The following is a 121,896-nucleotide window of genomic DNA, read 5'->3' on the forward strand; positions in this document are numbered from 1 at the left end:
AACTCCAAAAGCATAATTCTTGTATAAAAGTAGGACCCCGATGGGTTCCACCTTCAGTTAAGGGTGAATTAGAAATAAACCTGCTTTCAGGGGCACCTGGGTGGCTAGTCAGTTAAGTGCCCGACTTCAGCTCAGGCCGGGGTCTCATGGTTTGTGGGTTTGAGCCCCACGTAGGGCTCTGTGCTGACGGCTCAGAGCCCAGAGCCTGCTTTGGATCCTGTGTCTCCCTCTCTTTGCCTCTTCCCTGCTCACTCTCTCTCTCTCTCTCAAAAACAAACATTTTAAAAATTAAAAAAAAAAGAAAAGAAAAGAAAAGAAAGATACCCGCTTTTCCCAGTGCTCCCACAGGGAACTACTTGAAAAGTTGTTTGTCTCAAAACTTGATGCTCAGTGGAGAAGAAAAAGAAAATTCCCCTTGGGAATTAATAGCCTCAGGAAAGTGTTTGTTTGTTTGCTTGCTTGCTTGTTTTGCAGCCAGAAAGCACACTCTTGGGACAGACCAATATATCTCAAGCCAAACGTTTCTTTAGAATGTTTTTGACCTGGTAGAATCTTCCAAATGCTTGGACGAAACAAATTTGAATTTCCCCCGTTAAGGAATTTACCTTCAGCCCAATCTTCACAGAATTCCCTAAGCTAAACTTCCAGGGGGTATGACTCAGACAAAAAAAAAAAAAAAAGTCTCAAAATACACGAGAAAACAAGGCACCATGAGCGAGACCAAACACAAACAAGGCACAGCTAAATCAGACCCAAAAGCTTTAACCACTTTTGACAAAGAACCAAGTACAACATTGAGGAGTGAAAACATTTAAAGGTTTAAAATGAAAATTTAATGAAGAAACTTGTAGCATATCAAAAGCCACTGAAGAAAGATTTGGTGAACTTAGATCTTAAAAATTCTCCAAATGCATCACAAACGGATAAAGGGGCATGACGTACAAAAGAGAGATTAAGAGACATGGAAGACGAGGTGTGAAGATTTAACAGATGTGTAATCAGAGTTTCCAAAAGAAGAGGAGACAGTATCTGAAGGGATAAATTCTCAGAATTTTTCAGAACTTATAAAAAGACCGTAGCCCGGAATCTTCAGGAAGAAAAAAAGAAAAATGCATAAAAACCCAAAAAGAAATCTATACCCCCCACCCCCCGGTGCATCACGAGGACATTGCAGAATACGAAAGACAAGATCATTACAACTCCAGAAAGAAAATAACATTTAATTTTAAAAAACTAGGGGCGCCTGGGTGGCGCAGTCAGTTAAGCGTCCGACTTCAGCCAGGTCACGATCTCGCGGTCCGGGAGTTCGAGCCCCGCGTCAGGCTCTGGGCTGATGGCTCAGAGCCTGGAGCCTGTTTCCGATTCTGTGTCTCCCTCTCTCTCTGCCCCTCCCCCGCTCATGCTCTGTCTCTCTCTGTCCCAAAAATAAATAAACGTTGAAAAAAAAATTAAAAAAAAAAAAAAAACTAAAAGAAAATAGAAAGCAGATTGCTATGTTCTGAATGTTTCTGCCCCCTAGACTCCTATGTTGAAACCTATTGCCCAGTGTGATGGCGGGAGGTGAGGTCTTAAAAGTGATTAGGTAATAAGGACAGAACCCTTATGAATGGGATTAGAGGCCCTTGTTAAAGACTACACAACTCTCTTGTTCTTTCTACCATGTGAGGACATAGTGAGAAGACACCATCTATGCACTAGAAAGTGGGTTCTCACCAGACACTGAATCTGCCAGCACCTTGATCTTGGACCTCCAGCCTCCAGAGGTGTGAGGCATAAATTTCTGTTGCGTAAGCCCCCCCGTCCAGGGTATTTTGTTATAGCAGCTTGAACAGATTAAGACCCTAGTCCAAAGAATTCAGGAATATTAACTTCAAAGGGATAATAATAAAGTTGACAGCCAATTTCTTAAAATGAGCCAAAAAGCCAATAAAGTAATATCTTTAAAATGCCAAAGGGAAGGCAACACTTAGAAAGAAAATTTTAAAAGGGCATCTGGGTGGCTTGGTTGAGCTTTTGACTTTCGATTTCGGGTCAGATCATGATCCTAAGGTCATGAGATTGAGCCCTGCATGGGGCTTCCAGCTAAGCATGGAAACTACTTAAAATTCTCTCTCTCTCTCTCTCTCTCTCTCTCTCTGTGTCTCTCTCTGCCTTTCTCCCTCCTCTACGTAATTCAGAAAAAAGAAATCCCAAACAGAAGCTTTGAGATACCAAAAGAATGACAAGCAAAGAAAGCAATATGTGAGTAAATCTTAACATTGATTAAAATAACAATAATCATGTCAGTGGGTTTTAAACAAAAATAATAGCTTGTTAGTCAGGATAGAAGTTTACTACATTCGTGTTCTAAGGTTTTTATATAGATTTGGGAGATGGTAAATATTGATTAACTTTAGATTTGCGAGTTAAATTATACATCTTAATTTTTTAAAATGTTTATTCATTTTTGAGAGTGAGAGCGGGAGTGGGGGAGGGGCGGGGGGGGGACAGTGGATCCGAAGTGTCACTGCACTGACAGCAGTGAGTCCGATGCAGGGCTCTAACTCAAACTGTGAGATCATGACCTGAGCTGAAATCAGATGCTCAACTGACTGAGCCATCCAGGCACTCCTATACATATTAATTTTATAGAGTAACATCTAAAAGAATAGAAATGACACATAATTTCCAAGCAATTACAATAGTGGGTAAATTAACATACATCAGTAGACAGATCAAGCAGACAAAAAATAATCAGAAAGGATACTGAACTCCTGAATAACAAAATTAATCAACTTGATCTACTGGATAAAAATAAAACACTGCAGAAGACACATTCATTTCAAGCACCTATCGAGTATTTATGAAAATTGACCACATACAGATAGTGATGTCAATTTTATGTGTCAATTTGATTGGTCCACGGGATGCCTCAATATTGCTAAACATTATTCTGGATGTTTCTGTGAGGGTGTTTTTGGATAGATTAACCTTTAACTTGATAGACTGAGTAAAGCCAATTGCCCTCCCTAGTGTGGGTGGGCCTCATCCAATCAGTTGAAGACCCAAATAGAACACAAAAGCTGATCCTCCCCCTAGAGATAATTCTTCCTGCCCAATAGTCTTTGAACTAAAACACTGAATTTTTTTCCTGTCTTTGGATTTAAACTAAAATATTGGCTCTCCCTGGATCTCAAGCTTGTTGGTCTTTGAACTGAAACTACGTCATGACCTGTCTTGATTCTCAGGTCTTCATGCTCACACTGGAACTAAAGCCTTGGCTCCCCTGGGTCTCCAGCTCACCAACTTACCCTGCAGATCCGGGGACTTGCCAGCCTTCAGAACTGCATGAGCCATTGCTTATAATAAATCACAATCTCTCTCTCAACATAGATATAGGTGCAGATGTAAATAAAGGTAAGTCTCAGCAAATTTCGAAAGATTTGTGTCTTTGACAATAGTATAATTCAGTGGGAAAAAATTACAGAGGAACAGTAGAAACATTTGACGGGCTTGAAAATTAGAAGATATACTTCCAAATATTTCATGGATCCAAGAAGAGAATAGAAATTAGAAAATATTGGAACTGTATTAATCAGTTGTGGGCTGTCATAACAAAATGCCATGAACTACATGGCTTAAACAACAGAAATGTATTCCCTTCCAATTCTCTTAGACTGGAAAGTCTAAGATCAAGGTGTGGCAGTATTAGGTTTCTGATGAGAGCTCTCTTCCCAGCTTGCTGATGGCCACCTTCTTGCTGTGTCCTCACATGGCTGGGGGGTGGAGGGGAGGGGAGCTTGGTCTGGTATCTCTACGTATAAGGACACTAATGCTATCAGATCAGGGCCCCACTTTTATGACTTCATTTAACCTTAATTGCCTCCGTATAGGCCTTGTCTCAAAATACAGTCACTTTGGGCATGCACGATTCAGTCTATAGCAAGAACTGAACAATAAAAAATATTAAATATCAGAATTTATGAGTGTAGCTATTGACTGATAATTATGTAGAGCTTTAAAAGTAAATACGAGGGAGGAGAAAAGGTTGAAAACGAGAATCTAAGAAGCCATCTCTAGAATATAGAAAAAGTTGGGGTGCCTGGGTGGCTCAGTCGGTGAAGCGTCCGACTTTGGCTCAGGTCATGATCTCATGGTCCGTGGGTTCGAGCCCCGCGTCGGGCTCTGTGCTGACAGCTCAGAGCCTGGAGCCTGTTTCAGATTCTGTGTCTCCCTCTCTCTCTGCCCCCCCCCCCCCCGTTCATGCTCTGTCTCTCTCCATCTCAAAAATAAATAAACGTTAAAAAAAATTAAAAAAAATAGAATATAGAAAAAGTAAAACAATATACACCCAAAGGAAGTAGAAGAAAGACATAATAATGACAAAATTAACAAATATAAACATATAATAGAGAAGACCAACAACGCCAGAAGGTGTTTCCCTGGAAAAACTAATAAAGTTGGCAAACCACTGGCAACATATAATCACCAAAAAAGAGAGAAAGAAAGAAGAGAGAGAGAGAGAGAGATGTAACTGTAGAAACAACAAAAATCTAGAGATATTAAGGGAATATTATTAACAAATTAATTATGAGTTATCAACAGATTATACTTACTCAATTATCCCATCCACATGAAAACCTGCATATAGGTGATAATGTACAGTTTCATAACTGCCAAAACTTGGAAGCAACCAAGATGTCCTTCAGTAGGTGAATGGATAAACTGGTACGCCCAGATAACGGAATAGTATTCAGGGCTAAAAAGAAATGAGCTATCAAGTCATGAAAAGACATAGAGGAAACTTAAATGCATATTACTGATTTAAACAAGTCAATCTCCAAAGGCTATATATGGTAGGATTCCAACTATATGACATTCTGGAAAAGGCGAAACCATGGAGATAAGAAGATGGTCAGTGGTCTCCAGAGATTTGGATGTGCAGCAGTGGGGGTAGGAGGGGAGATGAATAGGCAGAGCAAAATGGATTTTCAGGGCAGTAAGACCAAGATGGCGGAGCAGCATGGAAGTTCTCTGCTTCTCTCATCCCTGAAATGCAGCTAGATCAGCACCAAACCATTTTGCACACTTAGAAAATTGATCTGAGGATTAACACAACAATCTGCATAACTTGAGCCGCAGAACTCGGCAGGTACACGGCAGGGAGAGGTGAACTGGGGGAGAGAAAAGCCGTGGAGGGTATGGAGCTGTTTCTGTGGAGAGAGAACAGAGATGTATGGGAGGGGGGGTAAATACAGGAAAAGCAGTCCCCCTGAAAGTAGCTGGAGAGAAAGAGAAAGAGAAGGGCGGTGAAACTACCCTGTATGATACTAGAATGATGAGCAGTGTCATTTTTCATTGGTCAAAATCCATAGATTGGACAACACCAAGAGTAAACCCTAATGTAAACCGTGGACCCTGGTGGTTATTATGTGCCAATGTAGGTTCATCAACTGTAACAAATGTAACACTCTGGTGGGGGATATTGACAGTGAGGGAGGGTGTGCATGTGTGGGGCCAGGGGATGTATGGGAACTCTGGACATTCCATTAAATTTTGCTGTGAACCTAAAACTGCTCTAAAAAATAGTTGATTTAAAAATTCCATTATAACTCCAAAATCTTGGATCTGAATTGGGACTCCAAGAAACAAGTTGTCATTCTAGACATCAGCAGCCATCAGAGAGAAAATAAAAATTTTTAAGAGGCAACATGTACAATACCCTAAAAAATTTAAAGATGTACCTAAGAATAAATCTACAAGAGATGCCCATCCCTTTGTAGAGCAAATACAAAAATCTTATTGAAAGACATTAAAGGATATCTACATTCATAGAAAGTCATACTATATTCATGGAGAGAAAGAATTCATACATTAAAAGTGTTGTCAAGTTTGACAAAATGATCCTAAAATGTAAATGGAAGATCAAAGGACACGTGATAGCCAGGGCAGTCTTGAAGAACAAACTGGAAGGACCTGCTTCTGAATATCAAGAATTAATATAAAGCTCTAATAGTTAAGGCAATGGATACACAAACTGACTAAGAGAACAGAATTATGGAAACCTGATTCATGACAGAACTGGCCCTACAGATCAGTGGGGAATGGATGGTGATGGGAAAACTGGATATCCGTATAGAAACATTGAAATTGGACCCTGTCTCACACCGTTCACAAGAATCAACTCCAGGCCAATTAAAGACTTAAATGTGAAGAACAAAACTAGAACACTTCCAGAAGTCCATGTAGGAGAATATAGTTAATACCCAGGGGTGGAGAGGATTTCTTACCCCAAAACAAAAGTGTAAATTATAAAGGACGACGGTAAAATGAAGCACTTCTATTAATCAAAAACATCATTAAAAGAGTAAAAAAGCAAACCTAAACTGAACACATACGTCAGTTTCAATATCTACGTCATGAATATTTAAAGAATTGCTAACTGTTAAAAAGAAAAGTAAAAATAATCCAAAAAAGTGGCGGAGGGGGCGGCAAAAGTCTCAAGCAGGTGCCTCATGAAGAGAAAAGCCAGAGAGCCAGTAAAGGCAAGAAAACAGATAATCCACCTCGTTAGTAATCAGAGAAATGAAAATCTGAACTGCAGTGAGAGAGATTCCCCACCAACAAGACTGGCAAAAATTTAAAATTCTTTCAACATCAGGTTCCTGCAAGGATGTGAGCAACTGGAACACTGGGAGGCGGGCAAACAGATACAAATTCTTTGAAAGACGAATTGACATCCTCAGTGACGCCACAGATGCACAAACCTTGTGACTCAGCAGTTTCGCTCCTAGATCTGCACCCTAGAGAAAAGTCCGGCAAGCCCAGGGGAGAGAGGGGAAAGAATGGCTAGTAGGCGTCCTGAAGAACAGCAAAGCACAAATAACCCAAGTCTTCATTAAAGGCATCATTATTAAAACATTAGGGCATTTTCTTATAGTGACCTACTATAGAGCAGAGAAGTAAATGAACTACCGTTTACATGCTGCAACAAGGTTGAACTTTAAGAACGTGATGTTAAGCAGGAAAGCCAATCAGGAGTCAAATCGCGGTTGCTAGGGCTTAGGGGTGGAGGAAGCGGGGAGCTGCTGATCCATAGGCATAAAGTTTCAGTTATGCAAGGTGAGTAAGTTTTAGAGATCTGCTGGAAGACACTGCACCTGTAGTTAACAATACTGCACTGAACACCTCTGGTGAGGGGCGCCTGGGTGGCTCAGTCAGTTAAGCGACCGATTTCAGCTCAGGTCACGATCTCGCCGTTTGTGGGTTTGAGCCCCGTGCTGGGCTCTGTGCTGACAGCTCCCAGCCTGGAGCCTGCTTTAGATTCTGTGTCTCCCTCGCTCTCTGTCCCTCCCCTGCTCGTGCTCTGTCTCTCTCGCTCTCTCAAAAATAAATAAAACTTAAAAAAAAAATCTGGTGAAAGGGTAGATGGTATGTTAAATGTTCTTACCACAATTAAAAAAAAAAAAAAAGAAATAGTGTAATAAACATAGATGAAAGATAAAAATAAAAACAAGTCAAAAAAAGAGTGCCCACAGTCTCATGTAAGGGTATGCAGTATCATGTAATGATTACATATTCTTCAAATAAAGATAAACCTGAACAACGTGTTGTTTAGGGATGCTAATGTGTTTGGTGAAACTGTGAAGACAAGTTAAGGGATAGTAAAATAAAAAGGCAGGATTCCCTTCTGAGTGTAAGAAAATAGGATGTGGTTCAGGGATGTGTATAGGGGAACTTCAAAGGGAATGGTAATGTAATGTTTATTACACCGGATGTGGGGTCATATTTATTATATTTATGTACTGTGTTGCATCTACTTTATGTTCAATTACCAGAATTTTAAAAATAAGCACTCATTCAACAAATATCGATTGAATCACTACCGTGTCTCAGGCACTGTTCCGGGTGCTCAGGATACATCAGTGAATGAACCATCGCTCACTGCTCAGCTAGTGGCCAAGGCACAGTGATGGTAGCACAAATCACAAACAATAAACGTTCCAAATACGCAAACCGTGTGGCACGTTCCAAGATGAGACATTTATGGAAAAAAAAAAAGGGTTGAGCAAGATAAATGGGAAAGGGGTGTGGATGGGAAGTTTTGTCAAGAAACTATCTTGGGGAAGAGCAATCTAGGTAAAAGGAAGGACCGCATGAAGGCTCGAGGGCAGGAAAATGGCCAGCAATTTGAAGAATAGCTAGGAGGCCCCTGTGGCTGAAGTGCGGTGTGCGTAGAGGGGAAATAGCAGAGCAGGTGATCAGGGAGGTGGAGGCCAGAGGCAGAGGATGGCTTCAGCTTAAGCAGGGATTTGAGACACGTTAGTTTCCTCTTGCTGCTCTCACAGACGGCCACATATTTCGTGGCTCTGAACACCTCAAATTTATTACCTTACGGCTCTCTAGTTCCTCTGGGATAGAGTCCAGCTGTCCGGGTTCATTGTTTTGGAGGCTTTCAGCTCCTAGAGGCCGTCCTCAGTCCTCGGCTCCTTCCTCCGTCTCCAAAGCTGATGGTTTAACACCTTCCAAGCCTCCACCACCAAATTGCGTTCTCGGACTCCACTTCTCCTGCCTCCCTCTTCTAAGGATGCTTATAATTGCCCTCGGCCCACCCTGAGAGTCTCCTCTTCATGACAGTCTTAATCAGATCTGCAAAGTCTCTTCTGCCATAGAAGGTGATACATTCACAGGTCCCAGAGATTTGGATGTGGACATGTCTGGGGAGACAAAGAGACCACGAGAGACATGACTGAATAATTTTTTAAAGGGACTTGGCAAGAGCAAATGTAAACAATTGGGAAGTTATCCTCATCATCCAGTTGAGAGTTGATGGTGGCTCTCATCGGGTGGCTTGGGGAGGCGGGTGGGGTGGGGGTCAGATACTGAGTGTATTTCTAATATAGTGCCAACGTTATCTCATAATGGATAGGATGTGGGATATGAAAGAAAGGGCGAAGTCAAGGATGAATACACGTTTTTTTCTCCTGAGCAACCAGAAAGCTCAAATCATCACCAATTTAGGTGGAGAAGACCACGGACTGGGTATATGTTTAGGGGGAAGATCCGTTGAGTGTGTACATTGAGGGAGACTACAAAAAATAGACACATGCTTATTACACAACGCCCCCTGGCACTGTGACTCTGCCCCTCCTGTTATCAAGGGGTGAAGGCCACTTCTCCACCCCGTGACTCCAGAATGACTTTGTGACCAAGAGAGTGTGGCAGAGGTGACACCATGTGACTTCTAAGCCTAGATTCAGGGGCCCTTGCTGCTTCTTTCTCCCACTCCCTTGGAAAGCTGCCCTGAGACCGCCACACAAAGAAGGCTGGTCTGCCTGCTTGAGGATAGCAGATGGGGCAGAGCAGAGACCGTCCCCCAGTGAGCCCCCACCCCCACCCCAATCAGCCCGCCAACAGCCGGCACCAACCACCAGGTGTGTGATTGAGACGTCCTAGATCACCCAGTCAGGTTGAGATTTCCATGGTATCATGCTGTCTGTTTCCTTTGTCATCCTTTTTATTCTCATTCAATGTCGCTGCCAGGTGTGGTGGTGAGCAAAGACCTCACCTGTGTGGGCTACATCGTTGGGGTTCCCTCCTTCTGCCTTCTGATTAGTCAAGGCAACGGGGTGCTCCGGCTGGAAAACCAAGGCTGTTTTTGTAATATATTGCAGGATCGTGGACTTTAGAATGCTTTCATTCCCCACCTTACACATTCACGTTATTGTTGTCTAATGTTCTAGTTTGGTTGTTTTTATAGCCGTGGTGTCAATTCATTTATTCTAAAGAAGTCAATTCTTATGTGTTCTTATATGATACATAATCTTATATGATTCTTAAATGATTATGGCTTATCATTTTTCACCATTTCTTCTACAGTTTTTATCTCCCAATTATATATAATTCTCTCCTGAGTTCACTCCTTAGTAATTCTTTCAGAGGGTTCTGGGAGGGGTAAACACTCTCACTTTATTTTTCTGGAAACATCTTCATTTACTCTGAACCTTGGGTGGTAGTTTGAGTGTACAATTCTGTGCTCACGCGTATTTTCCTTTGTTGACTTATTATTCATCTTCACCCTTTATTGTTGAAAAGTCTACGGGTGGTCTAATTCTCATTTCTTCATAAAGGATATGTCTTTTTTTTAACTTTAAAAAAAGTTTTTTAAAGCTTAATATGTTTTAAAAGTTTATTTATTTTTGAGAGAGAGAGAGAGAGAACTCTTTAGAGAAGACAGAGAATCCTAAGCAGGCCCACCACTGTCAGTGCAGAGCCTGATGTGGGGCTCAAACTTGTGAACCATGAGATCATGACCTGAGCCGAAATCAAGAGTTGGATGCTTAATTAACTGAGCCACCCAGGCATGCCGAAAATTTTTATTTAAGTAATCTCTACACCCAACATTGGGTTCGAACTCATGACACCGAGATCAAGACATGTCTTTTTCTCTTGACGCTTTTAACGTTTATTTATTTTTGGGACAGAGAGAGACAGAGCATGAACGGGGGAGGGGTAGAGAGAGAGGGAGACACAGAATCGGAAACAGGCTCCAGGCTCTGAGCCATCAGCCCAGAGCCCGACGCGGGGCTCGAACTCACGGACCGCGAGATCGTGACCTGGCTGAAGTCGGACGCTTAACCGACTGCGCCACCCAGGCGCCCCTCTTGACGCTTTTAAGATGTTATCTCTATCAGCCCTGATCCGTACCTTTACTGTAGTATGTTTTTGTGAGGATTTATTTTGATTTATCCCTCTCAAGACTCATTATATCTCCTGGGTCTAAGTAGACATGTTTTTCGTAATTCTGTAAAATCCTTATCAGTACTTCTTATGTAAAATACTAAGCGCAGACAGGATGCTGTGGTTCCCTCTACTATCTTTAAAGCATCCTATACTATCCCTGTGTTACACACAAGACTCTTCCTGGTGGCCTGTTTACATGGGTTGTGCTCTTTTACACTCACCAAAGGTTCAAAGTCATGCCTCAGTTTAGTCTGTTTCACAGGTAGACCACAACCACTTTGGATAGTTTTGTTTTGGGTTTTGTCTTGTTTTTCTAATGTTTTAAAATCTCTTTCTGTTTCTTGGTTGGGAGAGCAAACTCACACCTTTGTCACTACGTCTCTAGCATTTTCCAGTTTCATACTCTTACCCAGGGGTCAACCCACAGTCGAACTTCAGCCTGTAACTCGTTTTTTGCAGCACCTAAGAGCTAATGGTGGCTTTTACATTTTTAAAGGGTTGTAGAAGGAGGAGGGAAAGGGGTAGAGGCTATACAGGGTGAAACAGATGAGGTACTCATTTGGGGTACAAAATTTAAAGAAGTGAAAAAGCTCTGTGCTATTTTTTTTAATACAATACATAAAAAATAAAATTGGCAAATTATGGCATGTTTTTGTAAAGTTTTATTGGAACGAGGGTCAGGATTAGAATGAGACAGGCTCATGCAAAGGCAGGGGTGGATCCTGTCTTTATTTAAAATTTTAATATTTTGGGGCACCTCGTTGAGCATCTGACTCTTAATTTCAGCTCAGGTCATGATCCCGGGTCATGGGATTGAGCCACACCTCAGGCTCTGCACTGAGCGTGGGGCCTGCTTAAGAGTCTCTCTCTCTCTTTCCCTCTGCCTTTCTCCCACACACACTCCCTCTCTCTCTAAAAATAAAAAAATAAAAATAAAATTGTAATATTTTGCTCATCATAGTTTTTTTGCTTTAATGCAGATTTTTACAAAATATTGCATAAATATTACTTATCTTGATGACTGAGATTTTTGGTAAATTTTGTACCCAAAGAAGGTGCCTGCCTCACCCTAGTCCCAGTTCCACCTAAAGTACTTACAATCTGGTCCTTACAGAGGAAGTTTGCTGACCTCTGCTCTTATCCATTGCTTGGATTCCATTCTTCCTGAAGACTTTCTTTTTAAAGCTCACTGACTTTGATTCTAATTTGACAGGTTTAATTTTATACTGCTGCACAAAAATCATCCTGGGATCTCTTTATTGAGCTCCTGAGTGAGAGACACCATTTCTTGGATTCCATATTGTCTTCTGGACAGAAATTATCTCAGAAACTCCTCTTCTGTCTGAAAGCGATTTTAATTTTGCTCCTGCATTTACTGATAGTTTGACTAGGTATAAAATTCTAACAACAAATATATTTCCCCCCTGAGCTTTGGATACTTGGACCCACTGTTTTCTAACATTGATTACTGCTAACAAGAAGTTGCAGATAAAAATTCTGATACTGATCTGATTTTTCAGCTTTTTTTTTTTTTTTTCTCAATAGCGGTTTATTACCATCTTTCCCTTATCCTTTGTGCTGTGAAATTGCCCAGTGATGCATCAAGTGAGGTCTCTAGTCATATGTCCTATTCAGCTCTGGGCACACTCTTGTATTTGGAAGGCTCATACATAATTTTTCCTCTGGAAATTTTTCTTCTTTAAATACTTTGACTAAATTCCTATTAATCTGATGTTGAACATTCTTACTTGATCCCCTTTTTTTCCATCTCTTTCCACTGATATTTTAATTTATGAAACCACATTTTTTTAGTTCCCAGGAGCATGTTCTTTTTCCAATTTTTTCATTTTTCGTGGCACATTCTATGCCCTTATTTTATTGGTATGCATCATGATTTAATTAGTGATACTGCAAAGATTCTACCTGACATAGAAGTGTTTACAACAATTTCTTTTTTTTAAATGTTTGTTATTTATTTTTGAGAGAGAGAGAGGCAGGGCGAGGGGCTGAGAGAGAAGGAGACAGAGGATCTGAAGCGCGCACTGCACTGACAGCAGAGAGCCAGATATGGGGCTCGAACTCACGAACCACAAGATCATGACCTGAGCCAAAGTCGGATGCTTAACCAACTGAGCCACCCAGGCGCCCCCTACATCCATTTCTATTTTATGTATATTTTTGTGGGACTTTATAGTGCATATTTGTGACCAATAAAGAAACAGCTAATTGTAAGCTTTACTCCTATAAGATACATATTCTAGGGGTGCCTGACCAGCTCAGTCATAGAGCACGTGACTCTTGATCTCAGGGTCATGAATTCAAGCCCCACTTTGGACGTGGAGATTACTTAAAAATAATTAAAAAAAAATAAGATACATATTCTAAGTTTAAAAATTTTAACGTTTATTTATTTTTGAGAGACAGAGACAGAGCACGAGCGGGGAAGGGGCAGAAGGAGAGACAGAATCCAAAGCAGACTCCAGGCTCTGAGCTGTCAGCATAGACCCTGATGCGGGGCTCGGACCCACGAACTGTGAGATCATGACCTAAGCCGAAGTCGGATGCTTTACTGACGCTCCAACATTCTAAATTTTAAAGCGGCAATTTCTTTTTTCAAAAAATGAGATGGGAATTTATTTTTATCCTCCTGTTTGAGGGCAGCATTGCACAACGTCGACCAGCTAACTTGGAGGCATCATTTTCTGGGCCATAACAAAAGTAAGCTAAATGGGCTGGGTGGGCGCTGAATCCAGAATAGCTTCAATAATTCCATACTCATCTCTTCATATTCTCTTCTCCCTCCCTATTCAGATCTCTTTTCTAGAGAGTTCTTATCTGCCATGCCTGTACCTTCTCTTTCTTTCCACCCACCCCCCATTTTAATGTTCATGTTCCTGTTTGTGGGGGTGAGGGGGAGAACTCCAGCTCTTGCCCCTTGAGGGAAAGACCATGTAGCGTGAGAGTCAGGAAATGTGGTCCTACTTCTGTCCACTTCTTTCCCTTAGGCAGGAAATGCAACCCCTTGCTAATCCAACCGTGGCTCTTGACCATCAGCCTGGCCGTTATCTGGGGACTTGTTAGAAATGAAGAATCTCAGGCCTTGACACAGACTCAACCAATCAGATCCTGCATTTTAACAAACCTGCAGGTGAGTGGTGTGCACATTAAAATTTGGTCAGCACTGGGGCGCCTGGGTGGCTCAGTCGGTTAAGCGTTTGACTTCGGCTCAGGTCATGATCTCGCGGTTTGTGAGTTCAAGCCCCGTGTCGGGTTCTCTGCTGTCAGCTCGGATCCTGGAGCCTGCTTCCGATTCTGTGTCTCCCTCTCTCTCTGCCCCTCCCCTGCTCACACTCTGTCTCTCTCTCTCCTTCAAAAATAAACATTAAAAAAAAATTTTTGGTTAGCACTGACTTAGCCTCTCTGAGCCTAAACTTTCTGCAAAATGAAGTTTCAGTCCCTGTATAACGGTATTGCTCTAAAACCCTACAATTTTATGTATGGGAGGAAGACATAGCCCCTCTTTCAGAGGCACCCAGTAAATATTTTTTGATACTCTGTCTCCCAATTAGATCTTGTGAGCCAAGCCGTGAGGGGCCCTGTTGAGGTCATGGAGAATGGCCAAAGCTGTCACACATGGATTTAGGGACATACGTACGGGCAGAGAAGTTTCTCTAAGAACTGACTGTCATCCGCTCGGCTGGTGTCAGTCACATCTGGAGCCATTTGTGGGATCTCTGAATGCCACTTTCCTCCTGGATGTTGTTGTTACATCTGAAAGGCCAACAGTCCTCAGAAAGTCTCTGAGGAAATGACAGGAGTTCTCTGCAGTCTTGAGAAGAGCTCTCAGAAGAAAATAAACAGGATTCTTCTTTTTTTAATTTTAATGTTTTAATTAATTTATTTAGTTTTGAAAGAGAGAGAGTGCAAGTGATGGAGGGGCAGAGAGAGAGGGAAGACAGAGGATCTGAAGCGGGCTCTGTGCTGACAGCGGTGAGGCGGCCGCCGGGCTCGAACTCACAAACCGCGAGATCATGACTTGAGCCGAAGTCAGACACTTAGCCGACCGAGCCACCCAGGCGCCCATAAGCGGGATTCTAATTAGAAAGACAGCCACAAAAGAGCGTGGGCGTTTGGCCACGACTGTGACCTTCAAGAAGGCATTTGTCCTTGCTTCTGCTCTCTAGCTCTTAGACTGGTCTCGAGAGACACATATATTTCTGAAGCCCCAAGGGAGGACAGGAAGATCCCCTCAGTGATGCATCCACACAGGGAGGTGTAGTTCTAAGAGGCCATGCCACCAGTTGCCCCACTGGAGCCAGAAAAAGAGCTGCCCCACGCCGGGAGCTACTGCAGCGGGATTCTCCAGCGTGGTGGAAGGTCAACCCCCTCTTTGTGGCTCCCGACCCTCCCGTTACGTTGTACATCACACCTGTGATTACAGAGTAACTGTGGCTGCTGTTTTGTTAAAATAACACAGAAAGCTTTTATGATTCAAATGCCGATGAGTTCTTGTATATTTATGAAAAGTTTCAATCAGCCATAGCCCTGCCTTAAACCTCATGGCATAATACACGGTCAGCCTGGAATAGTTCACCACGGGGATCTCATCTGTAGATGAGCTCATACATTGCCTTGTTTTCTTTCTTTTGTGAGTGCCTTGATTACACCAATAGTTTGGAAACACATGGTGGGCAGACGCCTTGCATGTTACTCCTTTTATATACCCAGAGATCTAATCACAGCTCATAGCATGACAGGGGCCAAGGAAGTGCTTTGCACAACAAATGTGTGAACGAATGGCCTTGAATCTCTTTAACCTCTACCTCGTGGTTTCCAGACAGAAATAAAATATTTCCTCCAACCCTGTGCAGTCTGGGTAATATAACTGACTTTGCTTTAAAGAAAACCGTTTGCACCAAAAATCTTACGAATGTTACAATCTTATAATTCTTTGCCTTCTACGTGGAGTCTGTATCAGTCGGGGGCGTGGCAGGAAGCATGAGACACTCTCAAGAGGGGTAATTTGAGAGTTTGGTGAAGAACTGTTTACGAGGGAGTGAGCGGGATTCAGGAAAGCCAGAAGGACTCACCCACAGGGAGCAGGAGCCCAGAGGGTGGCCCTCACTAGGCAGCACCTAAAGGGAAAGTGGAGGGAGCGGGTGCTGGCAGCTGAATGGAGAGGTCTGCAAACAAGGTGATGCCTTCCAGAGAGGGATGCAGCCACCTGGCAGAGAGGGAGCCGGGAAAGGCATCACCTCAGCGTCCTGTCCTTCTGGCCACCTGTGTATGGTGAACTCCGAAGATGCACAATTATGCCGGAAAGTTTCTTTCAGTGATAACCCTCTTCTCTCCCACAGCTCTTTGAAAGGTCAGAAAATTGGTGAGCAGGGGGGAGACCATTGAATAGAAATAATAGCGCTGGAAATAATTTTGTTTTAAATGAGGTTGTGTGATCAGAAAAAGCAAAGCAAAGAAGTCGCAGGCCAAACCACTGGAAGCAAAAGCAATCCGTTCCAAGAGCATCTCAGAGAACCACCAGGCTTGGGGCACCTGGGCAGAACAATGGCCAGCCATGGGGCACTTATCGGGGTTCATAATGAAAGGGAATTAACTCTCTTCTCCATTTCGGCTGACCCAAAAAGTTCTACATTCTGGCTCACAGTTTCCTTGTAATATATGCCCAGTATTTCTTTCTTTCTTTTTCTTTCTTTCTTTCTTTCTTTCTTTCTTTTTCTTTTTCTTTCTTTCTTCCTTCTTTCTTTCCTTCCTTCCTTCCTTCCTTCCTTCCTTCCTTTCTTTCTGTCATGTTTATTTATTTTTGAGACACAGAAAGAGAAAGCACAAAACAGGAGAGGGGGAGACACACACACACACACACACACATACACACACACACACAGAATCCAAAGTATGCTCCAGGCTGTGAGCTATCAGCACAGAGCCCAACGCGGGGCTCAAACCAACGAACCGTGAGATCATGACCTGAGCCGAAGTAACAGACTGAGCCACCCGGGCTCCCCCAGTTCCCAGTATTTCTATCAATGAGATGTATTCTTCTTATTAAATCTCTGCTCCCCTCTGATTAACAAACTGAGCTCTGGAGCTCTTTCTGGAATAACAGAACCACTTAAGTTTTTCCTATCCCCACACTCACTCAGGATATAGGGGCAGTCTTAACACAGCAAGCTACATTAGCTGCACTGGGGGCTTCTCAGTGTGACTGGGAGAGACTAGAGAACATGCAGCAGGTGCGTGTTTAAAAGGGCTCCAGTCTATACCACCGTGGCAGACGCGGAGGGAAAGTGGAAGGAGAGGGGGCTCCTTTGGAGAGGCATGGACACCTCGTGCAGCACACCAGAGCCTTCCACACTGTGAACACGGCCTCCCTCACTTCGCATAGTGCTGATGTACCATAATTTATTTACACGGTCCCTTATGATAGATAATTTAGGTTGTATGGTCAAACTTCCTGATCTCTGCCAATCGGATAGGTGATAAATGATAACTCAGAGTAGTTTTAGGTGCAATTATCTCATTGTGAGTGAAATCAAACATCTTTTCATGTATTTAAGAGATTTTTGTATTTTCCTTTCTGTCAGCAGCCCGTTTGTATCCTTTCCTGTCCTCCCCCCCCCCCTCCATTGGACTGTTTGTCTTTTATTACAGATAAGGAGGCAATATCTAAATTGGGGGTGGGGGCTGAAAAACAATGGAATCAAAACTGGTAAAAGCCCACAGGTCACTATCTCTGAATTAAAATACAATGTAATTGTATTTAGAGGACAAGTCAACTCCACCGTTTACCACATTTTTTTAACTTCATAAATTTAGCTCAGCAGACAAGAAAATACACTGCTAAAGCCACTAAACTCATCACGTGAAGACTAGAAAGAATCTTGCACATTATTTAGCTCTATTGGTTCTTTGTATAGGTTTAACTGAGAGAAATCAAGGCAAGCAGCCTTCGTTAATAGAATTAGTTAACAGAAAAACCTCCAGATTACTAGTCCAGGGATCTTTGTATTCTATTTTGTTGCTCCTTTTTAATCTGCTATTTAGAGAAACCAGAATTTTCTGTCCTTGGCTGAAAGTTTCTTTTCAAAAGATATGTGACTAGCCAGCTCCAAACCCTTTGAAGAAAGCCCGGGACAGCTGAGCTCGATTTTGCTGGGGCAAGTCTCCTCACTGCTTCCCCGGCTCTCCCAGCTTTGACCTTAAGCTTCTGTAAAGGAAAGAGTTCAGCAACTCTGGGTAGACAAACACATCTTTTGGGTTTCCCTTCGGTGATAGAAGCACAGAACAAGGCAGCCCAGGCGGAGGTGTGGCCAGGAAAACCTCAGAGCCAGCACTGCGCTGTACCCCGTGATCCAAGGTAAACATACAGCCGAGTGAAGTTTCAGGCCCTTGGCTCTTTGCCTTTATGTCTGATCCCCTATAAAAGGATGTAATATTTGACGAGAAACAAAAGATTTGAGCAAACCAGGTAATCATCACGTACTGAGAGTAGATACAGGAGCTTCATTGTTTAGATCCTGGATTAATAAAAGTCCAAATGTAAGGATTCCAGCAGAAGCAGTGGCCAGGGAACAAGACAGCCCCTACTTAGAGCTCCAGGCTCAGTAAGGATACGTTGGAGGATGAGGAACCAGACGCCAAGCTCTCTTCTTAAGTAGAGCAGAAATCAGTTCATGCCCACATGTCATTCTGGCAGTCTCTGAAGAAAAACAGGGATTCCTAGGTGAGAATGAGAGAATGGGCTGGGCTGAGTTGTGCCATGAGGGAGAGAGAGTAGCAGACCATCTCTGATGGATCACACGCAGGGCCATCCAGGAGAAAACTGCCTGCCCGGTCAGGAGTGCCCTGTACAGCAGGACAGCTTGTGTGCTGCTCAAAGGCACCATCTGAAAGAGTGCACAGGCTGAAATCCAGCCTGCCTATCACTACTGGGTGCAGGAAAGGATTCTTTTTGCAAAGGCAACTTCAGGGCTGCATCTGGGAGCACCTTTTCCTAATTCAGGCAGAGGTTGTCACAAAGTCCCCTGGCAGCCTGAGAGCTTATTATAAATGCAGAATCTCAAGCCCTCGCCCCACCCCAACCACTCAATCAGAACCTTCCCATTAACGAAATTCCAGGTTGACTCGTTAGTCTGAGAAGCACTGCCTTTAAAGCACAAGAGAACATGTTTTACTTTGCAGCGGGGGAAACAGATACACAGGAAAGTGTTGTGTTTAGAGAAGAGGCGGGGTCGCACTCAGGCCTCCTGAGCTCCAGCCCTCTACTGGCTTTTCCAGTAACCTTTTATTAACTCTGATCTGTTTGATCATCGTAGCACAGCACAGGGACACATGGCCTGAGTCCCTCGTTACTTTTAGAGTTCTAAGCCTCCCGAATCCTCAAGACTTGCAACATCTTTTTTTTTTTTTTTTTTTTTTTTTTTTTCAAGACTCCCTGTTCACTTCAGAATGGGGATCCTCAGGGGGCGCCTGGGTGGCGCAGTCGGTTAAGCGTCCGACTTCAGCCAGGTCACGATCTCGCGGTCCCTGAGTTCGAGCCCCGCGTCGGGCTCTGGGCTGATGGCTCAGAGCCTGGAGCCTGTTTCCGATTCTGTGTCTCCCTCTCTCTCTGCCCCTCCCCCGTTCATGCTCTGTCTCTCTCTGTCCCAAAAATAAATAAAAAAAACGTTGAAAAAAAAAATTAAAAAAAAAAAAAAAAGAATGGGGATCCTCAGATGATATCTGACCCAGAGCAGTGGAGGCTCCGGCCCTGGTCCTGCTGAGAGATCCTTCCTGGATTCTAGCTGGCACCCAGGTCTAAGAGCGTGAGGACAGGGGGCGTCTCCAGGGCAGACAGAGTCACACGGCATGCACATACATCCTGCCCTTCTACTAGACTTTTTCTTTACTTGTCTTATTATTATTATTACTTAGGAGAGCACAAGCAGGGCTAGGGGTGGAAAGACAGGGGCAGAGGATCCGAAGCGGGCTCTGTGCTGACAGGCTGACAGCAGTGAGCCTAACGCAGGGCTCGAACTCCCAAACCGCGAGATCATGATCTGAGCTGAAGTCAGACACTCAGCAGAGCCACCCAGGTTCTCCTTTACTTATCTTTTTACTTAGAGTTTTAGTACTCTTCTAAGGGCCTCGGCCACCCACTTGGCCTGTCACACAGTCCCCAAGAACTTAACTGTTCTTTGCACTCCTGGTCCCTGCAGACAGATTGTACCATGGAAGGTCTTTCAACTGAAGCTGTTCCGTTATCGTTGGTATCATTTCTCTCAATTACTTTCTATTTCTCTCTTTCCCTCTCTCTCAGATTAAGTCACCTTACTAGTACTGCTAGGTGACATCTAGCCTCCAAGAACAGAGAGGAAGTCTTGAGCCAGAAGTATTGAGGAGGGATTCAGAATTTTTTTTTTTAATTCAGATGTGCTGTAAAAAATCAATGCATCTGTAAAATTCTGGTTATAATGCATCCGTTTGAAGTAGCAAGCATCGTCTCACGGTTAACCTGTCTGCTAGCCGCTTCTCAGAGAAGAGCTGTTCTGTTTTTCTCCTTAGGTTTTCTCATTATTGCTTACTTTCTGACCTCTTTCTCCTCTGACCTCCCCTCTCCCCTGCCCACTCTCTCCTTTCCCTCTCCTTCTCTCCCCTCCCCTTCCCACCAGAGGGGACCTCTTTCATTTTCTGTAAGCCGATTATGACTTCCCAAGCTCTCCTTTGTGAGTCCCGGGAAAGAAAGGAAGGCAGTGGAAACAGGTGTCCACAACAGGCTTTCCCAGTGTGAGAGCCCATTCCCAATCAGGGGTTCCTCCATCTACACCCTCCGTCCCTCCGTTCCAGGGGCTGGAGCCCGGGGACCCTGACACTTGGGCACACAGAGGCTGCCGTCTCTCCAGCGGCTGCGCCTCCTTGCTCAGGAAGCCATTGATTTCTGTCCCTGCTCACAGACCGCCCTTCCTTCCCTCCCCACTTCTAGCCGTTTGTCAGGTGGGCAGAAAGACGGGGAAGGAGTTTCTACCTGATACTTTCTATTAGGACAAAAGCCAGGGAAGCAGCAGCGGTCTTGGCCTGAGAAAATAGGGGGTGGGGTCAGAAGTGTAAGGAAAGTGGAGACTTTACATTTTTGTATGACCACCGATCGAGGACACAGAAGGATGCTTGGGTGGCCCCGTGACTTTCTTACAGCCTGCTGGTGCTGGTGAAGAGGAGGATTTAGACTCATATGCGTTTTCTTCTCTCTCTCCTCTCACTTGCTTGGCCTTCCCAGCAAGGAGGGCGTTTTTCCAGAGGAGTCTCAACTCACTGACAATCACGTTATGGGGAATGAGGAGACGGAGGAGACATTCCAAGCCACAGATCTCATTAATTGGATCTGTTGCTTCACCTCTCTGACCCTGAATTCTATTGGACATAAAATTAGGATAATGCCAGTGATCCAATCCATTGCACAGGGATATTTTCTATGTGTGTGAAAGAATTTTGAGAAGTATAAAATTGCTCGAGGAGTAGAAGGAGCTGCTAACCTCAACTCACCGCTTCGGTGCTCTGTGGATATAAGGTTGGGGATGAATTCTTTACCAGTCAAAGAGTTTACAATACAATCAGGGAGGTAAGATATAGAGCCGTCAATAAAAGCTGATAATACGAGACAGCATGGAGTAAGGAACAGAGATTTGGTACAGTACAAATGAGTAGCTAGAGACCTACAAGTTGTAAAAAGAAACAAAAACAAAAACACAAAAACACAGATCAAAGAGTGACTTAGGAAGTCCCCTTGAAGAGACGGGAGCTATTAGGGGTTGAATTCTGTCCCCCAAAAAGATACATTGAAGTCCTACCCCCAAGACATCACATGTGATCTGATCTGGAAAGAGAGCCTTTGCAGAGGTAATTAGTTAAAATAAGGTCACACTGGGTAAGGGTGGGCCCTTTTAATCCACCGTGATCACTATCCTCATAAGGAGGGCAGAGAGAGGGGCGCCCGGGTGGCTCAGTGGCCAACTCTTGGTCTCAGCTCAGGTCATGATCTCACGGTTCATGAGTTTGAGCCCCAGGTAGGTTCTGCACTGAGAGTGTGGAGCCTGCCTGGAATTCTTCCTCCTTCTGTCTCTGCCCCTATCCCACTTGTGCTCTGTCTCTCTCTCTCTCTCTCAAAATAAATAAATAAACTTAAAAAAAATTTTTTTACAAAGAAGGGCAGAGAGAAACACAGGGAGAATGCTACTTGAAGACAACACACGCACACACACACACACACACGAACAGAAATACCATGAGATGCGGAAGACTGCTGGCAACGATGAAGCTAGGAAGAGGCAAGGAAAGGTCCTCCCCCACAGATTTCACAGAGAGCACAGCCAGCCGACACCTTAATCTTAGAGCTCTGGCCTCCGGAACCGTGAGGCCGATTTCTATTGTCTTAATCCACCCAGTGTGGGTGCTTTGTTCAAGCAGCCCTTGGAAACTAAAACAGGAGTTGAACAGGGTCTCACAAGCTTTGCTGAATTGCCACAGGCAAAGCAGACGAGCAGGAGATTCTTTGTATGACATCGGATCACAGAGAAGTGTTTACCGGTCAAGTTAATCATTTCTCAACATGCTGTCATATACTGGAATGCTATCTGTGTTCCGCCTGGATAAGATCAGCAAGTTCTATTTTACTATCTAGTAATCCGTATTATCAGAACTTTGCTACCCAATGTATTGGGCTTGGCTGCACAAACCCTCTTTTAAATACTTCTCCTTGCCCTTTATCTATTTATTGTCCATGAAGAGTCACGCTGACCCTGTTTTCATTTTTAAAAAATCAGTGTTTGGCTTTCATGTTGATTGATGCGCAGATCTTAGCGGTACCCAAATTTCCTGATAAATCTTGACATTCAGCTCTAAGGAAAGCAGCATGAGAGCCGCAATAAGAAAGCCCTAAAGCACTCGGAGCACGGTTTGGTACTCAACAGATTTTGCTTCAAGGAAATCCTGTTCTCTGAAGAAGCTGCTATGGTCTGCTGGCCCAGTATCCTACCTTGAGAAAGATCTAAGAGCCATATTTACACGTGCAGCTGTCATAGGTCCAAAGTAGCCATTAGTAATGATTCGGTAAATAGAATAACTTCAAATGTCCCTGAATACATATTTGCAGGATAACAGACCATTGGATGAGATGTTCCTCTTTTAAATAAGCCCAGTTTTTAAAAAGGAGACTCTGGTTAGGTTACAAGCACACTGGGGAAGGCTGCCCTCATTTCTGTGTGCTACCGGGTAACCTATCGTGGTTGTGTCTGACCACGTCTTGGCATCCTTTGGGCTCTCTAAGGGTGATGTGGACTGGGCAACATTTATTTAATGCAACGTTCAGGATACTAACCAGTGTTCTAAGCTTAGAGCAGCGGCTTTTGCTTACATGTCCCCAGAGTTAGTAATAGATGTCTATGTGCTACTTGCCTTGTTTCATAAAATCTAACAGGAATCATCCGTTTAAACTCAAGTAACCAATGGTCTAATTCAAGCATCACCTATGCATCCTGAAGATTAAGATTTTATAGTCTGGAGCCAGACTGCCTGCAATTCAGCATGCTTGCTCTGAAACCTTGTCCAATTTATTCAACCTTTCTGAACCTCAGTTTCTTCATCAGTAAAATAAGGATGACAGCAGTACGTACCTCCTAGGACTGTTGTGAGGCTTACCTGAGTTGCTGCACGGTAGGCCTTTAGGGCAGGGTCTGGCATACGGTAAACGTTCAGTGAGTGCTTCTTATGATTTCTTGTTTTTAGCTAAATTATATGAAGTCCAATAAAATATTTTACACTAATCAGAAATTCTACTTTGCAATGGTATGTGTCTCAAACTAATTTTTAGTCATTATTAAATAGTTTATTTCTGAGATGTCTTTTTTTTAAATGTTTATTTATTATTGAGAGACAGAGAGAGACAGAGCATGAGCAGGGGAGGGGCAGAGAGAGAGGGAGACACAGAATCGGAAGCAGGCTCCAGGCTCGGAGCTGTCAGTACAGAGCCCGACGTGGGGCTCAAACTCACAAACCGTGAGATCATGACCTGAGCAGAAGTTGGACGCCTAACCGACTGAGCCACTCAGGCGCCCCTTATTTCTGAGATGTCTCTTAACACCTGGTTTATACAAGGGAGAAAAAATAAAAGGGGTCATTGGTGGTAAACAAAATATTGGAAATCACTGTGTTTGGGTTTTTTTTTTTTTTTTAATTTACATCCAAATTAGTTAGCATATAGTGAAACAATGAATTCAGGAGTAGATTCCTTAATGCCCCTTACCCATTTAGCCCATACCCCCTCCCACAACCCCTCCAGCAACCCTCGGGTTTTTTTTTTTTAAAGACTATTTTGTTTACATTGTGTTGACACGGCATCCAAAATCATAAAGGGCACGCCCACTCAGAAAACCCAGTCCTTAGAAGCATAATCCTAGTACAATGATAGTGATTTAGTAATCGGACACAGTATCTAATTCTGTCAATTTCCCATTAACATATCCAAAGAGATTCAGAAAACTAAAAATGAAAATGGACACTTAGTAACACTCTAATACTAAAATCTGGGAGGAATCTCCACTAGATTCAGGTTTTTCCTGAAGACAAGGAGAAACTTCCTCAGGATGATCAATGCAAACTGCAAAGCACCAATATCTTTGCATTTTGGATGCAGCATTGAAGGTGCAGACACTGTCCTCATCATTGAAGACTAGAACGCTTTCCTGTCCACCCCCCAAGCTGAGCCAGGTGTCTCTTTGTTCACTGTCTGAGTTCCCAAGACAGCCTCTGCGTTCTTCTATCATATCACTTGCCACATCATACCAATACTATCTGTTTATAGGTCTACGTTTGAATCTAAATTGTAGGAACCGTCTACTAGTCATATCTGCATCTCCAATAACTGGAAGGGAGCTGAACAAAGAGAGAGAGTGAAGAAAGCTCTGGGATACCCAGAGGACTTTCCCTGAGTCGTTGGCTGAATACCTACCTGCACATGTGTGAACCGCGATGCCACGTGGATGAGAAAAGAATCGCCAGAAAGCAGCTGACAGAAACAATTTCTAGAGCGTATGCAAAGCTAGAGATCGTCCCTGCTTTGACCAGTCCGGGGCGGGGAGAGACCTCCTAATACGCGAGCATCAGCAGTGCTGTGCTACCCTGGGCTTGTACAAACTTGAGACAGCTGATTGTTACATCTCAGGGATTTTGAGAGCTGTTTGGTGTCACATTGGCAGATTGAAGCTGGCTGTAACAGGAAGTAAACAAACACCGTCAACTGGGTTTTTATTTTTCTTAGAGAACCAGTTGGTAAATATTCACCAGCACATCACTGAGCCCGGAGTAGGGTCTTTAGAAAGAACCGTGCTTTAGTAGTTTAGTAAATTTGTCCTAGGAAAAATCTACCCTAGGAAGAAACAAAGACAAAAACAAAAACAAAAACAAAAAAAGGCAAACCTCAAAAGGATCAAGCAGACCTACAAGTAACTTCACATTAATGTAACCTCAGTTAAGGTCAGACACTCTTGAAAGTAATAAAACAAAATCCAGCTCTTAACATCATAACATTCATAATAATATGAATAGCCTACATCCATTAAATAAATTTAATTCATTATCAAAAGCACTTTCACAAAGAAAACTCCAGGCCCAAAGGATTTCACTGAATTCTATGAAACAGTTAAGGAGGAAATAAAACCAAGTCTATACAGACTTTTCTAAAAAATAGAATTCAAAATGCTACGAGGCCAACATCACCTTGCTATCAAGATAAGGCAAGAACATTACAAGACATTACGTCACATTACATTACATTATATTACATTACATTACATGACATGACAAGGACACTGTAGACCAATATCCCTCATGAACAGAGATACAAAATGCTCAGCAAAATATTAACAAGTCAAATCCATCAGTCAGTAAGGATAATAATAAATGATAAGCAAGTATTGTTTATCCCAGGAATGTGATGTCAGTCTAACATTTGAAAAATCAATCCATATAATTCACCACATTAACACATTAATGTAAGACTCTGTATCATATGATTCCATTTATATGAAATTCTAGAAAACACAAAATTGGAATGGCAGGCAGCAGATCAGTGATTGTCTGGGATTGGGATGGAAGGAGGGGATGGACTGCAAAGGGGCACAAGGGGGTATAATGGAAATGTTACATTTCTTTTTTTTTTTTTTAATTTTTTTTTTCAACGTTTATTTATTTTTTGGGGGACAGAGAGAGACAGAGCATGAACGGGGGAGGGGCAGAGAGAGAGGGAGACACAGAATCAGAAGCAGGCTCCAGGCTCTGAGCCATCAGCCCAGAGCCCGACGCGGGGCTCGAACTCACGGACCGCGAGATCGTGACCTGGCTGAAGTCGGACGCTTAACCGACTGCGCCACCCAGGCGCCCCTCTTTTTTTTTTAATTGAAGTATAATTAACACTTAACGTTATATTAGTTGCTGGCGTACAAAATAGTGATGGGAGAAATGTGAAATTCCTTAATAATGGAAGTCATTATGTGACATTGCCAAAATTCATCAAACTGTACATTTAGAATGGAGGGGGTTCGGGGCACCTGGGTGGCTTAGTCAGTTAGGCGTCCGCTTTGACTCAGGTCATAATCTCGCAGTTTGTGGGTTTGAGCCCCGCATCGGGCTCTGTGCTGACAGCTCAGAGCCTGGAACCTGCTTTGGATTCTGTGTCTCCTCCTCTCTCTGCCCCTCCCATGCTCATGCTCTGTCTCTCAATAATAAACAAATGTTAAAAAAATTCTAATGGAGGGATTTCATTTAATGTAAATTATACCTCAAAAAAGCTGATATAAACATTTTTTTGGCCCAAATCAGCTTCTATGACCATCTCATTTCTCCAGGTCTCCTCTTTCCCTTCCTTGTTTAGCCCTAGTAATACCTTAGCACACGTCAGCTCTGAATGGTTGGTCCCAATGCCCTGCCACCACCAGAAATGGCAGTCATGGGTTCTCTCAATGGAGAGTGTCCAAGAAAAGACAAAGCATGGACTTCCAGGCTTTTCTTTCCTCTCCTTCTTCTGTCAAGTGAGTGAAGGCTTGAGGCTGGAACTCTTGATAGACTCTCTTTGGTTCAATTGGAAGCATTCATTTATCCAGTGACATTAAATATGTCAAGGACTGGACGTAGGAGTCAAACGACCAGATTTTAGAACTGGTTCTGTGTGAGCTTGAAGAAGGGAACAAATTGCTTACCATCCTTGGCTGTAATATCATCCTTCAAAAAAGTAAAGAATGATAATTCTTAAAGTGTTTCCAGTAAAATCTGAGTCATTACTTTCCAGAGGCAAGACTTCTACACATTTACTACTCCCTTTTTACACCATTACTTAGAACTGGTCATCTGCCTTCTATTCATCACTTCAAAAATCATGTCTGTAATATTTTAATGCTCAATTATACTCAGTTTAGTAACCTTAATATACAATAATACCTCATCCATCTAGCACTCAGAGCTCTCTATTTCTCAATTCTCCAGAATAAAATCAAGGATCAGATAAAAAGCTTTGAAATAGGGAGAAGGACAGGGGCTCTGAGCAGTCTATTCAAAGACCGGAGAATTTTTCTAAAAGAAGAAATCCTTATGTTTACTTAGGGTTAACTCATCGGGTACTTTATATCCAAACCTAGTAAGATTGATTAATTTGTTCTCAAGCCCATGCTAGATAATCATCAGCAAATTAAAAGGTACTGACAAGCCAATTACAAGGGAAGGGGTAGAAAAACCATAAAATACAGGTACAATAAAATACAAAGGATTTTATTGTAGAAAGTAAACTGTCCCACACGTACTTCCAATAGGTCCCCAGAGAACTACTGGTATTTTGGAGCAAAGTATGATTACTAATCTCATTAATGCTACTGTCTTATGTTTTAAGAGACAACCTCCCACATGTCCAGAAAAATGGATGGAATTCTCCAGAATGACTCAACCTTGGACAGTTTTGGAAAGTTGATGTTTACTATAGTATATTTTATTTAGCAGCTGCTTCATACGTGTAGATGTTGTGTTCTTAACCGTACCGAAGCTACCTGAGGGGAAGACCAGGTCATATATGTCTCTGTGCCTCCCATACAATCATCTTCATCTATATGATGAGACCAGTGACACCACCTTCACATGGGTGTCATTTAGGGGAGGGACCCAAATGTCTAGACAGAGTCTGGCACATAGCTGGTCTTCGATTAATGTTGGCGGAATGAATGACGTTAGTGTGTGGTGTGGTTCCAGAATTACTTGAATTACTATTGATTTAGGGATCTCTGTGCTTTCTTCAAAGCTGCATTACATGCCTGGGAGTGCCATCCTTTGTCTCTAAAAAATTTACCAATCTTCCCTACACAAATAATATCTGAAATCCCACAAATTTCCGAAGATTTTCCTGAAAAGGTCTGATGGTTTCTCTTCAATCCCATGAGGAGTGGATCGCAAACTCCCATGGCGTTTGATCCTATGCTCTTTTCAAAATGTCCTTGCTCTGGGGAAAAAACTCAGAATTTCTCTGATCTCTGACTCATATTTGATGGGAATAGTTTATAGATTGGGTTTAAGATCTATATTTTATTTTCTCTTTTCTCTTTCTATGTTCCCATCACATGGTTGTCTTATATTACATGTTTTTAGTGTCCTGGTGAAACGTACCTTCGTAATGACTTTTTACAGTTTCCTGTAGCCAATTAGGTGCTTAAAAATAGCTTAAGAAATAGAAATTAGGGGGTCAAGGATCCAAGCACCTCCAAAACAATATTTTCATTGGATGCTTTCTGAAAACAAAATATTTTAGAATGAAAAAAGAGTATTAATTTATGATTGACTCTTCTGTAAAATTCTGGAACAGGTCAACAAGTCTGTTGTGTGTCTCTTATAAAGCTAATGTAGGGCTGTGTGAGGGAGAGGATACCAAAGTGATAGAACCCGACAGAATAATCCAACTTGGGTATTTCATATATTTGTCTTTGTATACATGTGACAATAAAACACATTTTAACTTTGACAAATGCAAGAAAAAAATACCTCATACAAGACTATGTGTATCAACTTTAGAAATGCTGTGAGTACAGTACCTATGTAGAAAACCCATTTCTTGCCCTGGAGGAGTTGTAGATCTCGGTGGTAAGAGACAAGAGCTACCCAGTTGATGGAGTTTCAAACGAGGTGAAACCATGTGTAGTTTCCAAGTCCTAAATGGAGTATTTGCCAAGGAACAAAAATAGGGCCTATAGAAATTTTCCCTCCAAAAGTGCTTCAAGGTACCCAAAGTATGAGAAAATATCCAAAACCCAAAACCGTCTCTTCCAGGGACCCACGGGTTGAATAACAAGCACTGAGGGAATGTTCCTGGCACCAATAACACCCACCAAGCAGGTGGGAGATAAGGATTCTTAGCCCACCCACTGTGACACAACCACACCACCAAATAAGTTGGGTTATGAGAGATTTTTCAAAGCTTTGTTCCTATTACATCCTTGCTTGGATATAGCTTAACACCTCTGTAGAGTCACGGCTGAAACAAACTCAAAGTTAGGCCTGAACATTTGGGCAGATACTAAAACACACTGCAGCTGGAGGATGTTAAATCTGCAATTCTCCCAGAACAAACGACAGCCAGAGACAAGCAAGCAGTCATGCATATTTATGCTGGAAAATTCTTTTTTTTTAATATGAAATTTATTGTCAAATTGGTTTCCATACAACACCCAGTGCTCATCCCAACTGGTGCCCTCCGCAATGCCCAGCACCCACCCTCCCCTCCCTCCCACCCCCATCAACCCTCAGTTTGTTCTCAGCTTTTAAGAGTCTCTTCCGATTTGCCTCCCTCCCTAACTTTTTTTTCCCCTTCCCCTCCCCCACGGTCTTCTGTTAAGTTTCTCAGGATCCACATAAGAGTGAAAACATCTGGTATCTGTCTTTCTCTGTATGACTTATTTCACTTAGCGTCACACTCTCCAGTTCCATCTACGTTGCTACAAAAGGCCACATTTCATTCTTTCTCATTGCCACTTAGTATTCCATTGTGTATATAAACCACAATTTCTTTATCCATTCATCAGTGGATGGACATTTAGACTCTTTCCATAATTTGGCTATCGTTGTAAGTGTTGCTACAAACATTGGGGTACAAGTGCCCCTATGCATCAGTACTCCTGTATCCCTTGGGTAAATTCCTAGCAGTGCTATTGCTGGGTCATAGGGTAGGTCTATTTTTAATTTTTTGAGGAACCTCCACACTGTTTTCCAGAGCGGCTGCACCAGTTTGCATTCCCACCAACAGTGCAAGAGGGTTCCCGTTTCTCCACATCCTCTGCTGGAAGATTCTTAAAATGTGCACTTATAGGGGCACCTGGGTGGCTCAGTTGGTTGAGCATCTGGCTCTTGATTTCATCTCAGGTCATGGATGGAGCCCCACAGCAGGGTCTGCGCTGAGCGTGGAGCCTGCTTGGGATTCTCCCTCCCTCCCTCTCTCTCTCTAAAAAAAAAACAACAAAACAATGTGTACTTGTATGTGCAGGATATGTGCCAAATTTTCCTACTCAGTGAAAAGCACAGCCACCTTGATATTGGGCAGCATTCTCTTTTCAAGAACTGGTGTGAGATCGGTTTTCACTCTAGGCACATGAATTTGCAATTAGTTAGGATCCTCCAATTTGTACCTGCGGTTTCTGGTTTTAAAAATCAAATTCCAGGACACCTTGGTGGCTTAGTCCATTGAGCATCTGACTCTTGACTTGGGCTCAGGTCAGGATCTAAGGGTTGCGGGATCGAGCTCCACACTGGGCACAGCACTGAACATGGAGCCTGCTTGGGATTCTCTCTCTCTCCCTCTGCCTCTCTCGCCAACCCACACTCTCTCTCTAAAAGAAAAAAATATATATACATTTTTTAAAAGAAAATAAAATTCCATGCAGTTTAAATATTTGCTTCTCTCAAATCAAGTTTAATAAACAATAAACGCATTAATAAATGCTCACTCTAATGCTACTAATTCATTGGCCTGCTAATATTTCTAAGATTTCAAATAACAAAAATTATGACTTACCCTGGGATCCCAGAAAATTTGATAAAAAGTGATTTTCTCTAACTATTACCTTGGAGAGAATAGAATCATAGAATATTAGAGCTCTACATAAGTACTGGGGATTATCAAGTCCCATTTCTTCCTTTTACAGTGGAGATTTTGAGAGATCAGAAGATTATCAAGAAAAAGTCATAGCTAATTAGTGGAAGAATCCCCACGGATGCTTCTACCTTAGTGAACATTCGATGAAACTTTGTTGAATGTCTTGTCTATGCTAAGAACTTGCATGTTCTTGCCTCTGGATTTATCGAGATGGAAACAATTCTTAAGGAGTTTACATTCACATGTACATTCAAGATTGCTTATAGTTGGATCTTAGAAAAATATTTATATTTAATACTTTCTTTGGTTTAAAAAAAAAAGATCTTTCTTAACCATCTTAACTTATGGAGGATGGCAGTAATGTACTTCAGATCCTAGGAACTAAAGAAGATCCTCATTATCCCAATGTGAATTATCCAGGTGTCTGAGCTCTGATGCTGCATAAGGGAGCAAAAGTGGTTTTAAAAGGAAATTTGGGGGGCATCTGGGTGGCTCAGTCGGTCAAGCATCCAACTCTTGTTTTCAGCTCAGGTCACGATCTCACAGCTCATGGGTTCGAACCCTGCGTCAGGTTCTGTGTTGACAGTGTGGAGCCTGCTTGGGATTCTCTCTCTCTCTCTCTCTCTCTCTCTCTCTCTCTCTTTCAAAAATAAATAAACTTTAAAAAAAAAAAGAAAATGTTCACTAAATGAATTTCCACTTAAAAATCAGTGCCCACTCAAACATCCCTTCTCACTCAGCATGGTGTTTACCTTCATCCTTTGGGTTACCATTTTTGTTGGTCAGTCTTTGTCTGACTGACCAACACAATGCCGACTGGTTGCAAAATAAAATTGGATCTCTTCCCGAAAGAATTCATAAAATAAATCAAGTTTATGTTGGAGCACTGCTGAACCACACCCAAAGCTGTCGATCCAATGAAGTGCTGCTAGAAATACAATGGTTAATGGAAGAAGAGAAAATAGAATGATGACAAAAGCTACTCCGAAAAAGAACGGTCTGAGTATCCTTGAATTGAGAGAAGATCCTGAGAAAATTAATAACATTCTTGAATATTTTCTCAAAAGTGTTCCTCTTTATAATTGTAGGATGAGCCTCAAACAGGAAGTGGAGGCCATTGTATTCTGCCAGCATACCCATCTTTCAGAAAAACTCACTGCAAGAGAGAATGAATACTCTGTCATTCTTTGTTCATGCTAAGAATAAAACACTGTTTTCATTTAAATACATGTTTTATATACAAAATAAGATAAACTTGGGGGGCCTGGGTGGCTCAGTCGGTTGAGCATCCGACTTCGGCTCGGGTCATGACCTCACATTCCGTGAGTTCGAGCCCCACATCGGGCTCTGAGCCCACAGCTCAGAGCCTGGAGCCTGCTTTGGATTCTGTGTCTCCCTCTCACTCTGCCCCTCCCCTGCTCACTCTCTGTGTGTGTCTCTCTCTCTCTCTCAAACATAAATAAACATTTTAAAAATTATAAAAAGAAAAAAAAAGAAACAAAACAAGATAAACTTATTTTTAAGAGTTTTAGTTTGATTCTTAGCAACCTACTTCCTGCCACTCTTTGATTGGGAACTTTTCCAGTAGACTCTGCAGCCATGGTTTTCAGTAACGGAGATGACCTGTAATTGTAGAGATGAAGGAACAGAAAGTGTAGCAACTTTTCTAGGGTCTCACCTCTAGTACTGGCAGCACTGAGCCCATCGATCACCTAATGCTCCCATCGCCCAGAGATTGCTAATCTCTGTGCAAAGAGGTAAAGAATTTGCCTTGCATTGAACATGGCTTTTCAATCAAGGTAAGAATTTGATGGCAGGAGAAGAAGTAAAAGACGCCGAGGAAAGATCTTATGGAAGATCAAGTAAAATTTGTTTTCCCTTTACTTTAGCTAAAGAAATGACATGTCTAAAATTGATCCTAATCCTAAACGTACATTCCAGGGATAAGACTTGCCCATTTTAAAGCGTGTTCTGGTGCAATTAAGAGACACACTTAAGATAGGGATTAATCTTGATGGTACTGTTTAGGGTTCTTTTTTAAAGAGAGAGTACACAGGAGGAACTGTGACACTCCCCAGCACCATCGCACCTGCTGCTTTGCTCTTGGAGGAAGTGACAATATAAGGCTTAAAAGGAGGTCACAGGTGTTATGGACTGAATGTTTGTGTCCCCCCAGATTCATATGCTGAAGCCCTAGCCGCCAATGTGATGGTGTTTGGAAGCGGGACCCAAGGGAAGTAATGAGGGTTAGATGAGGTCATGAGGGTGGGGCCTCCGTGACGGGATTAGTGCCCTTGTAAGAAGCGGAAGGGGCCCGCAGGCAATCCTATGCCTCTTCTGTGTGCACATGTGCGCTCTCTCTCTCTCTCTCTGCACCATGAGGACACAGAGGGAAGGCAGCCATCTGCAAGCCACGAAGTGGGCCATACCAGGAACTGAATCTGCCACGACCTTCATCTTGGACTTCCCACCCTCCAGAACTGTGGGAAAATAGATGTTTACTGTTTAAGCCACCTGGCCGATGGCATTTGGTTATGGCAGCCTGAACTAAGACGCAAGGTCTCCACACCAGGTTTGGGTTCTCAGTTGGTGGTTTTCCGGAGACCACAATTCCCTTTCTTGTAGATGTGAAGGAGACATCAGCATCTGGAGCAAACAGGCTAGGAATGTGCTGTCTCTCTCAGAAGGATGGGGACCGGCCTGGCTCTGTATCTCAGAGAATAAGGCACCCCCTGTACCACCTCTGGACTGTGCCCTTGACACTAGTTATGTTACTTTAGCCTGCCCGGTAGCCCTTGGACCAGGCCAGTGGCAGCCAGTCTAAACAATAAATACCGAGGCCTCTGCTCTGCCCTTGGGAACGCAGAGGTCTCACCTTTGATCATTTTAGGGACTAGCTCCCCAGCTAGGCATCTAGGCGGCCAGGGCATCTGTGGGCTATCAGGCCAGGCTCAGACCTACACAGCGCCCAGGCCTCCAACCCACCAGATCTGCTTGCTCCTTGGCATAGAGCATAAGGGAAATGCAACAATCCGCCCTTGACGATGAAGACTTTGGTGGCTGTGTCATGGTGACAGAGGGAGCCCAGACTGGGTGGATGGAGGGTGACGTTCCTCAGCAGTCCCTGGTGGCTGTTCCGCACGGAGCTCTGTCAGCTGCAGCCCCTCCCAGGTGTTCGGCCACCTCCCTGTGACGCTGTGCGCAGACGCAGTGCCCGGGGCCAGCAGCAACTCCTAACAACTGGGCGCATTCTCCCAAAGGTCTTTCCATGCATCCTCATGCCAGTGGTTTCTAGAACCACCGAAGGCCCCGGGACTGGGTTGCACTGCTCTCTCTTAGCAAGCCACCAGAGGGTAGCTCCCAAAGGGCCCCTCCCACCCTCACCCCCTCAAACCCCGGGATGGCAGTGGGGCGGCTTGTCTCTGTCTCTGCACAGAGGACACCACCGGCACCACCAAGTTCAGCATACCTAACACGAGTGCTAGCTCACCCCTCTGTCAGCCAAAACGACCCAATCCTCCAATGCTCATCGCTTCAACCAACGGCAGCGCTAAGGTCATCCACCAGGCCAGAGATCTCTCCCCTCTTTCCTCATAGTCAACTGAGCCAAGACTTCTAGGCCAGAACTCTGCGCTCTTCGCATTCCCTGCTTGGACCCTTAGTCCAACCGGCTTCGCGGACGGCAGCCTTCAACTTGTCTAATTTATTCCCTCCCCAGCCTTATTGATCCATTCCTGCTCATGCTCACTAGTCTCTGGCAGGTCCCCTCTCTTGAAAGTTTTAAATCCAAACACCTCGTAAGACCTTCAGGACACTACACCACCAGAATCTGACCCGGCTCTCCTCCGCCACCTGTCCCATCCCTAGCTCACACCTTGCATTCAGGTCTTTTTGGAATATTCCATCTATGTATTCCTGGGATTCACCCTAAATGTCCCTGCTGTGTCCGCTTCCCAGGAAAGGCCCACACTTGCTGCCATGAGCATATCTATTCCAATTCCAGCTGAGAAGCTACAGTTCTTTAGTTAGGTTTTCTGCCATCTTCTCAATCTGAATTTGTACGCTGTTTTCCAAGTTCATGTGTCACTTCGTGAATGACAAGGATGACCCTACATTCCAGTTGGCTTGGGACAGTCCTGGGTTATGTCTGATGGTTCCTCATTATTTGTTAATAATCCTCTCTTTTTGTTCTCAAAAATGCCCAGATTAGGACACTACATGGTGTGGTCACTCCACATATATAATTCTTATATTCTAAAACTTTGTATTCTAACTCTTTACCTACGTATTTATGCCCTTTCCCTCCCTATCCCTAGGTTCAAGGTCAGGAATGGCACCTCTCTCCAGGTTGCCCTTCCCCAGGGCCCAGCCAGTGCCACATAGGAGATACCCGGTATTATTTATTTTAAGTGCACTTTTTTGGGACTCAGGGGATGAATGTGATTGGACAAGGCAGAGAGTAGACACATTTTGAAGATTATTATAGTGATAATAGGTATAATACTAAGATATTCCACGGCAGAAAATATACTTAATTCCCAGTGCATCCCAGACTTAACATGAGGCTTTCCTGATCTGCTGAAGACAGAACACATGTGAGGTTTCTGAACGTGAATTTCGGACTCTAACTACATGCTAAACACTTAAAGAATAATGGTTTAAAGGCATGTCCATTTACTGGCCTGCTTTGGAGGCCCACATGTCTCAATCCAGTGCTAAATCTAAAGATAAGCAGGAAAAAGATAAGGAGGAAAAAATGAGAAAGTTATTTTAGATGTTAGTGATATGTCATGCATTAATGCATATAAACGCTATTGGAAACTGCACTTTTGTGAATACATAAGTGAGTGTATAACTGTTAAATTCTTGTGTGTGTGTGTGTGTGTGTGTGTGTGCACCTGCACGCATGTGTGTTAGACACACAGTGGGAAGGCCAAAGTCTTGCTGCCACTGTAAGTCCAGTGATCTCCAGTCTTTGTCCTGAGTCTGATTGCAGCCCTCCGGACAAAGATTCTTAAACCTCCTGTAACAAGAACTGCCCTTTGACTCACCTGGAAGGCAATGGATAAAGAAGAAAATCATCAGGGCAGGGGCATGGTGAGGCAAGGATCACAGCCCTCTCTGGGGGAAGTGGCTGGTGCTGGGGAAAGGACAACTTTAAGTACAGCAGGGCATGTGTTGGAATTGTTCTCTTGACCAGTCTCTAGGGGTCGACGCTGGGGGCCTAGGGTCATCAGTCTTGGTATTCACATGGAGCAGAGAGCTTCGCAGTCCCATCAAGTTCAAGGTTGTAAAGGTAGAAGGTGGGTTCCACGCTTGCATTCACCTGTTGGAGCACTGAATGAAAGTGCAGAAGGCCACGAGAATGCGGAGACCGTTGGTAGCCCCTCGAGATCTGGGGACCCAGCATCACCACAGGACTTTGGGGTAGGTATTCTGGCAGAGAGGATGAAAGCTGCTCTATGAGGTCAGGGCTACTGACAAGGAGGATAAGATGAGCAAATCCAGATGGCCATTCTTGAACCATTTAAAATCCTAGGAATTCTGAAGGACCAAAGGATGGCGTGAGGGGTTAGAATACCCAAAGTTTTGGGGCGCCTGGGTGGCTCAGTCGGTTAAGCGTCCAACTTCGGCTCAGGTCATGATCTTACAGTTCATGGGTTCAAGCCCCACATCGGGCTCTGTGCTGACAGTGCAGACCCTGGAGCCTGCTTCGGATTCTGTGTTTCCCTCTCTCTCTGCTCCTCCCCCACTTATGCTCTGTCTCTCTCTGTGTCTCAAAAATAAATACATGTTAAAAAAAATTAAAAAAAGAATACCCAAAGTTTTGAGGAGGAGATTAAGTTAAAGAAATATTGATTTGTTGCAAATATGATGCCTCTGCTGGACACCCCCAACACCAGCTGGTCATTCTTGGGAAACACTGGTGTGTGTGTATAAGACTGGATTTACTGAGTTTATAAGGAGGACACATTCACATCTGGACAGCTGGAAATCCCACTCCTGACTGCTTACATCTTGAGTGTTTTTTAGACAGTGGAGAGAGACGTAGACAGCTTGCTCATCATGGGAACACTCATCAGCTACATTTGGAGAGAAGTTTCACTGATGGAGGAAGTTTCACATCCTGGGGGTTCTGGTCCTGATGACATCCAGAAGAATACCCAGCTTGATGCAGAAGTGAAATGAGAACCTTCAGGAAGGCAGAGTGAATGGGTGTTGATGTGATCAGAGGTTCCGAGTTCTAAGGGAGCATCCCGGGATTTAGAAACATTTCTTTCATGTATGCCCCTGACAGAAGTATCTGGGGTCTGAAATCCTGCCGTTACAGCCACACTCTATGGGTCTTCAATGTTGTTTGTGACATTTTAGAGTATTTTTCTGGGTGCAGGTTGTTTCTAATAGGTATTGCATCCGCATGGCTGGGAGCTATAGATGTAACCTCTTAATTGATACACATGAAAGTCTCCCTCCCTCCCCCGACTCCGCACCCCACCCCAGTTGTTGTTGGTTCACGCCACCGTTGTCCCTCATATTCTGTGTATCCTTCTACCTTCTCTTTTCACACAAACAAGCAATATAAATGCGCCTTCTCACCTCCCTCCTATACTCAAAAGTAACATATTGTAGCACTTTGTTTTCTTTTATTTTTGTTTATTAGTGTGGTTTTTTAAATTAAAACATCTTTTTTCTTAAAAATGGGTGTCTGACCCACTTCCATATCAGAAGTTTCCCTATTATCAAACAGCTAAATGATATTCCATTGTATGAATGCACCACGATTTTTAAAACAGTTTCCTATAATTGTCATTTAGGTTGTATAAAATATCTTGCTGTTACAAATAACTTGCAGGGCACCTGGGCGGTACAGTCGGTTAAGCAACCAACTCTTTTTTTATTTTTAAAAAATTTTTTTTTCGACGTTTATTTATTTTTGGGACAGAGAGAGACAGAGCATGAACGGGGGAGGGGCAGAGAGAGAGGGAGACACAGAATCGGAAACAGGCCCCAGGCTCTGAGCCATCAGCCCAGAGCCCGACGCGGGGCTCGAACTCACGGACCGCGAGAGCGTGACCTGGCTGAAGTCGGACGCTTAACCGACTGCGCCACCCAGGCGCCCCAACAACCAACTCTTGATCTCAGCTCAGGTCATGATCTCACAGTTCGTGAGTTCAAGCCCCACATCGGGCTCTGTGCTGTCAGTGTGGAGCCTGCTTGGGGTTCTCTCTCTCTCCCTCTCTTTCTGCGCCTCCCCTGTTCACATCCCATCTCTCTCAAAATAAATAAATAAACTTGAAAAAATTAAAAAATAATAACTGGGCAAGAATGAGTCCAGGAGAAGCTTGTCACAATGGTCATCCAGCATGTAGATCTGAAAAGCAAATTCTCAGAAGTAGATTTGTAATTCTGATAGACATTGTGTGTCTGTGGCGACTTTTTATTTTGGAATCACTTTAGATTTCTAGAGAAGTTACAAAGATAACAGAGTTCCCCTGTTCCTAACAATACTCCATATTTTTTGTATACAGACACTGAAAATTTTTTATGTAGTCAACTCTATCCATCTTTGGCTTCTTGTACCAACTTTTGCAGGAAAAAAAAAAACTATCTTGTTGACTTATTTTTCAGTTGCCTCTTTTACACTGAATTCTTTAATTCATCTCAATTTATTTTGGTATATGATATGGAGAGTGATACCTCACTATTTAAGAATTTAATTTTTCCTTTTTTATGAGCATTTCCAAATATCCTAGCATCTTTCATTGGCTAATTCTTCCCTTAATCTTGGGATGCAATTCTGCTTTTATTATATATGAAATTTTTATTCATACTTGGGTTTATTTGTGGGCTTTCTATTCTGTTACACTGATCTGCTTTTAAGCATTGGTACTTTGGGGACAATTTCATATTTTAATTAACAATTTTTTTTCACTGGTGTTTTTAGCTGATATTCTTGGGGTCCTAGGGAAGCCATTATGTTTGCTTTGTGTTTCTTAATAGTGGTAATTTTGTCTCCTTTTTAAAGAATATTTGTTGTGGTGCCTGGCTGGCTCAGTTGGTGGACCATGCAACTCTTGATCTTGGAGTTGTAAGTTTGAGCCCCATGTTGGGTGTAGAGATTACTTAAAAAATAAAATATTTAAAAAGAAAGAAAGAGGGGTGCCTGGGTGGCTCAGTCGGTTGGGCGTCCGACTTCGGCTCAGGTCATGATCTCGCGGTCTGTGAGTTCGAGCCCCGCATCGGGCTCTGTGCTGATTGCTCAGAGCCTGGAGCCTGTTTCGGATTCTGTGTTCTCCTCTCTCTCTGACCTTCCCCCGTTCGTGCTCTGTCTCTCTCTGTCTCAAAAATAAATAAACGTTAAAAAAAATTAAAAAAAAAAAAAAAAAAGAAAGAGTATTTATTGCTCTTACTTTCATCCTTTGTTTTATTCCATTGGCCAGAAATGAGAAGGTATAAAAAACATGGAATCAAGTGTACAAACACCGGGGCTTTACCTCAGAAGGAAAGAAGGCCCCTTTCCTTGGGGGCAACAAGGAAGGACAAATAGGTTCAGAGAAGTAGCAAATGAGAAGGCAGGGAGTTGAAGGCCTTCTCCTATGATGGTTCATATCTCTGTGGAGTGGGAGGCAAGACTGTCTTCTTAGAGACTGTGGATGGTGAGGTAAAGGAAGAGGATGATTGAACATTCTGGGGAGGATGGCAGGGGCATAAGTGTTCTCAGGTTAAGAGCCAGGTTTTAGTTAAAGGTGAGATGATAAAAGCAACGATGTGAGAAGAGATGGGACATAAGAGCATGTGTTCTAAATGGGCACTGTAGAAATCTTTAGGAGTGAGAGATGCCATAGAAGTTTGGGGCATGGAAAAGAGGCTCCCACCACTGTGGGCATGAGAGCATCAAAGAAGGTAAGTGGTCAGGGAAGTCTCCAACTGGGACCCGGCCAAGGATGACAGGGCTATGCGACATGGACATGTTAGTTGGTGCGAAGTTTCCAAAAAGAGCAAGGTCAGAGTCCCAAGGTGTACAGGCAAGTGTGGAGCTGGAGAGGAGTTGCCGCAACTGGAATTGGTTATTCTTCTAAGGGGGTCCCCATCCAGGAGGCTCACAAGCAGTAAGTCCCTCTTTGTGTGTTAAAATTCAGCAACCCAAGGACTTCCAGTGCTGGCCAAGATGCAGTGTGCTCACTACAGTCTTTCTACTCTACTGATTACAACAAAAATTCTAGACAAAATAGAAAAAGCAACTACCTGAGGGCTCTGAAAAGGAAATCGTATCAGGCAGATTGGGGAGGGAAGTCCAGACTTAAATGACAGTGACTTTACCGGGGTTTTTTTTGCTCTGTTTTGTTTTCTCCTTCGTCCCCTGGCTTTGACCTGAGGATGGTCAGAGTTGCTTAAGTTGCACAGCAGGTACAGTTAGCAGAAGTTCTGAGAGAAATCCCCTTTTTCTGGCCATCAGACCAGGTAAAAGGGCCCCGTGGCCCAGAAAGGGTGGAAGAAACTCTCATTGCTTTCACTTTCTTCTTTCCCTCTCTTTCCTGCCCTCATTGCAGAGACAGGACTGGTATGGACAAGAAAACTGGAGAAAGAAGCTTTTCTGATCCTAAGATTGGGACCAAAAAAAGTAGGGACAATCCCTACTATTTTCTCCTCTCTTTTCTCTTGCCACGTTTCCCTTACGGTGGCCCCATGACATAGAACTGTGAGCCAGCACAGACGCATTGGGAAGGGGTATACTAAAACTCTTAGAGACACCTATATTTCTGAGCTACACATGTGTGGAACAGACCAAAAGAAACAGAAAATGCTTTTAGAACTGAACTATGATATAGACACTAAGTACCAGACTAAACTCTGAGAAGCATATGCATGGGGAAGAGTCACATAGCACAGCAAAGGCTTTGAATAACAAACTAATGTTGGACCCATCACCTGAAGTAGTGGAAAGTGAACTTGCAGTCTGAACATAATCATGTTGATTACCCGTTGAAACAAAATAAATGTTCTTCAGGGGATTTTAATAGGACTGAGTCTCACAATGTAATATTTAAAGTGTTCAGAATACAATCTGAAATTACCCAACATGCCAACAATCAGGAAAATATGGCAAATTCTTAAGAAAATATAATTAATGGATGCCAGTCCTCAAATGATTGAAATGTTAGAATGATCAGACAAAAACTTAAAAGCAGTCTGATAACTATACTTCATGAGATACAGGTATACAGGTTTGAAAAGAACATAAAGATAGACATTCTGTCAGAGGAAAAAACCCACTTTTTTAAGAGCCGGAAAGTTTTAGTGTAGGACTAAAAGAAAATAATATCTGAAACAAAGAATTCACTGGATGGGCTCAATAGCAGAATAAAGATGACAGAGGAAAAAGTGAGTGAACGTAAAAATAAATCAATAGTAATTTTCTGATCTTAACAGAAAACATTTTACAACAAACAAATTGAGCTTTAGGTACTTATGGGATATTAAAAGTTCTACATGTAAATCATTGGAATCTCAGAATGAGGGGAGATCAATGCAGAAACAATATTTGAAGAAATAAGGGTGAAAATTTTCTAGATTTTGTAAAGATATATATTTACACATTCGAAAACATCAGTGGGGGCGCCTGGGTGGCTCAGTCGGTAAAGCGTCCAACTTTGGCTCAGGCCATGATCTCACAGTTTGTGAGTTTGAGCCCCACGTCGGGCTCTGTGCTGACAGCTCAGGGCCTGGAGTCTACTTTGGATTCTGTGTCTCCCTCTCTCTGCCCCTCCCCAACTCGTGATCTGTTTCCCTCTCTCTCTCTCTCTCTCTCTCTCTCAAAAATAAACATTAAAAAAAATTCTTAAAAAAAAAAATCAGTGAATCCCAAGCAGACGAAGACAAACTCAATGAAAACCAACAAATCATAATCAAATGGACAAAAACAAAATACCAAAAAAAAAAAAAAAAGTCTTGAAAACAGCCAGAGAAAATGGCATATTGTGTATATGAGACATGAGTCAATGACTACAGATATCTCACTAGGAACCACGGAGGCCAGAAGACAAGGGAACAGAGAAATGTTCAAAGAGAAGAATTGTCAACCAGGCTTTATGTACATTGAATATATCCCTCAAAGCAAAATAGAGACATTTTCAAATGAAGGAAAACTAAGAATTTGTCACCAGAGGATCTGCTCCACAAGAAATGCTAAAGGAAGTTCTTCCAACTGAAGGGAAATGATAGTGGGGGGCTTGGGTGGCTCCGTCAGTTGAGCTTCCGACTTTGGCTCAGGTCATGATCTTGCGGTCCGTGAGTTCGAGCCCCGCGTCGGGCTCTGTGCTGACAGCTAGGACCCTGGAGCCTGTTTCGGGTTGTGTGTCTCCCTCTCTCTCTGCCCGTCCCCCACTCGCACTCTGTCTTCTCTGTCTCTCTCTTTCAAAACATAAATAAACAGGGGCGCCTGGGTGGCGCAGTCGGTTAAGCATCCGACTTCAGCCAGGTCACGATCTCGCGGTCCGGGAGTTCGAGCCCCGCATCAGGCTCTGGGCTGATGGCTCAGAGCCTGGAGCCTGGAGCCTGTTTCCGATTCTGTGTCTCCCTCTCTCTCTGCCCCTCCCCCGTTCATGCTCTGTCTCTCTCTGTCCCAAAAATGAATAAACGTTGAAAAAAAAATTTAAAAAAAAAAAAAACATAAATAAACATCGAAAAAAATGACTGTGAAGGGAAATGATATTAAAGGGAAACCTAGAACTTTGGAAATGAAAAAAAGATGAAGAGCCACAGAAATTCTACAAATCTAGATAAACAGACTATTTTTCTTGTCTTAAGTTCTTAAAAATATGTATGATCACTGACAGCAAAAACCATTTCATACTGTTTAGTGCAACTGGAATCGGTGGGGATAGAAATGATGCAGCTCTTTGAGAGAACCATCCAACAGTTTCTTCGAAAGTTAACCATATGTGTACCACAAACCCCAGCAATCCTGTTCCAAAATATTTACCCTAGGGGAATGAAAACTGTTGAGTATGTAAAAATAATGTGTTGAGTGGTTTTACTTCTAATCACCAAAAACTAAAAGCAATCCAAATGTCCTTCAATTGGCAAGTGGATACAGGAAGCACGGTACATCCATACGGTAGACGATAGTCTACAATTTATATGACATTCTGGAAAACGCAAAACTGTAGAGATGAAGAAGTGTGTCAAGGGTTAGGGGTGGAGGGAGAAGTCGAATGACAAAAGGGCAGCACAAGGGAATTTGGGGGAGCGATGGAACTAGTCTGTATCTTGATCATGATGGTGATTACAGGACTCTATGCATTTCTCAAAACTCGGAACGGAACACCAAGACATTTCATTATCCTTTATGTAAAGTTCTAAATACGTTTAAAAAAAATTAGCAGTCTGTTAATGCCTTCTATTTCTAATGTCTCTCCCTTAAGTCAACATACATATTTCTAAAAGCTGAATGCAGATTGGACTCTTGTAAATTTAAATATGTAAAAATCCACTAAGGGAGCTCCCTTTCAATAAGAATCTTAGTGTGAAATCTTCTGCAAAGTAAACTTGGTAATCTGATACTCAGTATTATCTATGGGAACCAAAGTTCTGAGTTTCATCATCTGATTAAAGGGAGGTAAGTGTGTAACACCAAGTCCATCAACAGATGAATGGATAAAGAAGATGTGGTATATACATACAATGGAGTATTACTCAGCAATCAAAAAGAATGAAATCTTGCCATTTGCAACTACATGGATGGAACTGGAGGGTATTCTGCTAAGCAAAATTAGTCAGAGAAAGACAAAAATCATATGACTTCACTCATATGAGGACTTTAAGATACAAAACAGATGAACATAAGGGAAGGGAAGTAAAAATAATATAAAAGCAGGGAGGGGGACAAAACAGAAGAGACTCATAAATATGGAGAACAAACTGAGGGTGGCTGGAGAGTTGTGGGGGGAGGGATGGGCTAAATGGGTAAGGGGCACTAAGGAATCTACTCCCGAAATCATTGTTACACTATATGCTAACTAACTTGGATGTAAATTAAAAAAATAAATAAGTTTTTAAGAAATATGTAACACCAAGATTTTTCAGGATCTTCTTTCTTTCTCTATAGTTCTGACCAAGAGTGGGTTGGGTGAGTTATTCTCATAGCCTTTCCCAATGTCACGACTGGAAGAAAGAGAGCGCACTCAGGCAGTTCATATTCCCCCAGGACCTGCCACTGGAGAAACCCATGCTGTTAACTTATGAAAGAGGACACCAGAAGGAGGGGCCCAGGAGGCCCAGGGGGCCAGGACTCGTCCTTTGTCAAACGGTGCTTGCAGCCAAAGGTTACTGGGGCCTGAGCCCCATTGAGCCGGATCACGGCCACATCCCTGCTCTCACTGTGCCAGCTTCAGAACGCCCAGATATCAAGTGCAAACAGCAACACCATGAGAAGGAGGAAGTCCCCTTTGTCTCAGCTTGGTGGTTAGTGATGTATGTCAGAGATGACACCTGTTCAACAAACCAGGTAAACTTTGCGCACCTTGTTCTGGCTGCCTTCGAGCCTCACAGTTAGCTCAGGTGCTCTGCCCTCCCATTGCACATCCTGGTCACATTTGCTCGGGTCTCACTTTCCCAAGCTGTGTTTCAGGTTCAGTGGTCTTTCAAAAAAACTCGGACACCTCTGCCGTTGCCCCCACTTGGAAAGTGTTCCTCACTTGGCTCAACAACTTCCTGAAAAAACAATGGATGCAAATCTCATTGTTACCAATCATGGAGCACGAGAAATGCCTAGGGGAGTTCCCTATAAAGCAAGCCCAGTGTGGCTCCTTCTACAAATTGAAGTCTCCTTTTGTAAAGGAGCGAATCCACCCCTGTACACACACACACACACACACACACACACACACCCCAATTTCTCTAGCTACTAAATCCTTACTGGCACCAAGTGGGGTTTTTGTCTGTGGGGAGTCTCATGGTCACTCTCCTGGCTTCTAAAACTTACCTATGATTTAATACAGTGATTCTGGGAGGCATAAGCCTGAACTGAACTGCCGGAAATGAAAACCACTCCCGGGAGCTCCAAGCTCCTGGCAGAAGTATTTCTTCTTCTCTCTGCAGCACACAGCTGCTGCTGCTGGTCTCCTGGCCCCGTCCAGCAGCACCCACTTCCACAGAAGAAGGTAGTGGCATAACGAAGGAGGGCATACTAAGTAAAGCGTGCAGTTAGTAAATAAGAAGACACCGATTGTAATATAAATGCCCTCTCATTGAACCAAAACACAACTAGAGTTTATTTTCTTTTTCTGGGGCTCTCACTCCAACTGGAAGGGGTAAGTGAATACAGCTAAAACGTTAAAATAAAGTCCAGTGTAAGTCCAATTTAATTCGTTAATCATCTTATTATTGGCAAGCCAAAGAGTATCCGCTACAAAGGAAGGTCCAACCCATTCCTCATCTTGTTCCAGGCTCACCCTATGCTATCTGATCTACCCATTGAAGGGGGGTAACAGGTCAGGAGGGCTCATTAACATCCGCAGACCCTGCTTCATCTGGCTGCCGAGCCAGGCTCATCCTTAAAGACCCTGTGACTGCACCAGCCGTAGGAGCAGACCGGCTTGAACACCTTTATAGGCCGGACTTGCTGTGTCCTCATCCTACATCGAATCGAACATTTTAAATTTACCCACATCCCACACTATATAGGACTTCCACATGGTCACACAAGAGCTAGAAGCAGTTAACTCATTGATACAATGTTTTAAAGACATTTAATGAAGCAGTCACTTTTGAGTTGCTGTTTTTCTGTTCACAGTTTGAAACGAACACATTTCTTTTTGGGTTCCAAACATTCCCACTGTCCCCTACAAAGCCGGTCCTCTGAACGCAGTGTGTTTAATGCAGACAATGGCCTTGCACAGAGGAACACAGAAATGGCAGCGCTGGGCCAAATATGTGGTATGTCCAGCTCAAGATGTCTTCACCAACCATGGGCCACAATGTTTGAAATGAGGAAGACATCAGATTTCTAACACCTACTGGCCGTCAGTTTAATTTATATTATCTATTCCGTTTTCACAACACTCTTTGGTGTTTAAAATTATCATCCTCCTGTAAAGAGAGGGAAAATAAAGCCCAAAAGTTCTTAGTGACTTGTCCAAGGTCCCAAGGCCACAGAGCAGACTTTTGAACCCAGGGCGCATGGCCCCCAAATCCAGTTTCTAACTGAGTCCCATCTCCTGCAGGGAGTCACAGCTTGTCCTTCCTGACATTTAAAGTTAGAGAAGCGTTGCCAATTTTAATGATTACTTAATACTCTGTCCTTCGGAGGTCTGCTTACATTGTTTAAAAGCTAAGTCATTCATCTTTTTCCTGTCTTTATTTTTTGTCCAAAATGACTTTGTTAAGCTCTAAAAGGTACTCCTGATACAAGTGTTGTTTGTTTTTGTTTTGTTTTGTTTTGTTTTAAGGGGCTGGATTCCAATCACCTTCTCTTCTGTCTCTCAGCCTTACCTCTTATGAGGAATTTCTCCACTGGATGCTTACATCACACACCATCTGTTGAACTCATTTGTCACTTGGACCCCAGGGGTCTTATGCTTCTTGCTGTCTCCCTTAGCAGGGGGTCTAGTGGTAAGTTAGCCCTGGTTTCCAATTCCCTCTGCAAAGCTAACCAGTTGTGTCACCTTGGGAAAGTCACCCAACTTCCAAGTCTATTTATAACATGGAAACAATAGTTACCCTGCTTAGCTAAAGATGAGAGAGCAAGCTGATGCATATGTAAGTGCTTTGCAATCTAGAAAGTACTATGCACGCATGCAGGGTGGGTGATTAGCCAAAAGTATTGCTGACTGACGCTGACAGGAAAAGCAGGTTCCTGGGGTCGTTTGCCAAACTGAGAAAGTTCCTAGACTGTAACAATTTGACTACTACTGTGCTGGGCTTCCCAAGATCACAGCAGGTGAGTGAGCCAATGGATCAGCTATGATGCGACAGCCAGGTCAGTAATTGGGTCCCAGGAGAGCAAGGAAAAAATGTCAGGCTGTTGCACGCTTGTGAGACCCTTGTGAGCCTCCTGGCCCTCTCAAGAAATGAGATTGGAACTCAACCCCTGAGTGGTACTGTCTGATTGCCAAGCACCTAGAATGTTCTGAGAGGTATTGCCAACACTCAGGCACCTTGCCCTCAGCACTTACCTTAAGAAGGCATCACAGGTGCAAACACAGATGCCAATACACTAAGAGGGCATTTTGCCGAATCCTTTCTGAAAGCCCCACATTGTCTGAATGAAGAAAGGACTAACACACGATGAAAACTGGAGGAAATTGAGACAGGGGAACCTGACAGGGAAGGAGGCTCCTCGGCCAGAAGGAAGGGACAGGAAGGGAAAAATCAGATTCTCCAACTAGTAAATCTGGGTTTAACAATTCACCAGGAAAAAGTGAGCAGTGGGGCCGGGCTGAGAGGCTGTTCACAGAGCAAGTTGAAGATAAATGCCAGAGGACTTGGATCTCTGTTAAAGGACAGTATTCCAGTCACTGAACTCTCGGCAAGTGGACCTTTGGAAAGTCATGATCATCTTCGAAAAGGTCTTCCTTGTGTGAAAAGTGAACTTTTGCCTCGTCATCCTCTTGAATGATCAAGAAAAGAAATTTCCAGCTCAACCAAGATAAAATGAATTTTTCCACCCTGAGGATCATCCAGGGTCTGTTTGCTCTGCTCGAATTACAAACGGAATTCCAGGCAATGCAGCAGGTTCAGCGTCTTCCATTTCCTCCAAGCTCACACCTCTCACTGGATATTTTGAGGGGTAATGATGAGACTGTCGGATTTGAAGATATTCTTAATGACCCGTCACAAGGTGAACTAATGGGAGAGCCACACTTGATGGTGGGAATCTAAACTGGGTTTACTGTAACCTGTTGGGCTGTGCATGAAAATAGAGGGACGGCACCTTGTTTATAGTCATCTTGTTACTATGATTTGATGCACACAACATTAAAAGTACTGACACACGAGAAAAAAAAATTCACCGGGAAAATGTTTGCAATGGAAAAAGAATTCCCTCCGCAGCCTGACTCCAAATAAAAGCATTGCCACCACCTGTAATAGAATCGCGAGCAAAGAAAGCCACCTGCGCTCAAGGCTCAACACAGCCACACCCCAGTCTGCCCCCCAGTCTAAAGCCCATCTCTTTGGGGCGCCTGGGTGGCTCAGTCGTTTGAGCGTCTGACTTCGGCTCGGGTCATGATCTCGCAGCTCTGTGGGTTCGAGCCCCACATCGGACTCTGTGCTGACGGTTCGGAGCCTGGAGCCTGCTTCAGATTCTGTGTCTCCCTCTCCCTCTGCCCCTAGCCCACTCGCATTCTGTCTCTGTCTCTCTCAAAAATAAATAAACATTAAAAAAAATTAAAAAATAAATAAATAAAATAAATAAAACCCATCTCCTTGCCCTAGTCTACCTTCTACTCCAGCCAAGCAGCCCTCTTTTGGCTCTTTTCCAAACCTGCAGCTCCAGCTCACCATGGTCCCAGGTCTCCTAGAATGGCCTTCCCTTCACCCGCCCCCCTCAAAGCCAGTGTGCCCCCCAGTGGACAGTGGAAGAAAGAAAAGCAGCCAAGGACGCGTTATAAACCTCACACCCACGGGGACCCTCTGAGGAACCATGGAGTGCGTGCCGAGCATTGTCCTAATAAAGAGGAGAGGCTGGGGCCTGTGGCCAAGGAGTCCTGTCTCCTTGGAGGCTTCAACTCCCCCACCTTTGTTCTCCAGGCCATACCTGTCACAGCCGAGTGACCTTCTTCAGCTTCAGAGAAAGCCCTGAAGTAGCTAAGGGTTGACTCTTTTTTGATACCATGCATCCAAGGTCATAAGATCTGCCACAATGAGCATGAGTGTGCTTTCCCTATGCAACTAGACTGCAAGCTCCTTGAGTGCAAAGATCCTAAAAGGGGAATAAAAATTATGTAAATGGTTCCGACTGTAAATTAACATGATCTCGACTAAAAAGCTTTGAGATCGTTTCCTCTTTGTTGTTTTAACTTGATGGCATTTTACCAATTTTTTACGCCTATGCTCTCATCGAAAAATAAAACCCTTGGACCATGTATGGCAAAAACATCAGGGCAAAAACATCATGCCTGTGTCTATTACTGCCTTTGGGCTGTAATAAGACAGAAAGAGAAGTGGGGAAATCTTACTTTGGTCTGTCAGATTCTTGCTAACTCTCACTTTGCCCCTCCTTCAATACACAGGGTCAGAGCAGAGGGCCAAGTGACCTTGGGCAAGTCATTTCACCTCTCTGAGCCTCAACTTCCCCATCTGTAAAGCAGAGATACTAACTGCGCTGACATCACAGGGATATTGTCAGTATTAAACGTGATGGTGTTTGAAAAGATGCTTGGTAAACTGGAAAAGGCTATTCAAATATCGGGCATGATTGGAGCAGGCCTTACTAAGGGACCCTGGTGTGATCAGCCAGGTGGATGGCTTCCTGCTCTGAAAGACCCAGTCAGGCTCTATCCCACCTAAGTAAGGCCAGGTGCCCCATATTGCCTGGTATTGTTATGTACATAGGCACCAGGGGTCTTTCTCAGTGTCCTCTCCATGTCCCGCCGTGTACTTTGCATTTTGATAGTCCATTAAAAATGGTTCTCAACATCCCCCTGGAGAAGGCACAGCCCTCAGCAGGGCCCCAGTGGTTGTGCTGACTCCCCAAGTCGCAACACACATCCCCACCTTGACTTTCTCCATCCGACCTATGCTCATAGTTTAGAGTCAGCTTCACTCCAACTCTTCCATGAAACACTTTTCGGGCTTCTTTGCCCAAGCATTCCATAAGTTTTGTTGTTGTTTTTTGTTGGTTGTTGGTTTTGAGCACCTACTAGGCATTAGTACTGTGAGAGGTAAAGGGGGAGCAATGGTGAACCTATCAGGCTTGATCCCTCCCCTCGTGGATCTAGAGACCTTACTCATAATAATGGTCTGGAACGTAGACAGTTGGTCTTGTGAGTTTTTCCTTTATGGTTATTTCTTGCATGTACCTTGTATAGACCCAGCTTGAAAGGTAGATTTGAGTAGGCCTTTTTCGTACCCTCCTTCTCATAAGCAAAACGGTATGTGTGTGGCACATAGGTCAAAATACTTCGTGCCTCCTCTCTTGGCTGAAAGGCAAAGAAAGACATGGGGAAAGTTCCCAATCTACGATAGGTATTCAACCCAATGACCAATTGCAAAACTTTTAAATGCACGAGCACACCTTGATTCAGATACGAATTACCAGATAAAAAAAGGTTTGCTTTGAGGCCCCTAGACAAACATAAGTTAATGCAATTTCCTTTAGAGATGCTGCCATTTGAAAAATGGTGCAATAAGCTTCCAGAAGCTGAGCCAGAGGCGGGTTTCCAGTGTGAGGGGTGAGAGGAGATGTGGGATTCCTGCATTAATGAAAATCAGATGCCACCTTGTGGCCAGAAATAAAAATTCAAGAATTCCATTGGGCAAAAGAACGGATTGCTCTGGGAATCAAATATAGAATTGCATTCTCCAAGAAATCTGCTCTGTCCCAGTAGGGCTAGTGTGTTCCCACATTAACCCACAAAGCACATCTTTGCTCTAATCTATGATGTCTTACAGCCACAGTGCTTAATCATACACATCTGACAACTGCAAGCCTCCTAAAGCCCTCCTGCTGGGCTGTTATTTATTTTCTATTATTATCATTATTTTTTTAATCGAGCTGGCTGTCACCTCACCCAAACTCCAGTGTTGATTAACCCCTGAAAAACTCTCAGGGAAATTCTGGGATCTGAGGAGTAAAGATGACACAGAAGATATTTTCAAGGATATTAGGTGAAAGACAATTTTGTGAGCAAATAAAATTTCAGTAACAAGGGAATGAACGCTTTGCTAAAAGTTGTCTACATAGGAAGCAATTTTTAAATATTTTATCATTTATAATATTTATTTTTTGTGATGCTTTATAAATCAAATATGTACATTTTGTGACATTATTTTAAATTATTTTTCTTTTGTAAAATTGATCGTTTGTGATGGTCTTTAGCCACATATAAGTGACCAATTGTGACAGCATTGCAAAGTTCAGAATTTCTCTAAACTAAGAATTATTCAATAGAAAAAATCAATATAAAATAATCATGCCTTGTTGCAAATATAATTTGGATGACTTTTTTAAGTTTCGAAATGTGTCAATTACAGGGGCACCTGAGTGGCTCAGTCAGTTAAGCGTCCGACTTCACCTCAGGTCATGAGCTCCTAGTTCGTGAGTTTGAGCCTCATGTTGGGCTCAGTGCTAACAGCTCAGAGCCTGGAACCCGCTTCGGATTCTGTGTCTCCCTCTCTCTCTGCCCCTTTCCCACTCACACTGTGTCTCTGTTTCTCTGTCTGTCTCTCTCTCTCTCTCAAAAATAAACATTTAAAAAATTGAAAAAGAAATGCACCAATTACAAAACAGAGACTGTCAGAGTAGATCAAAAACAAGACTCAATTATATGTTGCCTACAAGCAACCCACTTTACATATAAAGACACATATAGATTAAAAGTAAACAGATGGAGAAAGATATACTGTGCAAAATTAATCAAAAGAATAAAGAAATAGCTATATTAATTTCAGGCAGACAGGACTTCAGAGCAAGGAAAGTTATCAGTCATAAAGAGGGGCATTACAAAATGATTAAAGGATCAGTTTTCCCAGAAGAGAAAACAATCCTTAATGTATATGTACCTAACAACAGAGCATCAAAGTACATAAGGCAAAAACTGAAAACGAGAGGAGAGATAGATAAATCCCCTACTGCAGTTCGCGGCTTCAGTACCCCTCTACCAGAAATAGATCTAGCAAGCAGAAAATCAGTACAGACATAGTTGAACTCAACAACACCATCAACTGGATATAATGTACATCTATAGACTAGTTCAGCCAACAACAACAGAATGCACATTCTTCTCAAGCTCACATAGAACATTTACCTAAAGTAGAACACATCCTGGGCCATAAAGCACATTTTCACAGAACTGTAAGAACAGAAATCACACAATGTCTGCTCTCAGACCATAGTGGAATTACCTTAGAAATCAATGACAGAAAGATAGCTGGAAAATACTTGGAGGTTAGACAACACATTTCTAAATAACACATGGGCCAAAGAAGAAATCTAAGAGAAATTTTAAAATATTTTGAACTAAATGAAGATTAATTAAAACAATTTATCAAAATTTGTGAGATGGAGTTACAAGAGATCTTGTTATACAACATCTGATAAAAGTCTCCATTCAGATACAGCTGAAAGAAAGTTAGAAGAAACTTCTCTTCCTCATGGCTCTGGGAGGCCCTGCCTGCCAGATCTTAGCTATAGCGGGAGTTGGCACCCTTCACAAGGTGGCTGATTCTCACAAAGGACATCATGAGCAGGATGATGCTGGGGCTTTTCCAAGGGGTTCTGCAGACCAGAGAGAAGGAGCAGAACAGATAGAAACAAGACACACCACACCATGGACCTCTCTGATGCAGGACAGAAACTCCACAAAGGCAATGTGCTTCCAAAAGACTTCTACAATGACCACCACACCCCAATCAGGCACTACTCACTACCTATGATGCAAAAGTTCTCATCACAACCACTGAGCCTCTGATAACACTAAATCATTACTGAGTGCTTAATAAGTATTCCAAACTTGAAACTCCTAATTTCCCATTGCATCACATTTTCCTCCCTTTTCCCCAGCTTTATCGAAGTATGTTCAGCAAATAAAAATTGTATATATTTAAGGTGAAAAAAAGTAATGGGATGCAGCAAAAGCAGCGTCTAGGGGGAAATTTATAGCACTGGATGCATCTATTAGAAATGAAGAAACTTCTGGGGCGCCTGGGTGGTTCAGTCGGTTAAGCGTCCAACTTCAGCTCAGGTCATGATCTCGCGGTCCGTGAGTTCGAGCCCCGCGTCGGGCTCTGGGTTGACGGCTCGGAGCCTGAAGTCTGCTTCCGATTCTGTGTCTCCCTCTCTCTCTGACCCTCCCCCGTCATGCTCTGTCTCTCTCTGTCTCAAAAATAAATAAACGTTAAAAAATAAAATAAAATAAAGCCATCAATTCCACTCTCTGTCATCACTTAAAAAAAAAAAAAAAGAAATGAAGAAACTTCTAAAACCAATCATCTAAGTTTCTACCTTAGGAAACTAAAAAAATAAGAGCAAATTAAATCCAAAGTAAGCAGAAGAAAAGAAATAATAAAAATTAATGCATAATTCAATGAAATAAACAAATCAATAAATAAGAATAGATGAAACTAAAAGCTAGTTCTTTGGAAATTAAGTCTCTAACCAGGTCAACTAAGAAAAAGAGAGAGATGGGGCGCCTGGGTGGCGCAGTCGGTTAAGCGTCCGACTTCAGCCAGGTCACGATCTCGCGGTCCGTGAGTTCGAGCCCCGCGTCGGGCTCTGGGCTGATGGCTCAGAGCCTGGAGCCTGTTTCCGATTCTGTGTCTCCCTCTCTCTCTGCCCCTCCCCCGTTCATGCTCTGTCTCTCTCTGTCCCAAAAATAAATAAACGTTGAAAAAAAAAAAAAAAATTTAAAAAAAAAAAAAAGAAAAAGAGAGAGGACATAGATTACTAATATTGTAAAAGAAAGAGGAAACATCACTACAGATCCCATGGACATTAAAAGAAAAATAAAGCATTACTATGAAAAACTGCATCTCCATACATTTGATAACCTAGATAAAATGGGCCATTTCCTTGAAAGACACAATCTACCAAAACCCACACAAGAAGAAATAGACTGTTTGAATAGACCAAATCTACCAAAGAAATTAAATCAATAATTAATAACTTTCCAAAACAGAAAATACCAGATCCAGGTGGGATTGCTAGTGAATTTAACCAAACATTTAAGGAATAAATTAAACCAGTTCTCTACCATCTCTCCTAGAAGATAGAAGCAGAGGGAATTCTTCCTAATTCATTCTGTGAGGCCAGTAGTAACCTAATACTAAAACCAGACAAAGACATCACAAGAAAAGGAAACTACAGACTAATGTGTCTCATGAACATAGATGCAAAAATCCTCAACAAAAGTTTAGAAAATAAAATCCAACAATGTATAAAAAGAATTATAAACCATGACCAAGCTGGTTCAACATGTGAAAATCAATTACTGTAATATATAACATTACCAGGCTAAAAAAGAAAAATCCCATTGATCATATCAATAGATGCAGAAAAAGCATTTGACAAAATCCAACACTCATTTGTAATAAAAACTCTCAGTTAACAAGGAATAGAGGGGAACTTCCTCCACTTAATGAAGAATATCTACAAAAAACCTCCAGCTAATCTAATAATTAATGGTGAGAAACCTGAAGCTTTCCCAATAAGATCAGGATCAAGGCAAAGATGTCTCCTACCACCACTCCTTTATAATATTGTGCTGGAAGTCCTAGCTGATGCAAAAAGAGAAGAAAAAGAAACAAAAGCTACACTGATTGGGAAGGAAGGAATAAAAGTGTCTATGTTCACAGATGATGTTACTGCTTGTGCAAAAAATCTGAAAGAATTGATTTTTTAAAACTCCTGGAACTAATAAGTGATAAAAAGGTTGCAGGGATACATGGTTAATATACAAAAGTCCATCACCTCCCTATATACCAGCAATGAAAAAAAAGGAATCTGAAATTCAAAACACAGTATCATTTACAGTAGCAACCCCCAAAATGAAATACTTAGGCCTAAATCTAACAAAATATGTACAAGACCTATCTGAGTTAAACTACAAAACCCTGATGAAGGAAATCAGAGAATTGAATAAGTGGAAGGATATTCTATATTCATGGATAGGAGGATTCAATACTGTTAAGATGTCAGCTTTTCCCAATGTGATCTATAGATTCAGTGCAATTTCAATCAAAATCCCAAGAAGTTATTTTGTGATATCAACATACTAATTCTGAAGTTCATAGAGACAGGCAAAACCCCAGAATAGCCAAGTCAGTATTGAAGGAGAAGAAAGAACAAAGCCAAATGATTGACATGACAAGATTTACTGTAAAGCTACAGTAATCAAGACAGTGTAGTATTGATGAAAGAATACGCAAGTAGATCAATGAAATGGAATAGGGAGCCCAGAAACAAAACCACTTAAATATAGTCAACTGATCTTCGGCAAAAGCACAAAGGCAGTACAATGGAAAAAAAAAAAAAAAAAAAGACAGTCTGTTCAACAATCGTACTAGAACAACTGGACATCCATATGCCCCAAAAGTTATCTAGACACAGACTATACACCCCACCCTTCACAAAAATTAACTCAAAATGGACCATAGGCCTAAATATAAAATGCAAAACTTGGAAAACTCCTCCGAGGTTACATAGGAGAAAACCTAGATGACACTGGGTTTATGATGACTTTTCAGATGTGACACCAAAGGCACAATCCATGAAAGAAATAGTCAATAAACTGGACTTTATTAAAATTAAAAATTTCTGCTCTGAGAAGGATGCTTTCAAGAGAATGAAAAGACTAGTCATTGACTGGGAGAAAATATTTCAAAAGACATATCTGACAAATGACTGTTATTCAAAATATACAAAGAGCCCACACAATTCAACAATGAGAAAATAAACAGCCCAGTTAAGAAATAGCCCTCAGACCTTGACAGCTCACCAAAAAAAAAGAGATATACAGATAGCAAACAAGTGTATGAAGAGACGCTCCAGATCATGCCATCAGAGAAGTGCAAATTAAGACGAGGTACAAATACACACCCATTAAAATGGCCAAGATCCAGAATACTGACAAGGATGTAAAGCAGCAGCAACTCTCCTTCACTGGTGGGAATGCAAAATGGTACAGCTCCTTTGGAGGACAGCTGGGCGGTTCCTCACAAAACGAAACATACTCTTACCAAACAATCCAGCAGTCACGTTCTTTTCAAACCAAAAGAGTGAAAAACTATTTCTTTTATTTTTTCAGTTTATTTATTTATTTTGAGAGAGAAAGCGCGAGTGGGGGAGGGGCAGAGAGAGAAACTGGTGGGGGGGGGGGGGAGAGAATCCCAAGCAGGCTCCATGGTGCCAGCACAGTGAGATCATGACCTGAGCTGAAACCAAGGATCAGACGCTTAACCGACTGAGCCAATCAGGTGCCCGTGAAGTTATTTCTACACAGAAAACTGCACACGATGTTTATAGCGGCTTTATTTGGAAGCAGCCAAGATGTCTTTCAGTTGGTGAATGGATACATAAACTGTGGTACGTCCAGACAATGGAGTATTATTCAGCATTAAAAAGAACGAGACATCAAAGCCATGCAAATAAATGGAGGAAACTTACATGTATATGAACTAAGTGAAAGAAGCGTCTCTGAAAAGACTACACACTTGACTCCAAGTTATAGGACATTGTAAAAAACGGCAAACTATGGGAACAGTAAATAGATCAGTAGTTGCCAGGGGTTAGGGGAAGGGAGGGATAAACAGGCAGGGCACACCAGATTTTAGACCAACAAAACTACCCCACATGATACTATAACAATGGACACACATCATTATGTCTGTCCAAACCCATGCGCAACACCAAACACAAACCCTGATGTAAATAAACTAAAGTCTTTGGGAGATATTGATGTGTCAGTGTAGGTTCATCAATTGTAACAAATGCACCACTCTGGTGGGATGTTAATAATGAGGGAGGCTGTGCATGGGCAGGGACAGGTGGTAGATGAAACTCTGTCCTTTCCTCACAATTTTACTGTGAACCTAAAACTATTCTAAAAAATTAAGTATATAGATACATAAAATTTTAAGTTTAAACGTATAGTCTCTGCAATAAAAAAGAAGCCACAGAAAACCCACATGGTGCCTTCCTAGTCATACACTAGGTGAAAACAAGGGTATTACTACTATCACATTCCCCAAGCTGCAGGCACTTGATACATTATGACTTATTTTGTTTCAAGCATTGTGCTGAGCCTAGAGTTCAACACACAGCAAACAGTCCTCAGAATTTAGGTAGACATATCGGCAATTAAATTATTTAATTCCAGTTGTCCAGAGATGTAGCCATTGAAAGCATATGAAAGAGAAGGATGCGAAGTACACTTACATCCATCCTTTTCCGACACCAAGTTCCTGGATTTCTGTATTTTATTTGTACAGGAAATGAGAAGCAAATGGTGGTAAAGAAAAATGATAATGAATGATTCTTTGTGGCAGGTGGGCTAAAAGGTCGGTGAAGATCCTCTTTCCAATCCCATATAAAAAGCATGTGATCATACTTTAATTACAGACTTAGACACTGCTTAGAGCCTATATGATATGAATATAAGCTGTTGCAGCTTAAGGAACTATTACAGGACATCTGGCCCAACCCTTTCATTTTGCAGATGAGGAAACTGTAGACCGGAGAGATTAAATGATTTGCCCAAAGCCCCTCAAGATTGCCCAACCAGTCAGCGACCTGCAGGACTGGTGTCCAGGCCTTTACACATGCTGACCCATCTACTGTGTGCGCAATGGTTAAAATGTACCAGACCAAATAAATTACTTCATTATAGCAACAAATAAAATTAACCGCGTATTAGCATTCACTAGAAGATAATTGTATGCTTTTCACATATGTTTTTTTTAACTTGCTGATCTTAAAAACAAAAGAGTTCTAGAGGCCAGGGTGGAAACTCAAGACAAACACAAAGGTTTTGATCTAAGTCATACCAGCAAAAAGTAATCTCTTCAAAATAGGAAGCTGGATCAGATGAAGCATGACGGTAAGACTCTAAGAACATTTGCATATGAGTGCTCTTGGCAACCCTCCCTCATTGGAACACCACCATGAGGCTTAGAACCTCAGGCTCCATTCTGTGTGAAGGAGGTTTTTCTACCATGCGAATAATGGGCTCAGGGTCTGGTATAGTCTTTCCATCTAGAACATTCTTTTTTCCTGGCTGCTCCTCTCAGTATGATTGCTGTTTCAGTACCATGAACCATGAACCCCTTAATGTATAATTTAACCAGATTAAGAGATGAGGTCATACACATACAACTGCCTGAAGATTGTGAATTGACCATAAAGTTTCACTATTATGGATGTAAACCAAACCATGAATAGGATCATTGGAAATGCTAGAACATAAGCAAGTACCAAAGGAAGCTGTTGGCACTTGGGTCTTACTTACCAGCTTCTAGGCTCGTGATGTTTTTTCAGTCTTGGGCCCAAGGCAATTGAAATTTGGACATTGCCTTCAATCCTTGGGTATTTTTGTTGCCTGGGACTCTCATGATTGGAAGTACGTACCATAAAGCGGTACTCCTTAAAACCTCGTGAAGCCCAGTGCTACACAAAATTAGGGCATTATGGGTTTTTCAGGAAAGTTTGCATATTATTTTATTACAAATATTACACAGTTACAATTAGGGAAAGGGAGAGAATTTGCTGAAATATTTCACTCACATGGTTACATTAAGCTCAGAATATAAATCTTGGGATAATATTTGTCGCCTGTCAACCTAAGCTAAAGGCATCCACCAAGAAAATATTCTCACTATTCAGCAGAAAGCCGGAATCCACTTCCACAAATCCATAGACAGATGAGAGCATATGTTCACAGTATTACTTTTCATTTCTTCTTAAGCTACCTCTTCCCTAAAGGCAGCCACCACAAGGGCCAGTATGACAATAATGAGGAACCCAGATATCCACGGTGCCTCCCTCTGTGGCTCTGGGCCTCATGAAGCTTCAGCTACGTTCTGCTTCATTCAGGAAGAGCTTTCAGCAGTGAGTCCTTCACAACAACAGAAATTCATGAGGACTCGAAAGCAATGACAGGCTTCAATGGCCATGGGTCAAGGACAAAAAACACTGCCAGTATCATCTGGATTTATATTTTTTCTTCTCATAGAGGAGTTTCAGTAAACAGTGAACACGGGCTGGGCTGTCCCTCCTACCACGGCACGTGTGTTCTCTTAGCCCATGGTTCCCCCCAGGTTCCCCACCACCAATGGAAAACGCAAGGTCATGACTGCCACGGGTAAATAAGAACCTAAGCAAAGAGCTTCCTTACGAAGCTTTGTCAACAGAAACCTGGAATTCTCAAGTGTCATCTCATATCCACATGTTCACCAAAGAAAGCACACATGTTCTCCCAAATAATATTACTTTTAGGAGGCAAGGCTAGAAAAGTAAGCTTGGAATTATTCTCAAATTGTATACACATACTGGGGGGTCCGAATTTTAAGTGTCTGGCTGGAGACCCTTCATGAATTTTCCTTCCTTCCCACTAAACTACTAGGATAGCCTGAATGTTCTGCAAATCATTTAACTTCTTGATAGATACCCAGTTTGTTTCCAGCTTTTGACTTTCATGAATAATCCTGGGAAGTGCATTTTAGTGTCCTTCTCTGCTTATCACCTTGGGAGGCTACTGGAAATTTTTTTTTTTTTTTTTTTTTTTTTTTACATTTACTCATTTTTGAGAGACGGAGACAAAGCATGAGTTGGGGAGGGGCAGAGAGAGAGGGAGACACAGAATCCGAGGCAGCCTCCAGGCTCTGAGCTGTCAGTACAGAACTGACTCGAGGCTCGAACTCATGATATGAGATCATGACTGGAGCTGAAGTCGGATGCTCAGCTGACTGAGCCACCCAGGTGCCCCATGGCTACTGGAATATTATGTCAGATACATTAGGAACGGCAGTGGGAGGGAAAGCAGCTGAACTGCAAAGGTGGGGTTTAGAAGGGAACCAGAAAAGGCAAAAGTAAGGAGGGGAAAACAAACCAAGGACAAAGAGGACAAGAGCAAGGAGAAAAATCTGGGAATTTTTAAAAATGGTTTTAGCTATTTTTACATTACAAAGAAGCAGGTAGAACCGATGACTCCTCCCCTTTCGTGGAAGCCTCACCTCTTGGCAACCTTCGTCATGTTCTGACCACTCCAGTGTCTCCCAGTTCCTATTTCTCTCATGATTACATTAATTTTTTTTAATGTTTTATTTTTGAGAAAAAAAGTGCAAGCCGGGGAGGGGCAGAGACGGGGGAGGGACAGAGGATCTAAAGTGGGCTCCGTGCTGACAGCAGTGAGCATGATGTGGGGCTCAAACTCCCAAACCGTGAGATCATGACCTGAACCAAAGTCGGACGCTCAACCAATGGAGCCACCCAGGTGCCCCTATTTCTCTCATCATTAAATATGAGCATTCCACAAGGTTCTTGTTCTCTCTCTGGGCTCTCATCTGTGTGCATGGCTTCTTCAGCCATCATACCCCTTCAGGTAATGGTCGAATCCTTAGCCCTGGTTCCAGTTTTTCTCCTGAGCACTGTAATTAATTCTCCACCTCTGGTAGGTATCTCCACCTCCGAGGTCCCACAGGCCTTCCAAACTCAACAGGACTTCAGAAGCTTGCTAAATACAATTAACAATGATGGTTGCTCTTATGCAGAATGGGGGAAATGTTAGTTTGGGGGGCTATGGAGACAAGAGTGAATGAACAGCAGTCTCAGTTCTCATGGGGCACCCATTCCGGACAGACGGTAACAAAAGTGCAAAGTGAGGTAGGCCCCAGCGCTCGAGGCCAGGTGCTGATGAGAAAGAGAGAGATCACATTTGATACAAGAATCAGGATGGACCGCAATGGGGTAGTAAGTGCCATCGTCAGGGCACCTTAAAGATAGGACTTGGATGGGCAGAGAAGGGAAGTGGGGAAGAAGCAGGAGAGGGAGGAGGACATTCCAATGAGAACAAAGTTCTGGAAGGAAGGTAGCACTGACCTGTTCAGGAGACCGAGACCTAGGATCTCAAACATCCATCCTGCTATCCTATCCCGTTTCTCTTTATTCCTTTACACAAGAAGCTAAATCGGACACTGGCATATGTTGGGGAGCCTATTCTTAAGTTCAACAGGCCACGGGGAACCCTCAAAGGTTTTGAGCAAGTGAGTAGCATGGTAAGCCTCTGGCAGCAGGAGAAAGGAGTCTCTTGGGGCTGGGGAACAAGTACTAAGATCTGAGAGATCTCCAGTAGGCACCTGGCCATTGGGATCTGGAGTTCAGGAGAGAAGTCGGGGTGCTATATCCCATATCTGGGAGTCATCTTTCCAGAGGGCCCAGCTGAAGCCGTGAAAGCAGACCAGCACCAAACAGGGATGGAGAGACAGGAGGCCCAAAGGCAGAAGCTTCCCAAATAGCCATCCCTAGGTGGCCCAGAAAGGAACCGAAGCTGGTAAGGGGAGCCAGAGATGGTAGTAAAGGTGGGTGGCCGGGAGGAAGGCAGGGAAACAGAAGCCAAGAGAGGGAAGCTAAAGAAGCAGCTGTTAGCCAAGAGCTCGGAGCCATGGGCTCGCGCATGCCCAAGGAGAACCAGGACTAGGAGAGCCGGATGGATGTCGAGACAAGGCACCAGCTCGGCCACCACCTGATATTTCTCCCAGCCAGTTCTCCCTCTCGACACCACCCCTGCTCTCAGACAGCAAGTCCTCGTTCTCGTCTTGCCCTACAGTCATGCACCTCCCAAGCCCTGCTGATTCCACACTTACCCTCTCATCAGCTGCGCACTCTGTCCCAGTCGCCCTTGCCTTTTCCCTTCACTATCCCTCTTCTGGGCAATTTCACGGTGGCACCAAAGCGACCATCTCCTGGCCTCCCCAGTATTCCTTCTTCACTCCAGCCTCTCCACTTCCTCCAGATGACTCTTTCTAAAGCCAAGCTCATGGTGTCCTCTGCTCCAAGACCCTTCGTGGCTCCCCATTACCTACTGACGAAAGGTCAAAGCTGACGGCAGTCAAAGCTCCTATTTGCAATTTACCACTAGGGCACCCTGCACAATGCTCAGATGGCTGCAAACTCGGCTGTTTTCCCTACTTGTCCTCATGATTCTTAAGCCACTCACCGCATTCTGCAATCGACCGAAGACAACTCTTCATTTCCCTGCGAGCAGTACTAGCACTCCCTTCTCCCGGAGGTTGTGTCTCTCTCTTGTACAACTCTGGGCTTGCAACATTCTTCTCTGTTTGTTCATTAAGGTCCCTCTTGTGGGTAGTACTGGCGTCTCTCCCGGAAGGGGCAGCTGACCAACTGGAGGCCACGGGAACTCAGACGGAAAGGAGACGTAGGCCCAGCAGGAAAGGGAACCCCCTTCCCTTCATGGCTTTTCTTGGGCTGGAGTGTGAGGAGCGTGGAGGTGCTGGAGAGGACTCCTGAGTGGTGAAGACGGCCTCTGCCACAGGAGGAACCGAGGGGGCCAGCACTAGAAGGCACGCAGGCTGAGCATGACAAGTTTATCTCCTTCCCTTCTCTCGGCACACGTTTACTAAAACACCTGCCACGTGCCAAGAGCTGCGTGCCAGCCGTGGTGGGCTGGGAAGAAAAGCCCTGATTCATAGCATTTGCCTATTTCTGTGGCTAAACATTCCTACCATTGCCGATTTCAAGCTAGCAACGTGACAGTACTGAAGGCGAAGCTGGGAAGAAACGCACTTTGCATCACTGGTAGGGACACGGCCGTGAGTAAGAAAGAGGCTCAAGTAAGCCGCGGTCGCGGAGCCTGGTCTAACGGCATCTCGTTTCTGTTTTACTTCCACGTCTTCCCTTCTATTCTATGAGCTCAGGCCGGAGAGGGCGGAAGCCACATCTCACGCTTGGCTATTTTCCCCACAGCACCAGGCACGGTGCCCTGCTCGAGGGACACACTGCAGACTGGGCGGCAGATGGATGTCGTGGGGGCAGGGAGAGGATTGTCTGCCAAATGGATGCGCATGAGCTGCAAACGCATACCGGCATACCGGCCGTACCTGCCCCCTATCCCAGCGAGTGCAATCACCCACCAGCCACGGGTGAACTTCGAGTTGGCCTTTGGTAAGATTACACAGCTGCAAGTTTATCTCACGCCTTCTGCGCCCTGTGGCCCCTCTTCCCAGCTCCCGCACCCTTGGCCATGGCTGGTTCTCAGGCCTGCCCTCAGTTGGGACTCTCCTCCCTGGCCAAGGCCTTCGGTGGTGAGGCTGCGAGTAGGTTCCTTGACCTTGAAACCGTGTGAACAGTCAAGACGCGTCCCTGGCTTTTCAAAGGGGTCTGAGACCTCTCTCCACCCTCTCCTACTTCCAGAAAGGGTTTAGTTCTCCGGCTTAACCTATGATGTGTAGGAACTACGTGTGGATTCTGGTCACTTTTGGGTCTTCCAGGAAGACGGGAGGTGGGGAGGTGCATGTATCAGGTACCCGGGCTGAGAGAGACAAAGAGAGACACATACATACCAGGTACAAGGGCAGAGAGAGAAACAGGCACACGCCAGGTACCAAGGCGGTGCATACCATGTTCTTGCAGCCTGTCACCCTCACACTCCCACACCAGGAAAGAAAACTGCCACCCTCTCCAGCATGGAGAGCAAAGCCAGAGGCAGCTCTTCGCCCTGGCCCCAACATCATAATGTGACTGTCCCTGGGCCAGCCAATGTGGTAATCTGTTTCCATTTCTTTTCTATTGCGATGTTTATTTATTTTTGAGAAAGAGACCCAAGATCCAAAGCAGGCTTCGGGATCTGAGCTGTCAGCACAGAGCCTGACGTGGGGCTCGAACCCATGAGCAGCGAGATGATGACCTGAGCTGAAGTTGGACGTTTAACCGACTGAGCCACCCAGCACCCCCGATCTGCCTCCATTTCTAAGCGAGCGGAAATGGCACTTTCTCTCACAGCCAACGGGTCCGGTTTTTAATGAGCGGGGCTGGACGAGGCACCAGCCCCATGGATTAGGCTCCTTCTCTCCGTCCATTCTCTTTTTTCAATATTCCCACCACAGAGCCCACAACACTTCAAAGATCAAGACTTTTATTTTCTCTAGCTCCAGTGTCACCACCGTAGCAGCAAGCCCGAAATATCCCCACGCATGAACGTACATTTGTCCCTGCTCCGAGGAGCTGGCAACACGTGCCGGCAGAAACTCTGCTATTTCCTTCAGGCATTTAGGAAACGACACCTGCTCACTCTCACACATGGTGCATCTCACAGGTCAGAAGCAGCAGTACCTTCGCCCGCAACAGACACGACCATCCTTAAGTGAAGCTAAATAAAACCTTCCTAGCGTAACAATGGGTTGGAGATGCAGCGTTAGGGGGACGTTGGAGGACAGGGCTTGGAGTAATGCATCATCGTTAAAAAAAAAAACAGGAACAGAAAACACACAGAAGGATGTAGGCTAGTCAGTCGCTAGATTCGATCCAAAGGTAAGAAGACGTAGTCCTGGATTGAAGCTTTATAGCATCTGAAAAAAAATCAACTTTTTAATTCTAAGAGAACGCTCTGGTCTACAAATGATTGCATCGCAAGTCACGGTCTGGGCTTTAGCGTTCACACCCGTGTGCACGCACAGTTATCGAGCACTGTACTCAAGTGGCATTGCCTGAGTACAGTATCCAAGCACAGGCCGTGATCACGCAAAGGTGGTCGTCACTGGGGTGCAGCGAGAACATTTTCCTATTTACTTCTCAATGTCAAAGTCACAGTCTGCACGGGGCAACAATACAAACTCTGGAGCCCAGGGCAAGGAGGAAAGTCAGTTCCCGCAAAATGCAGCCCACTTATATTTGTTTAGTGCTTCACAACCTTCAAAACTCAGAAACATGGCTTATCCAGCCTCACAAAGACGCAGTGGGGAAGGCACCATTTCCTAGCCAATCCACGTGTACGGTGAGAGGACAGCCACGGGCCGACTTTCCAGCTCAGCCCCCAGAGCGCTCAAACTCCCTTCCTGCCTCTCCTTGCATCCCAAGGAGATCTCCTAGTGAGGGGAACAGTTTCTTTTCTGAATAACATCGAAAACAAAATCCTGCAAGAGATTAAAGAATATTTTGCAGCCTATCTTACGTGGACAAAAAGTGGTTGGATAATTTAGAATTCTCTCTAGTTTTCTTCCTTTTGCAGAACTTAACAGTAATGCACAGCATGTTCACAGAGGATGTGAACACTTCTCACAGCACCGTGGTCTCCGTGGGCTTTTTGCACCCACAGTGAGGCACAGGCTTGCTGCAGCTGGTTTCCAACTGGTGTGGGGGGGGGGGAGGGGGGGTGCGGCTAACTCCAAAGTGGACAGGTCAGCAGCGGAGCCCTCCCAGGCCAGGAACACGGTCCTGTTCATGGGGCACAAGTGGGAGCTCCCTGACAGGGCACTCCCCTGTCCCTGACCTCAAAATTACCCCTAGAGGCAGTGTGCAGCGTCTCCAGAGGAAAACTGTCCCTGACTTCTCAGCAGGAATAAGAGCCTCCAAAGGGGCCTGGGTCTGAGCCTCAGCGAGATGCACTACATCGACCGTGCAGAAGGTGAGGGGCAACGGGGCGAAGGCCGAACATACACGTGCCTCCTGCTCCTTTTTAAAGGGCTCTACAAGGCAATTGCCGTCTTCCCTTGGAGAGGGCTGGCAAAGGGCGTGGGTGCAGGAAACAAAGTTGCACTTTCTTAGTGATAATCTGGCTCAGATGCACCATTTCAGAAAACAAGGCAGTGAGGCCTGGAGTTCTCAGCTGATGCAGACTAAGTGAGGCTGAAGATAGTTCTAGAGAGGCATCTTGACTTGTGCATTAGAGTCTGGGCCTCACTTCAGCAGCTGGGCTCAGCCCGAGCGCCTGGCCTCTGTCACTGTGAGGTGAGAGGCTCTGTGACAGGTGAACTAAGGGTGGCGGAGGGATGAACAAATACCATAGACATACTTGCAATGTTTTTAAAAATCCCTAAAATGGCACCAGGAAGCAGATTTAGCCAACACACACACAGACAAGAGTATCTGAAGTGCCAGTTAAAGGCTGAAGCAGAAAGAAGTCCCAGGAATATGGGGAAGGATTTATCCCAGCTGCCCGCCCAACAAGTAAAAAGTTGGCATTTCAAGAGCTACTGAGTGCTGGCCCAGAGAGGCGTTCCCGTCACTCACCACAAGGAAGGGAGTGGTCTCAGTAGGTAAAACACTAGTCATCCTAACCCTATTGGGGACCACGGTCCTCCAGTGTGACCGTGCCACATTATATATGTGCCACCATTATATACGCTTGCGTGCGTGCATACAGCAAGACAAAGTGCCCCAGGGCCAGATCTTTGGTCCTGGAATTTTTAGCACAAAGGTGACTGACTGAACAAAAGGAGAAAAAAAAAAAAAAAAGTAGCTGGAAGTAATAGCTCATGACTTCATTTTCCACGTACCTTTTTCCCCCATGAAAAGAGAAATTCAAAATATAAACTTTATTATTTTACATTCAAGTGAAACTTCCATCTGGGGGGCTCCGCACAATTTTAGGCCGCATTCAGCAATTTACCACTTTGGTGCCTTTTAAACTTAACCCGATGGAAGCCTTCAGCCCTCTATTTTTTTTAAAAACGGCTTCATAGTCCCAGCTGTAACACCTATCTGTACACACGCACAGGCACACACACAAATCCAAAAACGTCTACGTAGAAAAATAAAGGATAAACATTATCCATCTAGTTTATACTGTGTGCTGGAACTTTTATATACAGAACTCTCTCTCTCTTTTTTTTCTTTAATGTTTTCAGTCACTGCACATTTTCTCCCCTCTCGTGCGAACTGCGAGCCTAGGGCAGGAGACTGCTACAGTGAGGCAGAAAAGCTACATTCTTGCCAGAGGAAGGGAGACAAAAAGCCATTTCTCGCTTCCCTTCCAGTCTTTCCCCACCTACCATCTCGGATGTCCCTGCGGACGGCCTTCCGGTAAGCGGCTGTCCCCTCCCCCTAAGGCATCAGGGGAGCGGAGGGCCCATCCTGCAAACACCCCGCCAAAATCACCTCGGTGCGAGGACAAGGGAACGGAGGCAGGCAGGGAAAGCCTTTTAAACATAAAAGATTCTGGAACCACTGCCCACAGCCCATTCCTTTAGTATGGAGTTCGATTCTCCAGCTTGTGCTTGGTGAGGAAGTACTTGAAGAACTCATAGACGGACCAGGAAATGGCCGTGGAGGGCATCTGGTAGATGACGCGGGCCTGCATGCCCTTGAAGTAGCCGGGCAGGCCATTGAGCTGGTACACCATCCGGAAGGCGTTGGCCATGCCCGACAGCCGGCCGCTGATGTTGGCCAGGTTGAGGGCCATGTTCTCCTGCGTGTTGAGGAGGGTCTTGCAGACGTCCAGGGGGGTGGTGGCGGCTGCGGCAAGGGCCCCGGCCAGCCCGCCTGAGATGATGTGGGACTGCGGGTTGTAGCCCCGGTGAGGGTTGACTTGCTCCTGCAGGAACTCATAGGTGATGAAGTGGATGGACTGGAAGGGAATGTTCATGGTCAGCTGAGTGGTGTAGCTCCGGTAGAAGGCCCCCAAGCCCTCGGTCCTCCACACCGTCCAGACGCAGCTGAGGGCCGACCGGTGTGGCGAGTTGTACATCTGCATGCGCTGCTTCACGACTGTGGTCGGGGCCGCGGGCAGGCAATGGGTTGGGATCGGCCCCACCCCAGGTCGCAGTGAAATGGGAAGCCAGGCCATAAAGAGAAACAAGCAAGTTTAGACACACTGGTAACAGGTCACGGAGAGCTAGCACACACGCAGCCCCCAGCCTGAGGACCCAGAGCCAGCTCCGGGCACTCCCCGTTTCCAAAGGTGGCCCCAGGCCCCAGCGCCTGGTTTCTCCCGCCTGAATCCTGTTCAGGGTGGTCCCCAAACGAGGCAGCCACTTCAGACTAGATTCACTGATCTGATCCCCCCAGAGCCCGCGGGCCTCCAGCATCACACCCACCACAAAACCGAATCCTGCCCCCCGGTCTCTCCACCCTCCTCCCTCCCGGCTGCTCCCGCGTCCTGTCCTTTATTCTCTGTATGTGGTCCGGACTCAGCGTTTCTAGCTTCTGTGTGTCACAGCGCTCTTGGAAGACACACTGGAATTATGTCAGCCCAAATTCAATGACAAAGTCCAATGAAGACCCGGGCAGCTGCTGGTTCAAAGGATGAGGCCAATGAGGGCCAGCTGTGGTCCCTCAGGCCTAAGGGTCTGAATAGCCCCCCACGCACCACCAAATGAACACATACACTGTGCTGGCTTTACTTTGAAAGAAATGAAGTCCTTAAACCATTATGTCAAAGAGGAGAGAGGGTGCTGAACCTCACTTGTTCCTCCTTTAAAAGTAGAAACAAAATTCCTGCCGGGATGACATGGTCTAGTTAACCGGTCACTCACCAGGTCCCTGTCCACACTGCCTTAAACACATAAAAACAGAAGCCCACCTCCCAGTCTGACCCATCAAGTCCCTGAAGGTCAGAACAAGGAGTCCCTGTCTGCCCGGGCATGGGAGGCAGCAGAGAGCAAATAAGAAATTTCAACCTTAAGAGACAAAAACAGACAAACTCGGAACACAAGACGTGAAAGGCTGACATTTTACCTCTGATTTTTCCCTTCTGGCAAGGGACCATTTTCAGATGGGGGGAAAGGTGGAGAGACTCATACATGTCACACAGAGAACAGCCCAGCTGAGAAGTGGCCCACTACCAGGTCCCAAATTTCCTCGCTGTGCGGACCCGAGTCGGCTAAGGGCTCAAGTCCCCACAGCTGACAACTGTTTCATAGTTTTATAGTGCTCCCAAAATTCAAAATAAAAAAAAGATAACGTGGGAGGAGTTGGCTAAGACAAGATGGCCAAAGGTTAATTCACAAGTAGAGTGATGTGCACGTGGTCGTTCCTAACACTCTTCTCTCTACACTTGTGTTACGTTTCAAAGTGTCCATAATAATTCCAAATCTCTTTTTAAAAAGTAAATTGGGGGCGCCTGGGTGGCGCAGTCGGTTAAGCGTCCGACTTCAGCCAGGTCACGATCTCGCTGTCTGTGAGTTCGAGCCCCGCATCAGGCTCTGGGCTGATGGCCTGGAGCCTGTTTCCGATTCTGTGTCTCCCTCTCTCTCTGCCCCTCCCCCATTCATGCTCTGTCTCTCTCTGTCCCAAAAATAAATAAACGTTGAAAAAAAAAAAAAAAAAAGTAAATTGAACCAAAGCCCACATGATGGCTTTTGATGGGTTCCCCTTAAATTTGCCTAGGGTTAATAAAGGTTAACAAGGGCCAGAGGGTGTGTGTGTGTGTGTGTGTGTGTGTGTGCGTGCGTGCGCCCACATGCACCTGTGCGCACGTGCACACATACACGTACACACAGGTTTTAGAGGAGTGCAAAAGGATCGCCCAGGGAGCTTGTTAAGACAGATTCTCTGGGGCGCCTGGGTGGCTCAGTCGGTTGAGGGCCTGACTTCAGCTCAGGTCATGATCTCACGGTTTGTGGGTTTGGGCCCCATGTCGGGCTCCGTGCTGACAGCTCAGAGCAGCAGCCTGGAGCCTGCTTCAGATTCTGTGTCTCCCCCTCTCTCTCCTCCTCCCACCTCATGCTCTGTCGCTCTCTCTCAAACAAAATTTTTTAACTTAAGAAATTAAAAAAACAGACTCTGTCTATACCCCCAGAGATTCGGATTTAGCAGGTCTGAGATGGGACTAGAATTGGCATTCCTAACATGGTCCACGGATCACAGTCCCAGTAGCTCTGTTTAAGAGGAACACCATAAGCTCAAGTGCTTGCCTCTTTTCAAGGCCTTTGCTAACATGGTAAAGAATTCTCCTACTTATTCTGACTGGAGGCCGGAAGTCCCCTTGCCCGACCTTCTGTCCCCGCCACCACCTTTTTTTCCTGCCCCTTTGCACATCCCCTTCTGCCATTCCCTGGGACCATGAAGCATTACCTTCTGCTGGATTCATTACCGCATCGTGGAGCAGGGTGGCCATACTCCCAGCTATCCCTGCAAAACAAACTCCAGAAAATTACCCTCAGGGACCGGGTGTTCTGAGGAAGTTCCTGGAACCTAAAATCAGATGGAACCCTGCACCGCTTTCTAAGAAGCAAAATCTACAACCAGCTCCACCCAGGTGAGCACAGACTCTTAAAGACATAAAGTGACGATCGAACTGTTGGGGGAAATGGGGAGAAGGTAACACAGGCACAGGTACCCACATTTTCATCCTGCAGATCTGTAGTCAATGCTCGGAAAGGCTAGACCCGCCGATGTTGGATGGTACCCGGAAACCACACTTCGTGGCTTTCTCCAGCAGAAAACTGTCCAGATTTTAATTCTCCCCTGTCCCTCACCTTTGTCTACAGACTAACTCCCTCTGCCCTTGAGCCGGAGCAATCAAAGGGAATGGTATTATGTACACAGCTAAGAGGGGAGAAGAAGTCAGAAAAGACATTTTTAAAAAAAATCCTTAATCAAATCCAGGTGTTTTCAAGAAAACAGGCAGGGGAAGCAGGCATCAGGAAGATCTGCATGTGGCAGATTCCCAGGGTTAGTTGGCAAAGCTAGGACTTGTCTCAGGGACGACAGACCCCATCCGAGGCTCCCATCTGGCCTGGCTTCAAGAACCAGTCACTTCCCAAGTCTGATTGGGGCCTGGAACTTTGCTTTTGGCTCTGGGTTTCCTCCCCAGGCAGGTGCCACTGCCCAGCCAATTAAGACGAGCACCCAAAGGTGGGAGGAATGAGAAATAGCGGGATAACGCTTCAGAAATGCATACACAGCCCCCTTCCCCCTCCGCCCACACTTAAAATCACCACCAGAAAGGTCAAAATGCAACCACGGCATACGTCGCAGCAAAGCCGTAACAGCGCTGGGCAGAACTGTGTTGCATCAAACCACCACCACCACGGGGCTCAGTGACCCAAGGGACTAAACATTACACAAGGCAGTTGCAGCAGAAGTCGAACCCCAAGGCCACGGACTCAGGGACGGCATCAGAGTGTGGCCCCCAGTGCCTGTCTTAATAAATGCAACCAGGGGCCCATTTTTAAAAAGCGAAACGAATGTCTGCAAACCAGCCGGGGGGGGGGGGGGGTTGTTATTACCAGGGTTTGCTGATGGGGCACTCTCAGTAGAACAAAACGAGAAGGGGAAAGGTTGGCCGCTGGTCACTCTACCTGTCCACTGTCGAAACACGAATTTTGTTAAAGTACACCTTAGGCTGCTCTCCGCAGTCCCCTTCCCCACCCAAACGAAACCCGACAAAAGCCAAACCCACAGGAGAGGTGAAAAGAGCCGCTGAGCTGGGCCCGGGAAAACACGGCTGTGTAGGAGCCCCGTGCCAACTCGAGCCCCCGCCCGCCTCTTGCCCTCAAAACAACAAAAGAAAACTCCTCCTCCACAGAGATGCCACTGAGACCAACGGAAGAGAATGGGGGTGAAATTCCCAAATCCCCAGAAGCTTAAGGTGGGAAAGGTCGCCTGTGCTGCCGCAAATCCTTTGTCAGCCATAAAACTTCTTGACCTTTTAAAGCTTAGTTAGATCTTGACGTTGTAGAGACCTGTTGAACCAGTTTTTTAAATAGTCTCAAAGAAGCTGTCCAGATAACTTTTTTTTTTTTTTTTTTTTTTTGGAATCCAGTATTGAAAAGTTTTGTTTCTAGTCAGGGTTTTTTTTTTTCCTAGATCTGATCATTAAGTGCTTTTGCGTGTTTAAAAAAAAAAAAACAAAAAAACAAAAAAAACCAAAACAAAATGGAAAAACCCACACAACAATGAAAACTGAAACACCTCTGTCACCGACTGCCCCCAGGCTTTAGAAAGCGAAGGAGGGGAACAGAAAAAGCGTGTGCATGTGTGTGTGTGTGTGTGTGCATGTGTTTGGGTGTGTGCGCACACACGACTCTAGAGTTCTTTATTCATAAGCAAGCATGGCGGAGATGAGGCGTCAGGCTGCTGGGTCACAGGGAGGAGAGCCCTGGGGAAGGGTCTGTTGAAGGAGAGAGCTCTCTAACTTCCAGACAAACGCTTTCAAAATACCGTTGGCTAGGTGGCTGTTTCCTTGGTGGTGGAAAACGGCATTTAAAGTCCTTTTCATGTTTTCGTAGCAGGCAAAATACAAGGCGTGGGCTGGCCCCGCACCCATCACCATCACGTTGAGGCCTCGCAGGGGCCTCCAGAAGCCTTCAGTCCGAATGATTTTCTTGAGGGCTCCGTAGACGCTGGTGTACTGTGCTTTGGGATCTGGATTCAAACTCTGCATTCGTGTCTAGGGGAGGGCGAGAAAACAAAACGGTGGAAGTTAACAAGGACGGTGAAGAGGAAAAAGAAGACCCGGGGCGGGGAGAGGGAGAGAAAACGGCCCATTTTCAGAGTTCCACAGGATTTCTCGGCGAAGAACACATTTATTCCCTCCTTCCGCCTTCACATACACACGTTGATTTCGTTATGCCCAGCAAAGGGGGGAAATGGTTGGGGGGGGCAGGATTGGGAAGAGGCAGATGGCAAGCTGTGTGACCCCTGAGGAATCCCTTAACCTCTCTGGACCTCGGGACCCCCAATTAAAAAAAAAACAAAAAACAATAAACAGGATTCTGGCTAACGTCAAATGAAATCATGTATATGAAACCCTTAACTCAGAGACCTAGTCAAATGGAAGTATTATTATCCTGTGGTTCCCACTCTGGTCCTAAAGCCTGTGTCCTCACTTATCTGGGACCTCCATGGTCTGAATGCTCCTGCTGTTCAGCCCCAAACAGGAATCTCCCAGGGGCCCTCTGGGCTTCATCCCACATCTCCTCTAAATGCACTTCACATTTTGTCTTCTGAAGTTAGCACGTAAATATAAATGGTCTTGTTCATAATTTCTTCCTGTGTATAGCCTTGCCTCCGTGAGGCAGAAGCTGGGCTTTCCCCCATCTTTGTTATCCCTTCAGATTTCCTGGGCACTTGCGTAGGTGTGACAATTAATCTACACGTCCATGTAGCAAGACCACAGTACCCACGCTGGCTCCAACTATAGCAACCAGTACTCTAGATGTCACTATGGAGGCATTTCTTAGGTGTGATTAACATTGAAACCATTAAATCAGACTGAGCAAAACAGATTACCCTCTGTAATATGGTGGGCCTCATCTAATCAGTTGAAAGCCCGAAGAAGAAAAACAACCTGTTGTCCCCCAAGGAAGAAAGAATTCTGCCTCCAGAAAGTCTCTGGACTGGAGGTCTTCCCTGAATCTCCAGCTGGCCTGCCTTGCAGATTTCGATTCCCCAAGCCTCCATAATCACATGAGCCAATTCTTTCCACATACACACACACTCTCCCCACCATCGCTCTTATGGCTTGGTCTCTCTGGAGAACCCAGTATCTCCCAGGTGAAAGACCCGCCCTGCCTCAGTCCTGCAAAAGCAACAAACAGCACGCCTTCCTCCACTCCCCTCAACACACACACACAGCCTAGAGGAAAGGGTCTCCAGTCATTAGCATGGATATCCTTCTACCACACCAAGCAAAATCATACCCAAACCTAACACGTAAAACTGAAGAATTTCTCTAACTGAGAATGGGGTGAAGGGCCCTGGGCCCATGTCTCAACTCCGAGGCAGAGACACCCGTACCTCCCCACCCAGCAACTCAAGGGCTCAGAGGAACAGCGTGAAAACCAATGATCTAAATTAACACTCATGTGTAGTATTTAAGACACAAACGAAGGAACAAAGAAAAAAAAAAACAGAAACAAAAAAACAGGCTCTTAACTATAAAGAACAAGCTGGTGTGTTCGCCAGAGGGCAGGTGGGCGGAGGGATGGGCGAAGTAAGTGATGGGGATTAAGTGGTGCACTTATCGTGCTGGGCACTGAGTAATGTGTGGAAGGGGTGACTCATTATACGGTACACCTGAAACTAACATAACAGTGTGTGTTAACTACACTTGGATTTTAAAACATAAATCAATAAAATTTTTATTTTAAAACTTAAAAATAGAAAAATTGTTCACATTCATAGTAATTTTCAGATTTCACCAGCTTAGTAAAAACCACAAAGAAAATGGGCACATCGTGGGCAACTTTTCATTTTGCCAAGAAAGGACATCAAACAGTAATGACGTGAGTGGCAATCACCACTGCCCTCTATTAGGATCATTCTCTACGAGAAAAGCCATTTTTAATGCTTAAAGAAAGCAGAAACAAAAACAAAGACTACCTCTGGTCATAAAACTGTTCTTTAAATTAAATTTAGCTTTATCAAAAATGCACCACTTTAGCCCAGTGAAAATACCCCCTGGCCCAGCCAGAGCCGCTGCTGGACCCTGGGGCCCACACTCCAGGGGAGTGCCGGGTGGGAATGGACGGGGTCAGTGTCCCTGTGCCTTTCTGTTTGTTTCCTATTCTGACACGTTCCCAAAAGTATCTGAAGAGGCTTAATGATGGAGGATACATTATAAGCAAACAAGAGCAGGGGAAGAAACACACACTTGTCAACCAAGAGGGCACCTGACTCGCAGGGGTGAATACTCCACCTGGCTCGGAATATGCAAAGCGTTTACTCGGGGGGGGGGGGGGGGGGGGGGGGGGGGGGCAGCACTGCTTCTCCAAGGACAACACAGGTTATCTTTTAAATGCTAAAAGACACTTGAAATCGCTCACATTCTAGAGCAAAGAAAGCTTTGCATTTTCCCTGGTTTTTTCTTATCATTGCCCCTGATAAAAAAGCTGGAGTACAATGCAGGAGGCGGTATAGAGAGAACAGGGATGGGATTCAGATTCTGTCACTTCCATGTGACCCTGGGCAGGATGGTTAACCTCTCCAAGCTTTAGTTTCCTCTTCTGACAGAATGGTTAAGAAAATTAGAGGTCTAGGACCATCATTACTGTAATAACAAAGGAGGCACCAAGAGGCTACGTAATACGATTCTAGTATATAACCTGCAGACGTCTAAGTTCCATGGAGGGGGGTGCTGCGTCTGTCTTACAGGAAAACTACAACACCTATTCTGGTGTCTAACTCACACTGGGGGCCCAACAAATATTTGTTGAACAAATGGATGAACAAACAAATGTGTGCAAGTAAGGGTACCAACTGGGGCAACGGGATATGTCCCTTATTTCACTTCCCCCTAAAACATGAGTAGCTTTCCTGGAGTTACCTTTTCCTCCTATCGTCCGTTCCCTATTCCCTGTTTTTTTTTTTTTCCTTTTTTAATTTTAGATGGGGGGGGGGGGCAGCACAAGTTGGGGAGAGGGGCAGAGGGAGGACAGAGAGAAAGAGAAAGAGAGAATGAATCCCAAGCAAGCGCCACACTCAGCGTGGAGCCCAACACATGGCTCGATCCCATGAACCCTGAAATCCTGAACGGAGTCAAAATCAAGAGTCGGACACTCAACTGACTGAGCCACCCAGGTGCTCCCATCCTTTCCCTATTGATAACAAGCCCTCATTTTGCTGCATTTCTCAAGCCCAGGTGTGATCTGTTGAGCCACAGGCAGACCAGAAACAGCCAGTCCCACGGGCCTGTCAATAAAGGGTGGCTCCTGTCACTCCCATACCCAGAGGAGAGGTCCTTGGGGATGGACTCCAGAAGTCCATTCTCCCCCTTCCCCCACCACCACTCCTAATTTCTGGCCTTGGGCAGCAAGGCTAGCCTATGGTGAAGCTCCTTGGGTCCTAGTGGGTAGCCCCTTATAAGCGGGGGTGGCAGTGTGAGAAACACACAGGACCCAGAGGGAGGAGCTGAGAGGCTGGATTCTGGGCTTGACACGGGCTCCAATGGGGCCAAGTGGCCTTGGCTATGGCATCTCATCTTCTAGTCCTCAGTGTCCTCAACTGGAAAATGCAGGACAGGGTCAGGATAGTGACTGATTACCAGAATCACCAGGAAATGTTTTCAAATGTCTTTCTGGGCACCACTCCAATACACTGATTCAAAACTTTTTTTTTTTTTTTTTAACTCCCCAGATGATTCTGATCATCACTCAGTTTGGAGAACCACTAAATAAAGGGCCCGCTCAACCCCAGCACTTTCTAGAAACATTCTGTGTCCAGCCTCGGCAGAAAGGCAGGCACTCGGGTTAAGTGAGGAGGGGGTGGCTGGGGAGGCAGTGTGTACAGAGGGGAGCAGAGGCAGGAAGCTTCAGGGCCAGCCAATGTGACGTTGTTGGTCTGAACTCCAGCTCTGGGATCTCAAGCGGGTTCCTTAATGTTGGGGCGTGGAATAATCCTCCGGGGAGCTGTTGGCAGACGGGGTGAGGTAACTGTGGGAAAGACCCAGCCCAGGTTGGCAGGCAACCGTGACCGTCCCTTCTCCCATCCACCCTTTCCATACACGATGATGTCGGGAAGGTTCCTCCCTTACAAAGCCACTCACAGAGGCCAGCTCTCGTAGACTTCCAAGGGAAATTCGAGGTTGATTTCTCCCCTCTCCCTTTTTAAGGGGGCGAGGCAGCTGAGGAAGCAGTACTGAACCAAAATGCACCACCCCCTGCGGAAAAGAAAAGGGCAACTGGGTATCTCTGCTCAAGCAGTAGACTTCTCTGTCCCCGGGGCCCAGGGGTCTACTCAAAAAGGCCACATTTAATGACACATACTTGGGACAGCGACAAGTGGCCCCTGAGCATGGAGGAGGACCTGGTCAAGGCCTCTCTGGGCCCACCATGGCCAAGTTCCGGGCCAGAGCCACTTCAGTCCTAAGGCACCTTCATTTCTTCAACCTGCCCACAGGGAGAGCCCACCCTCGACGGGCACCAGGATGCAGAGAGGAAAAACTGACGGGGAAGTCAGTAACAAAGAATGCAAGGGGCGCCTGGGGGTGGCTCAGTCGGTTAAGCGTCTGACTTCGGCTCAGGTCACGATCTCACGGTTCGCAGGTTTGAGCCCCGCGTCGAGCTCTGTGCTGACAGCTCGGAGCCTGGAGCCTGCTTCGGATTCTGTGTCTCCCTCTCTCTCTCCCCTTCTCCCGCTCGTGTGCACCCCACCCCTCTCGAAAATAAAGAAACTTAAAAAAAAATAACTAGGAACGTGGGAGATGAAGGGAGAATGACCCATACTGACCGTCCGGGTGCCATGAAGGGGCTCAGGGAAGAGGGAGGAGTGGCCAGCGTGCACCAGTATGGTCTCCGGAGCCCCCTCACAAGGGAGGCTGACGGAAGCCAAGGTGGCCAGGCAGCGGCCAGAGTGGGGGCGACCACCAGTGTAGCCTCTCTTTCTTCTTCAGTGACTCTACTTGTAAAATGTACAACTGCGAGCCAGGCACTGTTTTAGCTTCCTGGGGACCAGAGGAGAAGTTGGGGGTGAGTGGAGACAACCCAAGCGCCCCTCGATGGATGGATGGATAAACAAGTGGTCCACACAGACAACGGAACAGTACTCAGCCTTAAAAGGGAAGGACATTCCTGACACTGGCTCCATTAATGCTGAGGGAAATAAGCCTGTCTCTCTCTCTCTCCCTCTCTCTCTCTCCCTCTCTCTCTCTCTCTCTCACACACACACACACACACACACACAATACTGTATGATTCCACATAACAGGAGGTACATGGACTTGTCAAAACCATAGAAACAGAAAGTAGAATATGGTGGTTGCCAGGGGCGGGGGGGGGGGGGGGGAGGGGAAGGGGGTTGTTCAACGGGCACAGTGTTTCACTTTTGCAAGATGTACGCACTTGTGCGAACGTACTTTAATGCCAGTGAACTGTATACGCTTAGAAATGGTCAGGATGGTACTTTCACTGTCTGTCACGTGTTTCACCGCAATGTTTTCTTAAGTCAGGGTGTGAGGGTGGAGAGAAGGAAAACGAATGCTGTAGGATCCACAGAGAAAGGGCAGAGATTAAAAAAACGCAACCAAAACAAAGCAAGAAGACGGAGACGGAGAATTTCACCAACTGCCTTTCCTGCCCCGGGTTTCAGTTCCTGCTCAGGCCTGGCTGCGAGGCTCTCCCTTTCTTTGTAATAAATCCCCATCCTGCGCATTTTAATTCTCCACACCCTTGGAAGTTCAGAATGCATCTGAGCAGATTAAAGGCTCTGGGAAGTCCTTCAGGAAAGTGGCCAGTGGATTCTGTTCCACAAGGCACTTCTTAAACGTTTGTCTTGGGCAACAGAAACCTTATCTCGCAGAATAACCAGTTCCATCTTGGGGAACACACGTTGAGAAAACAGCTGTAGCTGGCAGGAGCCCTGGAAGCAGGAAGCACAGAGATCTGATCTGGGGGTCGGCAGGACTCCCGGGGCCCAGGCCCAGAGTGGCTGGCAGGAGTAGGCTGGAAGACAGGCCTGAGAGGGGAGCAGCAAGGAAAAAGAGCCCGATGAGCCTCTGGGCCTGTTACTCCAGCACCCCAGCCAGAAATCAGGAGACCTGGGTCTCTGGCCTGGTTCTGCCACTCACTGTGTGACCTGAGCAAGTCTCCCAGAGCTCTAGAAGGGCAATTCTAGATCGGACTCCACACCAATGACACAAAGTCTGTATTTGCATTAAACCAGCTCCACACGCTTCCGGAAAGGCCAGAATGGAGCGAGGGGTCAAGCCCCTTGCCCCAACTACCCCCCTAATAAGACAAATCAGGACGAGCCTGCCTTGTTGGCCTGTTCTCTTCTTGAGAGGAGGCAGGTGGAGAGAGAGCGGAAAATGTGTGCTCTGCCCCAGGATCATATGACAGGAGCTGCAGGGGCCCTGGGCAGAGGGCACACAGAGCTCAGCACCTGCCTTTTCAGACAGGAAACTGGCACCCAGCAAGAAAAGCGAAAGGGGCAAGCTCGCCTGGCAGGGAGACCTCTGCCCTCCCTGGGTCTCCTGCAGAGGATGGCCCAACCCGAGGACCTGTAGCATCACTCAGCCACTGTCCTCCCACCTGCCCCAGATTCCGAGTCCTCCTTCCCACCTGGCCCGGATTCCGAGTCCTCCTTTCTCGGTATTTCTCAACAATAAGGAACAAGTGGGGGGCCCCTGGGGGGCTCAGGCGGTAGAGCATGTGACTCTTGATCTCAGGGTCCTGGGTTCAAGACCCACACTGGGCACAGAGCTTACTTTAACAAGAAGGAAGGAAGGAAGGAAGGAAGGAAGGAAGGAAGGAAGGAAAGAAAGAAAGGGGAAGGAAGGAAGGAAGGAAGGAAGGAAGGAAGGAAGGAAGGAAAGAAAGAAAGAAAGAAAGAAAGAAAGAAAGAAAGGGGAAGGAAGGAAGGAAGGAAGGAAGGAAGGAAGGAAGGAAGGAAGGAAGAAAGAAAGAAAGAAAGAAAGAAAGAAAGAAAGAAAGAAAGAAATAATATAAAAAACGCCCGCATCGAAAAACATGCACTTTCAGGATCAGTAGAAGATAATGCGAAATCTACCCATTCATCCATTCAAAAGCGTCTGCCAAGCTCCTACTCTGAGGCAGGTGCAGAGACACCGCAGCAATGGGCATGTGAGGGGCTCCCAAGTTCACGGTGTGAACATCACAGCACAACGGGTGGGCACAATGCCCAGACCAGGGCTGCGCCCCAAAAGGCTACGCAGGGGTCTCTGTTCCAGACTTTTCCCAGAGAAAGGAAATTCAGTTCAGGCACCTACTGAATGCCAGGAAAATGCCAAATAGTAATAGCGTCTGCCACCCGGTGTCTGTTGCAGAATCAGCAATCAAACCCGTAAATTTAACTCTATCCCATGCGCCAACTGTTCCCAAGTTGCATGGACAGTCACTAAGTAGAAGCACAGGGAAATGCCTAGGCTAGACTGCAGGTCCCAACCGCAGCCCCCTCCCTATCTTCCAAGCCGCACAGCCAGCCTGCCACAGGTGCACGGCCTCACCCTCCGGCCCAAGGCCCAAATCTCTCCCACTGGCACCCCCTGCCCATCTATGGCACTGTGTACCCCCTGCACTGGGGCCCGCTGATGCCACTCCAGCTTCCCGTCCACAACCACACAGGGCAGAGAGTGTCAGGCCAGGAGCCTCTTCCCATGCAGGCACACAGATCCCCGCGGGCAGCCGGGAGAGAGAGGCCTTTTTGGCACAGTGCTTTGTCGGGAAAGAACTGCCTTCCGGAATGAAGCCACGGACCTCATCAAGGGCCTAGAGAGTCCTATCCTCACCTGCCAGAATCCTTAGGAGGCACGCACAACAGAGAAGAAACCCAAACCACATCAAGGAGAACCATGCACTTACAGTAAAACCTTCAGCACTCGAGTTCAAGACTGCCGGCGTTCCGACTCAGAATCTGGGTCCCAACTCGGAATGTCGTCCTTCCATGTTTGACACAGAAGGCGGATGATTGTGCCCCAGCCCTTTGAAAAACACTGTCGAAATCGTAACAAAAATGAGACATGACGATGGCCCTCGGTACCATTCCCACGCACACACTAACCAGGAACAGAGCACTGCGGGAAATGCTTCACAGAGAACCACGCTGTTTGTGACAAGCAGAGGCACATCGAAGTTTATTCTCCAGTTCAAGATTCCAAGTCATGTCTTTTTAAATCTCCCAAACTGGCAAAGGTGTCCACATGAAGAGAATATACCTTGTCTTTCTCTTTGTTAATCAAAAGGAAAGCTTGATCCTCTTAAAAAGTTTTTTAACGTTTTTCATTTTTGAGAGAGAGAGAGACAGGGCATGAGCAGGGGAGGGGCAGACAGAGAGAGGGAGACACAGCATCTGTGCCGTCAGCACACAGCCCCACGCGGGGCTCGAACCCACGGACCACGGGATCATGACCTGAGCCGAAGCCGGATGTCCAACCGACTGAGCCACCCAGGCGTCCGTCCGCTTGATCTTCTTCAAGTTTAGGAACCAGCAAGAGAAAAATGACTCCTTCAAAGAAGTCCTTGCCTCCCTCTCCCTTCCCCCCAGATAAAAGGGGGGAAGGAGAACGAAGCATGTGGTGGTGTGGTGATGGGGAGTTCCAGGCACATACATTCCGAAAGCCCCTGGAGAGAACCAGCATTTTAGAGCAAGAAAAAGGGCTAGTTCATTGTGCCATCGGTCAGAAGAGCGGTACCAAGACGAGGCGGAGAGATGAGAGTGGGTAGGAACACGCGTCTGCATCCATTTCCCTGCCCCCGCTATGGGAAGGTCCAGACTCCCCTCAGCTCCAGGCCACCCAGATGCTCAGGGGAGGTGGGGAGGGAGCAGGCAGGCTCTCTCTCTCTCTCTCACACACACACACACACACACACACACACACACACACACACACGAGACAACAAACCAGCGAGGCGGCCGCTCTGCCTTTTGGCTTACGCCCCACAGGAGGCCCGTTTTCAGAACAGCCACACGCCAACGTTCCTGGTTACCTGCTGCCTCTAAAGTGTGGAGCCTGGCCTGCGGAGCGTTTGAGACATCTCTCATTCATACTCGCCAGACGAAATCCTGAAACCTTCAGGGCCCATGAGGGGTGTGCTTCGGGGTCACTGCTGTTTCTAGGGATAAAATGACTCAGTATTCAGTAGAAAATACAAATTTCACCAAGACCACCAAAACCAAGTTCCTTGGCCTCCCAGGGAAGGAGCCACAGCACTTCTCCTGAGAACAGGCCACAGTGTGAGGAGTCAGACCCCAGAGCACATCCAACTCAGAAAGGGTGGCCCAAGAGGGGCCATGGGACCTGTACCTAGAGAGAAGAAGGGTACCTCAACTGCTAAAAAAAAAATGGAGCTGTCTTTACGATCCCTTGTATTACGATTTGACTTTTTGACTTCGTGCATGTGCTACTCTGATTGAAAAATAAAAGACAAACAGGGCAGGGAGAGGAAGCGAACAATTCTGCCAACGGGGGACGCGACTGTGCGGGTGGCTCTGGGAAACGGGAAGGTATGGCCCAAGGCTATGTTCAAGGGTAAATGCAGAGGTAAGGTGCAGGTGGAGAGGTCGCTCTGGACTCAGGAGGGTGGCTGGGCGCTAGACAATCAATAAACGTTTGCTGAGAGAAAGGCAGGTTGGGGCTGGACGATGGGAACGGCTTGCTCAGGAGCTTGGAATTTACTTTACAGTCCAGTGTTTTCCACGGTTACGTATTGCGCGTGACGGCAGCTACGGAGAGGCACGCAGTAAGCAGTACAGATAGGGTCTCTCGCAGCTGGAGCAGGGATCAGGCCCAGGCAACGGAAGCCCTCCCTACCAGGTCTCATCACAGGCTGGCCTCTCTCCGCTCTCTCCAAAGCCACGGCCACAGGCAAGGCCACCACAAGGCCACCTCACACCCACTGGCAGCGGCGCACCGCATTCCCACATCCCTTTGTCCTAGGAGCTAACCCTGGTCATTCCCGCCCTTCTCTAGAAAACTCTCCAGCAGATGGAGGCAGGGATGAGAGAATCCATGCCTGGCTCAGACCCAATATACCCAGGAAATACTCAAAACATCCAGTTTGCGGCCAGCCCAAAGGATTAAATTATTTCTGCCCTACACGTGGGAAAATTCCCAAGATTCCAGGTAACAGGGCTCGGCGTTCATGGACGGGATTGGTGACCCTAGCAAGACGAGCAGGGGCCCAGGGTCCTGTATTCTAGTCCTATGCCTGATATTAAGGACTACGGTGGCCTTCAACAAGTCAGCTGGCTTCTCTGAGCCCCCAAGCCTCTATTCACAAGATAATTATAGTAATAAAAGTCATACCAGCAACTATCTCCATTTTACAAACAAGGAAACTGAGGCACAGAGGGGATAAGCAACTTGCTCCAAGGTCACAGAGTACACACAGGAATGGAAGCCAGGCAGATTGGCTCCAAAGCCATGCTCTGAACCAGGAGGCCACACGGCCTCTCCCTGGGGGGTGGACAGTAGGGATCACAGGTGATCTCTAACTACCTTCCTGTCTCTGATGTGCTCTGTTTCTCCTGTCATGCTAAGTCATAAATGTATACTAGTCCTTATGTGTCCGACCTCTTTGAAGAGGGAATAGTACCCTGACTATGTCAAAGTCACCTAAATCTTCACCGCTTAAGACCGCGATGCTCCTGAGGGATCTGTGTCCAGCCTGCCAGCTTACAGACAGTCACAAGCCCAATCACATGGAGCTCACATAGCTTCCCTGTTTCCCATCGCTGGCCATCAGCCTGGCCGCTGATTCCAAGGGGAACAGGGTAATAGGGGCTCGTTCGATACGAACCTGTTGTCACTCAAAAAGAGCTTGAACCATTTGCCCGCCCAGGTTGTGGCCAGGAGGGGCATCTGGATGGGTGAAAGCCTGGCGCTCTCTCAGTATTCAAAGGCCAAGACTGAATATTCCAAAGTTCAGGCCGCTTTCAGGGAAGAATTTAATTCACTGCTATTCCCTGGCCTCCCCGGGGCCTCCCTGACTCAGCAGCCTTGTCTATGTCATTGGCTTATAAACACCCCACCTACAAGTAAGGACAAGATGTCAGAGGCAGAACCGAAGGAACGCCTCATTCTCAAAAGTGTTTTATTTTCCTCGTATAGAGGTAAACTCGCTGAAGCACCCTAACGCCACATCAAAGAACAAATTTAATGCAAGAATCCACATGGAAATACCCTAGAAGAACACAAAGCCACCCCATGGCACCAGGACGACCTGGGTACAGATGAACAGGATGCGGCCACTGATTCTCCACACGACCATTCTGGTCCCTGCTCGCTCCTTCAGCCCTGGCCGCTCCGCCATTGTGGCCTTGCGTGGTGGGGCTCCCTGTGGGCTTTTGCTTGATTTCAGAGTTCTGCCACCCACCTATCCCCCAACCTCCACTCAGTTTTCCCTAACTAGGAAACAGTTATGGGATTTGCCCAAGCTCCCCGAGCTGGTCACCACTGTGCCAGGACTGGCCAACACTCCCAGACCCAGCCCTGCAACCACACTTTGCTGAAGATTCCAACTGTGGAAATCTCAAAAATACCTTGTTCACCCACCCGCCGGCCTGATGCTCGGATAGTCTCTTGGGGTGCGGAGTTCATCCATCCAATCAACAATGACATTTTGGGCTTCTACTCTAGGCCTGACTGACTCTGTGATTAGCGCCCGAAGACACAAAGATGTCCCCTGTCCCCGACCACCTCACAATCGAAGTCCTTTTCTATTTTTCAGCTGTATGCACTTCGAGGAAGTTACTCAACTTCTCTGAACTTCGGTTCCCTCATCTGTGAAAACCCCGATGTCACGTGCTTCCTGCAATGGATACATGAGAAAACTTTTCAGCGCACAGATCACCTAGCACAGTACAGGAGGTGCTCCACAAATGTTTATCATCTTAGTCATTATTTTTATAAGGGATCCAGCACATTCCTTAACCACCACCTATGTTAACACAAATGGCTTTGAAATCTTAATAAGAACCACCACCAAAAACTGACCTAATCTTGCCAAGAAGGTGTGAGGCTTTTCCTTCCTCCTGCTTGCTGACAAATGGCTGTTTGGCACGAAGGATCTCACTGCAGGTCTGAACTGAACATCAGATGACAGAGTAGGATAGGCTATAAACCACTCACACAACAGACCCCAGGGTCCCAGAAGGAAGCTGCCAGCCACAGGGCACAGGCGTTGAGGACACCAGGCCACAGTGCCTACGACCACACAAGGTACGGACAGGAGTGAAACCTAACCCCCAGCCCCTCTGATCAGAAAGAGGCTGGGTGGGGGTGCCTGGGTGGCTCAGTCAGTTAAGCATCTGACTCCTCATTTCCGCTCAGGTCATGATCTCACGGGCTTATGAGTTCGAGCCCCACATCAGGCTCTGTACTGGCAACATGTAGCCTGCTTGGAATTCTCTCTCTCTCTCTCTCTCTCTCTCTTTCAAAATAAATAAAATGAATAAGCTGAAGGAAAAAAAGAAAGAAAGAAAGAAAAAAAGAAAGAAAGAAAGAAAGAAAGAAAGAGAGAAAAAAGAAACAAAGAGGCTGGAAAAAGCAAGGGGCCTACCCATTCCCACTGGCGTCCAGGCCCACAAGGCCAACACCGCAGACTCGAGGGCACCGCCTGGGTCTAAACCCCATTCTGCTGCTTCCTCCTCGTACCTTTGCACCTTTGGCAAATTATTTCATTTCTCTGAGCCTGTTTCCTTATCTGTGAATGGGAGATCATAATAGCACCTATGTCTAACGTCTCTGTGAGGATTAAAGGAAGTAACAAATGAATGAAAAGCCCTTTGCCTGGGGTCTGGCATACAGCTGCTACTGCTCTCATTCATGTCTGGGTTTTTGGATGGTTTTTTTGTTTGGGTTTTGTTTTGTTTTGTTTTGTTTTTGGAGAAACAGCAAATTCCTAGGAAGATCTAACTTCTAATTCCTTCTTAAAATTCTCATTCCCTTGGAGCAGGGTGCCCTCAAGATCAGCCCTGGTCGGGAGCACCCCCCCACCCCCCACAATGACTGCACACTGAGACTAGATTACCTGAGTCATCATCTGGACAGCCCGAGCAGCTTACAGTTCTGCTGCCCTCTTAACTGAAGAGAAACTGAGGACCGGAAAAGCCAGGGGACTTGCCCACAGCACGCACAAGGGACTCTGTCCCTCCCACACCACTTCCACATTCACCTTTCTTGGCTCTCGGTTTCTAGACTGGACCCGGCTGCTTACATTAATCCTGATTATGTAACAAAGGGAACCTGGGCAGCCTGAAAGGGAGAGTGGAAATCACCAGTGTCAGTTTACAGAGGCACCAAGGGTCCAAGATGGCAGTGCCTTGGGAGGCTCGCTCACCTGGCCTGGTTACTCAGAAGCAAGGGCGGTTCTGGAGACCTTTAACCAGTGTGAAAGTCCAGGCTGGGCTGAGCAGGAGCCTTAAGTCCCAAGGTTCCCTGACACTGCTGGCTGCAGCCCATTTCCTGGAGGTCACCACTATGGAAAGGGCCCTCCTGTGCTCAAGGACTTGCTCTTCTCTGAACTGCAGGGAAACAGCCAGATGGGGCCAAGAGGAACCACAGAACCCTCTGTGGGCTCTGCCCCCTCTCCTGTGGTCCACCGCCACCCTGCAGGACTTGGGCCCCCACCGTGGGTGTGGGCAGGTGCTCAGGTCCCCCGGATTCCGGAGGATACATCCACGTGGTGCTACAGGGCACAGATGTCTCCACCGAGGATGTCTCACTTTCCTAAACAGGGGCAATCCTCCCAAACCGTGCATTTAAATGTGAGCATGAAGGGACAGAGCCCTGTTCCAAGAGTCAGAAGACCTAGGCTCCTGCCCAGCCCTGCCCTCAAATCCCTGAGGAACTGGGAGCAATCTAGCTAACTGGGTATCAAAACAGGTTTCCACCAGAAGGTAAACACCAGAAAGGGTGAGAAATTTCCTCTGTTTTGTTCACGGATCTATTACAGTTGCAAATTATCTGTCAAACGGATAAACGGGAGTTAATAGTGATGTCTCTAAGGATGTCCTTTTTGGCTCACATAGTCTAAATCTACGAAACTGGAAAAGAATCCTTTGAAAAACAAATGTGTGCGGGTGTGTTTTACTTGCAGGGAGATAAATCTATATATCTACCTTACTGGCCATCAGGCCTACTTGTAGCGTTAAAAAGTTTACCTGTATTTGAAAGAAAGAAAGGAAGGAAGGAAGAAAGAAAGAAAGGGAAAGAAAGAAAGAAAGAAAGAAAGAAAGAAAGAAAGAAAGAAAGAAAGAAAGAGGAAAGAGAAAGAAAGAAAGAGGAAAGAGAAAGAAAGAAAGAAAGAAAGAAAGAGGAAAAAGAAAGAAAGAAAGAAAAAGAAAGAAAGAAAGAATGAAAGAAAGAAAGAAAAAGAAAGAAAGAAAAAAGAAAGAGAAAAAGGAAAGAAAGAAAAAGAAAGAAAGAAAAAGAAAAAAGAAAGAAAGAGAAAAAGGAAAGAAAGAAAAAAAGAAAGAAAAAGGAAAGAGAAAGGAAGAAAAAGAAAGAAAGAAAAAAGAAAGAGAAGGAAAGAAAGAAAGAAAAAGAAAGAAAGAAAGAAGGAAAAAGAAAGAAAAAGGAAAGAGAAAGAAAGAAAGAAAGAAAGAAGGAAAAAAGAGAAAAAGGAAAGAAAGAAAAAGAAAGAAAAAGGAAAGAGAAAGAATGAAAGAAAGAAAAAAGAAAGAGAAGAAAGAAAGAAAGAAAAAGAAAAAGGAAAGAAAGAAAGAAAGAAAGAAAGAAAGAAAGAAAGAAAGAAAAAGGGAGGGAGGAAAGGGAAGGAAAAGAAACCAAAAAATGAAATGAAACGCAAGAGAAATTGCAAGCCTTGTGTACTGTGGGTAGGAATGTAAAATGGTGCAGCCCCTATGGAAACAGTACAGTGGTTTCAAAAAAAAAAAAAAAAAAAAAATTAAAAATAGAATTACCATATGATCCAGCAATCCCACTTCTGGTTTATAACAAAAAAAAATTTAAAGCAGGGTCCCAAAGACATATTTGCACACCCGTGTGCATAGCAACATTATTCGTAACAGCCAACAGGTAGAAGCCACCCAAACGTCCATCTGTGGGTGAACGGCTGAACAAAATGTGGTATCTTGTACAACACTATCATTCAGCCTTACAAAGGATGGAACTTCTCACACATGCTACAACATGGATGAACCTTAAGGACACTATGAGACAAGCCAGTCACAAAAAGACAAATACTGTATGATTTCACTTACACGAGGCACCTAGAATAGCCAAATCCAGAGACAGAAAGTGGGATGGGGGCTGCGAAGGGCTGCGGTGGGGTGGGGAACGGGAAGTGGCTGTTTCAAGGGGACAGTTTTACCCTGAGAAGATGAAAACGGTTCTGGAGATTGGTTGCACAACAGTGTGAGTGGATTCAACATTGCTGAACGACACACTTAAGGGCATTAGGATGGTATTAGACACCTGAAACTAGCATAACACTATATGTTAACGTCACTGGAATTAAAATTTAAAACTTCATGAAAATGAAAAGAAAGAAAAAACTGTTAAGGTGTAAATTTCAGGGGTGCCTGGGTGGCTCGGTCAGTTGAGCGTCCGACTTCGGCTCAGGTCATGATCTCACGGTCCGTGAGTTCGAGCCCCGTGTCGGGCTCTGTGCTGACCGCTCAGAGCCTGGAGCCTGTTTCGGATTCTGTGTCTCCCTCTCTCTCTGCCCCTCCCCTGTTCATGCTCTGTCTCTCTCTGTCTCAAAAATAAATAAACGTTAAAAAAAAAGATGTAAATTTCACGTTATATGTATTTAACACAACCTTTTTAAAATCCTCAGTCTAGGGGCGCCTGGGTGGCGCAGTCGGTTAGGCGTCCGACTTCAGCCAGGTCACGATCTCGCGGTCTGTGAGTTCGAGCCCCGCGTCGGGCTCTGGGCTGATGGCTCAGAGCCTGGAGCCTGTTTCCGATTCTGTGTCTCCCTCTCTCTCTGCCCCTCCCCCGTTCATGCTCTGTCTCTCTCTGTCCCAAAAATAAATAAACGTTGAAAAAAAATTAAAAAAAAATAAAATAAAATAAAAAAAAAATAAAATAAAATCCTCAGTCTAATCAATAGCTCATTCCACATGCTGTTCACAGTCTGAGATCCTGTCACAATCACGTAATCCTCTAACACCTTTAACCTTCCTCTAACCCCTGAAATAGCGTTTTTTGGTTTGTTTGCTTGCTTGCATGTTTTTGCTAAAGGCAACCAGGGGTCTCAAAGGCACAGCGTGATCCCCTAGACACAGTAATACTTCCGGCTCCAGAGCCCGCCTTGGAAGGAAGCACCCGGAAGGTGAGCCCGGGGACTCCTGGACAGAAGGCAGAAATGGTTAAGATGTAGAATCTGAATCTCCATCCCTTCCCATAGGTGGCCCCCAGACTCAAGGATGCAGTGGTTCCCTGTTACACTGGCCCATGCCCACCCCAAAAGATAGTATCCCAGGAATCAGTACCCCAACTGCTCAGGCCAAAAACCAGCCAAGTGTTTGTATGTTACAGACCGGGTGACAACACCGATGGCAGGCCATCAGAGCCGGGGAGTGCAGGGGACCCCCTGAGCGCCGTGGGTGACGGCTCTCCTGGAATCCACTCCCGCAGGCCCAGGGAGCCAGGCACCTTGAAGCCCTGCATACAGGTCTCACGTCAAGTGTGGTCCTGTCAGCTTCTGCAACAGCAGCTTCCACACCCTTCACAAAGGCCACACCTTCTAAAGCATGCCCCACTATTAGCCTATTAGCCACAGGAAGAAAAGACTTTTCCAAGCAGCCCTGTCGCCAGCCTTCCCTTGCTCATTTCTCTACTTATAATTACATCAGGTGATGTGTCTGCATGCCTGTCTTCCATTAACGTCTAAGGGCATGAAGGAGGGGACAGCCTCATGGCATTTGTGATCTCAGGGCCCTGGCAGTGTGCTTTATGCAACAGACAATCAATACGCGATTGTCGAGAACTCAGAGGTGCACAAAATTTTACCCGCAGGCACATACAAAGTAGGCACTTGAAACCCCGCTGACAGCTGTCTCCGGGCTGTGTCCTGCTATCCATGTGCTGTGTTCTGCAGCACGATGCACATCATCATCTTCTGGGGCCTGCCACATAGAGGGGCAGCCCCATCAGAGCCGAGCTCCAGAGCGTATCCTCAGCATACGCTGGAGGTCTCAGCAGGGCTTCATGGGAAACTTCCCAGATGTTACTGAAAGCCAGATTTCACACAAATGCTAAGATCAAATTATCTCCATAATGCTGGCTGATTTACAGGTGGGTCGGGTCAGGTCACAGCCGGAGACGATGGTCTCCTGTGCTCTTCACACACCTTGCACACCAGCCAATAACAGAGAAAGAAAACCAAACGCCAGAAACACCAGGCTTGAAGTTCTAAGCGTCTCAGGGGAAAGACACCAAAGGAAACATCCTGAAGATTCACATTCCAGCCTCTGGAACCCACTCACATGCACAAATGTCTGCATGTACAAACTGTTTCATAAGCTTTGGGGGGAGTCATATTTAAGTTTTACTGGATGCCGAAGGGAAGGGCAGGAACCTACAATCATGGGTGAGCTTTCATGCCGACTAAACCCGCACCCTGGAAAAGAGAACTTGGGTGTACGATTTAAACTGAAGCCATCTTGGGGCGCCTGGGTGGCTCAGTCGGTTAAGCGTCTGACTTCGGCTCAGGTCATGATCTCACGGTTCGTGGGTTCAAGCCCCGTGTCAGGCTCTGTGCTTAGAGCACGGAGCCTGGAGCCTCTTTCGGGTGTCTCCCTTTCTCTCTGCCCCTCCCCTACTCGCAATCTGTCTCTCTCTCTCTCTCTCTCAAAAATAAATAAACATTAAAAAAAATGAAAAAAATATAAGCTGAAGCCATCTGATGAGAAGGGTTTCCAGAAGTGAGAGCACAAGACTGGCACAGGGGACGCGAGTGAATGGCCTGAAAGTGGTAAAACAGCAGGGTTTTTCTCCCCACTCCATAAACATCATCAGCGTGCTGACAGGGGTCCTGGGGCTGAGTGGTGCAGGGCACCAGGTCCTTGCCTGCAAAGAGTCTGTCGTCTAGCAGGAATAGGCAGAGTAACCCAAAAGTCGCACAAATAAAAAATGGCAAAGTCTAAGGACCCTGAAGGAAAGCAAAAGGACAGCAAAGGCACGAGACCTAATTTACACGTGGGGAGGGGTCCTGGAAGTGACTTGGAAGCCAAGAACTGAGGCTGGGTGAGTCAGGCCAAGTGGAGCTCAGGACAGAGGGGCTACGTGAGGCACAGGTAGTGCAGGTGGGGGGCGGCCAGAGGCCCTGAGAAGCCTGTGTCACTGGCAGCCTGCTGAGTTCCAGGGGATGAGCCCAGAAAGGCACAGAAGGACACAGAGCCCACGGGTGTCCTGAAAACATCATTTTATCCTTCAGTCTGTTCGGTCCTGACCTCCTGCCATGGATTTGCAAACAGAAGAGGAGGAAGAAAGGAGGTGAAGAACACAGGAGAACGTTTCTCATTGTGAAATCCAAATAGGAGTGCCAACCATGAGGAGCAGAGGTGCTCCTGTCACCAGGAGGGGACACGCCTGAGAGCCTCCCAAGTGAGGAACCCCCCCCAACCTGTCATTCACCACAATGCTCCCCACAAACGCTCGGATCATCTGGGCTAACTCATCCGTGCTTCTGGCAATGCTGTGTGACCTTGGCCATGCCAGCTGACCCCTCAATGACTCAGCTTCCTGGTAGTGAACTTGTAAAAGGTCCCCAGCAGGAAGGAGTCAGAGTCATAAACAGGGCCTTCCAGAAGCATCTGCTACATGTCTCCCCTTGATTCCAGGGTGGGGCTGTGACCATTCAGCATTTCTGGAATTGCCCGAATGAATGGTTTGCAGCCTTTAAGCATTGTACTTGGAGGTTTAAGTAAATCAAACAGACTATAATTTCTAGGCAGGCACTCTGGGATGCAGGGACCCCAAATGGTATATTGGCAGCTGACTCTGGTCCCTGCTCCTCAGCCCCCCTAGCATTCCAGGGCAGGGGTCTTCCGGTGTCCTCCTACAAACAGAAGTGCTTGTCCCTCTATACATTCCAAGTCAAAAGGGGGTGCCCAAAAGTAATACTGCCCCATGGAAATAAAGAGTGGAGGGACACCTGGGTGGCTCAGTCGGTGAAGCGTCCGACTTCGGCTCAGGTCATCATCTCACAGTTCGTGGTTTTGAGCCCTGCGTCAGGCTCTGTGCCGACAGCTCAGAGCCTAGAGCCTGCTTCAGATTCTGGGTCTCCCTCTCTCAGCCCCTTTCTCGCTCACTCTCTGTCTCTCTTTCTCAAAAATAAATAAACATTAAAAAAAAAAAGGAAGAGTGGAAAAAATTTAGAATCTTGCCATTTTACAGATGAAGAAACTGAGACTTGGACAAGTGACATGTTTTTCTCAAGGTCACTCAGCTGGTGGGCCCCTGGTTATCTTAAGCTAATTACAATTCACCCTAAAATACAAATGTTTCATGTGCCTGTGTTCACAAAGAAAAGACTTTTTTGCCTTGCCTTTTTCTCAGTTCGTTCCCTGCCCTCCAAGCTCAAGTCCTGAGTTGACAAAGTTCTCCCTGTCCCTTAAACTGGCTGCTCACAGATCAGAAATCTGTTTTTAATTTAAAGCAGTTCCTGGTAAAAGTCCAGCTTTGCAGTGACTTTCGGTTCTTAGGGTCTAGAAGAGAATTTCAGAAACTTTCTTGTGACTGGATTATCAGAAAATACAAAAGATCCCTGAAAGAGACACCCACAGAAGGTCTGAAACGAGACTTTCCAACTCAGGGTCAGGGGCAGCACCACCAGCGGGCTCAGCAGCCTGCGGAGGGACAGTAATGGAAGGTGCTGCCACCTGAGGCCATCCTGGCTACATCGCCATCACCACAAACTGCACGCACTTCAGCCCCTCCTCCACCTCCTTCGGAAACTTGGAAGATTCTTCTAGAAGCACCGAAGGAGCTAGGAGTCTTCCAACGTGTCAATATACTCGTTGTTATTACACCGTTTTTACAGTGAAAAGTGACTTTTGAGGCTGATATTCTTAAAGCTCTGAGTGCCAACCATAAATATTCAGTAATTTGCAAAGCAAGTTCACGTAACGCTTCACCCTTCCTGGCCTGCGTGAATACGTGTACATTAATTCAGTTTATTATCTGAGAAGCCAGGAAAAAGTTTATTATCCAAGATTCCAGGGGAAAAAAATTAACACAATTACATTAAGAGAGAGCTCTCTAGTCTCACGTACTTTTTAGGATTTTAACCATTTCACTGATGGCTCCTGTCCCGACCGGGCACTTTCTATGGTATAACTTGAACCAGATCAAATCTTGGCTTCCATCCCGACCATTTCTTCTGGATAACAGCTCAGCATTGTCTAACGACACTGAAAAGGCCCACACACGTCCTCCTTCAAAACACTCAGCAAATAGATTTGGTAACAAAGACCTCCTGTGCCAGGGGAATCCGCAGACACAGAAACAGAGGGCTGGCCTCGGGGTCAGCCGATTCTTGTCCATGTCACCGGACCGGCCTTTTACAGAAACAGGACTCGGTTTCCAGAAGCTGCGAGTTCCAGGAGCTTCTGTCTAAACCTGGCCTCATATAGACACCAGGAGAACATTCCTCAAGTTTCAGGCTCTTTATCAAAACTTCCAGAGACTGATGGACGAGCCGAGGGACTGTACTCTGCGTTTTATAGGAAGCACCACCACCACCGGAGCCAGAGAGGCTAAAAAGGAAAGAGAGAACAGGGTAGAGTGTTCAGCTACATAGTTGCCTTTAAAAAGTGCTAAGGAGGGGCGCCTGGGTGTCTCAGTCGGTTGAGCGTCCGACTTCAGCCCAGGTCATGATCTCGCGGTCCGTGGGTTCGAGCCCCGCATCGGGCTCTGTGCTGACAGCTCAGAGCCTGGAGACGGTTTCTGATTCTGTGTCTCACTCTCTCTGACCCTCCCCTGTTCGTGCTCTGTCTCTCTCTGTCTCAAAAATAAATAAACATTAAAAAAAAAATTATTAAAAAGTGCTAAGGAATGACATGAGAAACTGAGTTTCAAGAAAAGGTCCAGGTGCTATGGGGCTCCAGATCAATCTCACTGTTTGTTGAGTCTTTCTCTCATAACCCTACAAACTGTGACCTGTGCCACTAAAGGTCATTCAGGCAAACCCTAAACCTCCACGAGTCATGTGACTGTATTTAATTTTTAGCCACTTCTCTGGCTGCTGCTGCTGCTGCTGGCATTTGCCACTAATGCTACCCATTAATTATGAACCAATTATGAGCAGAAATGCCTTTGACATGACAGCTTTCCTCCCTTCCTCCTGGTTTCCGCCCTCCTCGGGGCTTTAGCGCTGTGGTAAAAGTTCCTACTCAGGGAGGAAAAGCCACCAGGCAGTTGCCGAGTGGGCCAAACGGAATTAAAATCCCAGAACACGGGGGAGGAAAAGAAGGAATTTCAGAAAACAGGGGGAGAAAATTTCACAGCAGGGGGGGCAGGTCCCCTGTGGAGGCCCCAGTGTGGTGACCTCAAACCACAAAAACTGTCTCTGCAGATTCTGCAGTCAGGAGGCTCAGGACAGAACCCCAAAATCAGAGTGTCAGAGGGGTGCGAGTGTCCTGCTTATGGCCAGGCACCTCGGGGGCAGGAAGTGACAGCCTAGGGGAGAGAATCACATGGTTTTGTTCGAATACCTCTGTCTCCTTTGGTCTAGATATGGATACTGAGCCATTGCCCCAAGGGGCCCTTTCCTGACCCTTCTGGATGAGGTTCCGGGCCCCTGAGGACAGGCTCAACACCTCCTACAGGAACGACTCATCCATACGTCTGTCCTCCGGTCCACACGGGGACTTCTGTGGGCAGAGACCGCAGAAGTGTCTCGAGCCTTCTGGCTCCCTCATGCCCAGCACCCGTGCTCACTCTCCACGTGCCCCCCTCCTTAATTAATTTGGTCACCGAGTGAAGTCCAGGGGCCCAAGTTACATTTTTGCAAATGCCTTTCAGCTCTTCCACGTTTCTACGAACCGAGCTGACGCAAGCCCACATTTAGCAAATAAGCCGTGGAGACCGTGACTAAGGAAAGAGACCGACTCAGTTCTTCAGTTAAAGACACGCCCCGGGTTTGCCACACACGTACACACACACCGACGTCTTTCCTTTGGGAAGGCTTCCCTGCTCTGGTCGGACTCCTTAGATCTGCTGTCAGCTCCTTTCGTCCAGGCTCGTGACGGCCCTGGGACATCCCCGGGACATGCCCCGCTCCAGGGGAGTGGAGCAGTGCAAGCCAGAGGCAAGGCCTGGCGTGTCCCCCTCCCGAGCAGGCCTGGCTGGCAAGCTTCCCGCGGGCTGCCGGCGTCTACGGCCAGGCCCCGGGCAAGCGAGGCGCCAGCACTGCCCTCAAAGCGGGCAGCACGAGGAGACGAGGACCGGAGGACCTCGAGACAAAGGCGTCTGTGTCCTACCTCCTTCCCCTCTTACTTTCCTGTGACCACAGTCGTGAACAAACAAGGAAAACCGAGACACGAGGGACCGAGATGGGAAAATCCCCAGCCCCATCTGCCTGGCACGCAAGGGGCGGACTCACTTAAAAAAAAGGACAAGCGAGCACGTAAAATGCGAACGCCCCCGAGATGAACGGGGCCCGACGTCCCCTGCACGTGGCCTGGTCACTCACTAGCCTCAATCTCAGGAGCCACACGCAGCTCCTCTCCATGCCAGCCCGACGGAGTCAGTGTTGGGTGTGTTGTTTTGAGCATGCTCAGAGTACTACCCGGCGAAAGAGGCGGGAGCAGGCTCCCGCCTGCTGGTCTTTTCCTCAACAGATGGGAGACACTGTGTAAGGAGAGAGGTGAAGTGCCCGCGGCCACGCAGCTGCGGCGAATCCTACAGCGGCTGGAAGAAGAGCCCGTATTTTCCATTGCAGGGAGCAAACCTTACCCCTTTAACAGGATCCCAGTCTGATAATAAATACCATGACCTGGCACCTGCAGACAGCTTTATACCTTTTCAGCAGCAGAAAGGCTCGTTCGCTGCAAGCCTGACCATCCTTTCTTCCTGGATGCACTAAGTAGACCTACCAGGAAGGTAAGTCAGGCATCGCTACTCTTCCCCGTGTAAGATAAGAAAACTGCTGCCCTAGATCACGGAACTCTGATGTAGAGCTCATCCCAACAGGCCATCTTTATACCATGATTTGCAAAATGATTCTCAGGCCAGTCCAAATTCAAATCACTATACTGAGCCCAACTTTTCAACTCCCTGCTGAAAAGAGAAGGTGCCTCTGCAATTCACTCCAGAGAGTGAAGCCACGACTTACCTACAGCAACAACCATTTGTCATCATCCCCTTGCCCTCTGTACTGGAGTATCTGACCAAAGAACTCCTACGTATGTGTTGGAGCCCTGCATTCCACACCAAACTTTCCCTGCTGGCTCTCCCTTAATTCCAATCCCTCCCTCCCAATAACGTGGCTGGGGCCGCATCATCTGCTCCTCTCAGAACCCAGCCCAGGGGCTCTGCTGCCATTAACATGTGAGTCTACTCCCCACCTCACTTGCTGCTCTCACCTGCTCCCTTCCACATTCTCCCCCCTTAGCTCTGGTGGAGCAGAAAATGCTATTTTTCTGAAGCTGAGTTTTCTCATCTGTGAAACGTGAAACAGTACATGCCTTTTCCCACCTTCAAAGGAGAGCTAAGAGAATCAAAAGACAGAATGCAGATCAAAACAATACAAAAATACTGCAATATACAAGTGCAGAAACGACATACAGGCATAGGCAGGCCTTCAAGTAATAACGCTTTTAGAAACGATATAGGAGCTAAAACGAAGTGAGTGCTTACCAGGTACCCGACGCTATTCTTAACACTCTAGGTGTGTCATAATTCAGTATCATAATTCTCATAGCAACACTGAGGTGGGTCCTGTTATTATCCCTGTTATTACAGATGAGAAAAATTAGGCACAAAGAGGTTTGTCTGGGCACCGTCCCCAGGCAGTCTGGCCCCAGACCCTGCGCTGTTAACCTGAGCTACTCTCAATCGTTAAGTGTATTGCCTCTGATACGATCTGTCATTATCTGGGCAGGTCAGGGTTTAGAAAAGCTGCTCACAAATGGGATCCCACCTGATCCCAGCCCCGTCAAATAGGGAAACAGCAATGTTAGTCTAAGACTAATATTAGGGGAGTCTGGGTGGCTCAGTCAGTTGGTTGACCCTCCAATTCTTGATTTTGGCTCAGGTCATGATCTTACAGTTCCTGAGATTGAGCCCTGTGTCCAGCTCTGCGCTGAGAGCTTGGAACCTACTTGGGATTCCCTCTCTCTCTCCCTCTGTCTCTCTCTCTCTCTCTCAATGCCCCTCCCCCACTTGCATATGCATGCTCTCTCAAAATAACTAAACATTTATTTTTTTTTTTAATTTTTTTTTTCAACGTTTTATTTTATTTTTTGGGACAGAGAGAGACAGAGCATGAACGGGGGAGGGGCAGAGAGAGAGGGAGACACAGAATCGGAAACAGGCTCCAGGCTCTGAGCCATCAGCCCAGAGCCTGACGCGGGGCTCGAACTCCCGGACCGCGAGATCGTGACCTGGCTGAAGTCGGATGCTTAACCGACTGCGCCACCCAGGCGCCCCAAAATAACTAAACATTTTAAAATAAAAAATAGGGGCACCTGGGTGGCTCAGTTGGTTAAGCATCCAACTTCAGCTGAGGTCATGATCTCATGGTCCGTGAGTTTGAGACCCGTGTCGGACTCCGTGCTGATAGCTCAGAGCCTGCTTTGGATTCTGTGTCTCCCTCTCTCTCCGCCCCTTCCCCGCTCATACTCTGTCTCTCTCTCAAAAATAAATAAACATTAAAAAAAAACTGGGGGGGAGGGGCACCTGGGTGGCTCAGACAGTTAAGCATCCCATGTTGGCTCAGGTCATGATCTCATGGTTCATGGGTTCAAGCCCCACGTTGGACTCTGTGCTGACAGCTCAGAGCCTGGAGCCTGCTTCAGATTCTGTGCCTCCCTCTCTCTCTGCCCCTCCCCTGTTCACATTATGTCTCTCTCTCTCTCTCTCTCTCAAAAATAAGTATTTAAAAAATTTTTTTAAATTTCTTAGATAAATAAAATGAAATAAAACATAAAAAGAAAAGACTAGTATTAGTCTATTAGACAAGGAGGCACTAGCCTAGAGAAGTAACTTGGCCAACGTTTCAAAGCTGGCCAATGGCAGGACCAGGACTTAACTTCCTAGGGCCTACCCTGCCCCAGTTGGGTGCCCTTTCTAGGGGCCTCAAGGCCAGCACAAGCCTGAATGCACACACACCCCTGCCCAAAGGAGCATCTCAAATGTAGCCCTTATAGCCAGACCAGGGAACAAAAAAGCAGTCACTATGAGAGATCAGGGCAGGGCTTTTGCCAGCCAGACCTCGGGTGCCACTGCTCTGTGTCTCTCGCCCGATGCGTCCCATGGATCCAGAAGCCCCAGAGAAAGCCCCCTCAAGTGACACAAAGCTGCAGCCCCTCAACTTGACCCAACAAGGGCCAGACATTTCTAAAGCTCTTATGCAATTCTTGCTTCAACCAAGCTGCTGCTGGGATCTCTATTTCAACACGTTTTGTTTTCTCTTCAGAGAGAAAGCATGAATGTGAAACCATAACACCTCTTAGTGACCAGACAACGGCCCTTCCCGACCGTCTGGGATTACTGGTAGGGTGGAGGATGTTTTCAGAGTTACCTTCTGGGAGCCGATTTCAGCTTCCAGAATGACTAATGACCTCAGGAGCAAGGAAGAGGACTGGGGGGGGGGGGGGGGGGGGGGCGGGGGGCGGGTGGTACAACTGAGGGCCACTGTCTCCTCCAGGGGAAGGAGCCAATTCAAGATTGCTCAGCAAAGAAGCCCAAAACAATGCTTCCCGGCAGGCTCCAGACCTGCAAGATGGCAGCCTGAGTCCAGAGTCCAGACACCCCAGACCTTGTGCCTATTTGAAAGCAAATACCAAGTTGGGCCATTCTTCTTTTCAGAGAGAGCCAGTCCTGCCACCTTAGCTCAAGGTCTAATTATAGGGAGCAATGCCCTGGGAACAGGGGCCGGGACTTATTTTTGTTGCCTGATGTCTAGCACCGAGCCTGGCAGGGAAGGAGCTCAGTAAGTGGGGAATGAAGTGGGTGGCCAGATGAATTAACAGCCTCACTGGGGGAAACACTGAGACTTGCGAGTTCTACTGCAAAAAAAAAAAAAAAAAAAAAAAAAGACAAAAGGGCTGAGAAAGTCTTTCTGTGGGTAAGATCCACATGGATTCAAAAACCACACACACACGCAAATAAAATTAAAACTAGCATTTTTTAATAGCATATTTCAAAGCACTTTCGTCCCCACGTCTCTGTAAAACGACCGTGCCTGCATCCATTCAACCGGTATTCACAGAACAGAATACCTTTATCTGTCTTGCTCTGGCCAACACGTCAGAGCAGGAGAGGCTCTGGGTATCTGCACACCACTCAAGGTTCAGGCTTTATTCTGAAAGCAACTAGGACAGCTGGGGGAGTGGGAGGAGAGAGACACCATGTGACATGAGAGGCAGCCGATGGGGCTGGGCCTCAGCCCCCCTTGTGGGCTCTGCGGCACTTGAAGAACAGGCTGGATTTTCCATTCCAATCAGCTAACCTTACCTTTTAACAGGATCCCAGTTTGATAATGTCATGCCCTGGCACCTGCAGAGAGCTTTATACTTTTTAAATTGTGTTCACTATTTAAGCGCGGTTCACTGCAAATCTGGCTGCATTTTCTTCTTAGAGGCAGTAACTGGACCTGAAAGGTGGGCAGGACGGCCACTGTGACTCTTCCCTGCTTAAGAAAACTGCAGCCTGCGTAGAAGCTGGAGGCCTCAGAGGTGAGGATGACCAGGAGTGATTGACAGTAATTCATTCAACAAATCCTTAACTGAGCACCTACTATGTGCCGGGTGTGGTTTCTGGCAATGGGGACAAACGAGAGAACAAAAGAGCTAAAAGATTCCCGCCCACCGGGAGCTCACATTCAAATAAGGGGAGACGAACCATAAATAAGATACAAATAAATGTACAAAGAATACAAACAATAAGTAAAAGTAAAGGGCACTGTGTGTTAGAAGGTAACACACGCGGTGGAGAAAAACAGCGGAGCCCGGCAACGGGGAAGTGGGGGCGAGGAGAGGGAGGGCGTACTCAGTCGTGACTCGGGTGGTCAGGGAAGCCATCACTGCAAAGGAGACAGTGAGTCCCCTGAACCGAGGTGGCCCCAGCGGGAGGGAGAAGAACAAATCAAAGAGCTATCACAGATGCAGAAACGGAAGGGTCTTGGAAACATACAGGGGGAGGGGGGAGAGTGGGCAGAGGCGAGAGGAAAGCTGATCACAGTCGCCACGTTCCTGAGGGAGGGGGCCCAGGCGGGAGCGTGGCCATCATGGACACTGAGACAGCCACGTGTGCGACATGGCTGTGAGGCAACAGGACAGCCGGCTCCGGGGAAGACGGGACCGGAGACACCAGTCCGCCATCTACGAGTTATCAGGACCCAGGCAGAAACGGAGACACGTGTCCTGAGGGAAGAAAAGAGGGTGGTGGGCTGGCTTCCAAGGAAGACCAGGCGGCTGCCCCACATCAGAGGGGCCAGGAAAACGACGCCCGGATTTACTAGCAAGGAGATCACCAGCAGCTTCCGTGAGGGTGCAGCAGAGCGGTGGGCACATAGCCAAAGGCCTGGCCAGTGGGGGGTGGGGGGAGGGGGTGGACAGGTGAGGAAGGAGAGGCCGAGTGCCCATGCTCCTCTCACAACGCTTGTTATTTTACGGAGAAAAACCCTCGGGGCACAAGGGGTCAAGGTGAGATGTCTGGGGTCTGTCTGTTATTTAAGACGGGACAAGTCTGGGCTGTACCGATGCTTTTAGGAGGGAATCGCTGGTCGGGGGGAGGGCGAAAGATACCGAAACTGAGTTACTCGGGAGACGACCGAAACGACTCCCATCGTGACCATTCATAGAGCACTGGTGCAGCAGACACTGCAGCAAGAGCTTTATCTGCACTGCCTCGTTTAAGTCTGTCCCAGCCTTCTGTCCGGGTAGGCCTCGGCATTAACCTCCCCACTCTGCCGACAAGGAGACTGAGCTGAGACAGGCCCCTAACGTGCCCCAGGTGCAGAGCCAGGACTGAAACGCAGGTGTATGTGGGAGGTCCCCACACACCCCCTTTCCCTAGGCCCGCTGGTTCATCTTTGACAGAGGAAGGGCCCTCTTACCTTAACGACAGTAGGAAGGTGGGGAACGGCACACTGGTTGGAAGGACAGTGACAGGAAGGTGAGCTTGACTGGGGTCCTGGTTTCTCTATGAACTAGAGCAAGCAAGATGCCGCGCAGAGGCTGAAAAAGCAGAGGGATGGGAGTTTGAGAAGCAAGAGCACGGTCTGGAACGGCTGTTGAGACTGACCAGAACCCACAGCAGGACAGGCTGAGGGCCCCAGAGGCGTGGGCATACACGGCACCAAAGGAGGCAATATGGGGCTTTTCTCCGGAAGGGCTCGGCTGCCCTGTGGGCCGATGGGTCATCCAAGACTGGGGTGTGGGCAGGCAGGTGCGGGAAGAACCGAAGGCAGGAAACGAGAGGCCCCGGGAGTGGATGCACGGAGTGGGTCATAGGCCCCGGTCTGGATGAAGGCGACAGGGACAGGCTGAGAGGGAAGAGAAGAGGCTGACACCTAGCCCAGTGTGGCCTGGCTGAGACATCTGGACTCAAGACCTCCAGGTGGAAAAGGTGGGGGTTAGGACGAGGCCCCATGGAGGTAGACGCCATCAGCCTGAGGGGCATAAAGAACGCAGGGATTTGGATGTTAGTCGGGCAGTGGCCAGGAGGGGACATTCTCGGGTGATGACAGCATTCATTCGAGGTGGGAGCAGTCTGTGGGCCAGATGCCAAAGCCCCGGGGGGGCGGGGGGGGGAAGGGGCTGCAAAACCACGTTGGTGCCTATGACCCCCAGGGAGCACTCACTGCACCGCGAGTACTGTCCTCGGTGCTTTAGGGACTTAACCCTCACAGTCACTCACAGGCAGCAGTACCGCCTGCCTCCTTTTCACAAACAGGGAACACAGCACAGACAGGAGAAGGGACTTGCCCAAGGCCACACTAAGGGGAGCCAGGGCCCAGTCCACACAGTCTGGCTCAAGGGTCCCTGCTCCTCACGAGTCCGCCTCCTGCCCCTCAGCGTAAGTCAGGCTGGAGGCGGAGGCGAGCAGGCGACAGGAGAGAAGAGGGAGGAGAGGAGCATCAAAGGAGGAGAGGCTGATAAGAGGCTGGTGGATAACAGTGCCTGGGTTTGAGCTGATGGGAATCCTACAGGAAGGAGCGGCCTCAGGAGAAGAGCTGAATTTCTCTCAGCTCAGGCAGGCAGAAGGAGCACAGGGTGAGGCTATGAGGGAGCTTGTTACAAGGCACTTCCGTAGGGTCTGACCGATAACGAGGGAAGAAGAAAGCAATGGACAGCTGGGTCAGGAGAGAGAAAGCAGCAAGAAAGTTAGTGTCTGCCTTTTACAAAGAAATGACACCTCAGAGAAGCTAAGTGTCCTGCCCCAACCAGTAAGTCAAAGACTGGGCTCTGAATCTCCCCAGGATAGTTCTCTGAGGGTGAGACATCCGGCTCAGAAAGAGATGGAGGGAAGGCTTATAGAGTTAAAGACAAAGGGATGAGATACTTCTCCCCTATGAGAAATGTCAGCCGTGAACACCCCAGGTGGAGGTCGGGAGGGGAAGGGCCGGCTTAGGGCTCAGTGCTTCCTGAATCGCCCGGCAAAAAACAGCATGACTGTAGCGATGTGTCTGCAGCCAGCACCCATGAGGCCAGAGGGCTCACTGAGGTTTAAAAAAAGAAAAAGAAAACTCTGAGAAGGAAATGTCGGGTACTAGGAGAGATATGAAGAGAGCCAGAATGTTCTGGGGTTTAAGAGAGACTGCCAAAGGCTTCATTCAACACACAGAAGCCAGTTCATCCAGTGGGTTGGGGAAGGGCAGCCCAACTGGAGTTGGAAGGGGGGGTCAAAAACCCATTAAAAAAAAAAGGGGGGGGGAAAGTGGGACTACAGTTGGTCATTGCTCCAAAGAGCAGATGGGACAAAAGTCCTCATGAATGAGATGGCCAAAGGTGGTGAAAACAGGCCCAAATGAAAACCAGGAAAAGGCAGGGGAAGAACACTCCACAGAGCAACGCCCTCTCTTCCCCTGTGACATGTGCACACCCGAGTGCTTTAAAGGACCCAGTCGGTGAAATCCCCCATGAAGCCCCCACTGCCCCTCTCTAGAGGTGAAGGCGCCTTCTCTGCCCACTAGAATCCCAGGGGCGCCCCCTCGAGCCCTCTGCCCCAGCCCACCCCTCCCCCACTTCCGGGCAGACGGGGCTAGGTCAGATCCGCCCCCTCCTCCAGCGGCAGGCCTGCAAGGTGCAGATCCCGGCTCTGGGCAGCAGCACGGGTGCTCACGAGGCAGAGAACAGGACCCGAGTTCAAGGGCACTCCTTTCTTGACTCCCTGGCCCTCCCAAATGCACCTTTTAGAAAAGCACCTCCCACTTAAGGACAGAAAAGAACGGAGGGGAGGGACGCGAAGGAGACAAGACAGGAGAAGAGAGACAGAAAAATCATTGTAATTTTCTCGCAAGAACTAGAGCAATTTGGGATTTCACGCCCTTTTGAAGCTGAATGGCATCTACTGAACTGCACTGGGTTTTGAAAGCTCTGACGTGGGTGGGAGGGGACTCTGACTGAGCACCCTTCCTACCAGTCAGCCTGCACAGCTAGGCCCCGGTGGAGCAAACTCCGGGGTGAGGAACGCCGAGCCCTCCTGGCACCTGCCTGGCTCACTCCTGCTCAGAGCTCAGCAAGGCCAGCGACGGAACCACCCCCCCCTCCCCGAGGCCAACCGAGCTTTCCAACGGGCTCAGCACCCACAGGCTCCTAGAGAGAAGCCTGAGCCTCACACCCTCGCCATCAGCGCCTCGGGCCCGGCTGGGCAGGAGGCCTTCTCCCAGCAGAGTGAAGGGCAGCATTTCCCTGACTAGCAAAGCAAACGAAGGTCTGAGAAAGGGTCAGCGGAAGTTCCCTCGCTTCAAATCTTTCCTGTTTCCTTTTGCCCCTGCTTTCACCACCACGGGACTCAGCATGGTCTAGAGTGGTGTGCCTAATCTGGATGGAATTTCCTCCTCCACCCACCTGGCATTCTCCCCACGGTCTCGAGCGTTCCCGACCAGGGCTTTTCACCGCCACCCCCATGTGCTGGTCCAGGTGACCATGCCCCTTGCCACTGTGGAGCGCCGGCTAGAGAATCGTGGGGAACCTGCTGCAAAAGTCCCAGTTGGAAAGGTATGAGTCATCGCTACCAGTTGGCAAAAGCCCTGCAGAACCCTCGTGTTCCCTACCTTGGTACGATGCAGGGGCTCAGAACGGATGGGAGGGCAGGGTGGCTGGACCCTTCATGGGTTAGTAAGCACTCACACTCCACCCCTGGGGACTGAGAGAAGAAGGCACAGGAAGAAGCAGTGAAAGTTTGCGGAAGGTCTTCCAAATAATGCTTTAATAATCACAGGCTGTCGCGACTGGAGCTCAAGAGGCATTAGTGCCCATCAGGTTCAGTGTTCTTCATACTTTCTGGGGCCATAAACCCCAGTCGGAAGAGCGTTTTGCACAGCCAGCCAGGGAACACACACACACACACACACACACACACACACCAATTTCACTAAGCAACACTCTCCTTACTGCATGCCGCACGCACTTAAATTCTGAGCTCTCACCAATCTGTCTTTCTTAAAATGTTGATGCCATTAATGAGTCACAACGCACAGTTTGAAAAACACAGGTCATTAAAATGACACGGGGGGGGGGAGGGGATGGGACTTCATGGGAAGGCATAGTGAACATAATACTTTAAGGCATTAGTAAGGCTGGCCTTCTGCCCCTGTGACCACAAAAGCAAGGAGGACAGGCTCAGTGGTGAAAGCGGCCAGCACCAGGTTCCATGATCCCCACCATCTAGGACAGAAAAACTAGAAAAAGCAGGCCCACTCGATACTCTCACTTAACGTCACATGATCAAAGTTCAAACTGTGTGCCTTATAAAATTAAAGAAAACGTTTTCTTCCAACCTACAGTTCACACTGACTTGGCTTCAACCGTGATAATTATTGGGAATGTCAAGTATCATAAAGGAGGACGACGGGTGTTCTGTGTACATACAAAGGGGGACAGGTTAAGAATGGGGAGACAGGGGCGCCTGGGTGGCGCAGTCGGTTAAGCGTCCGACTTCAGCCAGGTCACGATCTCGCGGTCCGTGAGTTCGAGCCCCGCGTCGGGCTCTGGGCTGGTGGCTCAGAGCCTGGAGCCTGTTTCCGATTCTGTGTCTCCCTCTCTCTCTGCCCCTCCCCCGTTCATGCTCTGTCTCTCTCTGTCCCAAAAATAAATAAACGTTGAAAAAAAAAAAAATTTAAAAAAAAAAAAAAAAAAAAAGAATGGGGAGACATACTGAACTGGTCTACTGCCCCCACTTTCCAATGACAAAACTAAGGCACAGAACAGTGCCTAAGTCATGAAGCAAGTGAGGGGCAGGGCTGCGAACCCGACGACCTAGGGCTTCTGACTCCATTACTCACAGTCTCCATCACCCAAAACATTTAAGCACACAGTCGAGGTCTCCCCAAATGGAGCATTTCCATGACTGAAGCATGGACGCATCCCTGATAGGTCATGCTGGGCACGGACAATTCTGCTGATCTTGGCAGACCTTGGCACTCTGCTGCAGCCCCCCCTGGGCTCATGCAATGACTCATGCCACTTAACTTTCTCTGTGCCTTTTTTCTCAGCTGAAATATGAAAAGAATAATCCTTGCTACCTGCTTCCGGGAAAAGTGGTGGTAAAAAGCGAGGTGCTCTAAAAGCAAACCTGCATGCTTAAAAACAGAAGAACTCCTTAATGATTAGCTAACCCAGGCCTTCAGTTTACAGTCAAGCCCCGTAAGGCGAGTGACTTATCTAGGACAGCCAGACCAGCTCCAGCTACCGCATGCACCCTGTTACCTCTATCCACAGGTGAAAACTGCTAAGTAAAGTAACACTAAGTACACAGTGACATCTGTAGCCAAACAGACAACGTCTACAGGGCAGGAGGAGGGGCAGGGAAAAAACTAAACAGAACACACAACTTAAACATGTAAGACAAATGCCTCTTTAGGGTGTTGAAAAGGGAGTTAAAAAGGCATGACTAATTATTTCTAATCCTAAAGATAAGCTACAGTGATGCGCTAAAGCAAACTCCGCAAAATCTCTGAAACAGTAGAGTTCCTCGATAGAATGTTCATCTCTGAGATGCTGTGGGTCTGGTGCCTGCTCCAATAACACCTCCCTGCCCCTAACTTTTTAGATACTCCGTCCAAAGGTACTGGAGACAACAGCTTCAAATATGGGAAATTTTATTACATGTGAGGGATTCCTTGCTATACAAATGCCACCTGGTATCTGTCCAGGGTCTTCCCTGGAGAAGCTTTGAAAGCCTAAGTGGCAAGATCTCCCCGCTGCCCTCCATAACCCTGGCAGCAAGGACCATGCCCTTCATTCCCTGCTTGGCTGCTGGACAAGCCAAAGGTGTGATGGCTCAGGCTCAGCGGCACAGTTAAAGGCTTGGACCTCACCTTTCCTCAAAGGCTCACGCTTTCTCTCACTGGATTGGTGTCTATCTGTCCACTGACGGCTAGCTCTAGGAGAGCTGTCCAGTGCAGGGAAAACCCTCTGAGTCAGACATTCTGGTCCTCACACCTCCAGCGTGGGGCCAGCATCAGCAAGAAGATAACAGCTGCAGTGAGGGAGCGCTGTGAGTCCTGCCTTTCGAGATAAGTGCCACCAAAGCACACTGGGGCTGGAGTCCGAGGAGGCAGGTGGAGTATCAGCCTGGCAGGTTAATCACTTCGCTATCTCTTTGCCTCAGTTTCTTCATCTGTCAATCCCTGGGTTGCTGGATGAATTAGTGGAGTTATGCTTACAAAAGTGCAAGGTGTCAATACCCGTATTACCTTCCTGCCACTCGGTGTCCTGGATAGGCGGACAGAAGGCAGTTCTCGGTCTAACAGGAAAACTGGCTAACGCTGCCTCCTTGCAGAAATGCATGTAAAACTACCTGGGGAAATGACGGGTAAACCGAGTGCCTATTACACAACCCACAGTAAGAGTGGTAGAGCTTACGCTCTCCTTGCCTGCCCGCCTCCCTGCAACAAAAAGAGAAGGCAAATGTCAACGCAGGGCTCGCTGCCTCTACGCTGCTCAGCTGCCCGAACTCCTGGGGAAGAGGTGCAGAAACCCCGTGAGAAGGGGATCACCTAAGGGCGTCGCTGAACCGGTATCTCCAAGAGAGCTGCTAAGAACCAAGAGAACCCCTACCACTCCTACGCCTCCCCAGAAACCCGGGGAGCAGGAGCAGGAGCAGGAGCAGGAGCAGAAGCACACTCGGGCCAGAGGGCGCGCGGCCGAGCCGGAGCCACGTTTCTCCGCGCCAGCGTGGTTAGCGCTTCCCGGCGGCGAGCTCCCTCGGAAACTGCGCACGTGTGGGCAGCCTTGGGCGCCCTGCACGGACCAGAGGACACCTCTCGCCGCGGCTCGGACAGGGGGCGCGCCGGCGGGAGCCACGAAGAGCTGGGACCCCCCGAGCCCTACGGTCGCGTGGGCAGACGTGGTAAGACTGTGCAGAGCTGCAGCGATCGCTTCCTCGGGCACTCCGCCGCCGCCGCCGCCGCCGAGAGCAGGGGCGCTCGCCAGTTCCCCCCGCCGCAGCGCCGCGAGCAGCCCGCGGCGGAGGCAACGGTGCGGGGCGCCGGCGGGAGCACCCCCGTGGGCAGAGGGGCGCCCCCCGAGGCCCCGGCGCGCGGCGGAAGGAGTGGCGCGCTCGCCGCGAGAGCCGGGGCGCCGGGCCCACGCCCGCCACAGCCCGGAGGAGAGGTGTTTTCAGGGCGCTCCCCCAGGCTGCTCTTGCGCGGGATGCAAACGCACGCGCGCACGCTCCCCTCTCTGCGCCCTCCGTGCCTACAGTCTTCTCGCGCCTCACCTTCACTGAGTCTACCGGGTACATGACCGAGTGCTCCAGGATCCCGGCCATCGCTCCGGCTGTCATGTGGGTGGATAAGGAGGCGCTGGTCGGCAGGTTCTCATAGTCCTCCGACCCGCCGTCCTTGCAGCCGCCGCCGCCGCCGCCATCTCGGCTGTCCCCATCCATCCTGCGCCCCACAGCCTGGCTCCCTACGCCGCCGCGGCGCAGCTCCATCCGCCAGCTCCGCGGGGCGCGGGAGGCTGCAGGAGGTGGGCAGGGAGGGGGAGGGGGCGAAAAACTTCACTTCTTAAAGTGGGAACCACCTCCCCGGTTTTGCGGCGCCTGACGCCATGGCGGGCTGGGGTGGAGCAAAGGGGCCCCAGACACCAATCGCTGGAAAAGAAGAGGCCAGCCGCGGCCCCGCCATTGGTGTGCTGGATAGTGGGGACCCGCCTTCCTGTGTGACGTCACTGTCCAGTGCAAATTTCCAAGCAACCGGACGGGGGCGAGAGAAGACATGGGGGTGTCCCGGGAAGTTGTACTACCTCCAGGGTGCTGCTGCTGCTGCCCTTGGGGCGGGCGGGGCGGAGGGGGGCGGGTGGTCACTGGGCAGCGTCAGCCGGACCGCAAGAGGGACGTGCCCAGGGCTGAAGGGAGATCAGGAACAACGGGTAATCTTCCCCCAGAGCCCGGAGTTTTGCAAACAGTGTTACTCAGCACGCGTTGGCATTCCTAAGGCCTGGAGTGGGGGCAGTTCCTGTGGATGCCATCTATGGAGCAGTTATGATGGCCGGATGGGGGAGGGGGGGCACCCGGGGCGGGTGTGTGTGTGTGGAGTGAAGTTCTAGAAATGAGGACGCACTGCGCGGTGTCACTGGAGCACCACCTCCTTTTGTGCAACACGAGGGCATATACCGTGGAGGTGACAGAGTTTAGACTCAAGGGCCTGTGCTAAGCTGCTTTGTTGGGGAGAGCTCCCATTTCATCAAAAATTTTTCTCTCACTGAAACACGTAATATAGAGGTAAATTTGTTCTCTTATTCTCACGAAGAGGCTAACGCCACCTTGCCCTGGACTGATCAAGGCATGGGTAGTCATCAGAACGCCTTTCAGCACGTTTTCCTCAAGACTGACAGGCCTGGAAGGTCTTTAGAGGCTGATCTCTGGGTGGGGTGCAGAGTGGCCCCGAGTAATATCTTGCAGCATCGCGTTTACCTGCCTTTTAAGACTCTGCTCTCCTGGTTCTTAAACTCATCCGAAACGGACTCCTTCAAGTGTAACCAGGCTGCTTTATTTATTTCAATGTTGTCTTGCTCTGTCTGGGGGAAGGGGAGGAATCAGAGAGTAGGAGAATGACCTGTCTTTGGAAGCCTCCATGAAAGCATGGCATCTGCATATCTAAATGGGCTCATTCTGGGGCTTAAGACCTGGCACTTGTAAAGCACCAGACACCTTATCCCGGGAAGCCTTCTGGTCAGGAAAGCTGTGCCTTGAGAGATAGGAAAGGGTGGGGGAGATCCTGAAGATCTGCACCGACTCTGCCCTCACCCTGGTTCCAAGATTCAGGTCACAGCAACCCAGACCCCCCCCCCCCCCGCCAGGGGTTTTAGGTACAGCGATGTGAGCATTGTCAATTAAGACTTCAAGGCCAAGGGCACCAGTTTCCCATTTTGGGTAGCAGCCAGTAGTAGCCCCCAGGATGAGTGCTAAGGATGTCATAGGTAGAAGCAAGCTCTTTGTTTAGTGATCGCCAGAGAAAAAATTGTTTTTACTGTAGGTGATTTTTAAGAAACGTTCATCAAAAGCTGTTGATACTCATTTAAAAATGATACTTTTGGGGACGCCTGGGTGGCTCAGGCGGTTGAATGACCAACTCTTGATTTCCGCTCAGGTCATGATCCCTGGGTCTGGGGATCGAGCCCCATGTCGGGCTCTGCTCTGTGGAGCCTGCTTAAGATTCTTTCCCTCTGCTCCTCTCCCCTGCTCATGTTCTCTCACGCTCTCTCTCTCTGAAATAAAATTAATTAATTTTTTAAAGGAATTTTAAATGATACTTTTTAACCAATACATATTTTTGACCCATTGTCCCTTCTGGCAATGTGCCACAAAAGTTTAAATATGCGTAAGCTCCCCTTCAAAATATTATTTATAGTACTAAATAATTGGAAACAACTAAAATGTTCCACTAGAGAGGAATGGATGAGTAAACTATAATTTGTATCTTAGTGGACTATTATGGGACCATTAAAAATTGTGGTTACATTACACCATAAGATGAGAGGTGATTATGATACAATGTTGAGTGAAGAAACAAAACAAAATTATATAAAGATGACATTTACAAAGATGTAAACATGCACATGGACTGAGTGAAGTGGTCATTGTAATAGTGACGTAGGATTATAGGTATTTTTACTGTATTTTTCAGACCTAAATAATGTTTTTTATTATCTCTATAACTTAAAAAGTGGAAAGAACGAAACTAGATCACTCTTTTTTAGGAGACAGTCTCCTAATGGATGAGAAGCCTTCTGAACTTGGCAATGGTGATGCTGGTGGAGAGAAGCCACCCTCTGGATGATTAAGAAGAATCTTGGCAAATGTGGACATGCCCATAGTCTTCAGAGACACCAGACTTTTTTTTCTTTTAACTTTTTTTAAATTTTATTTTTTATTTTATTTTATTAAATTTTTTTTAACGTTTTATTTATTTTTGAGAGAGAAAGAGAGAGAGAGAGAGAGAGAGCATGAGCGGGGGAGGAGCAGAGAGAGAGGGAGACACAGAATCCGAAACAAGCTCCAGGCTCTGAGCTGTCAGCACGGAACCTGACACGGGGCTCAAACTCACAAACCGTGAGATCATGACCTGAGCCGAAGCTGGACGCTCAACCGACTGAGCCACCCAAGTGCCCCTATTTTTTATTTTTTAAAATTTACATCCAAATTAGTTAGCCTATAGTGAAACAATGATTTCAGGAGTAGATTCCTTAATGCCCCTAACCCATTTAGCCCATCCCCCCTCCCACAACCCCTCCAGTAATCCTCAGTTTGTTCTCCATATTTATGAGTCTCTTCTGTTTTGTCCCACTCCCTGTTTTTATATTATTTTTGTTTCCCTTCCCTTATGTGCATCAGTTTTGCAGAGACACCAGACTTTTTAAAATGTCATTAAATAAGTTTTAAGCTAGAACCGTTTAGAGAATCTGGAAAATTTACTATAAGTATTCAATACTTTTTCTCCTCATGTAAGGAAGATATGGTGGTTTGGCACTTAGCATCCATCTTAAACTCCTTCTTGTACTGCAGTGGCCAGAAATTTTTAAGCCACATTTATCAGACCCTTGCAGCTAGGAGGCCAGATGTGAGTTTGATTCTGCTAATTAGATGAACTGGAGAGATCTGGGAGGCAGTAAGGAGACAGAAGTCACCTTCCTGCTTCTTTGATGCTTTCTGATGCCTCGTGAGGTCATAAACGCTCCGGCCAGGAGCAGCTGGGGTGGGCAATAGCTTTCCTCTTGCAACAGCACGGCAGTGTCTGGTCACCGGATGCATGGATGTCAAGAAGCAATTGTGGCAATGGGAGTGGCAGCAGGAATGATCCCTGAACCATAGCTCCCGTAAGTGGCCTTCCTCACTTACCAACACATGGTGGAGATTCCCTTGGGAAGCCAGTTAGGCAATGTGGATCTGAGAGTTCTCCCTGGAGGCCCAGCCTTGGTTTCAGCTCTAACAATATTGTATATACTAGCAAAAGGGTCTGATAATGAAGGAGCCATTCCTGGACGTCAGAATACAGCCACCAGCCCCGGTCCTAGACCGCCGAGAAGGCCTGTTTAGAGGGAGTTGACATCCCAGATGCCATCACCCAGTGCTTTGGCCACCACTGTCAACAAAGAGGGAGCATAGGGACCTGGGAGCAGAGCAGTGATCCTGCCCTGTAGGTGGGCCTGGAGACTCAAAATGACACGCCGACTCCACTGGATTCTTACATAAAGTTCCTGAGTCTTGAAGTTCTAAGGATGTCATCATACTGCCCTGACCTAACTGGGATCCAAGCTCCATTTAGAAAGGGGAAGCCACAGAGGCTGTATGGTGTGTGTGGCCCTTGCCCACTGGTCGGCATGCTTCACGTCTACTTAACACGTGGCGAATGAAACACAGACAAAAATAAAGGGGCACCTGGGGGCTCAGTAGGTTAAGCGTCTGACTCTTGGTTTCAGCTCAGATCACGACCTCACTGTTTCATAGTTTGAGCCCCGCGTCAGGCTCTGTGCTGACAGCCCAGATCCTGCTTGGGATTCCCTCTCTCCCTCTCTCTTTGTCCCTCCCCCACTCATGCTGTCTCTGTCTCTCTCAAAATAAATAAATAAAAACTTAAAAAGAATGCCTGTAAAAAATAAAATCCCATGGCCAAGTATATATAATTTGGGAATACTGAGGGGAAAGAAATGGAAAGGAGTTAACAGTACAGAGGTAAGAGGTCCAGTCTGTCTCCAGAATCTGTCTTTTTTTTTTTTTTTTTCCACAATAATTGCTCCAGCCCTGGCATCCACCTGCCCACCTATGGAACACACAGACATATTAACGATCCTATCCTGATTTCAGCCAATGCTGTAGCTCCCACCGGGGACACACTTGTCAGGGATGAGGCTCCATGCCTTGGAGTGACCACAGCTGGAGTGATGCGTCCTAGAACACCATGTGGAGCTGGTGTGGTACCAGGAAGGGGGGCTGTGCATTTTGTCTTTGTTTTTCTTGATGTACACCCATCTGCCTATCTGTTCACTTCAAGTCAAGTTTATATGTTGGAAGGGCTGCAAGGGCCTCTAAATGGAGGGATCCCTCCCTCTTATACGTATATGGCCCCGTATTCCCAGAATCTCTTGCCTTCCCAAGCTCAGCACCGTGTTTCCTAAAAGCTCTATCTGTGATGCGTCCTTTGGGATGAATCTCCCCATAAGATGGAAGAAGAAATGAAGGCAAAAAGCTAGCCTTCCTCTACAGCCCCATGTCCAATAAGGAAGGAGTGAGAGAGAGCCATCAGGCCCAGAGAACACAGAGCTGCTTCACTTTACCAGGCTTTTCTTTTCAAAGGATGGCGATGGGCGAGGGTCAGAGCTGGGGGTTGAATCGGCAGGTTGGGAGAGGAGTGTTGACACCTGCTCTACCTCTCAAAAGCCTACCCTTTGTTCACACTTCTGCAGATTCTACTGCTGGAGTCCACCGGTGATCATCCATGTGATGTGGCTGGACCCCACCGCTGTGGGACAGTCCCCTGACACCTGTTCTGTGGATGCCTGGGCCATCCTCTTTAGCAGCTGTCCCACACACTTTCACTGAGGAGACCCAACCATGCCAGCCGCCCCCTCCCCACACCGCAGGCCACACCGTCTATGCACTGCCCCCACGCCTGCTCCACTCAAGAGCCCATGCCCTAGTGAATGGCTCGGGGCCCCAGAACCGGACAGGGGTCGTGGCAGAGGAGTGCTGAGGCCCCATTGGAAGCAAAGCACTGGCTCAGTTCTGGGCAAGAAGTACCATGTCTGTGTGTCCACGTGGGTGGATGCTGGACCGTCCATTAGCCGCCCACTGTGATAGCTTCCATCTGTTAGTTTTTCCCTCTCCTCACCTTTCTCCATAAATAGACTCAACTCTCCACGGCTTAAAAAAGAAGCCCTCTCCCCTGCTTTACACCTTAAGCGATTGCCCTATCTCTCCCTCCATCCGGAAGTCCTTGAAAGAATAATCTCCCCTTGTCTTTCCATAGTCACAATGCACTCACTCCTGAAGCCTCCACATGGTTTCTAACCCCTGCGGTTTTCCAACAGAGGAGCTCTCGAAAAGGTCACCAGTGACCTCAGTTCCAAATCAGCCTGGTCTAGTCCTGACCTCTTGACCTCTGCTTCCTCTAAAATTCCTCCCTCACTTCCTCTCTCTTCTTGCCCTCCCAGCAGTGCCCTCTGCCTCCTCTCTACCTTGCCTTTCTCTCCGCACCCTGTCCTCAGACTTCCTTTCTCCTCTTCCCTGTGGTCCTGTCTTCTATTCCCCCCTTCCCACTCCCAACCCTGGCTCTGTTTTAATCCTGACCATTCCTCTGCACTCAAGCCCCACATTTTCTTGTGTTTCCCAGACAGTGACATCTGAATATCCCACCTGAACTGAAAGCTCGGGAGGTGGATCAGTGTCCCAGGGCTGCCGTAACAAAGTACCTCAAACTGGGTGGCTTGAAATAACAGAACTGTACTCTCTTACGGTTCTGGAGGCTACAAATCCAAAATCAAGATGTTGGCAAAGCCGCGCTCCCTCCAAAGCCTCTAAGGGAGGATCCGTCCTTGTCTCTTCCTAGTGTCTGGTGGCTCCCGGCTATGCTTGACCTTCTTTGGCTTCTAGGTGCATCACTTGGATCTCTGCCTCCATCTCACGTAGCGTTCTCCCTGTGTTCTCCATGTCTACCATCCAGATTGTCCTCTTCTTATAAGGACACCTGTCATATTGCATTAGGGGCCCATACTGTGCCAGTATGACATCATCTTAGCTTGATTATATCTGACAAAGACCCCATTTCCTAATAAAGTCACATTCATAGGTTTTCAGCAGACATGAATTTAGGAGGGACACTATTCAACTCAGTACAGTGAGGTAGAGAGAGCTGCAAAGAGGGGCAAGTGACCTAGGTTCCAGTCCTAATGTCCTTTGCCCCATTTCCTTTACCTGTGAAAGGAGGGGTTGGGGTCACTGGTGTGCAGACAACTCTATCTCTCTGATCAAAAACTGAACTCATCATCTTTCCTTCTAGTTGGCCACTCCTTCTGATGCCATTTTTATCTGTAATTTACCAGGCAACCAGCTGGCAAGCTTAGTCATCCCTGACTCCTCTCTTTTTCTTTCCTTGTTTTAATTGAAGTCTAACCAACATGCGATATCTTACTAGTTTCAGGTGTACGTTATAATGACTTGATATTTTTATACTTTACAAAATGATCCCTACCTTAAGTCTAGTTACCATCAGTCGCCACACAAAATTATGACGATATCATTGAGTATATTCCTCCTGCCGTACATGACATCCCGGTGACTTGAATCTTTTATAACTGGAAGTTTGTACCTCTTAATCCCCTTCACCTATGTTGCCTGCTCACCTCCCCCTCCCCACTCTGGTAGTCAACAGTTTGTTTCCTGTGGCTAGGAGTCTGTTTCTGTTTGTTTTGTTTTGTTTTTATTTTTATTTTTTGATACAGTTTTAAAAATTTATTTATTTATTTTGAGATAGAGAGCACGAGCAGGGGAAGGGCAGAGAGAGAGGAAGAGAGGATCTGAAGCAGGCTCCGCACTGTCAGCGCAGAGCCCCATGTGGGTCTCGAACCCACGAACCACGAGATCATGACTAAGCTGAAACCCAGAGTCGGATGCTTAACCGGATGGGCTACCCAGGTGCCCCTGTTTTGTTTTTTAGATTACACACATATGTGGCCTCTATTATGTTGATGTACCTTCCTTCTATACCCACTTTTTTGAGAGTTTTTAATTAGAAATGGGTGTTGAATTTTGCCAAATGCTTTTTTCTGCAATTATTGAGATGGCCATATGATTTTTATCCTTTGTTTTGTTAATGTGGTGTGATTTGTGGATGTGGACCCAACCTTGCATCCCTGGAATAAATCCCTCTTAATCATGGTTTATGATCCTTTCAATGTGTTGTTGAATTCAGTTTGCTAATATTTTGTTGAGGATTTTTGCATCTATGTTCATCAAGGATATTGGCCTGTGATTTTCTTTCTTGTGTGTTGTCTTTGTCTGGTTTTGGTATCAGGGTAATAACTTGCCTTGAAAAATGAGTTTGGAAGCATTCCCTTCTCTTTAATTTTTTGGAATAACTTGAGAAATATATGCACTAACTGCTTTCTTTTTTTATTTTTTTTAAGTTTACTTATTTATTTTGAGAGAGGGCGCACGGGTGGGGGAGAGACAGAGAGACATAGAGAGAGAATCCCAAGCAGGCCCCCCTCTGTCGGTGCAGAGCCCGATTTGGGGCTCGAACTCACAAACCGTGAGATCATGACCTGAGCTGAAACCAAGAGTCAGACGCTTAACCGACTGAGCCACCCAGGCACCCCTGTACTAACTTCTTTAAATGTTTGATAGGCCTCACCTGTGAAGCCATCCAGTTCTGGATTTTTGTTTTTGGGGAGTTTCTGATTCAATTTTATTACTTGTGATCAGTCTATTCAGATTTTCCATTTCTTTGTGATTCAATATTGGAGGTTGTATGTTTCTGGGAATTTATCCATTTTTTTTTTAATTTTCAAATTTGTTAGCATATCATGGTTCATAGCAGTCTCTTATGATCCTTTGTATTTCTGTGGTGTCAGTTGTAACTTCTCTTTCATTTCTGCTTTTGTTAATTTGGGCCCTCTCTCTTTGTTTCCTGATGAGTCTGGCTAAAAGTTTATCAATTTTTTTATCTTTTCAAAGAACCAGCTTTTAGTTTCATTGCTCTTGCCTATTTTTTTTTTTTTTTTTAGTTTCTATTTCATTTATTTCCTCTTTTATCTTTATTATTTCCTTCCTTTTAACTTTGGGTTTTGTTTGTTCTTCTTCTTCTTCTACTTCCTTTAGTTAGATTGTTTAATTGGAATTTTTCTTGTCTCTTGAGGTAGGCCTGTATCCTATGAATTTCCCTCTTAGAACTGCTTTTGCTGTACCCCACGGATTTTGGAAAGTTGTATTTTCATTTTCATTTGTTTCAAGGTATTTTCTGACTTCTTTGATTTCTTCAATGACCCACTGGTTGTTTAGTAACACCCCTCTCTTTCTTTCCCTCTCAGATCCTATTAGCCATGTGGATATTTGGCCTCTTAAAGAGTATCACTTATAGCTATGGTGACAATATAGTTTATCATCCAAATTAGGATGATTTTTGAGAGTGAAAAGGGGGCGCCATTAACAACTACACCAGGACAGAAAATATAAACTGAAACTGTCTTGGGAAAACTAGGACATATGATCACCCTGTGTATGACCAGCCCCTGCTTTCCATCCCCAAAACTTGGTCAACCTGTGGCCCTGTCCCTCCTCTTCTAAGGGAAGACTCTCCATGTCTCCACCTGCTGGAACAGTACTCATTTCTCAGCCCAGACAGCTTTGCTTTCATAAAACCTTATCTGACCCGGAAGAAGTGAGCTGAACCCTGTCACTTTCATGCTTTCTTCATCGCTCTTGCTACCTCTCACTTTTAATGTTTATTTATTTTTGACAGAGAGAGAGAGAGACAGAGTATGAGCTGGGGAGGGGCAGAGAGAGAGGGAGACACAGAATCCGAAATAGGCTCCAGGCTCCGAGCTGTCAGCCCAGAGCCCAACGCGGGGCTCAAACTCACGGACCGCGAGATCATGACCTGAGCCAAAGTCGGATGCTCAACCGACTGAGCCACCCAGGCGCCCCTCGCTACCTCTCACTTTGCATCGTAGTTCTAGTAGCCATGTCTTAGCTTTCCCCCTACAGTCTAAGTTCTTGAGGATGTAAATTAAGTAGGCAATCAATATTTGTTAAAGGAGTAAGAGTTTCTTTCAAAAACGTTCCATATTCTTACATAACATGAAAATATTGCAGACCCTCATGGTCTCCAGGAAATTAAAGCACATCCTTCACTTCACATGAGCATAGCTCTGAACACAGTTTGTGAAGAAGAGAAAAAAAAGTGGCATTTCCTTTTCTTCCAAAGGACTTGTCACAAATGCTAAATTAGGTCACTACTTTCCAGGAACATGAAGTTACAAAGCCCAGGAACTGGAAGAGATCAAGAATGGGATGTAGGCCATAAATCTCATCTCACGGGTAACAAAAGAGATCCAAAAGGTAAAGCAGCTTGTCCCAGGACACAAAAGTGGTTAATGGCAGAACTGGGATCCAAACCCGGGTGTTTCGTCCAGTATTCTTTTACTCCACACCTTTGAAATAAACCCTGAGGCTGATAAGATTTACTGCTGCCATTAGTCATATCTCAGACGCCTGTTCTGCAGAAATCAATTGTCATCAGTCCTCCACTCTGGCCAGGTTTGTCTGACACAGCACATTAGCACATGGCCACGTTTGCCAAATTCCACACGTGAGTTTTACGCTGAGCTCTGTACCTCCTGAATAAGAGATCGTGATCCTCTGGACAGTATAGTTACCATTTTCAAACACCTCAAGTAGACTACTGAGCATAGAAGGGTCTTTAAGGGAATATAGGAGATACAGAAAGCATGTGCTTTGGAGACAGATCAGAATTAATTAAATCGATACCTGCTGCTTCCAAGAATGGTCCTGGAGCAAAGCAGCCCCTTTGCAAATTGGAGCACCAACATTGTGATTTTTCATTTGAGTTTCATATTTGTTTTCTCTGTCCATAGTATCCTGTTATGCATGGCATGTCTCTCCTGACCTCTAATCACACGTGCGTCTCAAGGGTGGACCTCAGTTTCAGCTGCTGTTGGAGAACACTTGCAGACCAATTGTGAACTTACAGGTGAAAGACACACAAAGGGGCACCTGGGTGGCTCAGCTGGCTGAGTGGTTGAGCATCTGACTCTTGGTTTCAGATCAGGTCATGATCTCGCGGTTCGTAGGTTCTAGCCGCGGGTCACGCTCTGTGCTGACAGTGGGGAGCCTGCTTGGGATTCTCTCTCTCTCCCTTTCCTCTCTGCCCCTCTCCTGCTCATGCTCTAAGTAAGTAAGTAAGTAAATAAATAAATAAATAAATAAATAAATAAGAAAGACACACAAAAGTGCCCTAGTCACTAGTGAACAAAGCAGGGGCTGGGTTAGTACTCGGAGTCTCTCAGATCAAGGAGAAGTGTTAACCAAGGATAACCACTGGATTTTCCATCTCCACAGTCCCCTTCAGAAATGGAGAGTAGAGGGAAAGGGCCCAGTGAGTGGCCTCGGAGAACAGCCAGTCTGAACCCCTCAGCAATCATCTTGGGAGGGGGAGTACCAATATCCGAGGCTCCCAACTTGGTCATGCTTAGAATAACCTGGAAGGTGTGTTTTCCCTAAATTAAAGCTCCGGACTGTGGGAAAATCCCACCGCACATAAACGGTGAAGTGTTTCATTTCACTTTGTTAATTAGTAGTTAATTAATTAATTTGTTAATTAGTAGTAAAAATATGAAACTCTACTAATTAACTCACTTGATATGAGAAAGACATCCTTCTCAAGTTAGCCCAAATGTAATTCACAAAATCTGTCTGGGCCGCAGTAAGCCGTGTAACAGTTTTTCCCAAGAAATCTGCCTACCCAGGACAGGTTATCAAAAACCAGACTATTTGGTCAACATAATCAGAAAGAGTAATTTCAGTCTGGTTTTTAAAACTAACTAAACCGATACAACCAATTTGGAAAACTGTCTGACAGCATCTTCTAAAGCTGAACGTACATACACATAACCTTTGACCCAGCAATTCTACTCCTAATATATACCCAGCAGAAATGTATACTTTGCATACCAAAACGTACAAAACGTGCATGTACCAAAATGCTCATGGCAGCACAATTCGCCACACAGCCCCCAAATGGAAACAACCCAGATGTCCATCAACAGCAGAATGGACAAATCAGCTCTAGTGTGTTCACACAATGGAATGTTGGGCAGTGGTAAGAATGGATGACGTCTAACTCGAATGCCTCATTCTTAGAGAAAAGAATCCAAACCAGCCCCCAATCACTTTGTAAAAAATTTATAGTACCCATTGCTCTGTCAGATTATCTTGTTTATTCTCTCTGCCTTCCCACTATCTCCCTTCTCTCTCTCTCTCTCTCTCTCTCTCTCTCTCTCTCTCTCTGTCTCTCTGTCTCTCTGTAACACACACACACACACACACACACACACACACATACACACACACACTGTAAGAAGAGAACAGACACCGGGTGTCACATCTTCACAGTTGCATTCCCAGTGCTTATGACTGGCACAGAGTCAGCTATGATATGAATGATGTGAATGAATAAATAAAATGTCACTTCTTCCAGGAAGCCTTCCCTGACCCTGACAGCCTCTCTCCACTGAACTTTCCTAGGATTTGTTTGCCACACCACCCACATGACATTTATCCTTTACTACCTTGCACTGTGCTTTGCTTCAGTACACATCTTAGTCCCCTTCTAGTTCTTAAGTCCTTGGAGAGCAGAATTTCTGGCTTATACTCTTTTATATACCCAGAAACTAGCCCACAGGAGGCTTCAAACACCCTGCTCATAATAGGAGAGCAATAAACATGTGCTCAATCTATTGAAGAGGAAGCAGGGCATAGTAGAAATGGTGAACTTTGAAGTCAGAAGACCCGACGAGCACTTACTACCTAGCTGTACGTCCCTGGAAAAATTACTTAGCATCTCTGAGTCTAGATTCTCAATTATAAAATGGGCACAGGAATTCCTACATCATAGGATCAAAACAGAAGTTATATAAAGTAGTATGTGTGTGCGCGCGCGCGCGCGTGTGTGTGTGTGTGTATGTATTCAAAAATGTCAGTTCCCCTTCAATGTTTGATAAAAGTTTGTCATCTCTTACTGTAACCATGGACATATTTCATACAAGGCTTATGTTTACCAAAGATCTCCTGTCTCTTAGGCAGCAGCTGATTCTGCTTTTTAAGTATTTTCTTCCCCCACCCCCACTAAAATGCAAGTGTATAAAATTTTCATCAGAGTGTTTTTTGATGAATGCAAGTGCATAATAAAATTGGGGCATGAACACAACTTGCTAAATTTAATAGGCTTCATTTCAACGTAATACTAAACTGGACCAATTCAAATTCTCACCATTGCTTTCGCACCCACAAAAGTGACTTTAAGAGCAAAGCAGTCTCCCGGAACTCATTAACTTGGTGCAAGCAAGACATGTTTTACTGCAGCACATTTGAAAAGGTAGAAACCCGCCCATCATCTGCTCTGTGACAGCAGCATGCTCACTTAGCCCCTGTTGTGTCTCCATTCCCAGAGGTTGGTGGCCAAGTCATAGTAAACAATGGCAACTTGTGTCACTCTGGAGAACTTTCCGGCAGTTTTACGCATCTTATCTCATTTGATTCTCAGGGCTGTTATTAGGGGGTCAGATGGAGAAGTACGGGCCATGTAAGATTATCGTGCGGTGGGGTTGATCTGCAGCTGTCCCGCAAGGATTGGTTAAATGGGGCCTGTATCAGCAAGAAGGGAGGTGTGACACAGGACTCTGACCTTGACCGGGTTCAATTCAACTATTTTTTAAAGTCAGCTACTAGAAAAAGTCATGGAATACAACAGACTTATCAACCTCTTAGAAGACATAATACCGGGGGAATGGCTTCCTGGAATGCTAAAAGTCAAGGTTGTTTTTAAAATCTCTAAAAACGTAAAATGCTGCACTTCAATCCTAAACAGGATGGGTATGCTGAACAGGATAGAGCACCCCTGAACTGCCGAATCTTCACGTGACTCTGTAGTTGTCTGTGAACTTGGCACAAGCGCCAGTTTCTAGGGCGTTTTCCCTGGCACGCTTCATTTGGATAGCCTCCACTTGTCCTTCCAGCCCCCCTTTAGATGTCACCTCCTCTGGGAAGCCATCCTGATCCCACACCTTCACCTCTAGTTGCTCAGGCTGAAACCCAGGAGTCATCCCAAAGTCCTCCCTGTCATTTACCTAGAAAACCCTGTCTATCAAGAATCATGCCAGCCCACCACCCAATAGACAACATAGTTGTATTTATCATTTATTAATGCATAATGTGACTTTTGTTACTTAGAGTTTTATTATTATGCTTTTGTCTGTCTCCCTCCAATATCACAGATGCTTTTTAAGAGAAAAGCCTTTTTTTTTTTTTTTTTTTGGTCCACTGATCATTCTCAAAGTCTACGATAGTACCTAACACATGATAGGAACCTAATAAGTATTTATTTTTAATAAATGAATGAATGAATGAATAAATGAATGAATGAATGAAGGTGAGTTAGGTGCCCCACTTTTGTGCTCCTATATCACCCTGTAATTTTCTCATCATAAGGCTTGATATGCTGTGGGGCAACTGGGATTTATTTCCACTTAAAAAACATATCTTTTAATTATACGTTTGCCCATGAATAAATTCTAGTTGTCATGTAATGGTTTACTTGTCCGACCATTTCACTAGACTACAAACCACAAAAAGCCCATAGCTGGTCTGCCTGGCTGACTGCTGTGCCCCCAGCTCCGGGCACAGTGCCCTGTGCAGAGAAATAGTACATTTGTGGAGTGTCAGGCACACTTCGAATGTTTTACATGCACTAATTCACTCAATGAGTACAACAACCCAATGAGGTGGGTTCGATTTTTACTATTTCACAGATAAGGAAACTGAGCTCCGAGAAATTAAGAAACATGAACGATGACATCTATGAAGTCTGGCTCTGGAGCTCAAGCTCCAGATGACTGCCCTGAATTGCCTCACCTTTACAAGGCACCCAATAAAACCTGTTCAATAAATGAATCAAGGAAATATGGCTGACCAAAAAAAAAAAAAAAAAAAAAAAAAAAAAGGCAATGTGCTGCTTGGCTGTGTTAGTAAAGGGTCGAGATAAGAGAGGTTGTAGTCCTGGAATACAGTTCAGGTCAGGTGGGTTGAGGATAATTCCTGTTTGGAAGCAGATCACTAAATTGAAGTGGGTCTAAAGACCCACACCACAATGGCAAAGCATCTGAAAATTATGAAATAGCCAGAGACTGCTTAGCTTTTGAGGAGTTGGCAGTGACGATTCAGGACCTCTCTTCAAATCCAGGGATTCCTGCGGCGCCTGGGTGGCTCAGTCGGTTAGTAATCCGACTTCGGCTCAGGTCACGATCTCGTAGTCCGTGAGTTCGAGCCCTGCATCGGGCTCTGTGCTGATAGCTCGGAGCCTGGAGCCTGTTTCGGATTCTGTGCCTCCCTGTCTGTCTGACCCTCCCC

At 46.3% G+C, this 121,896-nt stretch overlaps 1 protein-coding gene, 1 long non-coding RNA gene and 1 pseudogene across 9 annotated transcripts; 2 read left to right on the top strand and 1 right to left on the bottom strand.

Annotated features, from left to right (window-relative positions):
- The first annotated feature begins 45,769 nt into the window (after positions 1–45,769).
- Positions 45,770–47,780, top strand: LOC123596342 (annotated as a pseudogene).
- An 18,290-nt stretch (positions 47,781–66,070) lies between these two features.
- On the bottom strand, positions 66,071–107,413 carry SLC25A37 (solute carrier family 25 member 37). Of its 6 annotated transcripts, XM_045456971.1 has the most exons (5): positions 106,975–107,081; positions 80,876–81,001; positions 71,655–71,883; positions 69,564–69,620; positions 66,071–67,256 (listed from the first exon to the last, which is right to left on the bottom strand). In XM_045456971.1, exons 3-5 carry the CDS (start codon positions 71,875–71,877, stop codon positions 66,736–66,738), a joined length of 801 nt encoding a protein of 266 aa, XP_045312927.1. In that variant the 5' UTR covers positions 71,878–71,883; positions 80,876–81,001; positions 106,975–107,081; the 3' UTR covers positions 66,071–66,735. The 6 variants fall into 6 exon arrangements, with proteins under 6 accessions (XP_045312927.1, XP_045312907.1, XP_045312937.1 ...); XM_045456951.1 differs by lacking the exon at positions 80,876–81,001 and having other exon boundaries at positions 106,975–107,413; XM_045456981.1 differs by lacking the exons at positions 80,876–81,001; positions 106,975–107,081 and adding an exon at positions 103,307–103,331.
- LOC123587328 lies at positions 106,300–121,459 on the top strand. 3 transcript variants are annotated; one of them, XR_006707246.1, is made up of 3 exons: positions 106,300–106,605; positions 117,348–117,463; positions 121,299–121,459. It is a non-coding gene; the product is annotated as an uncharacterized LOC123587328 (long non-coding RNA). The 3 variants fall into 3 exon arrangements; XR_006707244.1 differs by lacking the exon at positions 106,300–106,605 and adding an exon at positions 107,556–107,627; XR_006707249.1 differs by lacking the exon at positions 106,300–106,605 and adding an exon at positions 110,073–110,573.
- The last annotated feature ends 437 nt before the right edge of the window (positions 121,460–121,896 follow it).

Source organism: Leopardus geoffroyi, chromosome B1 (assembly GCF_018350155.1).
Source record: "Leopardus geoffroyi isolate Oge1 chromosome B1, O.geoffroyi_Oge1_pat1.0, whole genome shotgun sequence".
Classification (NCBI taxonomy): domain Eukaryota; kingdom Metazoa; phylum Chordata; class Mammalia; order Carnivora; family Felidae; genus Leopardus; species Leopardus geoffroyi.

Excerpts from the sequence above, each read along its gene's own strand:
- SLC25A37 (XM_045456951.1), bottom strand. The coding sequence starts at position 107,190 with ATGGAGCTGCGCCGCGGCGGCGTAGGGAGCCAGGCTGTGGGGCGCAGG. Across the intron at positions 71,884-106,974 it reads ACCCGGTAGACTCAGTGAAG|ACACGAATGCAGAGTTTGAA; the intron begins GTGAGGCGCGAG and ends GCCCTCCCCTAG. Across the intron at positions 67,257-69,563 it reads GGTAATGAATCCAGCAGAAG|TCGTGAAGCAGCGCATGCAG; the intron begins GTAATGCTTCAT and ends CCCCGACCACAG.